The 144179-nt window shown below is 48.8% G+C and overlaps 1 long non-coding RNA gene across 1 annotated transcript; it reads left to right on the top strand.

Annotated features, from left to right (window-relative positions):
* The first annotated feature begins 33420 nt into the window (after nt 1-33420).
* LOC138526493 (uncharacterized) lies at nt 33421-125252 on the top strand. The gene is made up of 3 exons (XR_011283582.1): nt 33421-33729; nt 74581-74672; nt 124978-125252. It is a non-coding gene; the product is annotated as an uncharacterized lncRNA (long non-coding RNA).
* The last annotated feature ends 18927 nt before the right edge of the window (nt 125253-144179 follow it).

Below are 144179 nucleotides of genomic sequence, written 5' to 3'. Positions count from 1 at the left end.
ATGATACCCAGTCTGTCATCCCCTCCCTCCCAACAAAAAGTCAAACAACAATTCTCCCTTCTCCTCTCTCTCCCCACGCCCCCTACACTCACACTTCACACACTCAACTCACACCAATAATTACAAAAAACACCACTCCACAAGCCTCCACCCTACACAATAAAAACATGAACAAAACAACATAAAATAACAAGCTGAAAAAAGAACGAATACTATTCCCGAGCCCACTATTCATGAGGGGCTCCTATTTATTTCCTCTTTTCCTGCGTTACGCAATGTCTGTAACTCGGGAAGGCTCCCTGCCATTCATTATCCCTTCCTGAACTTAATATTCTCCTTAAAAATTAATAACAAAAAATAAGAGAAACCACAGCCACAGCACACCAACAATTTCACTCACTATGCATTCACGCTCTTCACACTCTCCCATGTACCTGTCCCCTACTTGTTATCACTTGCCCGCTATACTGCCATGTGCGTGTTCACCCAGCGTTCTCCGTCATGGGGTCCCCAATAACACTGGTCATGCCACGCGCCAAAGAGCAGACAGGAATTCTGCAAAGACGGCTCCTGTAAGGCCACTGGTGATTATGCGTTTTCTGGGAGTGGTCGCTGTAGGTGGGTGTGGCCTGTCTGGAGAAGCTGTCTGGACACCTCCACAGGTATGGGGGCACTGGGATCACGTCATGGTCACCAATTGAAGGCACACTCCTAAATGCTCACACGCCCCGTCCGTCTTCCATCAAGTTGGATCTGCTGGACTCATCGTCTCCAGGGAACCAAGGCAAAAAGAGCAATTATATACATTTTTAAAATAGTGCTACTCTATCATTATACAGTGAACCTGGCATGCATGTTAAAAGAACTAACACAGGGGTAGTCTCGAGATCACACTCACCCACATACACACACATTTCACTCATCCTGATCACGTCTTTTGGCTTCCAGGCCTCGATTTGAACTGTAAGTTATCCCTCCCTGTACCTTGCATTACAAATCATTCCATTGTGAGAATAAAAGGTGAAACGATCATACTATGAGATCTTTTGGGGTAGATTGGTTTATGGTCGGTTGTCTGGGGTCAACTGGGATCTTGGAATTCATGGGGGTTTTAGGATTGGGCAGTTACAGGGGCTGTAACACGTGGTTGCCTGGGTGGGGGTCGGAGGCCTGCTTTGGCCTGTGTGTGATAACACATACACCAAGGCGGCTGGTACTGCCTTGTGGCACATTCTTGGAACAACATATTGGCAACAATGTTAGAACAAAGGGGGTACCTGTGGAAGTTTGCAGCACGGCCTCTCTCATGAGCGCTTGGGCCTATTTGCGTTTCTTCTTCAGGTCTGCTGCCTGTGTCTAACGCGCTGCCATGCAGGCCCTATGCTTCCGCCATAGCTTCAAAATGGCGTCCACTTATATGTGCGGTCTAAGTCTAAACATCTAAAATATGCACAACGTTATGACTGCGCGAGCCCCTTAGTACGCACCCCTGCCACTTCACAGGTCTCCTAATGGGACTCGCCCCACCCCAAAGTGCATAGGGGGGTGGGATAGGTTCATTTACTTCCCAGCAGTCCCTAGGGATGATCAAAACAGCCTCACTCTTGGTATAAAGTGGCTTTAGTGGTCCTTCATGTTATAAACCAATAGTGACACTTAGAGAATTGTACATTACTAAGGAATGTGTTTCTCGCCTCACTCGTGGCCACACCTCTTGAAAGCCATGGCCCTCGTCCAATGCGCACCCACCAGCTACGTTGCAGGGGGTGCGTACCTTCCTCTCCTCCACGCTTAAGCACCTGTGCACATTCTGCAAGGCTGGTCACCCGAGGTCTGTGCGGGGGAATGTGCACCTTTCCTATGAGGGTACGGCTTTACTGCAGCCCCCATGCCTTCCTCTTACCCAGTGGTGCAGAAGGACGCTATTTACTGCTGGACCCGACCGGCGACACAGGGCAAGGCTTGGGGGGTACTGGCAGATTGCTCTGAACCCCTCATAAACAAACATTTGCCTTTTTCATGAATACCTTGAAAACAATCCAAGAGAGAAGCAAGCAAAGAATTAAGAGCCAATCCACAGAAGGTATTTATAATGGCAAAGCCCCATTGGAAAAGGCTCTGTGAATCGGGGCCAATAGGTGCACGCCCTTTAAACCTAAAAAGCTGCACTTAAACATTAAAAGGTGGACACCTTTTAAATCTAAAAAGCTGCACTTAAACATTAAAAGGTGCACGCCTTTTAAATCTAAAAAGCTGCACTTAAACATTAAAAGGTGCACGCCCTTTAAACCTAAAAAGCTGCACTTAAACATTAAAAGGTGCACGCCCTTTAAACCTAAAAAGCTGCACTTAAACATTAAAAGGTGCACACCTTTTAAATCTTAAAAGCTGTACTTAAACATTCGGCCACGTTTAAAGCAAATCAAAAATACAAAAACAATTGGAGAGTGAAAATGGATTTCCCGGATCAGGGGAGACATGTTGACTGGATCCAGGGAGGTCCGTCCCACTGCCCAGCAGTGCTCTTAGCTGCTGTTGGTAAATTAATGTGTGTGCCTGAGCAAGGAGGCAAGCCATGGACAGCTAGTGTTGCCCCCTCTGTATTATTCGCATTCCATCACGGATGGGGGGGAGGGGGGTCTTTCTGTGATCACTGCCCCAGCAGCCTCTCGAGCTATGGGCTGCAACTTAGGTGAATGAGGCTGGGAGGGGCGGATTCTTGGATCCCTTCATTTGTGTGTTTTGTTGGTCACACTTGTCTGAGCACCGGCTGAGCCCCCAACGCCCTTAAGATGGCCCCAAAGCCTTTAAGGTGGACAGCGCTGTGCATCTTTTTTCCTACAGTGATGAATTAATTCCATTTGAATTAATGTCCTTGTTTCGCCGCCGTCTATAATTAGCGCCGCGCACCTGAGCTCCCCCCGCGCGCGCTCTTCGCTCGCGGCGCTTTCAGCACTCAGCGCACTGAGCCCCCGGAGAGGCGCTGTACCTTAGGTGACCTACATTCCGTGACTAGTTCCGAAAGGACGGCTCTGCCCCGCCGGTGCTGCGCTCTGCTCATCCGGGGGTACCCCAGGCGTGCCAAGCGGGCCTTCTACTACCCCTTCTACCCCCTCTTCCCCCTCCAAGCCATGCTCGCCCCGCCCCGCCCCTCCTCCTCCGCACCCTGCTACTGTACCATTCTGCAAATGAAGGGAATTTATAGAACCCCCCCCCCCTTCAGCCCCTGGGTCGCGCAGGATCCGCGAGGCCGCTATTTTTAGCAGCTCTTGAAAGCGCGCCCATTCTCAGAATATATGGCAGTGTAACCCTTACAGTGCCAGCGTGTTTGCGGCACCCCCTGCTCCCACACGTTTCCAAGGTTACACTGTGATTTTCCTTTAACATGTTTGGACCCTTTCCCATGCAGTGTGAACCCAGACGGGTGTGTGTGGCACAGCAGTGCATCATGCAGGAGTGCACCCCCATCCCCCCCTCCCAATGCCTGTTTGCACTTATTAAAAAGAACACTTTTAGAGGCCAAGGAGAGGATGCCTTCCCAAAATGGCCGAGTTCTTCCTTGCTGTGTATCGCCGCCGCGTGAGCCGACACCGATGTACTATTTGGGCAGAGACTTCACAGGTGTGGTGCCCTTGTCCACAGCTGGTGCCTGGACCATGCAGACCCGTGCATTGCCTGTTTCTGCGCCCCCTGCGGCATCTGTCCACAGCTGGTGCCTGGACCATGCAGACCCGTGCATTGCCTGTTTCTGCGCCCCCTGCGGCATCTTGCAGCTGCTGGCAGCCATGCAGCTCTGCCTGCTTGCCTGAGTAAGAGGCCTTGCAATTCCAAAGCCTTTGCACGCAATTCCCCAGAAGCTGGGGTTCTCCTTCACGTTCTACCTCGGGCGTGTCGGCCAGGGAGGCGTCCCTGGGGCGCATTGCAGAAACGTTGCCCCGGTGCAAGTGGAATTCTGACCAGTGTGTCCTGGGGTGCCAAAAGGAATCTCGTGAGTAATTCTGACCCGAAAAACTCCTATGATGACCAGATCAGGGAGTAAGACTCGCAGAACATGAGGATAAAAAGAGACCCCCTGGCCTGCTTCACTGGAAGAGAAAAGCCGGAGATTTAACCCAGAAAGAGCACATTAAAACCACCATCCATTCAGGGGGGTGCAGGGATTTCCCGGAACTACCTGAAAGGAGGGAAGGAGAGACAGTGCCTAATCCTGGCCCTAAAATAAACTACCGGGAAAGTGACCCTGAGAGCTCACTGCGGTCCAAGCGAGAGGCGCCCAGATCCTATGACTCAGAGATATTCCCGATCTCATAGCGAGAGGGAGCGCCTACAGGTCAGGGAATGTTGTACACACAGCAGCTCTGAGTCAGAAAACAAATGGACTCAGATGCAGAGGAAGAAAAAGACAAGGACACAGAGCAAGGGTTTTGTGAAACACCCAATAAGACAAATCAAGGCCATAAAGGGCTTCCTGACCCCATACCACAAGAATGCCAAGGATTCGGTGTGGGAGCACCTGGAACTTTATTCGCAGATGATGGCATCATTCCCGTTCAGGAATGATGTGAATCGCGTTGCATTTGCTAAATGGACGCTCTCAACTGAGTGCTCCAGTTTCTTTGCAGGACTGCAGGACCAGTCGCTATAAATGGTCCACTTGTAAGGCAGCCATTTAAAAACATTTTCCAATACATAGAAACCCACTGGAGGCCCATAAGACAGCCTAAAGTGATCAATGTGGGGAGGCTCAGGCGCGGAGCGAGTCTGTGTAGGAATTAAAGCATGCATTTGCACAGACTTCCCAGCAGGTGAACATACCCAGAGAGAATAAAAAACACCCCAAAAGCCCCTAAGCCGTCTAACACGCCTGCTGCTGCAAAGGTGGCAGAGGTGAGAACTACCCCTCCTTTAGACCTGGAGACCGGGGGGCCTAAAAGAAACCCTCCTGCCAACTAGCAAAATGGAAGGCAGAAGGGACTCCCTCACCCCAGCCCAATCCAATGGTAGTCAAGCAACAGACCAATGATCCCTCAGACCCTGCCATCTATATAGGTCCTAGGTACAAGGGTACCAAGCCAATTCTGGGGTATGTATACACTCTCCTGGCCCAAGGGGGAGGGGGCAATCAGGTTAGTATTGCCGTAGGAAACTTCCCTCCAAACTTCCCTCAGGAGAGTAGCATCACTCCACCTCCCAATCTGAAAATTTTCCCCAGATACTCTGCTAACTAGAACTTTCAAAATAATCCTACTCTTTCTCCCTGGTTCCAGGACAATAGAACCCTGAACACAGGAGAAGCGCGATTCAGGATGGAAAAGTATGGGGTAAATATCCAATGCCCGAGCTACTCCAGGAGAAGGAACAGTTACCCTTTTTAAGGAGCAGCAGAGGTATCACGGTATTACCCAAATTGTTCGTTTACAATTGTTCGAATGAACAATTGACCGAATTTAAAAGGTCACAATTGACCTTTTCACAATTGACCGCATATATATATGGGGTTTTGGGTGGGTTTGGGTTGGGTTGGGTGAGGGGTTGCGGGGGGTATCCCCCCCGCATATATGTTACAATTGACCTTCACAATAAGGTCAATTGTCATTCGAACAGTTGTAATACGAACAATTCGTATACAACCGGGATGACATGAGACCTCCCTACAACCTCGAAAAGGTCTCATAGCTGGAGAGACAGGTCCAGCAACTGACCGACGACCTGGGTCACATGCTGAGGGCTCGGTCTAACCCTCAACCTAACCCTGCTTCCCAAAACGCCCCAACACCCAGGGCTGATGCCCAGGGGGGGAAATGACAGTAGGAAATATCTGACAAACCACAGGTTCCCGAGGAGGGGGCCCGGGTGGAGGGGAGATTCCAAGCCCTAGAGGAAACTTCCTTTCTCACCCAAACATAACCCCAAAAAACCTCTCAGCCTGAAAGTGACTTTTCTATCCCCGAAATGTTAGAACCCAAAGAGCAAACGGTAAGTAGGAGAGGCCAACGAAGAACCCACTTTGTGGAAGACCTTAAGATCATCCCCTTTGAAAGAGAAGAGTCCCTGGAGGACTCAGGTAAGCATATCTTCTCTTTCAGGAATGGGGGGGATACCTCCCAATGAAAAATGGGTCCCAAAAGACCCTAAGTGGGACAGGGTAAGTATGGAGACTGACCCAAAACAAGAAACTATTCAACCCCCAAGATGCAAGCCAGGAAAGGTAGAAATGAAGGGGTCCTTCCTCCAAACTGGTTCTGAGAACTGCCTCCACGAAAAAAAGGTGTACAGCAAAGAATTTGGTGGGGAAAGAGGATTCCCCATATCCACCCATTGGCAGTTGTAACATTTTCCTTATAGATTGTCATGTTCTGACACAGAAAATCCCCCAAGTTTAATATTAAGAAAATGACATCCGGACTGGCAAATAACACACACTTTCTCTGCAACCTGGAGGAGAAAGAAGGCAGACTTTACGCACCGGCCAAGGTGCAGGGTCAGTGTGAATTATCAGCCTTGGTGGATACTGGATCCCAAGCCACCCTCCTGTCCTTTGACCAACTAAACTTAATGGGACCTGTCTGCTAAACTGATGATCAGCTTTCTGAGAGAGTAGAATTCCATTTCAAGAATAACCAAGTCCCAGACATCACTGTCATCTCTGTTGGGGAACAAACTGCTAATGGGAACCCTTCACCATTTTTGAAAATCAACCTTCCTCCCAGTTTTAAGTGTCAATCCACACTGGAAGGGAACACCCTAAAACTTTACACCAGTCCAAAATCAGAAGAAACCTGGAGTTACGTGAAATCAGACAAGGAAGAGTCCACTCAAAGTCTGATGTACATTCAGAAAAAGGGCGAGCAGTTGTTTTTCTCCATTCAGTTAAATGAGGTGGAGGAACCAGTGCTCGCCAGAGTGTGCCTGAATAATGAAAGGAGCTTCATCAGTGAAGAGTTATTCAGGGTACTCCCAATAGATCAAACCATTCTGACATTTAAATTGATTTACAAATGGGAAGTAGGTCTGGAAACCCTAAATTCCAAACATTTCCTACCTAGCAGGCGTATGCTAAAAATGTCCATTGGTAACAAAAGCATAGAGCATAATTGTTGGGTCGTTAGAGATGTCCCCTCCGCCTTTTATCTGGGAAGTGATATTCTCAACCGATTCGTAATCAAAAAGATTATTAAGAACTTAGAATCCTGTGGGATAATTCATACAGTCCACAGTACCTTTAATAACCCGGTACTGGGATACTCAAACCAAACGGCCAATGGAGACTATGTGCAGACCTGAGGGAGTTTAACAAATGGGTCCACATGTCAAGATGGCCACTGCTCTACATCGATCAGGGGCTGGCACAGATCCAAGGGTCAAAGGTATACACCGCCATTGACCTGACCAATGGCTACTGGACAGTACCCGTGAGTAGGGAATGCCAGTTCAAGCTTGCCTTTACTTTCAGGGGGCAGCAATACATGTGGACCCAAACCCCGTTTTGGATACATAAACTCTGGCAATGAGTTCAACATCTTTCTACAAAAGGCAATGCCCGACTTGTGCAAAAAGGGAACCCTGGTCTATGTAGATTATGTTCTGATCAAGAGCTCAACTGTGGGGGAACATATAGCAGGAATCTGCGATGTTCTAACCAAGCTGCAGAAAGTGGGAGCACAACTGTCCTTTCAGAAGGCACAGTTGTGTAAGACTGGAGTGAACTTCTTAGGGCATGAGATCAACCCTGACAATCTTAATCACCAGGCGAAGAAGGTGGAAGCCTTAAGGAAATTAAAGACCCTACCACTCTGCGGGAATTAAGAAGCCTTCTCAGACTCACTAATTATAGCCGGAAGTTCATTGAAGACTACGCAGAGCTCACTCGACCCTTGGTCAATTTATAAAAAGGGCATAGTAAAGTGGGAGTGGGGTCCGTAACAATCTGAGGTAGTTAAACAACTGAAAAGAAGCCATTTTCAGGCCCCTTGTTTGGCTTACCCCATAAAAAAACATGGAATTCTTCTTGGAGACGGGGGTTCTCAGATACTTGCCTCACAGCGGTGTGGCATCAAAAGCACAACAAGGTCAACAAAGTCATCTTGTACGCAAGCAAGACTTTGTCCTCTGTGGAGGAAACATTCAATGACTGTGAGAAGGCACTACTGGCAACAGTGTGTGCATTGAAAAACTATTGCCCATTCATCCAGGGGGAGCACATCATTGTCAAGACTCACCAACCCTTGCAATATCTCCAATGTGACAGAATCTGGGCGGGAATGTCAGTAATTCCAGAATTACCTCCTGGATTCTGTCCTTGCAAGGCTTTCCTGTGGAGGTCAGATATGGCCAAAATAGAAAGAGTCCCCTAGCACAAGGGTTGGCGGACTTGCATGATTGTACTCAAGAAAACGGTCTCGAGGACGAAAGTCTAATGACCAACAACAACATGGAGGCATACTTAAATTCCCCACACAAGGTCAATGAGGAAGACGCGTGCCAGGGGATGCACACAGTTTATGTGGATGGGTTTCCCTCCCATGTTGATAACAACAGGGAAAAATAACTAGTGGCTGGTATTGGGAATGCTAATGATGCTACAGAGCCCTCTGCTGGTTACAAAATAGGACCCCAAAGTAGTTAGGTGGCAGAGTTCATGGCCGTTCATCAAGCCATCCTCACTGCAGTGCACTACCAACTCAATGAAATGGTCATAATCACAGACTCTGATTATGTCAGCAATGGGTTCATGGAGCACCTGATTGTATTGCTCTCCCCAGAGTGCACGGAAAAACGTAAATCACCAATGCAATTACAGAGCAAATACTTTGAACGCAGACAGACGCAATAACTCACAACCACACACTCTTAGAAGAAAATCAGCTCTTATACGGCTATTTATTCAAAGCTTAGAAGCAACCAATAATAACATAGAAATAACTCACAGAAGTAATGTAGACATAAGTCACAAAAGAAGCAAAGAATTCAAAAGGAAATACATCACCGTGAGGGTAACAGGATTCCTCATCTCGCCCAGAAGCAGCTGGAAGTCCCCGGGAACAGCCAGGCTGAGAGCACCACAGCTCACAGGAGTGCCGGACGTAAGCGTCCTTCTCCGGCTGAAGTCTCACCTGACCACCACCGGGTTTCCGCATATATACACACTCCACAAAGGGGAGTCAATTCTCGAACCTTCTGGAAATTACACTTGTGCAGTTGATGAGCAGCCGTCGGTTGCCAGCTGGGTCAATCGAGAGCTACCCTCAAGGAGCAGAGTGCCTCCCTTCTCTAAAAACATGCTCCACTGAGAACAGTATCAAACCATAACAACGTTAGCTTTCCCAGCAGAAATGTCCTTGACCGCATATCAGGTTTCGAAAGCATGTTTTTCTCAGAACCATGAATCTAACACTCAGCAAAATATGTGTAGCTTTTCACTGCGGCATGAAGTAAATATCCATCATGCCTCCGAGCGCTCCCAGAATGCATTGCGCACCAGCGCCATTTTAGTTCAAGCATAACACTCACTAACTGGAAGAATTGAGGCAAGCTTTGTGCCAACAATAAACTGTTGTTAAAGCATGCCACACTGATCCAGTCCGTTGATAATCTGGTGATCTCCAATGATATGACCATCTATTGGAATACGATAATAAATCATTCCAAAATAGAGGGGCCAGCTAAGACTGGAAATGGCCTGGCTGAACAGCCGGCAAAAACCAGAGCTAAGAACAGAGTCCCTGCTGGGTGAAATCAAAGTGGCCGCTGTCACCAGGCCACAAACTTGTGTGAATAGTGATCTCTCAACTGCCCAGTGGAGTAAAGATAGCCCAGATGCAGATTCGATCACTGCACAGAAAGAGGGCCTGATCATTTGAAAATACTATCAACACATTGAAGACAGAGTCAGATTGTACCGGTAACAAGGATCTCCGGGTGTTGATGAAGCTTTCCAAGATGTTCTGGATCCAAGACTGTTTGTTGGTAAGGAGAGCTCTATCTGACTGTGACCAGTGGGTGGTACCCACCTCATTCTGAAGTCTGATGTTGTACCATGGCCATGACGCGGCCACTGCCAGTCGTAGGGGGTTTCACATGACATTAGACATTTTGCGCAAGGTTGCCTACTTCTGACACATGGGCCGGGACCTTGACACTTACCTAAAGGGGTGTCTTGTGTGTGTTCAATTTCAAACCAGTTCACTCACACACAGAGCTGCCCTACAAAAAAGGGGAATGACACTGCCTTGGTCAGATTTGCAAGTCAGTTTCATCGGCCCGGTGATTCGCTCCACTAGAGGAAACAAGTACATGTTGACTGTGACATGCTTGTTCACAAAGTGGGTAGAATGTCTACCAGGGCCGAATTGTCAGGCAGAGACACCTGCTGTACTAATGATCAACCACATCTTCTCTCATTTTGGCCTCCCACAAAGGATTGAGTCGGATCGAGGAAGTCATTTTACTAGTGAAGTGAAGGCAAAGATGTTGGAGATTCTATGGGTTAAAAGAAAACTCCACGTTGTCTACCGCCTGGCCTCAAGTGGGGGGAGGGGTGGAGGGATACAACAAGACAATTTTGAGTATATTAAAGAAGTTTGTGGCAGACTCTGGACCCATTTGGGACATCCGATTACCTTGTCCTGATGGCTATTAGTTCTACACCATGTTCTGCAACAAAGACGTCTCCATTTGAGCTCATGACCGGACTGAAAATGGCGTTACCTCAGTATCTGCTCTACAGAACTCAGGAGCAGACACAGATAAATGCGTCCAGTAGTCATGACAATTATAATTATGAGTACAATGAAAATGTAAGGAAGCACCTCTAGCATGCTTTTGGTTATGCTTAGCACAATTTGGAAAAGTCGGCTGAAGGAATGAATACCCACTATTATCTAAAGACCACCATGAAAGATTATAAAGTAGGGGACAAGGTTTACCTGTACAATTTTCAAAGGAATCAGACCAAGGAGCGGAGGTTTCTCCCATCTTGGCGTGGTGCCTTTGAAATTGCAGATAAAATATCACCTGTTGCCTACAAGATCCACAACACAAAAGGAGAACAGACAGAAGAAAAATGGGTCCACATCAATCAGTTGAAAACTGTCATCCCAGGCAAGCTTTATCACTGATTGATGACCCAAATGAAAGTTGAGCAGAGGAACCACCTGAAGAATGAAAAGGAAGAATGAAAAATCGGATGGAAATTAAGATGTATATTTATATACAGGGTATAAATTACTTAGTGCTCATTGTAATAAGAAAAAGAATATGGTTTGGTGAAATGGTGAAATGGTTTTGTGAAATGGTGAAAATGTCTTGTATGCTGTTGTTTTTGCCAATTGTGTGTAAATCTTCTGGGGAAATATGTTGTGTAAAAAGCACTGAATCTCTCTTTTTTCTATTTAAATATAATTAACTTCCAGCCTGGAGGCAAGGGGCGAGTACAGGGAGGACTCCAGGGACCACAGGAAGAAGGACAACAGGGGATGAAATGCTAAACACCCAACCCAAAGACAGAAGGGGAGGCTCCCTAATGAAGGAAATTGAGCTGGACGAGCTCCAACCAAAGAAAAATATAAGAAGAAAAGAAAAAGCAGCAACTTTGGATGAAAATCCCACTCTGCCCTGCTCTTCCCCTCGAACAAATCATGGAAGAACAAGGGGGGGGGCATATGGGTGCAATTGAAGGCCCCAAACAAACATAACTCAAGGACCCACTGGGGAAATGACCTGCCAGCATTCAGAAACCTGCACGCTGAAAAGGAGCCTAAGACTATGTGGGTGTCTTTCTGCAGTGGAAATCCAGATAAAGCTAAAACAAAAATGTAATCCAAGTACAGATTGGAAAAGCACATCCCATTGCTGGCTGATAAATAAATGCAGCATTTTCAATGACACTGCCAACCATCAAGAGATGGTGAATTGTGACAATTCAGACCCACTTTTCAGCAGAAAAATGAACAGCAGATAATTAGTGTGTTTTATTAATGACTGAAAGAAATAGTCCTGTACTTTCAGCACAAAAGCAGAGTAAGCCCTGATCATTCAAACACACCATATGTCAAAGAATCAAGGCAGATGTTAGAAAATGCGATATGTGAGTTCCTTTCAGCCAAGAACAAATGCGAGTTCTCTGGGCAAAATCCACAAAGGACTCCCCCACTGAAGGTCTAGCTTGCATCCCCACTATTTACAAATGCAATAAAATGTGGCCTGCCCGGAGGGTGTCAAAAACCAAGTTTCCTAGTCCTGCTGTCACTGAGGGCAGTTCTGTGTAGGCCAAAAGTTGTAGCTGGTGCATGTCCGGGATGTATAGTGAAGATGTGAAAACAGGGTTTGAAATCAAGGCACAACTCTTTATTCAAACAACAAAGAGGCTAATACATTTCTTTTTAATTAAGTCTTATCACAAGCTGGCTAAGAGTGGCAAATGGCCTGGAGGAAGGGACGCTCATATTTGAACATATTAAGATTCCCTTTGTTTAAATGGACAACCACAATTGTTGCATTTTCGCAGAAAGCACAAGCTACACGGATTACATGTATATCTCATTTGTAAGATAGTTTCCAGGCAATTTTGTTGATATAAAATTCCTCCACCTGTGACTAAGGGAATTGTAATGACCAGCTAAAAGGGGTTCCTGGTTGCTCTGAACATATTCTGAATTTGAGAGTTGGTGAACTGGTGGATGGTAAAATGTGGAATGTGGGAAGTAAGTTGCATATGCAGAACTATTATGCTTTTTGTAAAAATGGCGGGAAATTGACAAACACCCCTGTAACATGATGCAGATCTGGCTGTTATTTAATTGAATTCACCATGATTAGATCAATCAGAAAATATATACATTATGGCGCTAATAGTAACTCACAACGTTTTTGACACATAACTACATTTCTTTTTGCCAAAAGTTGGCATGAAAACACAAGGGGATTGAAAATGGGAATTGCCATATATCTGCTGCAGACACCTAATCCAATCCTTAGAGAGAGGCTGGTCCTGGGGGTAGAGAGAAGGGACTTGAGGTAGAAAGAAGGGTAACTGTCCAATTCTGGTTGCATGAATTCTTGAAGGGGTTCACCCAGTATTGAACTCTTGATGGTGTCATCACTGGTATACAAAGTGAATGCACTATGAGGAAAGGGGCAGCTGCAAGGAAAGACCAGAGGAGATTGCTGAGCTTTGCATCTGGGTGGAGTTATCTATTGCTGGGGAGGCCTAAACAAATCTGACTGGGTCCTATGGTGAAGAGCTGGGGCCATCCTGGAGAGTGGAGTGACCAGACCCCTGCCCTATAAATGTAAGTAGAATTGTGCCATTTCAAACCAAAAGGTAGGGGAGTCTGCTTACCTTGAATCACCCCCTTTAAAGTGGGTGGAGGGACAACACTGCGTAGATCCTTAGCCTACTTAACTAAAAATATCAATTTAATTAATTCACCATTTGGCGGAATACCACAGGATGATTTTTGTTATAATTCCAAATTAACAAAGTTCATTCCCGGTGTGCTCTGAAAACTATAACCTGTAATTTCATTGGGCAATATTTCTGTTCAATTTCCACTAACATAGGTCTTTAAGTGGAGGGGAGGATGAAAATCCGAAAATCTCAAATCATCCCAATTTCTTTCTGTCCAGCTGTCCATGCCTTTAAGTGGAGGGGGGTCTGAAATCCAAAATTCTCAAATCATCCCAATTTCTACTGTCCAACTTCCCCAACACAGACCCTTCAGTGAGGGGGGGTCTGAAAATAAACTGCTAAATGACCCTGTGTTTACTTTAAACCAAAAGTGTTGGTGAAATCAAAATTGCCATATACATTTGTACCAATCGATAAACCAAACTGGTAGCCTTTTAAGTGCGCAGGAAAATCAAAATTACACAGCACTATGGATGTAAATTGCTTGTGTTCATTGACCAGTTTGTTTATTTCTTGAAGTGAAATCTGCATAAAGTAAAGTATTGTGATTTGTGTTTTTCCCAACCAACTTGCGTGATTTATTTGTGTAACAAGCACTTTAATTATGAGCTACAAAGAAGGTGGTGTGTGCCGTTTAAGTGTTATCTCTATAAAACCGCCAACCTCCCATTTGGTTTGCGTGACAACTTTTTCCAAATATACAGCACACATTACAAAGCGGATTAAAAAGCATTGGCATCTGGTGGTAGGCACTGGATGTGCAATAAGGGCACCATTATTTGCGTTGAAAAGAAGTAAGAACCTGTGAGAACGGTTGGTCAATTCAAGATTTTTACATAGGCGTTCAAACACAGTGCATAATACTTTGGTAGCGTCATAGGCAGATGGGTTGGTGCCGGTCACCATGTGGTGATTACACTGTGTGCAGAATTACAGAGAAAATCACTGTTTTTGTGCATAATTCATTCAGATGGAATTTTCATCATTTTACTAACTGCAATTCTACAAATGTAGTTTCCGTAATTAAGTGTCCGTGAACCTACTTTGCACCGGCATGAACACACGGAAGGTGGCCATAAAAATTAATGAGCATCGCTCAAAAATTTGAGCGGCTAATGTGTCAGCTCCCTTGGCCGAACACTTTTTACAAACTATTCATAGTGCAGACGATCTGAGAGTTTGTTACTGAGCATCTTAAACCCGACTGCCATAATTATACAATGGTCAACAGGCTGCTTAAATTAGAGCACTTCTGGATACTTCGCCTGCACACACATGAATTGGGCTTGAATGAGGAGCTGCAATAGCAAGTGATATTAACATGAACAGCAAACATATTACAGGTGATTGCTGAGCATGAGAGTGTCCTTTTTGATATCACTTTGCTTCGAGTATGCACTTTTTGGCAGCTGTTTCATTCTCTGCCAGTTGTAAGATGCCTTAGTTGTGCTGGGCGTCCATGGGAGTATGCCAGGCCCATTTTTGGCCAACTATTCTTATGCACTTCATTTCGTAGGGAAGTTACATCTATTAGCCCGGTGCTCACTATGAATTTGCATGCTTTCGGGCCGGAACTGTATTGTTTCGCAAAATAGTACTGGCATCAATGCTGCACCCCTCCACTAAGATGGGCGCTGAAACCAAGCGTCCCCAAAGACATTACCCTTCCCGCAATAAGAGGCAATGACGGACACACCCCAGGGGGGAATGAGACCAAGACCAAGTGCGGGTGAATGTAAAGGGTTCTTTATCTAGCCAAATAGGGCATGCAAAGGACTCTGCAAGCTCCGAGAGCGCTCTGTCTGACAATAGCAAAGACAGTCTTATTTATTACAAAACCACATCATGAGTCCTACACACTATAGGGGCATATAGTCTTGGGGATTGGGTGGCGTTGACTAACTATAGGCCCAGCAGAGATGAGCAGCTCCTGGATTGGTGGACATCAGCGTGGTGCCAACGTGGGGCGGATGGGTCAGCTGGGTTCATCAGGGTGGGGCAGCCAGGCCAGGCACGGTCAGTGTCGTTGATAGATGGCTACCCTGACATTCTGCCCTTGTGGCCACGCACGCACAACGCTCATCCGTTAGACGATTCCAGTTGTCCTGTAAATCCTACAATATGTTACTCTAAGAAATAATAGGATACCGGAGGAACAACATGCAATGTGGAGCTTTGCCAATACATCAGTGCACTGTTACTTTTGACCTGTTGACCGGATGTCATAAACCTTGGGTGTTTGGTCTGAGGGCACGAGGTGAGCTGCCCTGTTATTTTGCTCTTGTTATATGTTGTGAAGAATTACTTTATTATATGTTAGGACAGAGTTGAATATCTATTCTCAAGGCCCATTAACTTGGGGTGAGCTGGAGTACTACTAGAACAGTGAAGGTGCACCTTTGGCTCCTTGAGGCGGTGGGGTTTAGGACCAGGTTGTAAATACTTAATTTGGTCGACCATGGCGGCCTCGGATATGGGGGAGGTGAATACTTGAAGCAGGTCCAACGGAATGAGGGGAGGTGAGGCTGTGCTGCCCGTGCACCAACTAGCCCTGGTGGACCTTGGCAGGAAGAGGGGGAGATGGCCTTGTGTGTGTGAGTGATTCTCTGTGCCTGGGCTGCACACTATACAGAACGAGGAGACGGTTAATAAAGTTAGTAATATTAGAGTGATTGCACATTTCTAATGTCTATACATTCATGTACTATTCCATATATGACAATGAAAGTCTGGCAGTGTTTCATACATCACTGGACATCGGATGACTACATTTTAGCAATCACACACGGTAGCAGTTGGATAACACATGAGGTAGCATCAGGTTTGGTGGTGTACTCAGAAGCATAGAAGCAATACGTTCAGAGGTGATAGTACATTTACATTCTTGTTCATGCATTTAAATGTGTCCCACTGTACGACACACACATATTCTCTCTCGGTAATGCTTTTTCCGCCTTCCTTTGTACTTAGCAGCATTCGTTAGTTAGTACTAGGTGGGCTGTATCAAGCCCTTTCATTGAGTCTTCTAGGCACATGGTATCTTACACGGGCTGAGGTCATTCTTACTTTACCGATACTCATGAACTTTTATCCTTTCCCCAACACGGGTGTTTATAATTAACATAGCAACCCTATGAATCGTTAGGCTTTGGTGTGTGGTTGACACTTCATTTGGGGAGCATCGACAGGGGTTCATACGAGGAGGGTATTGACACCATATATTTTACATGTTAGGGATTAGATGCAGGGTCGAGGTCTGTTCTATTAGGATGGTTTTTTTATTATTTTCCAGACTTGAACCGCGAGTCAGGTCACTTCGGGGACAGTGATGTACTGCGGAAGGTAAATGATGCAGTGTTTGTTCTGATACTTGTTCGTGTCTGGTTGCTCGTGAGAACGGGCCTTCAGCGGATCTACCATGGAGTGGAGGCGCCGGGGGAGGGCATGGCTCCCTGTGCACAGTGAGTGGGGGCCAAGCTGCAGCTGTCGCAGGCAGGCTGTCTCGTTGGGGTTCAGGTCGCTATTATCTAAAACGGAGTCCTGACGCTCCCAAAATGGAGTCCATGGTCTGTTACAGTACAACTCGATTGGCCCTGTGTGTCGATCACCAGCCAACCCGTTACCTGGGCACCGGTAACAGGGGGGCCCCCTGACGAGCCACGAACCTCACGTAGGTGGGGTATGTCTGGGAGGGGGTCTCATGGACCTATCCTCCCATACAGCGCCGACAGTCACTGATTACTCTTTGGTGGGAAGGTACATGAGTACATGTGAGCGGACAGAAACCCAAGAAAACTAAGCCTGGGCTCCAGAGCAGGTTTGGGTCAGGTCAGATGCCGCTCGGAAACTAGCAATATACACATGAGTGTCTAGGAAGATGATGTATACATGGGGCGCAACGAAACCTACATTTCGGGGGGAGCTAAGTGGTGATGGGAGGGGCCACTCCAGAAAATAGGTGGGGCAAACATGGAGGCTCCGCCCCCACCGTTCTACACCCCCCATGGTCTGTGGTCTGGTGTGGGACCATCTATCAAATAGTATATTTTAAAGCGCAATATGCAGCGAGGCGATGGAAGTCTTTCTTGAAAGGAGCAGCTTTTAAGTTTTACTGCGTTTGTTCAAGTACATTTTTTTGACACACAAAGTAAAACTTTAACACTGCCAGTTTTGGGGAAAGGATTCCCTCACATCTCTGACGAACAAAATGGGAGTGCGCACATCCAGGGATGCACCTAGGCTAAAATGTAGGCGGGGACAAACCCTTCAAATGTTGGGAGAAGCGCTAACTTCAGAGACGATGCAGGAGTGGCAAACTTACTTGTGTAGGGGTATCTAACTTCATTACTCATTGTAATCAGCCTATTCTAGTGCAGCCTCAGTGTTACAATCAGTTAACTCTCTCCTTTAAGTCTGAAAACACACACTTCTTACAAATCCTGAGGGTCCTAGAATGTGTGAAATGGCAGATGGTGTGCAATAAAGGACTTAATATCCTAGCATAACAGGACATAGAAGAGTGTGGGGCAGTCCTCTGGATGGCCCAAGCAACGTCAGTGGCTGGGAGCAACAGGGGGAACATGTAATGTTGGTTTAACCACAGTTTGTCCGCTGTACTAGAATCTCTGGTGCACTGATTGGGTGGTGAGATTATGTCTACATGTCAAATCAAGTGATACGAGACTGGGGGAGGGTCGGTGCAGCAATAATGCAATTCTATGTGACAGCATTGGAGCCACAAGCAGAGGAGCAGCAGGGTACACCAGTTTGTCCCTACACTTATTAAAACTGTCCTGTTGTAAGGTTGTGATCACTTATAAGCACTCTAATTTTGGTATTTGAAGTCAGGGTGATATGACATTATTTGCTCAGGATCACACACTTACACTTAGCAGCCAAGCAGGGATTTTGCTTTCCTTGGACCAAATATTTAAGTTTTGGGTGTCAAGAACTACAATAATACTGTCCTATAGAGTTTACTTGCAAAATACATACATTGCAATCGTAAATCATCATGACAGCATGTAGAGCAGCATGACAGCATGCAGAGCAGCATGACAGCATCTATTTACCCACTTTATTTTCAGCGCTTTAAGACACACAATAAAATAGGTTGTGTCATAAATTCACTTGGGTTTGGAGATTCGTCACAAACCTCCAGTGTGTTATGTATGGTTCTAAGAACATTCAACCAAGGACATCAAAGCAAACGTTACTTTTTAGCATATCAAGCTATTAGACGTTATGGGTTTGAACACATTTTCAAAGGGTGCTTTATTGTGTTGCCTGCTTTAACTGTCACAGATTTGCAAGGTGTTTGCTGGTCTTCCTGTTGCAAATTCACCATCATGCATAAGAAAGGCTCTGCTGCAGATGACGAGTTCATTAAGGCACTGGCTGCAGAGACCGGGACACAGACTGTGTGTCTCGGGGAGGGTGTGGGGTAAGGGGGTGTCTGTGACTCTGGGTAAGGGGCAGCACTTGATCGTCTGAGCCGAGCAGATAGTAGATTTGCCCCTGAAGAAACAGAATGCACCCAGGACCATGTTCCTGATCCTTTGAACTGGTAAAGGCTCAGCACTCAGCGAACATTGGGAGGGGGAGGGGAGAGGGGTGTTGTTGACTCTACTTTTCCTGTGACGTTGTGGTCTCTGTTCTCTGACAGGGCTCCTATTGTTGGTTGTTGGCTAAGATGACATTATGACGTAGCCAGTCTGATAGCACAGCCAGTAGAGCACTTGCCTTGACAGCTGTGCAGAGCCTGCTGATGCAGGTTCGAATCCCGGCAGGGCCACCCACAGCCTTTCATTCATCTTTCCGAGGTCCATAAATGAGCAGGGGGTAGTAATAAGTAGCGCTCAGATGCCTGAGGATTCAGCGCTACATAAATGCTAAATGATTATTATACATCGGGCATGTGTCCCATGTCAATCCAAAATAATGTTAGTATTTAGCAATTTATTTTGTTTCTTTGTGTGAGCATTTTTCAATGTAAGATGCTGTGTGAACTTCCCTGACAGAACACGACTTCAGACCCTTTTGTTGTTTGGGCTGTAGGTGAGAAGGCATGATGTTCTCACTTGTGGCTTTACAGTCCTCTGTCCTGAAGAAGTCTGGCTGGGGTAGAAAGGAGGGTCCCGGAGCCGAAACTTCAGAGCCGAAACTCGAGTTCACAAGAAATGCGTTACGTTGTTGTGATTTGGCTTCTTGTTTCCAAGATATGGCCTCAGGAAAAGCAATCAAAACACAGCTGGCCCTTTGAAGCAAACAATTCAAGACACTCAGTTCTACTGCCATGGGCGTTGGGGTGAATTAATGGCCCTGTCTTGTGCCCTATTTGCTTGAACAATTTGGTTTGAGCGCCAGCGAGTGTGGTAAGTTTGTGTTTTTCCTGTGGGTTTGGAATGATTGGCCTGAGTGTGTCACCTGTTTACACGTAGGGACTAAGCACTTGCACTTGAACACTTGAAATATCATGTGACTATGTATTTTGTTATTTTCAATATTTGGAATGTGTATTATCCTTGTGTGTTTTTGTATTTAGGATTGACCTTTCCAGGCTAGATTTAAATACACTCATTATGCATTCATGAATGTTCTTTCACTTTCATCGGGTTTGCTTAAACAATCTCCTGAAATGAATTGTCTTCATGTGAAAAGAGTGGAGGCCTCCTTTTGTGTTTGTTAGATATACAGCCTTCACCTTCTGTAAAGACACTGCGACTGCAGAAGTACAAGGGGCCCCAGGCCTGCAGACACCGCGACTGCGGAAGTACAAGGGGCCCCAGGCCTGCAGACACTGCGACTGCAGAAGTACAAGGGGTCCCAGGCCTGCAGACACCGCGACTGCGGAAGTACAAGGGGCCCCAGGCCTGCAGACACCGCGACTGCGGAAGTACAAGGGGCCCCAGGCCTGCAGACACTGCGACTGCAGAAGTACAAGGGGTCCCAGGCCTGCAGACACCGCGACTGCGGAAGTACAAGGGGCCCCAGGCCTACAGACACCGCGACTGCGGAAGTACAAGGGGCCCCAGGCCTGCAGACACTGCGATACCGCTCATACAACCTAGAACCGCTGTTTGTTGTGATCGCATTACTAACTGCATGTGTGCAAGCACAGTGTGCCAGCAGCAGTGCTACTTCCTTGCTGCACTTGCGCATTCTGAATACTCACACTGCCTCTTCCTTGCTGAACTTGCACATTCTGAATACACACACTGCCTCTTCCTTGCTAAACTTGTGCATTCTGAATACTCACACTGTCTCTTCCTTGCTGCATGTGGGTGTTCTGAATACTCACACTGCCTCTTCCTTGCTGCACGTGGGCGTTCTGAATACTCACACTGCCTCTTCCTTGCTGCATGTGGGCGTTCTGAATACTCACACTGCCTCTTCCTTGCTGCACCTGCTCGTTCTGAATACTCACACTGCCTCTTCCTGGCTAGACTTGCACGTTCTGAATACTCACACTGCCTCTTCCTTGCTGCACGTGGGCATTCTGAATACTCACACTGCCTCTTCCTTGCTGCACCTGCTCGTTCGGAATACACACACTGCCTCTTCCTTGCTGCACGTGGGCATTCTGAATACTCACACTGCCTCGTCCTTGCTGCACATGGGCGTTCTGAATACTCACACTGCCTCTTCCTTGCTGCACCTGCTCGTTCTGAATACTCACACTGCCTCCTCCTTGCTACACTTGCACGTTCTGAATACTCACACTGCCTCTTCCTTGCTGCACATGGGCGTTCTGAATACTCACACTGCCTCCTCCTTGCTGCACCTGCTCGTTCTGAATACTCACACTGCCTCTTCCTTGCTGCACGTGGGTGTTCTGAATACTCACACTGCCTCTTCCTTGCTGCAGCTGCTCGTTCTGAATACTCACACTGCCTCTTCCTTGCTGCACCTGCTCGTTGTGAATACTCACACTGCCTCTTCCTTGCTGCACCTGCTCCTTCTGAATACTCACACTGCCTCTTCCTTGCTGCATGTGGGCGTTCTGAATACTCACACTGCCTCTTCCTTGCTGCACCTGCTCGTTCTGAATACTCACACTGCCTCTTCCTGGCTAGACTTGCACGTTCTGAATACTCACACTGCCTCTTCCTTGCTGCATGTGGGCATTCTGAATACTCACACTGCCTCTTCCTTGCTGCACCTGCTCGTTCTGAATACACACACTGCCTCTTCCTTGCTGCACGTGGGCGTTCTGAATACTCACACTGCCTCTTCCTTGCTGCACGTGGGCGTTCTGAATACTCACACTGCCTCGTCCTTGCTGCACATGGGCGTTCTGAATACTCACACTGCCTCTTCCTTGCTGCACCTGCTCGTTCTGAATACTCACACTGCCTCTTCCTTGCTACACTTGCACGTTCTGAATACTCACACTGCCTCTTCTTTGCTGCACATGGGCGTTCTGAATACTCACACTGCCTCTTCCTTGCTGCACCTGCTCGTTCTGAATACTCACACTGCCTCTTCCTTGCTGCACGTGGGCGTTCTGAATACTCACACTGCCTCTTCCTTGCTGCACCTGCTCCTTCTGAATACTCACACTGCCTCTTCCTTGCTGCACCTGCTCCTTCTGAATACTCACACTGCCTCTTCCTTGCTGCACCTGCTCGTTCTGAATACTCACACTGCCTCTTCCTTGCTGCACGTGGGCGTTCTGACTACTCACACTGCCTCTTCCTTGCTGCGCCTGCTCCTTCTGAATACTCACACTGCCTCTTCCTTGCTGCACCTGCTCCTTCTGAATACTCACACTGCCTCTTCCTTGCTGCACCTGCTCGTTCTGAATACTCACACTGCCTCTTCCTTGCTGCACCTGCTCCTTCTGAATACTCACACTGCCTCTTCCTTGCTGCACCTGCTCCTTCTGAATACTCACACTGCCTCTTCCTTGCTGCACCTGCTCGTTCTGAATACTCACACTGCCTCTTCCTTGCTGCACCTGCTCGTTCTGAATACTCACACTGCCTCTTCCTTGCTGCACCTGCTCGTTCTGAATACTCACACTGCCTCTTCCTTGCTGCACGTGGGCGTTCTGAATACTCACACTGCCTCTTCCTTGCTGCACCTGCTCCTTCTGAATACTCACACTGCCTCTTCCTTGCTGCACCTGCTCCTTCTGAATACTCACACTGCCTCTTCCTTGCTGCACCTGCTCCTTCTGAATACTCACACTGACTCTTCCTTGCTGCATGTGGGCGTTCTGAATACTCACACTGCCTCTTCCTTGCTGCACCTGCTCGTTCTGAATACTCACAAGGCATTGCAGGTTCGTCTGTTTTTTCCCTTCACTGTATTTGGATTTCTTTGTATTTCGTTGTGTTTCTTCCCATGTTCCTTCCCTGTTGCCCTGTGGGCGCTTTGAAACAGTATTTACTTCCTGTATAAGCTCCTAACAAGCGAACAATAAATAAATAAATACATGTATGTACAATTCTTTAGGTCATAGTGATGTGAGAGATATGGAAGGCAGAGAGCGCAGGAGCGAGGGTCAGAAGAGCAGAAAACCAGAGCCCCATGGGGCAGGGACTGACCGGGACACCTCCAGAGTTTCTCCAGAGTTCCCTGTAGGCCAGTCCAGCATTGAAGGGGTGGAGCATGGTCTGCTCTGCTTCACCTTAATATCATTGGCTGACCTCAAACAGAGGTGATAGGGCATGACGGCTTGGTAGGGGATTGGCCAGGGTTACATAGTCTGCTTCACCACAGTATCAGTGGCCGCAATTCTGGAGAGAGGGTGGGGCATGACAGACTGCTAGGGGATTGATCTAGGTTGCCATGTCTGCTTCAGCCCCAGGGACGGCGTCAGGACTTTTCAAACTTTCCAGTTGATAGGGGCCTCAATCCGCTGAGGGGCCCCCGGAAACTGCCCTCATGTTGCCACTCAGTAGTCTTATAACAGGGCAATGTATTCCTGTCTATATTACTTACATTCAGTAGCTATGGGCGCTTTGTGGCACTCGCATTACAAGCTGCGTTTGCTGAAGCCTGCATGCCGTCACTTCCCTGCATGTATACAGAATTTCCAGCACCTCGTTACTGTCGTGACCATACGAGGGAGAGCATCGACACCCTCTCCCGAACCACAGAAGCTGAATGGGGTCGATCCTCCCACCGTGGTTGGCACGAGTCCCTGGTGTTGCAGATATAGGTAACCATCCGGCAGCCAATGGGGGGGAGAGGGATTGGGGATATTGATATTTTATTTCTATCGTGCTCATACACAGGTGTTTCAGAGCGCTACAAGGCAAGGGAAGGGGAACAGGGGAGAACAAAAACACCGATCTTACTAGGCCGGTGACATTGAGAGGGTGCAAGTGCACGGGGGAGGGGGAGAAGTGCATGGAAGGGGGAACAAAATGAGAGTGCGGAGCGAGGAGGAAACACATAAATAATAATACATTAATAAATAAAAGGCCACTAACAATGGGAGTGCAGCCAGCAAGTGGCAAGTGCTGGGTTTAAGGCAGCAGGCTGGGTAGGTCTGATAAGTGCATGAAGAAAAAAAGGGGGTCTGTATGGGTACAGATACAGACCCCAGTGCAAGGGGTGGCCCGTGAGGGTGGCAAGATGAGCAGGTACCTGGGCCTGGGGGACAGAGGGTGGCCAGGTGCACGGTGCCAAGAGAGAACAGATCAGCAGGGGAGAGGGGGAGCGAAGGCAGAAGAAAAGAGGAATGTCTTGAGGTGCTTCCGGAACTGGAGATGGTTCTCCTCAAGTTTTAGAGTGGCAGGGAGGCTGTTCCAGAAGGAGGCCCCAGCCGAAGACAGAGATCTACCCCCAGTTCGTTTCTTTGTAAAACGACTGACCCTGAGGGAGTTGGAGGTAGAGGAGCAAAGAGCTTGAGAGGGGAGGTATTTGCGGAGGGATAGCTGAAGGTATGTTGGACCCAGGCCCCAGAAGGCCTTGTGGACAATGCAGAGGGTTTTGAATTTAATCTTTGCAACCACTGGGAGCCAATGGAGAGATTTCAGAGCTGGAGAGATACGATCCCAGGGCTTGAGGCCAAGGACAAGTCACCTGAGGCAGGTAAATTAAGAAATAGGCTGTTGCAATAGGCCAACCTAGAGAGAACCAGAGCTTGGGAGACAGTGAGCTTCTGGGGAATGAGAGGAAAGGAAGAATACCTCTGAGGAGGTGCAGTAGGATGTTTGACTTTTTTGATACATCAGCGATGTGGGCGCAGAAGGAGAGTGTGGAATCAAAGGTGACACCAACGTTCTTGGCCACGCAGGTGGGGCTAGGGGGAGGGCCAAGGGAGGCCGGTCAGAGAGTGAGGGGAAAGGAAGGTGATGGTGTGCCGATGAGGAGGATCTCAGTCTTGCTGGCATTCAGACACAGATCGTTGGCAGCACACCAATCTTGAATGGCAGTTAGGCAATCAGTGATGAGAGAGGTGGAGGAAGTGGCCGAGGGCAGCCTGAAAATGAGTTGAGTGTCGCCCGCCTAGCACTGGAAGTTTGAGCAGAAAATGGCAACACAGCGTGTGAAGTTGCCAGGTATTGGTGGAAAAGCCTAGACGAGAGGTTAGACCCCTGGGGAACACCACAGGTGGAGAGGAAGATAGATGATAGGAAGGACCCAAATTGGACCTGGGAGGGTCGATCATAGAGGAAAGAGGTCAGCCAGGCCAGAGCCTGATCAGTGATGCCCAGGCTATCACAGAGACAGTTGAGCAGGATGGTATGGCTGACTGTGTCGAAGGCAGAGGAGAGATAGAGAAGGATGAGGACAGAGGGAATGCTAGAGTCAAGGTTGGAAGGCAGATCTTCACGGATGTTCAAGAGAGCAGTTTCCATGCTTCTGCCAGATCTGAAGCCAGACTGATGATCATGGAGACAGCCAACAGAATCAGAATGAAGATTTAGCTGAGAGATGGCCAGCTTTTCAAGGAGTTTGCCCAAGAAGGGAGTAATGGAAATTAGGCGATAGTTGGCTGGACAAGAGGGATCAGCTGTGGGTTTCTTGAGAGGATGCACAGGGGAGTGCTTGAAAGTGCAGAGGAAGGATCCTGAGGCAAAGGAGTGGTTGCAGAAGTCGGCAAGGCCCAGAGCGAGGGTGTCGATGTGGTCCTTGATGGTTTTAGAGGAACAGGGATGAACCTGTTTTGACGAGGCTGTCACAGATTGGACTTGTCTAGCGACCTCATCAGGGGAGAAAAGAGGAAAGGAAGAGAAAGAGGGTGGGGGGATGGCTGGAGGAGGGTCAGTGAGTACAGATGGAGAGGGGAGAGGAGAGGGAGTGGAGGAGAGGGTGGACAAGATGTCCTGGGTTTTTGAGATGAAGTGTGAGGTTGCGGATAGGTAGGGGGAGTTAGGGAAACCAGAAAGAGGGTTAGGGTAGCAAGATTGGATGCGTAGAGAGGAAATTAGTAAAAAGAGCACCTTGATACCATGCAATACATACACCTTTAACCTGGCCTCCCCTGTTTGTTGCCTAACCTGTATGAAACATAAACTTGCACTAGCACCCTCCCATGAACCTTCTCTTGACATGAAAACATGTATTCCTAGATGGAGTCATGAACATGTATTCAGAGATTAACAGTCATTCACCCTTAAGCCACAGTAAACAACAACAGCTGGTCTAAACAAAAAACGTGATAAGCACATGATGGTGAGCAACATTAAATGGACAGGACATAGCAAGCGTAATGGAACATACAACTGGGGAATCTCCCCACGTGATTCACATGACTCATGGCCTGACAGGCAAAGTGTGGCATGACGGGACAAAACAAACACATAACATGTTGCAAAGAAGTCCTTCCCCTATCTTTGCCCACACAGGCTTGGTAACGTGTTTTAACCTCACACGCTCTGCGTGTTTTTCAACTACACGTTCCTTCATGCAGTCTCCATAACTGAGTTCCCAGAAATGTGCCAGTTCATATGTAGAAATTAGATTAACAGTATAAATCAACTACGTGTAGCAGTTGCCGCAAATGCACTAAACAAACGTAGAGCCAAAAGAATACATTGGTCAAAAATGCACCGCAAGCACTTAGCTGAAGTCCGGAAGCTCTGTGAGGCCGCCTGGATGCAGTAGCACCCCACAGAAGAATACCAGAGCTTCCCGGTGTCACCGCTGCATGGCCCAGATCCTCGTTCTCCCTTCTCGTGTTCGCCATGCCTAATCAGGCCCTCCACCTCGCTCCAGCGTCACGCCCGCTCATGCCGTGATTCTCAATAATCCACACCAACCACGGGCAGACGACAGCTTAAATGTACACTGCTGATTATGTGTAGCTGCTGGCTGCATGCGCATAGCCACGCGCCCCCAGGGGTCTGGGAAAAGTAGTCTGTGGCTTCCAGATGCTGCATTGCCTGGGCCTGATGGCCCTTATGTGATACCTGCAATGGTTCCATGTCATTTCATCGCAGGGTTTTTTACTGCAGATTTTTTAACAAAAAAAGTCATCTAATTTTTTTCTTTTTTCTTTTTGGGGGGTTTCCCACCCAAACCCCGAACCCCTTTAATTTTTTTATATATTCCTGAACACCCACACCCAATTTATATATTTTTCTAACCCCCCCCCCAAAGAAATGTGATGAGTTTTTTCAGCAGAAAATTTGCGGTAAAAAACCCAGCGAAAAAACATCCCGCGATGAAAGGACGTCATACCCCTGCAACATGCCCCTACCCATTTCTTGACAGTTACCTTTTAATACCGGTCCCTCTGCATCAGCCACTTGCTGACAAGAAGGATTTAAAGGTTTTAAGTGTGCATTTAGCGTTTCAGCTCCCTGGTGTAGACATGAACCATGGTCTTGAAGGCTTGTTACCTGCACTACAATGTCACTCTAGTAGCACCTAACTCCTTTGGTCCCACCAAGCAGCCTAAACATGATATTTGGAAAAACACTGGCGGCTGGTATTAATCCAAACAGCATTTGATTGCATAGAAACAATCAGAAATGGATGTTAAAAGTTGGTAAATCTCCGTTGAGTGGTGGTGCAAAAGCACTTGGTAGTAAGGAGATTCAAGGTCAAGCAGGAAAAACATGGCTGCACTTGACATTTCTGTTCTTAAGTCATTTACTTTGGGAAGAGGGAACATTTTTTGCTACAAAATTCAGATTCATGCCACTTAAATCATTACAGATTCTAACAGCACCACTGCTTTTGCGCACAACCACTATTGGCCTAATCATTTCTGAGGCATCCACAGTTTATATTATGCCTATCACAACCTTCCTCTTCCATTCAGCTACAATTTTCCCCTGAGTGAGTGGCATTGTTCTGCCTTTGGCTGCCACCGGCTGGGCATTCCTCTTCAGTCTGATCAGGTGCATGAACCACTTGAGACAACAGGTTTCTTTGCAGGAAATACAACAAAAAGAATCAAAGAGGAACCACACTACTGATATCTATAACCTTCCACAATGTATTGACCCTTGGCAAAAAAAAAGCGAAATACATCCTGCGAGTAGCTTGTATTGAACATACACGACCGCAAATCACACTCAATAGAGCTAATCTATTAAGATTATTCCAGGTATTTCCAGAACTAAACTCAATACACTCACAGGAAATCAAGACAGTGAGCTTTGAAGATGATCACTCGCTGGATAAAGTACTGATCGAATTCTAAAACCCAGATACCATGAATCGTATCTTACAGATGGCTGTCCCGTTACTTTCATTAGGGTTTGCGTGTACAGTGGATCCTAAAGACACAACAAATGTAACAGAAACGAGCCAGCATCATGCACGTTCACAGAACCAGAACAAGGATCATACCGATGCACACGACGTTACCTATCCTTTTCGTCAAGTGTATGAAGATACGATTCTAAATTCTACAAACAGTCTCGATGCTCGATTATAACCATTACCACAACCAACCACACACACATGGACGTTGTGCTCCTGGAACACAAGAGGATCGTCTCATCTCTTTGAATTATTAGATCTTGTATTAAAATCCTCCCAAATCATATGTCTCCAGGAAACCTGGCTATCCCAGACACCCGTGTGTTATGGTTATATAACCGCTCTCAACCCAGCCATAAAAGGAATAAGGGGCCGACCATCGGCAGGCCTATTAACTGTAATAAAAATATCCCCTTCGTGGAAAGTTATCGGATCTGAAAACATTAACCCATGGACTCAACTTACTATCATAATTGTTACGAAAGGTGTCGATTCAAATCCGTCAGCTCCAAATCAAATTCAAGCGTCGAGTATGATGGCAATTATTAATGCATATTGGAATCCAGTAGCAATAAATGATGCTAACTTTCTGGACGGCTCTTTCTGACAATCGACAGAACCGCTGTAAAATTCCCCAAAATCAGTTTTATCCTCTGTGGAGACCTTAATATACATCTGTATACGGCAGAAGGCGCAAGGAGACAATCACATTTACTATCAACAAGAGCTCTTCGCTGGTCAAAAGAGATTGGCATGAGGGATCTAGAACTAATAAATCAGCCCTTTGATAAACAAAACTGCCTTCTTCCAACCTGGTCATCCAGAAAGACGACTGCAATTATTGATTACATATACCTGTCTTCAGATATAAACAATAAATTATTAGGACTGCAAGTATTCCCTACCATCAAAAGCGACCACTCAATGCTCAAGATCTCAGTGGCAGGAGGAAATGTAACATATGCGGCCCCCCCACCTACCTTGCTGGAAATAACCGGAGCAACACCCAGATTAAGAATCAGCAATAACCAGTTGGCCGCCAGCCCACAGCTCTTTCAACAAACAGAGATGCCAGACGAATTTAAAATAAACTACGACTGGATCCTGATTCCGTATCAAATGAAACAGAGCACTACGGAGAAACCAGTCCACTGTCATTGTTATAATCCAGAAATAGTATCAACAAAAAAAAACCTTCAACAAAACATTCGGAAGTGATCAAAGGATCCCACCGCAGACAATCTTAAAAAGATTAAGAATGCTAAGCAAGCCTATAGAAATTGGAATAAAACGAATGCGTTAAAGTTACAACAAGACGACGCAGAAGCTATGCTAGCTACACTGCGTAACAAAAGTCTGAGATCCCTCTGGAACCTGCTAAACAGCAATGCAAGACAGCACCATCTGATGGTAGCCAACGTCACAGAAAAGAACTGGATCGCACATTTCACGAATCTTTATAAAGCTCGAACCCAAAATGAACACCTGGATAAAATATCCAGCACAAACCAATGGACCATTACCTGGGACAAAGAGCAATTTGTAGAGATGATTAACAATCTAAATGTATCCAGAGCACCTGGTCCTGATGGATTATCTAATGCCGCCTTGAAACGAGATCCAGAGACTTGGGCGAACCTTCTGGACCACATTCTAACTTTGGTCAACTCACTTAAGGTGCTACCCACCACCTGGTCTAAAGCGGTATTGATACCGATCTATAAACAGGGCAACAGAGATGATCCCGCCAACTTCAGACCCATTGCCCAGTTAGACCCTTTAGGCAAATTATTTGCAAGCTATCTCCTCAAAAAGCTCTCTGCCTGGGCTAAAGCGACCAACGGCTTCGATTGTCGACAAACAGGATTCACTCCAAAAGTGGGGACGAATGTGAACCTGTTCATTCTAAATGTTCTAAAACATGAGGCATTAACATCCAAAACCGCTTTCTACACGGCCTTCATAGATCTGCATATGGCCTTTGATGCCATAAACAGGAATATCTTGTGGAACAGGCTTGCGAGTTGGAAATGCCCTCCAGAGATATTGGAACCCATTAAGTTACTCTATTCCAATACTACAATTTCGATTAGATTAACGAAAGAAGGAACCACTACTGACTCTATAACAACTTGGCATGGTCTAAAACAGGGCTGCCCCCTGGCAGCAACGTTATATAACTTATATACAGCTGACTATTCTTCAAATATCAAATCACATCTTCTGAATCCACCGAAAATCAACTCAGTTCCGATCGCATATTTGATGTATGCTGATGACATAGTTCTCCTTGATAAGACACGCTCAGGATTACAGGAAAATCTATGTATGACAGAAACATACATGAAAGCTAACGAATTACAGATCAACACAAAAAAAACCAAAACTATGTCATTAACTACTTATCAAAATACAAAGCATCGATATAGGGCACCGAATCTCACACTGGATAACAATCTACTGGCCAGTGTAACTACCTTCAAATACCTAGGTGTTGTGCTGAACCAACATAAGGCAGAAATAACCTGGGCAACTACACTGGAGTCTAAAACTCAATTGCTAGCCCGACAAGGGGTGATGCTACACAAGCGCTTTGGCAAATTTTCGCTCAAACCAATTGTAGCCTTCTATCGCCAGAAAGTCATCCCTTTAATTATTTATGGGAGTGAAGCTATGATTACACTACCCTCATAAACTGGCAAAAGCTCGAAGCTATTTTCTGGCGTAAGATCTTGCATCTCCCCAAGAACTTTCCGATGCCCCAAATTTGCTTTGAGGCAGCATTGCAATCTCTCGCCTCACTAGTTCTCTGGAAGCAGTTAGATTTCCTGTGAAAAATCATAAATGGGGAACACATTCCAACCTTACAAATTCTACATGAAATGCCTCAGGCGTTGAATAATACAGTGTTGAAACAGTGGAAGTCACGACTTTTCTTGGCCATGGTAAAAGAAGACATTACTGTCCAAATGCTCATCAAATGGCCACAACGTGCAAAGATTAAGCTGCAACGCAATGATTGGCACAAAACAACAGAAGAGAAAACTAGGTATAACATGAACTTACTTTCTCCCTTTGACACACGAGCCCTGAATGAACTTCCACAGTATCTGGCACTCTTTGCTGATCCTACTATCCGGACAATCTTCATGAAACTTCGCTTTAACATCCTGCCGACGCGAGAAAGACTAGCCCACATCCGCAAAGTACCAAAAGATGAACAATTCTGTCGATATTGTAAGGATATAGACGCCACAGAATCCCTCAAACATTTAATCATGGTATGCCCTGCACTATCCGCCAAGAGAGCCCTCTACGGAGAAGCATTTAACATTGCCCAGCAACAAGAGGAAGAAGATAACAGATGGCTAAAGCTTCTTGGAGGCAAAAACAAAAAATGAATTTTCACAATCGTCCAATTCCTGGTTGACATTCTAGATTATAACCAAGAACGAAGCATATAGTCAGCACTGTGAAATTTATTTTTGTTTTTTTTATTTTTTCTTTTTCTAAATCTTGTAAAATAACGATAAATGAAATGTGTATGATAATTTAAATGAAAAGTTTATATATAAACTATATCATTTTAATAAAAATAAAAAAGCATCTGCACGTCATGAAACTACATCAGTGATGACCCCTCTAGATATTTTGCGGTCTTGATCAGGGGTTTTGGGATCTAACCTGATTCCTAAATTGGCATGTTCACCCCAAGATAGTAGGCTCCCGTCTGCCCTTGCTTTGTGCATAGTGTCTGAGGACTTCCATGACTCTGCCCAAGATGTCAATTAGCACATGGGCATAGGCAGTGGCTGCCATGTCCATTTCCTTGAGCATGCAGTATATGAAGGCAGACTCCCACACACGAGTACTGATGGACGCATGATCTTCCCCACTGTCCATCAACAGATCCACGTGTGTGTCACTGGTCTTTACTATGGCACGAGCCTTCGGGTGCCCCATAAACAGCGCTGACAATGTCATCTACTTGGCTTACTTCTTGCGCTTCCGCCTGAGCACCGCCCGGCGTGGTGGAAACCTCCTGCACCGGACTACTATTGTCATACTGCTGCCTGCAACATTTTGTGGGGTGCCCTTAACTTCCACACTCCCTAAATGTTATGTGTATGGCAACGCACTCTTTATCATTCATGAAAAGGTTCTCAAGACTTCCAAGCACCTTCTGGGGAAGAGGTTCCCAGAATCCTCTTGAAACCTGCGACGTTTGTCTGGATGAGATTTTCTTAGGCTGGTCCTTTCCTTCCACCCTCCACTCATCCAATCGCTGGAGCGCTCTCCATCACAGTCTGTCTCTTTCTCTCTCCACAGCACTGCTCTCATCCTGTGGTTGGCGCACTTAATGTTCTTCTTGGCAATGTCCAAATTCTCATTTAATGGCCAAAGCCAAAAGGCCATCGCCAGTCTTATGTTCATTGTTTCAAACAGTATCTGGCTACAATGGGATTTTCTTTGGCTATAAAGTGATTGTCCAGCTTCAGAAGAGTGGCTTCCAAGCCATTAAGGAGTTCTGCCTCCTGAGCAGGCGGGGCACGGAGTCTCAAGCAGCGGACTAGGAGAGCATCCTGCACGCTGCTGGACGAATGTGGCCCGCACACGCCCACCTAAGGAATCCCCCGTTTCCAGTTTGTCCACTTGATTGGGGGCTCCTGTCCATTGCACAGCAATTCGTGGAGAAATGCACTTAATTTTCAATAAATAAAGACAAGGGAAAACCAAAGAAGAGGGGCGTTTGGAGAGGCGGGGTGTGCTTTATGCAGCACAGCTGGAACTTAGGGGGGTATTTCAATAGGATGCTGGTGGTATGATATGTGACCCCCGCAGTGGCTGCAGGGGTTCTGGGGCTCCTGTGTTCACAGTGCTTCACTTGAATGCCTGCGTATTCAGGGCCCACGGCATGTGAAGCATAACATCATTGCGGTATGCGTGCAGCACACATCCACAGGGCTAGCCCGGGCACATTGTCAGACATCAGAGGTGTACTGTCAATAAACCCAATGGCTGTCATGCGCATTTGCGTAGCTCAGGACCACCTCACCACACCTTTCAGGGGCAAACCTTGATTGTGTGATATGCCACTAGGAAGATAGCCCAGTTGGTAATGGCCTGTTGCAGAGACCTTTATGTTAGCCCCCCCTCCCCGTTGCTGGAGTCTCAGGCCCACGGATTGTGAAGAAGACTTTCATTAATTAAACTCCTTCAGCCCCGCCCCATGCTGTGGGATCTTAACGGTCTGCGTGACCAGTGGCAGCCCCGTGCCCCCGCTGCCCACTGGGCTGGGCGTTGTGAGCTGATCAAGCACTTGCCACTCACTTCCTGGTACAGAAACACGGCTGGCGAAGTGAATGCACCGCTCGCGGCAACGTGGACGTGGCTGCTTGGGAACAAAGGCGCTGTCCCTGGCCGGGGCCCAGGAGGAGTTCCTTGCACTGCCTGCCATCCTGCCGATTCCTGCGTCCAAACCACAGGGAACACGCGTAATTTTAGGGGGGGTGTGGCGGTGTTTGCCCCCCCCAACTTTCATGGCACACCATGTATTTGCCTGGGGAACCTTTTCTTCAGGTGTCATGTGCCCCCCAACATTTTCAGCAAAGTCACAACACTGAATCTGCAGACCACTGTGTGTTAAGGTAAGTAAAAAAAAAGTGTTTCTATGTATGAACGCCTATTTTGAATGTGTATGCAATGTGTGTTTTTGTGTGTGCGTGCGCGGGCCCGCCGAAGAGTTTAAAGTTAGTGTGTGTGTTTGTATATGTGTGTATGTGTGAGTGTGTGTGTGAGTCTGCATGATCACGCGTTATTGTGATGTTTGCATGTGCGTGGCGGGGGAGAGGTGGGTAAGACACACCAGCATCATTGCATTCATTTACAGTGGCAATGCCGGCATATAGTGTGTAGGTAACATCAGGAGAGTGATTTATTGTGTCATACATGTGCTATACAATGGAAACGCTGGCATGTATTGTAGGCACCGTTTCAAGAAAGTGATTTAAAGTGAGAATGCTGATATATTTATGTATTCCATATTCTGTCAAAAAACTTTAGTTAAGAGAGAGTTGAGGTGGTCAGATTTAATGTGAAAAAAACACAGCAACAAAACCTTTCAAATTCAGTGAAAAAAAACTTGGTTTATAGAGAGTTGAGGCGATCAGATTTAACACAACAAAACCCTTGAAATTCAGCACTCCCATTTGAAGCAAGTTTTCCTTAACTTTGCGCTCCATATTGCGCAGCGTATTACCACAATGATGACATCACTGGTGGCAACACTAATTATCTCATACATTTACTAAAAACTGTGTTTTTTTGCTTTCTTAATAACTTTTTCATTTTTTAACGAACCGTTCTCAAAATGTCTAGACTTGGAGCGCGGGGGCGGGACACACTTGTTATTTGGGAAATATCAGCCAAATTCGTCCTGCAAGTCAAAAGTTATTAGCAATAGAGTGTTTGCACTTCCTACGACTCATAACTATAGGGCAGCAGCGATTAAGGCTCCGATTCATGCAATTATTTGCGTGTAGAACGGGGATTTGCGTGCCATTCTGCCCGCACATCCCGGTTTTACATGCAAATAATTCCATGAATCAGGGCCTAAGTCTGTCTATGAGCAGAGGCTGTTCTCCAGTCAGTCAATGTTGGGCTGTGCTTGCTGGCTGTACCCCAGCCCCCCTGGCCTTTAAGAGACAGCTTGCGTAAGAAATCTCCAGAGCTCCATGTATGCCAGCAGTCTGCTTCTGGGCAGGGACTGGTCTCCAGGTAACAGCCGAGGACATGTTTCGGAAACTGCTGCTTTATCAGGCCGTCTGCGGGCTCTGTGTGTCCCTTGCCAGTCCAAGGATGTGTGCAAACCCCTGGGCCCTGTCACCTCCTCTTCTTGATAACAACAGAGTGAGAACAGGTCTCCCTGGGGCTCCCTGACTGTGTATGTCGCCAGTCTCCATGCTGGCATCTCTGCCGGCTGGCACAGCAGTGCCACATGACGCCTCCTTTGAATGCTTGGAAACAGGAAGGGCATGTGAGGTCTGGAAAAACAGACCATGTGGCTGCAGCTCTCTCCTCTACATAGAAAGGCTCGAGGGAGTGTAGGGTGGGAGCGTGCGTGTGTGTGCACGCTCCGGTGTACGAGCGGTGGAGGGAGATACTAAGGGAGAGGTAAGTCTCCTTCAGGCAGACCCTTAGAGTCACACCGCAAGGTTCTGGCTGGGTAGAGCAGTAACTTCTTAATGGGCATGCACCAACCTGCACATTGTCTGGTAGCTTGGCCGAAGAGAAGGCTTAATTTCCATAGATTTTGGAGAATTAGCAGGTTGCAGCACTAGACAGCTCTAGAAGCATCAAATCTAACATAAATGTTACCACATCACTCCTTTTAACCCTCGCATCACTCTGACATCTCCAATGCCGTGTCCTCCAGGCTGACTTAGAATTCTCCACAGACCTTCACACCCTCAGTCTCCCAGACACCACAGTTCCTCCAGCTTCTCCGTCAATTGACTAGAATTCTTCCTGAGGAGCTACTTGCTAGGGAGCTGCTCTGCCGCGTCCAGTGGTGCCTCGCTTCAGGACATACACAGCCACCGTTTCTTCCCACACGGTCCCAATGTGCACTCCGCGTGGCAGACGGCCATATATGGCTGCTATTTTCTGAGTTACATAAAAAGGTCTGGGAGCCCCTCTACCAAGAACAACACAGACAAATAACCTGTTCTATGGGGCGGTGTCCACTCGGGAGGGTCTACAACCAGGTTTTTGCACACTGTAACTTCCACAGAGGAGAAATACCATTTGCATATCAGTCTGGTCCCACCCACTTGGGCAACCCAGCACCGAAATTCCAGGCAATTCTCCACTGCACTAGAACAGCAACCGCAGACACGTGTTTCGGCCTAGTCAAGCCTCCTCAGTGAGGTGAAGCTCAGCCTCTCTAAGGCACAGTGAGCAAGGGATCCACGTCTGGATTATCTGGGGAGTTAGGGTGGAAACCCAAAGTTCCTAAACGTACACAAAAAGGTCTGGTGGCCCCTCTACCGAGAACAACCACGGCCAAATAACGTGTTCTATGGGAAGGGGCCCACGCAGGGTTCTATCTCATATCATCGATGGTCGTTTTTTCGGCGGGTGTTTTTACGAAAACATTTTACCGAAAAAATTAAGCACCATTTTTTAAATTTCATTTTTGGGGGTTCCCCAAAGCCGTTCCTCCCCTACCTATTTTTAACTGTTCCCGACCCCCTAACCCTTATCTACCCCCCAAAAAAAATCGAGAAGTTTTTCGGCAAAGTGTAAAAACACTGGTAAGAAAAAAGGACTGTCGATGAAACAACATCCTACCCCACTTAGGAGGGACTACAACCACGTTTAGCCAACAAGTCTAACACGTGGTTGTAGACCTTCCTGGGTGGGAGAAATTCCACAGAACAGCGTATTTGACCCTTGTTCGTTCTCAGTAGAGGGGTTCCCACACGCTTGTTTCATTTTCTGAGTTACTCGGTCATCCCCCTCATTTTCTCACTCAGTGGTGGCTGCTTCTGGCATGCACAGCCCTGCTCTGGTAGCCCTCCACGTGGGTCTATGCTTGCTGCCTGTGGGGTGATACCTCATTCCTTTGGGGATCAGTCCCTTGTGAGACTCTGTGTGCGAGCCTGTCGTGAATGCCAGTGTGTGACTCCTTAAAGGTTCTGCTGGACTTTCATCCCTTCACAGGGTAGCTCTGTGGTTTTCCAGCTCTTTCCAGTATTCTGCCTTGTACTCTTGCCAAGGATCTCACCCAGAACCAGAAGGACCGACGCCTACCAATCCTGTTGTGCTTCCAGTTAGCGGTGCTGCCTGCGGGACCCCCTCCCAGGTACATGCTGAAGCACTGGGGTTTATCTGGGCTGAGAGGGAGGAGAGGTCGCTCTCGCTGTAGGACCCGTCCCTACTAGAGCTCCCTCGTCTCCAGCAGCCAACATGCTGATTCTCTGTCCATGCTCCCAAGTACCTCTCTCCCCTGCTAGCTGCCTGCCTCCTGTTGCAAGGGTGGTCCTGGCGGTGGATCTAGCCCGTGGGTGGGCTTCACCTCCGTGGTTTGCGTGGTGCTGGAGGGTCTGGATTACCTTAGCATTACAGAGTCAATCCATGAGAGTTTGCAAGACCGCACAACACACCTGGGTCGATAGACCTGAAGATCCCATTACAGCAGCTGGCCCCACAGATGGCTGAGGTCAAGGTTGACCGTACACCTATGCGGCAAGAACATGCTGTCTTTTTGACATCTGTAAGAAATGTACATGCTTGGGCATGAAACGTTCATTCAAGTCCTAGCGGTCTGTCCCCCACAATTAACGTTTACCTCCAGACCAAGACCATTCTCCGCTTCAACAGGGGACCTCCTCTTTAAAATTTCACTTCCATTGAGATCCCAGAATATTTATGGAATTTCAATCCAGTGGCCCTTTCAATTCCTAATCAAACACTCCTCCATTCCTACCAGCCATACAAAAGCATTAGTCACCATCTCGACTTTGGGCGGTGAACGGCCCGGGCGCTGGTAGTGAGCCTTGTGAGAATTTACACTGCCAGTCAGAGTAATTCCAGAGTATTCGCCAGAGCTGCGGGTCAGGTGGTATTCCAGTCGAGTATTTCCAGAGTATTCACCAAGGCCACAGGTCAGGTGGTATTCCAGTCGTGTATTTCCAGAGTATTCGACAGGGCCACAGGTCAGGTGGTATTCCAGTCGAGTATTTCCAGAGTATTCACCAGGGCCACGTGTAAGGTGGTATTCCAGTTGAGTGTTTCCAGAGTATTCGCCAGGGCTACGGATCAGGTGGTATTCCAGTCAAGTATTTCCAGAGTATTCGCCAGGGCCACAGGTCAGGTGGTATTCCAGTTGAGTGTTTCCAGAGTATTCGCCAGGGTCACGGGTTAGGTGGTATTCCAGTCGAGTGTTTCCAGAGTATTCACCAGGGCCATGGGTCAGGTGGTATTCCAGTCAAGCGTTTCCAGAGTATTCACCAGGGCCATGGGTCAGGTGGTATTCCAGTTAAGTATTTCCAGAGTATTCACAAGGGCCACAGGTCAGGTAGTATTCCAGTCGAGTATTTCCAGAGTATTTACCAGGGCCACGGGTCAGGTGTTATTCCAGTCGAGTGTTTCCAGAGTATTCACCAGGGCCACGGGTCAGGTGTTATTCCAGTCAAGTGTTTCCAGAGTATTCACCAGGGCCACGGGTCAGGTGGTATTCCAGTCGAGTATTTCCAGAGTATTCGCCAGGGACACAGGTCATGTGGTATTCCAGTTGAGTGTTTCCAGAGTATTCACCAGGGCCACAGGTCAGGTGGTATTGCAGTCAAGTGTTTCCAAAGTATTTGCCAGGGCCACAGGTCAGGTGGTATTCCAGTCGAGTATTTCCAGAGTATTCGCCAGGGCCACAGGTCAGGTGGTATTCCAGTTGAGTGTTTCCAGAGTATTCACCAGGATCACGGGTCAGGTGGTATTCCAGTCGAGTGTTTCCAGAGTATTCACCAGGGCCACGGGTCAGGTGGTTTTCCAGTCAAGTATTTCCAGAGCATTCACCAGGGCCACAGGTCAGGTGGTATTCCAGTCGAGTATTTCCAGAGTATTCGCCAGGGCCACAGGTCAGGTGGTATTCCAGTTGAGTGTTTCCAGAGTATTGACCAGGGCCACAGGTCAGGTGGTATTCCAGTTGAGTGTTTCCAGAGTATTGACCAGGGCCACGGGTCAGGTGGTATTCCAGTCGAGTATTTCCAGAGCATTCACCAGGGCCACAGGTCAGGTGGTATTCCAGTTGAGTGTTTCCAGAGTATTCTCCAGGGCCATGGGTCAGGTGGTATTCCAGTCGAGTGTCTCGAGAGTGTTCACCAGGGCCACGGGTCAGGTGGTATTCCAGTCGAGTGTTTCCAGAGTATTCAGCAGGGCCATGGGTCAGGTGGTATTCCAGTTGAGTATTTCCTGAGTATTCGCCAGGGCCACAGGTCAGGTGGTATTCCAGTCGAGTGTTTCCAGAGTATTCGCCAGGGCCACAGGTCAGGTGGTATTGCAGTTGAGTGTTTCCAAAGTATTCGCCAGGGCCACAGGTCAGGTGGTATTCCAGTCGAGTATTTCCAGAGTATTCGCCAGGGCCACAGGTCAGATGGTATTCCAGTTGAGTGTTTCCAGAGTATTCACTAGGGCCACGGGTCAGGTGGTATTCCAGTCGAGTATTTCCAGAGTATTCACCAGGGCCACAGGTCAGGTGGTATTCCAGTTGAGTGTTTCCAGAGTATTCTCCAGGGCCACAGGTCAGTTAGTATTCCAGTCTAGTATTTCCAGAGTATTTACCAGGGCCACAGGTCAGGTGTTATTCCAGTCGAGTGTTTCCAGAGTATTCACCAGGGCCACGGGTCAGGTGTTATTCCAGTCGAGTGTTTCCAGAGTATTCACCAGGGCCACGGGTCAGGTGGTATTCCAGTCGAGTATTTCCAGAGTATTCGCCAGGGACACAGGTCATGTGGTATTCCAGTTGAGTGTTTCCAGAGTATTCGCCAGGGCCACAGGTCAGGTGGTATTGCAGTCAAGTGTTTCCAAAGTATTTGCCAGGGCCACAGGTCAGGTGGTATTCCAGTCGAGTATTTCCATAGTATTCGCAAGGGCCACAGGTCAGGTGGTATTCCAGTTGAGTGTTTCCAGAGTATTCACCAGGATCACGGGTCAGGTGGTATTCCAGTCGAGTGTTTCCAGAGTATTCACCAGGGCCACGGGTCAGGTGGTTTTCCAGTCAAGTATTTTTAGAGTATTTACCAGGGCCACAGGTCAGGTGGTATTCCAGTCGAGTGTTTCCAGAGTATTCACCAGGGCCACAGGTCAGGTGGTATTCCAGTTGAGTGTTTCCAGAGTATTCTCCAGGGCCATGGGTCAGGTGGTATTCCAGTCGAGTGTCTCCAGAGTGTTCACCAGGGCCACGGGTCAGGTGGTATTCCAGTCGAGTGTTTCCAGAGTTTTCACCAGGGCCATGGGTCAGGTGGTATTCCAGTCGAGTATTTCCAGAGTATTCGCCAGGGCCACAGGTCAGGTGGTATTCAAGTCGAGTGTTTCCAGAGTATTCGCCAGGGCCACAGGTCAGGTGGTATTGCAGTTGAGTGTTTCCAAAGTATTCGCCAGGGCCACAGGTCAGGTGGTATTCCAGTCGAGTATTTCCAGAGTATTAACCAGGGCCAGGGGTCAGGTGGTATTCCAGTCGAGTATTTCCAGAGTATTCACCAGGGCCACGGGAAAGGTGGTATTCCCGTCGAGTGTTTCCATAGAATTCACCAGGACCACGGGTCAGGTGGTATTCCTGTCAAGGGGGTCCAGAGTATTCACCAGGGCCACGGGTCAGGTGGTATTCCAGTTGAGTATTTCCAGAGTATTCGCCAGGGCCACATGTCAGGTAGTATTCCAGTCGAGTATTTCCAGTGGATTCACCAGGGCCACGGGTCAGGTGTTATTCCTGTCAAGTGTTTCAGGAGTATTTGCCAGGGCCACAGGTCAGGTGGTATTCCAGTCGAGTATTTCCAGAGTATTCAACAGGGCCACAGGTCATGTGGTATTCCAGTTGAGTGTTTCCAGAGTATTCGCCAGGGCCACAGGTCAGGTGGTATTGCAGTCAAGTGTTTCCAAAGTATTTGCCAGGGCCACAGGTCAGGTGGTATTCCAGTTGAGTATTTCCAGAGTATTCACCAGGGCCACAGGTCAGGTGGTATTCCAGTTGAGTGTTTCCAGAGTATTCACCAGGATCACGGGTCAGGTGGTATTCCAGTCGAGTGTTTCCAGAGTATTCGCCAGGGCCACAGGTCAGGTGGTATTCCAGTTGAGTGTTTCCAGAGTATTCACCAGGGCCACGGGTCAGGTGGTATTCCAGTCGAGTATTTCCAGAGTATTCACCAGGGCCACAGGTCAGTTAGTATTCCAGTTGAGTGTTTCCAGAGTATTCTCCAGGGCCATGGGTCAGGTGGTATTCCAGTCGAGTGTCTCCAGAGTGTTCACCAGGGCCACGGGTCAGGTGGTATTCCAGTCGAGTGTTTCCAGAGTATTCACCAGGGCCATGGGTCAGGTGGTATTCCAGTCGAGTATTTCCAGAGTATTCGCCAGGGCCACAGGTCAGGTGGTATTCCAGTCAAGTGTTTCCAGAGTATTCGCCAGGGCCACAGGTCAGATGGTATTCCAGTCGAGTGTTTCCAGAGTATTAACCAGGGCCACGGGTCAGGTGGTATTCCAGTCGAGTATTTCCAGAGTATTCACCAGGACCATGGTTCAGGTGGTATTCCAGTCAAGTGTTTCCAGAGTATTCGCCAGGGCCACAGGTCAGATGGTATTCCAGTCGAGTGTCTCCAGAGTGTTCACCAGGGCCACGGGTCAGGTGGTATTCCAGTTGAGTATTTCCAGTGGATTCACCAGGGCCATGGGTCAGGTGTTAATCCAGTCAAGTGTTTCAGGAGTATTTGCCAGGGCCACAGGTCAGGTGGTATTCCAGTCGAGTATGTCCTGAGTATTCGCCAGGGCCACAGGTCAGGTGATATTCCAGTTGAGTGTTTCCAGATTATCCGCCAGGGCCACAGGTCAGGTGGTATTCCAGTCGAGTATTTCCAGCGTATTAGCCAGGGCCACAGGTCAGGTGGTATTCCAGTCGAGTGTTTCCCAAGTATTCACGAGGGCCACGGGTCAGGTGTTATTCCAGTCGAGTGTATCCAGAGTATTCACCAGGGCCAAAGGTCAGGTGGTATTCCAGTTAAGTATTTCCAGAGTATTCGCCAGGGCTACGGTCAGGTGGTATTCCAGTCGAGTGTTTCCAGAGTATTCGCCAGGGCCACGGGTCAGGAGTTATTCCAGTCGAGTATTTCCAGAGTATTCACCAGGGCGACAAGTCAGGTAGTATTCCAGTCGAGTATTTCCAGAGTATTCACCAGGGCCACGGGTCAGGAGTTATTCCAGTTGAGTATTTCCAGAGTATTCACCAGGGCCACGGGTCAGGAGTTATTCCAGTCGAGTGTTTCCAGAGTATTCAACAGGATCACGGGTCAGGTGTTATTCCGGTCGAGTATGTCCAGAGTATTCGCCAGGGCCACAGGTTAGATGGAATTCCAGTCGAGTATTTCCAGAGTATTCACCAGGGGCACAGGTCAGGTGGTATTCCAGTTGAGTGTTTCAAGAGTATTCGCCAGGGCCACGGGTCAGGTGGTATTCCAGTCGAGTATTTCCAGAGTATTCTCCAGGGCAACGGGTCAGGTGGTATTCCAGTCGAGTATTTCCAAAGTATTCGCCAGGGCCACGGGTCAGGTGATATTCCAGTCGATTATTTCCAGAGTATTCACCAGGGCCACGGGTCAGGTGGTATTCCAGTTGAGTATTTCCAGAGTATTCGCCAGGGCCACGGGTCAGGTGGTATTCCAGTTGAGTGTTTCCAGAGTATTCACCAGGGCGACGGGTCAGGTGGTATTCCAGTCGAGTGTTTCCAGAGTATTCGACAGGGTCACAAGTTAGAGTTGAGTGTTTCCAGAATATTCACCAGGGCCACAGGTCAGGTGGTATTCCAGTCGAGTGTATCCAGAGTATTCACCAGGGCCACGGGTCAGGTGGTATTCCAGTCGAGTGCTTCCAGAGTATTCACCAGGGACACGGGTCAGGTCGTATTCCAGTCGAGTATTTCCAGAGTATTCACCAGGGCCACAGGTCAAGTGGTATTCCAGTCAAGTGTTTCCAGAGTATTCACCAGGGCCACGGGTCTGGTGGTATTCCAGTCGAGTGTTTCCAGAGTGTTCACCAGGGCCATGGGTCAGGTGGTATTCGAGTATTTCCAGAGTATTCACCAGGGCCACAGGTCAGGTAGTATTCCAGTTGAGTATTTCCAGAGTATTCACCAGGGCCACGGGTCAGATGTTATTCCAGTCAAGTGTTTCCAGAGTATTCACCAAGGCCACGGGTCAGGTGTTATTCCAGTCGAGTGTTTCCAGAGTATTCACCAGGGCCAAGGGTCAGGTGGTATTCCAGTCGAGTATTTCCAGAGCATTCGCCAGGGGCACAGGTCAGGTAGGATTCCAGTTGAGTATTTCCAGAGTATTTACCAGGGCCACGGGTCAGGTGTTATTCCAGTCGAGTGTTTCCAGAGTATTCACCAGGGCCACGGGTCAGGTGTTATTCCAGTCGAGTGTTTCCAGAGTATTCACCAGGGCGACAAGTCAGGTAGTATTCCAGTCGGTTATTTCCAGAGTATTCCCCAGGGCCACGGGTCAGGTGTTTTTCCAGTCGAGTGTTTCCAGAGTATTCACCAGGGCCACGGGTCAGGAGTTGTTCCAGTCGAGTGTTTCCAGAGTATTCAACAGGATTACGGGTCAGGTGTTATTCCGGTCGAGTGTTTCCAGAGTATTTGCCAGGGCCACAGGTCAGGTGGTATTCCAGTGGAGTATGTCCAGAGTATTTGCCAGGGCCACAGGTTAGGTGGTATTCCAGTTGAGTATTTCCAGAGTATTCACCAGGGGCACAGGTCAGGTGGTATTCCAGTCGAGTGTTTCCAGAGTATTCACCAGGGCCACGGGTCAGGTGGTATTCCAGTCGAGTATTTCCAGAGTATTCGCCAGGGCAACAGGTCAGGTGGTATTCCAGTCGAGTATTTCCAAAGTATTCGCCAGGGCCACGGGTCAGGTGATATTACAGTCGAGTATTTCCAGAGTATTCACCAGGGACACGGGTCAGGTGGTATTCCAGTTGAGTATTTCCAAAGTATTCGCCAGGGCCACGGGTCAGGTGGTATTCCAGTTGAGTGTTTCCAGAGTATTCACCAGGGCCACGGGTCAGGTGTTATTCCAGTCGAGTGTTTCCAGAGTATTCGCCAGGGCCACAAGTCAGAGTCGAGTGTTTCCAGAATATTCATCAGGGCCAGAGGTCAGGTGGTATTCCAGTCGAGTGTTTCCCGAGTATTCACCAGGGCCACAGGTCAGGTGGTATTCCAGTCGAGTGTATCCAGAGTATTCGCCAGGGCCACGAGTCACGTGGTATTCCAGTCGAGTGCTTCCAGAGTATTCACCAGGGCCACGGGTCAGGTCGTATTCCAGTCGAGTATTTCCAGAGTATTCACCAGGGCCACAGGTCAAGTGGTATTCCAGGCAAGTGTTTCCAGAGAATTCACCAGGGCCACAGGTCTGGTGGTATTCCAGTCGAGTGTTTCCAAAGTATTCACCAGGGCCATGGGTCAGGTGGTATTCGAGTATTTCCAGAGTATTCACCAGGGCCACAGGTCAGGTAGTATTCCAGTTGAGTATTTCCAGAGTATTCACCAGGGCCACGGGTCAGGTGGTATTCCAGTCAAGTGTTTCCCGAGTATTCACCAGGGCCACAGGTCAGGTGGTATTCCAGTCGAGTGTATCCAGAGTATTCGCCAGGGCCACGGGTCAGGTGGTATTCCAGTCGAGTGCTTCCAGAGTATTCACCAGGGCCACGGGTCAGGTCGTATTCCAGTCGAGTATTTCCAGAGTATTCACCAGGGCCACAGGTCAAGTGGTATTCCAGTCAAGTGTTTCTAGAGTATTCACCAGGGCCACAGGTCTGGTGGTATTCCAGTCGAGTGTTTCCAGAGTATTCACCAGGGCCATGGGTCAGGTGGTATTCAAGTATTTCCAGAGTATTCACCAGGGCCACAGGTCAGGTAGTATTCCAGTTGAGTATTTCCAGAGTATTCACCAGGGCCACGGGTCAGGTGTTATTCCAGTCAAGTGTTTCCAGAGTATTCACCAAGGCCACGGGTCAGGTGTTATTCCAGTCAAGTGTTTCCAGAGTATTCACCAGGGCCAAGGGTCAGGTGGTATTCCAGTCGAGTATTTCCAAAGTATTCGCCAGGGGCACAGGTCAGGTAGCATTCCAGTTGAGTTTTTCCAGAGTATTCACCAGGGCAACTTGTCAGGTGGTATTCCAGTCGAGTAATTCCAGAGTATTCGCCAGGGCAACGGGTCAGGTGGTATTCCAGTCGAGTATTTCCAAAGTATTCGCCAGGGCCACGGGTCAGGTGATATTACAGTCGAGTATTTCCAGAGTACTCACCAGGGCCACGGGTCAGGTGGTATTCCAGTTGAGTATTTCCAGAGTATTCGCCAGGGCCACGGGTCAGGTGGTATTCCAGTTGAGTGTTTCCAGAGTATTCACCAGGGCCACGGGTCAGGTGTTATTCCAGTCGAGTGTTTCCAGAGTATTCGCCAGGGCCACAAGTCAGAGTCGAGTGTTTCCAGAATATTTACCAGAGCCACAGGTCAGGTGGTATTCCAGTCGAGTGTTTCCCGAGTATTCACCAGGGCCACAGGTCAGGTGGTATTCCAGTCGAGTGTATCCAGAGTATTCGCAAGGGCCACGGGTCAGGTGGTATTCCAGTCAAGTGCTTCCAGAGTATTCACCAGGGCCACGGGTCAGGTCGTATTCCAGTCGAGTATTTCCAGAGTATTCACCAGGGCCACAGGTCAAGTGGTATTCCAGTCAAGTGTTCCAGAGTATTCACCAGGGCCACAGGTCTGGTGGTATTCCAGTTGAGTGTTTCCAAAGTATTCACCAGGGCCATGGGTCAGGTGGTATTCCAGTTGAGTATTTCCAGAGTATTCACCAGGGCCACGGGTCTGGTGGTATTCCAGTCGAGTGTTTCCCGAGTATTCACCAGGGCCACAGGTGAGGTGGTATTCCAGTCGAGTGTATCCAGAGTATTCACCAGGGCCACGGGTCAGGTGGTATTCCAGTCGAGTGCTTCCAGAGTATTCACCATGGCCACGGGTCAGGTCGTATTCCAGTCGAGTATTTCCAGAGTATTCACCAGGGCCACAGGTCAAGTGGTATTCCAGTCAAGTGTTTCCAGAGTATTCACCAGGGCCACAGGTCTGGTGGTATTCCAGTCGAGTGTTTCCAGAGTATTCACCAGGGCCATGGGTCAGGTGGTATTCGAGTATTTCCAGAGTATTCACCAGGGCCACAGGTCAGGTAGTATTCCAGTTGAGTATTTCAAGAGTATTCACCAGGGCCACGGGTCAGGTGTTATTCCAGTCAAGTGTTTCCAGAGTATTCACCAAGGACACGGGTCAGGTGTTATTCCAGTCAAGTGTTTCCAGAGTATTCACCAGGGCCAAGGGTCAGGTGGTATTCCAGTCGAGTAATTCCAGAGTATTCACCAGGGCCACAGTTCGGGTGGTATTCCAGTCAAGTGTTTCCAGAGTATTCGCCAGGGCCACGTGTCAGGTGTTATTAATGTCGAGTATTTCAAGAGTATTCACCAGGGCCATGGGTCAGGTGTTATTCCAGTCAAGTGTTTCCAGAGTATTCGCCAGGGCCACAGGTCAGGTGGTATTCCAGTTGAGTATGTCCAGAGTATTCATCAGGGCCATGGGTCAGGTGGTATTCCAGTCGAGTATTTCCAGAATATTCGCCAGGATCAGGGGTTAGGTGGTATTCCAGTGGAGTGTTTCCAGAGTATTCGCCAGGGCCACAGGTCAGGTGGTATTCCAGTCAAGTATTTCCAGAGTATTCACCAGGGCCACAGGTCAGGTGGTATTCCAGTCGAGTGTTTCCCAAGTACTCACCTGGGCCACGGGTCAGGACGTATTCCAGTCGAGTGTATCCAGAGTATTCGCCAGGGCCACAGGTCAGGTGGTATTCCAGCCAAGTATTTCCAGAGTATTCGCCAGGGCCACGGGTCAGGTGGTATTCCAGTCGAGTGTTTCCAGAGTATTCACCAGGGCGACAAGTCAGGTAGTATTCCAGTCGAGTATTTCCAGAGTATTCCCCAGGGCCACGGGTCAGGTGTTATTCCAGTCAAGTGTTTCCAGTGTATTCACCAGGGCCACGGGTCAGGAGTTATTTCAGTCGAGTGTTTCCAGAGTATTCAACAGGATCACAGGTCAGGTGTTATTCCGGTCGAGTGTTTCCATAGTATTTGCCAGGGCCACAGGTCAGGTGGTATTCCAGTAGAGTATGTCCAGAGTATTCGCCAGGGCCACAGGTTAGGTGGTATTCCAGTCGAGTATGTCCAGAGTATTCACCAGGGCCACGGGTCAGGTGGTATTCCAGTCGAGTATTTCCAGAATATTCACCACGGTCAGGGGTTAGGTGGTATGCCAGTCGAGTGTTTCCAGAGTATTCGCCAGGGCCACAGGTCAGGTGGTATTCCAGTCAAGTATTTCCAGAGTATTCACCAGGGCCACAGGTCTGGTGGTATTCCCGTCGAGTGTTTCCCAAGTACTCACCTGGGCCACGGGTCAGGTGGTATTCCAGTCGAGTATATCCAGAGTATTCGCCAGGGCCACAGGTCAGGTGGTATTCCAGCCAAATATTTCCAGAGTATTCGCCAGGGCCACGGGGCAGGTGGTATTCCAGTCGAGTGTTTCCAGAGTATTCACCAGGGCCACGGGTCAGGCAGTATTCCAGTCGAGAGTTTCCAGAGTATTCACCAGGGCCACAGGTCAGGTGGTATTCCAATCGAGTGTTTCCAGAGTATTCAACAGGGCCACAGGTCAGGTGTTATTCCAGTCAAGTGTTTCCGGAGCATTTGCCAGGTCCACAGGTCAGGTGGTATTCCAGTCGAGTATGTCCAGAGTATTTGCCAGGGCCACAGGCCAGGTGGTATTCTAGTCGAGTATTTCCAGAGTATTCGCCAGGGCCACGGGTCAAGTGGCATTCCAGTCGAGTATTTCCAAAGTATTCGCCAGGGCCACAGTTCAGGTGGTATTCCAGTCGAGTGTATCCAGAGTATTAGCCAGGGCCATGGGTCAGGTGGTATTCCAGTCGAGTGTTTCCAGAGTATACACCAGGGCCACCGGTCAGGTGGTATTCCAGTCGACTTTTTCCAGAGTATTCGCCAGGGCCACAGGTCAGGTGGTATTCCAATCGAGTGTTTCCAGAGTATTCAACAGGGCCACAGGTCAGGTTCTATTCCAGTCGAGTGTTTCCAGAGTATTCACCAGGGCCACGAGTCAGGTGGTATTCCAGTCGAGTATTTCCAGAGTATTCGCCAGGGCCACGGGTCAAGTGGTATTCCAGTCAAGTGTTTCCAGAGTATTCGCCAGGGCCACAGGTCAGGTGGTATTCCAGTCAAGTGTTTCCAGAGTATTCACCATGGCCACGGGTCAGGTGGTATTCCAATCGAGTGTTTCCAGAGTATTCAACAGGGCCACAGGTCAGGTTCTATTCCAGTCGAGTGTTTCCAGAGTATTCACCAGGGCCACGAGTCAGGTGGTATTCCAGTCGAGTGTTTCCAGAGTATTCACCAGGGCCACGAGTCAGGTGGTATTCCAGTCGAGTATTTCCAGAGTATTCGCCAGGGCCACGGGTCAAGTGGTATTCCAGTCAAGTGTTTCCAGAGTATTCGCCAGGGCCACAGGTCAGGTGGTATTCCAGTCAAGTGTTTCCAGAGTATTCACCATGGCCACGGGTCAGGTGGTATTCCAATCGAGTGTTTCCAGAGTATTCAACAGGGCCACAGGTCAGGTTCTATTCCAGTCGAGTGTTTCCAGAGTATTCACCAGGGCCACGAGTCAGGTGGTATTCCAGTCGAGTGTTTCCAGAGTATTCACCAGGGCCACGGGTCAGCTGGTATTCCAGTCAAGTATTTCCAGAGTATTTACCAGGGCCATGGGTCAGGTGGTATTCCAGTCGAGTATTTCCGGAGTATTCGCCAGGGCTGCTGGTTAGGTGGTATTCCAGTCGAGTATTTCCTGAGTATTCACCAGGGTCATGGGTCAGGTGGTATTCCAGTCAAGTGTTTCCAGAGGATTCGCCTGGGCCACAGGTCAGGTAGTATTCCAGTCGAGTATTTCCAGAGTATTTACCAGGGCCATGGGTCAGGTGTTATTCCAGTCGAGTGTTTACAGAGTATTCGCCAGGGCCACTGGTCAGGTGGTATGCCAGTCGAGTACTTCCAGCATATTCACCAGGGCCACGGGTCAGGTGGTATTCCAGTCATTTGAGAGTACTTTCGGAAAGGCTTGGTACTCAGTGTCATCCCGGATAGATTGGAGCTGGTAATTCAGGAAGTTTTGCATGATATGATGTGGCATTTATAACGCTCCTGTACACAAGTGTGTGTAGGCGCGACAAGGAGAGGGAAACAAGGGAGGAAAAAACAACAACCTTGTACTAGGCCTTGTGTCATTCAGATCGCGCAAGCGCATGGAAGCAGATGGGGAGAAGTGCAACAGGGAACTGGGGGGATGGAGAAGTGCAGGTAATTAAAAGTGCAGCCAACGAGTGGCTCATAAGTGCAGAGAGAGGGGACTGTAGGCTAATAGATACAGACCACAAGTGCTGGGGGAGCCAAGAGGCACTGTGAGGTGCAGCAGGACATGCAGGAGCCTGGGCCCGAGTTCAGAGGGTGACCAGGTGACCAGTGCGCGGAGCAGTCGGGTGCATCAGCAGGGGAGAGGAAGAGAGAAAGCGAAAGCGAAAAGGAAGGCCTTGAGCTGCTTTCCAGAACCAAAGGTGGTTCTGCTCAAGTTTGAGAGAGGCAGGGAGGCTATTCCAGAGGCAGGCCCCAGCCGAAGAAAGACATCTGCCCCCAACTCTCTGCTTGTAAAAGCGACTGACCTTGAGAAATTTGAAGGTGGATGAGCGGAGTGCTTGAGAAGGGAGATATTTAGGAAGAGAGAGTTGGAGGGAGTGCCGTCTCAGGCCCTAGAAAGCCTTGTGGATAATGCAGAAGGTCTTGAACTTGATCCTTGCCGCCACTGGGAGCCAATAAAGAGATTTCAAAGCTGGAGAGATGAGGCCGAGGACAAGTGTCGCACTCCTGTTCTAGATGAGTTGTAGAGGACGGAGAGTAGAGGCAGGACGAGTTAGAAATAGGCTTTTGCAGTGGTCCAGCCTAGAGAGAACCAGAGCTCTTGAGACAGTGAGCTTCTGGGGGAAAGTTAGGAAGGGAAGAATATTTCTGAGGGGGTGAAGCTAATAGTTTGACTTCTTAGAGACGGCAGAGATGTGAGGAGAGAAGGAGAGGGTGGAGTCGAAGATGACCCCATGGTTCTTAGCCTCAGAGGTAGGAGCAGGAAGAGGGTCCAGAGTGGACAGCCAGAGAGAGAGAAGAAAGGAGGGAGCTGGTGTTCGGATGAGGAGGGTCTCCATCTTACTGGCATTAAGGCATAGATCATTGGTGGCACACTACTAATGAATTGCAGACAGACACTCTGGAATGAGAGAAGGTGTAGAGGCAGCCGAGGGGAGCCTGAAAGAGAGCTGGGTGTCATCAGCCTAACACTGAAAGTTGAAGCAGACAGCAGCGATGCATTGGGCAAGAGGTGCCAGGTATTGGTTGGACAGCCAGGGAGAAAGATTAGACCCATGGAGAACACGACAGGTAGAGAGAGAGTCAGAGAGAGAGAGAGAGAGAGAAAGAGAGAGACAGAGAAAGAAAGAGAGAGAGAGAGAGAGATGAGAGGAAGGACCCCAATAGGACCTGAGAAGGTCGGTCAGTGAGAAAGTAGGTCAACCAGGCCAGGGCCTGACCAATGATACCCAGATTATCACAGAGGTGATTGAGCAGGATGGCATGGTTGACCGTGTCAAAAGCAGAAGAAAGGTTGAGGAGAATGAGGACAGAAGGAAGGTAAGAGTCAAGATTAGAGAGCAGGTCTTAACAGGTGTTCAGGAGATCAGTTTCCGTGCTTCTGGACATCCTGAAGCCAGACTGATGGTCATGGAGACAACCAACAGATTCAGTGTGAAGGTTAAGCAGGGAGAGGGCCAGCTTTTCCAAGAGTTTGCCCACAAAAGGAGTGATAGAGATCAGGCGATAGTTAGCCAGAGAGGAAGGATCGGCAGGAGATTCTTTAGGATGGGGTGCACAAGGGAGTGCTTAATGGGGGAGGAGAAGGTTCCAGTGACAAAAGAGTGATTGCAGAAATCATCCAAGGCTCGAGAAAGGGTTCGATTTGGTCCTTGATGGTTCTGGAAGAACAGGGAAGAACCTGTTTTGATAAGACTTTCATAGATCGGACTTGTCTAGAAATGTTGTCATTGGTGAACAAGAGAAAGGAAGAGAAGGGAGGAGGAGAGGCGGCCACAAGAAGGCCAGGAGTGGAGGAGGAATAAAAGGAAGAGAGGGTGGACAGGATGTCCTGAGTTTAAGTGATGAAATGAGAAGGCATGGCCGTACAGAGGGCCTGGGATGGAACCGGAGAGGTAAAGACTGCAGCAAGATTGGCCAGCTTGTTGCAGATTTTGAAGAGTTTGGCTGAGTTGTTAGATGCCGCAGTGACAAGGGCTTCGATGTGAGCTCTCTTCTTGGCGAGGACAGAGAGTCTGTACAGCCTTTGAAGCAGGTGTCAGGCCAATTTGTCAGAGGGTATACCTGTGGTCCTCCACTTCCCCTCCGACCACCCTGCACTTGCGTTTAAGGGTGACGAGGTTGGAGTCATACCAAGAGTTGCACTTGGACTTGGCCTTCAAGCGGATCCTCATGGCAGGGGAAAGTACATCAAGAGTGTCAGAGATAGAAAGATGAAGGTTGGAAAGGGCTGTGTCAGGGTGTGAGTCAGCCAATGGTTCAGAAGGAGGAGAGAATGTAAGCCTCCACTGACACACGCTTCATGGGTCGGAGGACCAAGAAGGTAGGTGGCAGTGCTGGAGTCGGCTTGGCCTGAGGGTTAGTGAGAGATGGGAGGAAAGGAGTAAGTGATCACTCCAGGAGAGAGGAGCAGTGAGAGGATTGGAGAGTGGGAGGTCTGAGGCGATCACAATATCCAGGATCTGCCCTGCAGAGTGATTCGGGCCAGAGGGATGAATAGGGAGAGAGAGGGAGAGAGAGAGTTGCAGAGGATGCAAAAGAGTCCGCACCGTGGAAGTACTTTTGAAGTACTGTTAACTGGCGCCGGGTGCTGCTGAACACCTCTTAGAAGCTGCCAGCGTTTGTGTAAGAGCTGCGTGAGGCTCTGGCTTCTGGACCTGCCAGGAAGTCTTTATTGGTTGCATGCGTTGCCTGACCAAAGGAAAGAAAACAAAGGTGTGTTCTTGTGATGCTTCCCGCCCCCTGTTGTGGACACGCCCCCTGGCTTGCATAAAGTACGAGCATCCAGCGCACCCGCGCGCCCACCGTGGAAGTACTTTTGAAGTACTGTTAACTGGCGCCGGGTGCTGCTGAACGCCTCTTAAAAGATGCCGGCGTTTGTGTAAGAGCTGCGTGAGACTCTGACTTCTGGACCTGCCAGGAAGTCTTTATTGGTTGCACGCGTTGCCTGACCAAAGGAAAGAAAACAAAGTTGACTGTTTGTTGGCTTATCAGAACTACACCCCTAACGAGACGAGAGGCACGAAACGTGGTGCACGCAGTGATTCCTCACGTTGTGTGCGGGGACTTTGTATTTACAACTGCGTTGTATTTACGTTGTACTTACGTTGTACTTACGTTGTATTTACGTTGTACTTGTGGGAGGGGGCACAGCTCGAGGGTGTATAGCCTCATTTTTGGATAAGAAACGCCTCCTCATTCGACAGTCACGATTGTTGCAAATTTTTAACACAGTGTCCATCAACTAAAAACACTTCTCTTTCCTTCCTTCTTTGAAGGTGTGTTCTTGTGACGCTTCCCGCCCCCTGTTGTGGACACGCCCCCTGGCTTGCATAAAGTATGAGCATCCAGCGCACCCGTGCGCGCACCGTGCAAGTACTTTTGAAGTACTGTTAACTGTTTACGGTTTGCGGTGCGCGGTGCGCTGAGTGCTCAAAAGACTCTAATGCCGATTAATCGCTCAAGTCCATCTCCACAACTTAAAAATGAGGCCGCCACCCAGGGCAAATTGGAGGTTGGTAAATTTTGACCACAGGTTTGAATGGCTAATATAGTGTCCAATTAGGATTCTTTTGAGCCCTCTTTCCCACTTGCAGAGGTTTTGCATATAACACGTATTATTGTATCCTCTCTTAATATCCAATTTCATAAATTGTCGACATTGAGGCTACGCTGTAGTCCCAGTGGATGAGTGGTACGATTTCTAATGGTGGAGGAAATACTTACTGCATTATGCCAATGGCTGGTTTGACTTGTAAAATACACATCCGTCCAACATAAGAGTTTTGACAAGATCAAATGAACCTTAAGGGCATTGGATTATTTGCAGTACCGTCCTTATGGTTTACTCCTTACGCAGTGGCTGCCCCCCCTGATAAACTGTGGTCAATAACAAAAATTCTGCTAAACTGTGGTCAATAACAAAAATTCTAAAAAACAAAAAAAAATAGCCTTGCCTAATCTCTCTCCAATTGTTGAGACGGCAAATATGGACCAATATCGGGTCGCACAGAGTATTCCAGCCGTTTGGCCATCTGCAGCGGCAAATGACATAATCTGCCATGAAGTGGCATTTGCATATGCACGATCGCAAGCGGAATTGGAAACTCCAGCCATGCCTAAATTGACAAATGCTATTGGGGAGGGTGTTCCGGCTCGTCCATCCTCTTCCAGGAAGAGTTTCATGAGTATGCGAATGGACGAACCATCAATTATGGGGGGCGGATCAAATAACCTAGCGAATACTTCACCATCCGATAACTCCATCATTGCCCTGGCAGTTCTTGCGGCCCTTGAAAAACGGGTCCGCCTGTCGGATGGTCCCTCTACTCCGGTTACCCTGCCCACTTGTAAAAGAGCCGATGTTCATTTGTATCGTAAAGAAAAGGCGACCATGGATTTCTCTAATATCTGCCCCAGCTCAGTGATGTCTAGTAACCCTCCAGTCTTAACGGAAACGCCCATGGAGTTGCCTCTGATGTTTAAAACAGATTCAGCCCCATCGGCTGCTGCGGTAGCCTCTTCTCCTACCTTGAGGCCTCATATGCCTCCTTTGGGCTTTGATCTCTTGGATCCTTCAGACGACCTGCAGTCCTTAGAGGCCTGGTACCCAGTTTTAACACACATACTGAACCTACTTGATAAAGGACATGAATACACCCATTATGAGCTTAGGGATTGCAAGTCGTCACTGAGTCAAATACTATTCAAACTTCACAAATTGGAGGGCTTCATTTTTGCTGGATCCCTCCGAAAGGAGGGTTTAAATCCCAGTAATGACGCACAACCACCTGTATTAACTGACAACGTAGTAAAGGTAGAATTTGCAAACATAGCTACGCAAACTGAATTGAATGAACAAGTGGAATTGGTAGCTAACATGCCCTCTACTCGGTTGAATACCTACTCATTTGCGCAATGCTTTACCCAAACGGTTGCCGCTCCTGCGGCTCCTGCACATCACCACATTCTCACTCATGCCCAGTTATGCCACAGAGAAGATTGAACAATTACTCTTCTTTGTTCAGAACAACCCTGCTGAATGTCTAACGGGAGGGGAAGTGATGCCAGAGGAATTGGAAGTGGATGTCATTTTTCATCCGGATAGTCCATCTGCCTTGACCAACCTTTTTTTGGAGTCTGGGACCAAAGTAACGGCCCCAAATGAAAAAATCAAGGCTAAGATTGGTGACTCAGCCAGTGCTGGCCAATTCTTTACCTCTCGTAAAGAAAAGCGCCTATTTCTCAGAGCCCTAAAGAGGAAGGAAGATAGGCAGCCTCCGTTGTCTGTGGTAAAACCACCTATTTTAAAAACAAACAAAAAAAGCAAAAATGACAATAAAAAAATAAAAAATACTGGTTCTGTAGAATTTGATAGCATTGCACAGGAAGCTAAACAGTCTCCTGTAAATGATCCAGGCACTTCCACACATGTTTCCTCTAACGCACCAAAGGAAGCCTCACAGCCTCTCTTTGAAAGTACAGAGACGGGCATGCCAATTACAAGTCAGAAAGGAAGAAAAAATGTGTGTAATCATAAAGAATCAAAAGGGCCTACTCCTCATGGACCCCCTGTGCATCAGGCTAAGACATTGACTACTGCTCAAAAGCAGCTATAAGCCTTCTTTAAGCCTATTGTGAGTAAAGCAGTACAGGTAGGCAACAAACCACACCAACCTCCCTCCCTCCACGAAGAAGCAGAAACGCAAAATACACAGTTTGATGAAATAAATGGTCACTCACATTCTATCCATCCCATGGGAAGGGACATGAATCTTGAGAATCATGATCATACAAACATGCAGAATGTCTCTCAAATGGAAGGGCAATCTATAGCAAAGATGCCACCGGATGGTACGGACGCCTTTAAGTACAAAAATAAAATCATTACATCGGTATCCACTATCCTTGGCTGGGAATCTGATCCGGATATATATGGAAATAAGCGTCTGAATCGATCTGCCTTGCTGAAAATATTTAGGCAAATTCCAGCCCTTAGGACGCTCCATTCAGATGATATAGAATGGATCACCTTGCCCCAATCCCAAAATTACAGGATGGTATGCAAGGTGCAATCCACTATCATCTCCGACCTGATATAGCAACACAGGAGCAAACTCCTTACGATCGGCCTTCAACCAACACCATTTGAAATCCTTGATGAGGCTATAGTGTTCAACGAAACACCTCTGAGAGAACCCGCTCCAACCCCAAAAATTGAAATAGCCCAAAAAGATCAGGGTGGTATCAATCCGGAAGTAATTAGCCAACTGGTTGCCCTTTCAAATGCCAGCAAGGATTGGTAATGCCCATCTTCATTGGCTACCACATTAAATCCTGCAATGGACAATACTCCCACCTAACAAGTCCCACAGAATTACCATATTCTCATGGAACTCATGTGGTTTTACCAATCTCCTCTCTTTGTTTAATAGGAAACCCGATGGTATAAACTGTGACATACTGTTTTGTCAAGAAACTATGGCAATGTATAATATCACACTGCCTGGTTTTCTAGTTCTCCAAAAAGAGGCTGAGCGTGGTCCAAGTGGACGCCCGCACGGTGGAATTGCAATTTGGTATAAATACCAAATTGCATTTCTACATCCATGAAGTCTATGACTCTTCATTGTTTATAGCTGCTGTTGAATCCTTTCAATCTTCTTCAGAGGATTACATTTTATGTATATCCCTATATCACAACCCAAATAGTTCCAGAATCAACAGTGCCTTTGATCAGTTAGACACACTTTTAGACAAAGTACTCACCAAATACACTGCATGCCGGATAATTATTGGTGGAGATTTTAACGCTGAATGTTGGAAGAAACCTGATAACATTATAGCCAATGAGTCACCCCTATCCTCATATGGAAGGGGAGTAATGTGGAACCTGCATCTAGAATCCTGGGATCTAACATTTCTCCATAATCAAAATATACGGTTTGATTACACCTGGAAGAGAGGATCATTTAGATCCTGTATAGATCATTTTGCTATCTCTGCAAACCTTCTAGAATGTTGTACTCATACTCTTACAACAGATCCGGAATGCGGAGATCATGTGCTAATTTCATTAACCATTTTAATAAATGGTACTGAATTAGCCCAGGATCCGAATCAGGGATTATTGGAAGATGACAGACCACATCTCACAATAAGATGGAACAATCGCTTATGCGATAGAGTCATTGCTTACATGGATAATTGGCTTGAGGGTTCTCTGGACAGCTTTGGAAAGTTGCAATTAAATTATAAAGATCCAGCCAAGTACCTGCAGACGGTTAACGCACACACTGGCTAGGACCCAAAACAAAAACAGTCATTTGAATGCAACAAACCAACTAAATAGATGCCCAGACTTCATAGTAGCAAAACGAAAAAAAATGCAGAACTGTGCATTTAAAAATTTTCAAAAAAAAATCAACTGTACTGCAGCCGAATATGTCAAGATGAAAACATCGATTTGTTCTACATATCGGAACAAATGTAAAAATATTAAACGTTACATACATAATCTGGTTAACCAACAGATAATTAACTCACTATGTCGAAATGATCGGAGATCAACATGGGCAATTTTGAGGTCAGACGCTAGTAAACTTGATAGGAATCAGGCTTCTACGATACCTGCCGCAATATGGGAGAACTATTATGAGAAAAAATATGCAGTTGCCCCATGTTTTTCAATTATAAACGCAATTATTCCTCCGACTCCACAACTGCCAATAATCCCCTGGTCACTCCAAGATATTGAGTGTGCCATCAATGCTCTGAACTATTCAAAGGCAGCTGGCCCGGATGGGATTCCTCCCTGTGTTCTGAAGCGACAACCATCACTTTGGGCTAACATATTGAAACACCAATTTGACAAAGTGCTATCGTCCTTAGTTATTCTATCTTCATGGCTGGGTTCTATTATTGTTCCCATTCATAAAAAGGGGGAAAGGAGCAATCCCGCAAATTACAAGCCTATTGCACTGATAGATGCGTCTGCCAAAGTATTTGCCATCTAACTCTTACGGGAACTCCAATCATTTTTGAAAATCAACAACATTCTATCCCGCTTTCAGATCGGTTTCAGAGCACAGATGGGAACTTCCCTTAATGCTAATCGAAGATTCCAGATACAGGGCCAATATACATGGCTTCAGTGGACTTAACTGCGGCCTTTGATAACGTAGTACGCGGTTTGCTTTGGCAAAAAATGCAGACGATGGGCATCCCTGATCATCTTGTCTACTTAACTGCCAAATTGCATACCAACACTGTATACTTCATCAGAGTCAATATGGCTGGAGCTACTACGGTACCTATTTCGACTGCATTAGGGGTCAAACAGGGGTGCAACTTGGCTGCTACCCTGTTCAATTTATATCTCTGCAGTATTAATGAAATATGGTCGCAACAAATTAGCTATCCAGCTCGACTAGGCCAACTAAAAATCCAGTGGCTAGCATTCACGGATGACATAGGCCCTCATTACGACCCTGGCGGGAAAGCAACTGACCTGACCGCCATAGCGTAAATAGCGTTTCCGCCATGGCACGACAGAGTAAAGTGCGGCTAATTCTGACCCATCGGGCACGAGCACTACGCCTTGGCGGAAGTGCAAAGTCCGCGATGGCGGAAAAGTCCCCAAAACGCCCCTCACCGCCGTCGTACGGTGACCTAGGTGCAATTCCGCCACCGGACATAGCGGTCACCGTAAAGAGCGGCAATCGGAAAATACGGTGACCGTAAATATACGGAAACGGAAGCAAAAACATGGTCCCGGAACGGGAAACAGCACGCCGTACACCTATAAAACCAGAACATTCACACAACCATTAAAAACACTACCCTGAGAGACATCCCAACCCGTCATCCACCCTAGTGAAACCAAAACAATGGGAAAAGTAGCGAAAAAAGCGTGCGACCGCAAGCGGCATGTCCACTTCTCACGTGAGGAACTCACGGTGCTCACAGAGACCCTCCAGGAGAATGCTGCCGTCGTCTTCTCGACGCAAATGACCAGGACGGCACTTGCGAACAAGAAGGCCATATGGGCCCTGGTGGCACAGCGGGTAAGTGCGGTGGGGACCGCACCCCGCAACCCACAGCAATGCAGAAAGCGATGGGACGACTTGCGGATACGCGTACGGCGCATACTATCCGCCAACCGTAACATTGCCACAGCTACCGGGGGAGGATCGGAATCACCCATCAAGCTGACCCCCTGGGAAGAAATCTGTGCCTCCACCATTGGAATGGAGACCATAGAGGGAGTCGGAGGGATGGAGAAAGGAGTGCAGACATCCGAAGAATCAGGTAGGTGGCCCAAATAAAACTATGCTAAAACCACAATGTTCAATCATGTGAAGTACCATGTGTCCACATAGTGCAACAGAAACACATGTCCAGGAGAACGTCCACTCACATTGGCCTGATAGCGGACATTAAAAGTCAAATTAAATAAATAAATAATTAAAATTCCTAAAAACACCCTCTACACGTGCAGCAGGCACCCCCTAACTGCAGGCTGCAATACAATCCACACAAAAATGAAACCACCTCCAAGGCCCTGACCCAAATCACCCTCAGGTACCACCCCAATGCATGTGATACATTGCCATTCCAATTTCCACAGACCCATTAATAACGCTCACCCTCCTTTACTCCACCACAGGGTCCGATTCAAACGACGAGCTCCAGGACACCCCTACCAGCACACCTGCAAAGAGGGCCAAGACCAACGGCCAAAGACCCTCCACCTCAGCTGCACGCATCAAGACACGGCAGCAGCACAAATCAAGTGGCAGCACACAGGAGGGGACTTCAACAGGCACCCCAGCAGCCAGCATGGCCACAACACCACCACCACCACAGGCCCCCCCAATGGATGCCACAGAAGGCACTGCTTCTGGTGGCAGCAGCACCATAGGTGACACTGCATTAATGGCAGCATGCTCCGACACAGAAAACGGTGATGTCGATGTACGATCCATCCATGACCTGTCTCAATCCCCCTGTTTGTTTCATCCCGTACAACATGAGGATACCACGCAGGGGCACTCACAAGACGACGACTGGCCATCCCCCACAAGCCCTGTGTCAAGGCAACATGAGGTGATCAGCCCCTCTGTGACACCACCGCAAATGGCCATGGCCCAGCAGAGGCAACAGTCCCTCGACCAGGTGATCGTGCAACAGCAGCAACTGGCCACGCTCCTCAAGGACCATGCTGATGAATGTGGGGGTACCAAGGCAGCCATAGAAACATGTACAGAGACACTAAGGGCAGAAATGGAGAGAAGCACCGAGAGCCTGAGAGAACAAATGGAGAGAAGCACCGAGAGCCTGAGAGAACAAATGGAGAGAAGCACCGAGAGCCTGAGAGTACAAATGGAGAGAAGCACCGAGAGCCTGAGGGGGGAACTGCATGCGACGTCCAAAGACGTATGTGCTGAACTTGCCGCTGTGCGCCGTGTGCTCACTGAGCTCTCACAAACCCTTAGGGACATGCATGGACGTGAGCAGGCAGAGACATCATCCGTTGCAAGTTCCGTCCAGGGCAGCCCCCAACATAGATCTGGGAGGAACCTGCGCTCCACAGGCAGGGGTGCCCCTGATACCCGGAGAGGGGGCTTGCAATAGCGTGTTCGGGGGGGAGGTAGGAGGGTGGAGGGGGTGTGTTGGGCTTACTTGGGTGGCGGGTCGATGGAGTGTGTAACACAATTTCACATTTGCTATAAACATTTCACAATCATCCAATGAGATGTGTGGACATTGATCTTTGTGTACGAGGCCATCATAGGCGTACAGTTCATATTGTGCATGTTCCAGACACACACAGTGCCACAACTCCCGTGTCCATGTATCAACCACCAGGCGTGAGTGCTAGAAGCATGAATCTATGATAATCTGACGAATTTCACGGCCCTCCTGTGCCTCGCGGACTCCTTGAGGTTCTGCCACATCCCCACCCACATCATGACCATATTCTGGTGCTTGCAGTTCTGCGTCAGGGGGCATGGGCACATTTCTACGTATGCACATGTTGTGTAGCATGACACATGCCATGACCATCTTAGCAACCTTCTCATGGCGGTACAGGAGTGCCCCGCCAGACCTGCTGAGGCAGCGGAAACGACCCTTCAGTAGGCCGAATGCCTGTTCTATGACTACACGGGTACGTGAGTGGGCATGGTTGTAGTCCTCCTCATGCTGGTCCTGTGGGTTCCGGAGTGGTGTAAGGAGCCATCTCTTCAGTGGATACCCGGCATCACCTATATGTGGACAATAAAGGATGTTTGAGGAATGACATAGCTACGTAAGCACCCCCCCCCTTCCTGGCAGGTCATTGCCGCATCACATACCCCACATTATCATGCATGAAATGAGACTCACCGAGTAGCCAGGATCTGTTCCCTGCATGTCGCTCCATGTAGCGTGGTATTGTAGAGTTCCGTAAGACCATGGAATCATGGGTTGATCCAGGAAATCGGGCACAACAATGTGTAATGATCCTGTTTGAGTCACACACCATTTGTACATTAAGAGAATGATATTGTTTTCGGTTGCGGTACTGGGCCTCCATGGCATGTGGGACAACCAATTCCACATGGGTGCAGTCGATGGCACCAATGCAACCCGGTATGCCGGCAAGTGCATGGAATCCCACTTTTGTGTTCGTAATTTCCTGCTCCGAGCGTGGTAGAGAGATGTAGTCGTCTGCGTGCTTCAGGAGGGCATCGAGCACTTGCAATAGTGTCCGTGACAACAGTGGCTGTGAAATGCCATGCAACTGTCCGACTGTGTGCTGGTAGGTGCCTGTGGCCAGGAAGTGGAGTACAGACACCACCTTCAGTAAGGGTGGGATGGCGGTTGGGCTATCTATCATGCTGACAAGGTCAGCGTGTGTCATGTCCAAAATGGCGGTTATGGTGTCCCGGTCCAAACGGTAGAGGGTGTGGATCTGCTCATCAGTGAGGTTGAACGGATGTGCTCGGAGGCGTGGGATTGCGGGCTGCCTGCGTGGTGGTAGTGGCTGTGCTGGTGGGCCTTGCTGGCCCTGCCTTGCCCTCCTCCTCCTCCTGCGTCTCCTCTGTGCGGCCGGTTGTTGTAGTAGTTGGTGTTCGTCTTCTTCTTGTAGTTGGAGTACTTGCAGTGCTATCAGGTCCCCCAGGGCCAACACCGCAAGTCCGGCCGGTAGCATTTTGGAGTGGGTGTGGTTGTGGGAGGGGGTTGGGTGTGCAATTTATGTGTTTCCAAGCTGTATAGCCTCCACCTGTGGTGATTCATTCCACCTGTGCAAGCTGCAATCCCCTTTGGGCGAGCACGTCCCGCACACAACGCTGCAAATCGACGCATGGCATCTTGCTATTACAATCATGTATTTCATCCCGATGGCAGTGAGATCTTGCTTCATATGTTAAATCTGCTATGCTCCCATTGTTTCACATACTATCTTTGCAGTCGGGAACATACTTGTGAAGGGTCCGTGGAATGTAGTACTCGATTAACAGTCGACCCTCATGCAGCGCTGTACCGCGGTTCACCGACGGGCGGGGCGTCCCATTTGTGAGTGTAGCCAGTTGCCATTTTCACACACTGCCGCACTAAATGGATGGATTTGTGATTTCTAACGGTCACAGATGCCTTTTCGACGTGATGTTGCAAATGAGGAATTCGAAGGACAGCGCTTTCGGTTTCCAGCTAGCGGCGAGGAGACGCCCACAGGTCTGACTGCAGATAGAAAGTTCTATTGTTTAATGTCCTTGGGACAGGGGCCATGCCGAGAATGCAATGATTGATATGAATAGTATGGGATGCACAATAGCGTAGTGGAGGATAAGGCAGGACGTTCCCAAATACATGTTACTTCACAACACTAGAATTCCGGCCTGGAGCACAGTGGATTTTGCAGACTGCATTTAGCACAGAATCAATGGAAATTTCTAATGTTATGTAAGTAAATAATCAGGCGTTTTTATACCGGGATGAGGGAATGATGTATGGATGCATGGACAGATGATTTTATAGAGAGTCTGCCATGTACATGGCTTTTTGGAATCTATCAACTTCCTCTGCGCTATGTGATGCAGGGCTGCCATAGTGGGACCATCGTCTATCTGTCCTTGTTGAACCCTCCCTGTCTCGACGCACCTTCAAACACTTGTGTCTATGCACGTTACTAATCCCATCTAATGGATTCTGTTTTAACAGACGCATGCACACAAACACTCGTTTGTAATAGTGTTTTCACCTCGATTTATATGGTTATGATTCGCAAGTGATTATTGGGTGCGAATAATCCTTTTGAGTGGGCTAGCATGCATATGGCTGTGGATTTAGTGTGATCTTTGAAGTGAGTAATTCAAATGGAGTTCAGATGCCCATACTATTCTTTTTCGTTTCATTTGGGTGACAGGTATCTCCTCCCCTTTTGCCGCTGCCATCTGTATGCCACTCCTGCAGATGGCTTTTACTCCCGACACCTGCTGCTTCGTGTTAATCAGTGGAGCACCATTACGATCTTATGGGACGATCGCCAATGGCCCACATGCCCTTACGCAGTACTAGTGGCTAGGAGCAACATTTCGAGCTTTCAGCTGGACTAGTGGCTACCTAATGGGACGGCCCTGCGGTTCTAGGCGCTTCCATGTTGCCTTTTTGAACGTGGATGTAGCCCCTGTGTACCATGGAGGAACAGGGCGTCACACAAGAAAAAGCTGGTCATTTATTGCGGATGCAGCCCACAATTATGAGATATGATTTGGAGTTCATGACCTAATAGCTGTATGGCCCGGGTGATTTGGTTGTGCATTAAATTTTGATAATGATATTGACCTTGTAGCGTTATTCTTTGCAAGTTATGTAGCATATTCCTATTTGTGGAGCGATGTTTTGTGAGGAGATCTGCTTTGGGTTCGGCCTTCTGAGCATAGTTGCGTGGTACTGTACTGGGCGCGTTTGCCTACGAAGGCCAGTAAGGTCAGGGATAGGGGCTGCCATTATGACTGTTTTAATGATGTCATGCTCATGGGAGGGGGATTGGCTTTTGTGTAACAGATGCCGGTCAGCCAGGTGGATTGGTGGAATGATGTGATTTTCAGAATATGGCTGGTCACAGGTGCCTGTGTTTGCGTGCGTTTCTTTGAGGGAGACTGAGGTCATGTCCATTGGAATGGCTTCTGTATTCGTGCAATCTGTACCCTGCTGCTCCCATTGGCCCCTCTTGAGATGTGCCTGGCTGCTCAGTCACTCTGCCAACTTGTGTGGTACATGCTTATGCTGCTGGTTGGTTTGTTTACTGGCAGGAGTACAGGGCTGGTGCAGTCTCACTCAGGATACTGCTTTGTATGTTGCCTTGCACTGGTGTCAAGCGATGGGGGGCCTGTTTTTGTTTGTCTCAGTTTTCAGTTCATGTTGCTGTACTTGGGGCTTCACATGCCTGTGCTGCATCAGTACGGCAATGGTGCCATGGCTAATATGGATGGCCACTCACAAGGCACTTGGAGCCCCTACATTCATTTGTTCGTTGGCATGCATGGGTGACTTGTACATTTCACTGGTTGCATTGTTTGACTTCATTGCACCTACGTGGAGTTGTGCAATGTGGCCAGGGAGTGGTGTACAGGCACTCAGTAAGGCCTTTTACGGTTGGTTTGCGATGCCGTACTTCTCACCATGGCGGAATGGTACTTTCCGCCATGCTTGATGGCGTTAGGTACATGTCCGCTAGGGTCAGAATTCCCGTACCGTTGCGCCATGGTGGTAATTACGGTTTCGCAGTGCGCGCGTGCGCGTACTTGGTGCAGTTAGCGTTGGCGTTCACTACGGTGTCGCTAATGGCATCGTACTTTACGGTGACGGGTCATAATCGCAACGGGCGGTATTCGATGGCGGTATTGCATTTCCGCCATCGTTTTTCGATTTCCGCCACGGTCGTAATGAGGGCCATAGTCATCTTCGATCGAACACCTTCGGGCCTGCAAACGAAGCTTTCACTGTTCGCCGAATATTGTTTATCCCATCATCTGCAATTTAATGCAGGGAAGTCAAATATCTTTTTATTTAATAACCTAAAGAAAAAGATATGCCCTAGAAATTGGACTATTGGCTTAATTCCTATTCCACGGACGGCCACAATCCGATATTTGGGCTACTTGATATCCGACTCAACCGCATTATCAATGTGGAAAAATACCTTGAATGAATCAAAAAGCAAAAATACTAATAACACAAATGCCCATGATACTAGCTAAGTATTGTAAGTTCTCACTGTCTCCATTATTTGAATTTTACATTCTTAAAGTCAAGGCGATATTATTATACGCCCTTAACATGTGCTTGGCCAAAATAAATCTATTTTTAGACCAATTACAGGGTCGCATTTGGAAGGACGTGTTGCGTCTCGCTAACTCACTCCCAAATGCGGTCCTAAGACAGGAATTAGGATTGATATCACTGTCTGCCCGTTACAAATAGCGACATCTAACAAACTATGCAAAAATGCTTTATCCTCTCAATAATTCTTTATATAAAGATCTGGGGAGGATGATTAAAAATTGCAATCCACCTTCCATTGAACAATATCATAAGAAAATGGAAGCTCTTTTGGACGAGATGGCACTTACTTCTGCCGACTTAGAATATCGCCAAGCACACGTCAAAAATCGGCTATTCGCCATTGATTGTTCAAAACCCTAAACGCTATGGAAAAATATTAGTTATACAAAGAAGCTGGCAAATTCGCCACAGCGTGTTTTCCGCGTAAGTCTTATCTCCAGCCATTTTCTTGGCCCATAGCAAGAAGCATCTACCTAAGATTCAAATTAAACCAATTGCCAACATTACAAAGAACAAAAAATTTGATACATTCAGAGGAAACTGGGTCTGGCGACACATGCAGATTATGCAAAGTGATGGACTCACATGAAACACTTAAGCACTTGACCATTTATTGTACATATTTCGAACCACAACGTAACGAAATATTCGAAATCCAACATGTGAATGATACAGTTTAAAGCAGAGAATGGCTGTGGATGGCATGCATGTGGGGATTAACAACTAAAGCTATTCTGAGAAGTACGCGTTTTCTTACTTGAGTGAATGTTCAATTAGAAAAACTACAACTAACTCAAGTAAACAGTGTGGGTCCAAAATAAAAAAAAATAAAAAATTTCACAAATACAAATTACAAATCTTTCTGGAACTGGAAACTTGACAGTAGGTCCTTATGATTGGTGGTATAGACTCTATGTTACATTGTTTATCTAACTTTAAAGGTGGAGGTTAAGGTTGTGATGCTGGAAATACATCGGAGGGACAGGGCCTCCGTATCCTAGTCCTTTACTGCTTTTTATCGTGTGTTCTGTTGTGTTTTCCGCGCAGGAGTTCATGTGGGACTCCTGGCGGTGCAGCTCTCTCTCTTTTGGTTTGGTGAACCGACCCGTGGGATATCCTTATGGCACCCATGGGTAGGGGTACAACCCTGCACCCCTAGTGTATGTTTTTGGGGACCTGTGTGGGACCCACAGAGCAGGGTACGGGCTGAAATGACTGGTGCCCTGAGCGTCCTCCATTTTGGGATGCCCAGGCCCTGTCATTGGAATAGGTAGATTCCTGATGGAGACAAAATGGCCCCCATGGCCTCTTGCCTTCCATCACCTGTTACCTTGATCTTCCCGAAGTCCCGGGAAGCCCTGCCTCTGTCCCTTCCCCCTGACTGGCTGGTGGGTGGAAGTTCCGTAAGTGGTAGTGTGGGGAAGTGCCGACCAGACTGGCTGGAGCCTTCTCAACGACCGTATGTTGTGGGTACACCTATGGGTGGGACCTGGGTGAATGGAGTGTGTGACGAATATACATTCTATGTTGTGACTGTAAAGTATCTGGTGATTGACACAATGGTTGAGACAGCCCTGCCCGAAACCGGTATGAATGCAGCTTGGAGTGTTGAATGGTTCGCTACTTGTCCCAATACACATAACTTGTGTGAGTGTCTGGAGAGAAGTGAATTGCCTGAATACCTCCTGTGCCTGATTGGCTGCCTGCCTGCATGAATGCCCGTAGTCGTAATTGGATGCTTGAGTGTGACCCAGCAGAATGAATGGGAGATCAACAGTATATCTGGGGACCTCTCACTGCTAGGAATCGAGTTCAGAAGCTGAAGTCCACTACGACAAGTAACTGGATTAACTGAAGCTTGATCATGAAGCCCAGCTGGACGAGAAGAATTGCTGTGGCTCTCCTTCACAATCTGAAAGCTGCTGTGCTTCAAGAACTGACCCAGAGAGGACCTGGTAAAGCACCCTCTTCCCGAGCTATGAGGGACCATCGTGCACAGCTGATCTTTGCCTCCGTTCCCTGGTAAACAGACCTTCGACAGGCTGCCGACCCGATACGGGGACTGCTGTGGAACTCCAAGGAGAAGCGCCCAGCTGTTGTCTGCCACTGTCGCTGACCGCCGTCGCCGACTAGAGCCGCCGTGCTCCCGTTGCCTAAGAACTCCATTGCTCCAAGGACGCTCTCGTCTGCATCGTCGCTGCCGTATCCTGCTGGAAAAGGCCTGACTGTCGACGCACTGAGGAGCATCCACCGGTGGGTTTCCTGCCACCCAAAGACCACACAGACGCTGACGACTCGACACCCTTGCTGGGCCACAGTTCTTCAACTCTTTGCAGTCCAGAACTATCGACACCGAGGTGCCCCGCACACCTCTTCCTTGCAGGACGTTTACGCTTCCCCGTCAACGAGCACCACTAGGAACGACGCGGTCACTTCACCGTCATAGCTCGACCTGTTCTCAGTCAGACGTTCGACGACCCATGACTCCTGCCTGAAAGGGAGGACACTCAGGCAGCGTTGTCGATTTCCCCAATGAGGAACGCTACAACACCAGGTACTTTGGGGTTGCAGAACTATTGGAAAATCTAAGTGTGAACAACATATGGACTGGGCTTGTATCTTTCTTCTACAGGTTGCCCAGGTGGGGGGATCTCCACAGAGAACTGTGACTAGTGGTAGGGGCCAGTATTCTGCCAATTCTACAACCATCTTGCTTTCCTTCCTCTCTCTACTGCTGGTTTCCTCTTTATTTTGATCTGTGTGTCATTCTGACCGTATGCACTTGAATAAGATTTAATAACGTTAGTGGTACCACTTTAGAATTGTACATATTTACCATTGTTGATTTTCGGAGTACAAAGTGATTTATCGTAATCGTGTATATGACCTTGAATATTAATTATATTAAGACTGTGACTGTGTTTTAACTGATACAGTGTGTGGACATTCCTTTGTGGGTGCTCGGGGCCTACGCTGTACTTAAGAACCAGCTCGCATCACCTCCTGAGAAGCTAGGCCTTGATTGCTTGACTACGTTACCATAATAGACAATCTTGGCAGGGGTCTCTGTGCCTACCCTCTACCATATAGAGAGCGGAAGTGCAGACCCCCCCTCTGGTCTTTACAAAGGTCTCCGAGGAGGAGAAGGTGAGAGGTAGAGGCAAGGTGGGAGGAGGAGAGGGCTGCCCACTGAGAGAGGAGGAAGGCTACCTGGCCAGGCAGCCTGTAGATAGTGGTCACAGTGAGAGAAATACCAGGAGAGAGAGAGAGAGAGAGAGAGAGAGAGAGAGAGAGAGAGAGTCTGCAGACCAGGCATTGAAAGTAGTAGTAGGCCTGCGTAGGAATGATAGAAGTAGGAATCAAGGCTACACCCTCACCAGGACAGTTGGTTCTGGGCACAGAGAGGATCTTGTTGCCATCAGGAAGGAGAGTGTTAAAGCTTGTGACAGAGCTGGCCATGAACCACGACACGGTCAAACCGACAACATCCAGATTGAGTTCTTCACAGAGACGCAGATGTCAGAGGAGTGTTTGACAGCTGAGCGAGAGTTGCGAGTAGCACAGTGGAGCAGGTTGCCCCCTTGGAAGGACTTCCGGGGAGGCGTACAGGTCAGAGGTATGCCCTGCAGAAGTGTTGAAGGCACCCGAGGATGGGCAGAGGAGGAAAGAAGATAGGGCAAGTTTGCCACGGAGGAGGAGGTGGGTGCCAGAGGAGTGGCAGAGGAAGGAGGAAACAGGGTTGCGGGAGAAGCAGCAGATGCAGCCATAGAGGTGGCAGAGGATGGAGGAGGCAGAGGAGCCACAGAGGGGAAAGAAGGGACAGCAGAGAAGAAAGGAAGTTGATGAGGCATGGGAAGCGTCTATCAAAAAGGAGGAGGTTGGCATGAGGGCCTTGGACTAAGACGGTGCCGTTTAGGTAAACATTAATGATGGTCTTGGAGGAGTGGAAGGGGGCCAGGAAGGCCTTCCATCGGGTGCCACCATTAATGGGTGAAGAGAAAAAAGGAGAGAGAACAGAGACCATACAGGGGGTCCATAGGCGTGGAGAGAGAACGACAAAGAGAATGTCGGTGAGGGTCTGTGTGGAGGAAGCACTGCTGCAGGTATCAGCAAAATGGAGGCCTGCGTTGGGGACCAGGATGTCCTTTTTGAATTTATTCCTGTCAGACTTAGTGAGAAGGATAGGATAGTCGACCTAAAAGCAGTTAGAGAAGACTGGAGAGACAGAGAGCACCATAGAGGGCGCAGAGGGGGCGAGTGAGGGGGAGGGGGAGTGTAGAGTGTAGGGGAGTGGGCCAGGGAGCAGGCAGACTGGGGGAACACTAGGGCGGGCAGGACACAAAAGGAGGCGGGGCACACAGAGGACAGAACAATGACAGAAAATCAGATGCAATATATGGACAAAGTCAGTTGCCAACGGAACCGAGAAGTAAAGAATGGACACAGCAGGGATGCAGGCAGAACAATGTAAGGAAACAACCATGCAGAACAAAATCACAAAAAAGTACACAATAGGTCAGTGGAAGGGGGTTACGAAAGGGGGAAGGAGACGGCCTGCAGGGGATGCAGAGGGCATACGGCCCAGTGGAGGATACCGCCCCTAAAGTTAAGACGGAACTCACGAAGCCTAAGATGTGAGTGAGCGCACGTAATCTAGGATTGCGAGGGAACGCATGCGGCCAGAATGCAAGGAAGCGCATGCAATCCGTGTTCACGAATGCTGTGTGTAACCGGGTCATGGGGTTGATCCTGTCAAGGGGAACAGGGACACCTCTCAACCTAGTGTAGGCAGTCTACCGGGGCGTTTGCCAGAGCTGATTCTACCGCAGAGGCGAGGTGAGGGAGTTGTTAGGGACCCAGTCCCTAAAACCCCTGTTTGTTCCTCGATTGTTCATTCTGGTACAGCGGTCGATCACCCAGTGCCTTGCTCTCTCAATTATGGCTCAGGTTCTATGTTTTATTTCAGAACCATAATGGACCATAATGCCATGCTTTAGTGGCAGGGCTCATTGGACCAATGGAGAAGGCCGACAGTAGCAATGCAGATTCTGACACTGGCGCCGGTCAAAAGAGAGAAGCGTTACTAGACACGGTGCAGAGAGAGCGGAAAACTGAACACATATCCAATGGAGGAAATAACAGAGATTGTTCAAATCAGAATGCACCAAGAGAGGGCTGGGCTAGAAGGGTGCCGGGTGAGCATATGTAGCATTGCACCATAACACCCAACCCCGGGGAAAATACAGATGGAGATTGGTCCCCAGATTTACGTGGAACGCAGACCCAATGTGGGGTGTAAGGAAGAGCAGGAAGTAATAGGTATACAAGACCTGCAGGAGCAAGAGACAGAGAAGGGAGTTTGTGTGAGGTCAGGAGGTATGGTGGTGGGCCAAGAGACCAGGCAAAGGACAGAAGGAAGAGCAGGATGCTGAAGACTCTTTGAAAGAGTTGGATAAAGGTGCAGGTCAGGTATTGCATGTGAGAGAGAGTGGAGAGTGTAGCTGTGATTGTGACAGTGTATGTGAGGGTGAGGGGTAATGAAGAAGGATGCAGAGCAGTAAGGTGAGAGTGTAGTGAGCAGAATGAGGCACTGTGTGAGGGTGTAGAACGTGAAGGAGATAGTCAAGAGAAAGATTGTTATGGGGAGAGAGACTGCGAGAGAGGGAAAGAAACTGAGAGAAAGAGGGAGAGTTGAGGGTGAGAGGAAGGACTTGTAGAGGGGAAGGTTGGAGGTAGGAGGAAGTCGTTGGTGAGGGAGGGAAGTGGTAGAGATAGGAGTATGAGAAGGCTGGAGGGACATAAGAGCAAAGAGTTGTGAGAAGAGAGAGAAAGAGCGAGGAGAGGAGGAACCAGAGTGGAAAGGGAGTGAGGGAGTCAGGAGACTGCAGGGAGTATGCAGGGAGGGGAAGGGAGATGACAGTGAGAAAGAAGGAAGGTGAGATGGGATAGGTATTTGTTATGCTCACCTGGTCTCTGCGGAGGCAATGGGGCATGGTTGCAGCCCTTCCTGAACTTGAATCACCCCCTTCAGGCCTCTCCCTCAGTAGAAAAGCTGTGAGCGGTGGTACTTGGTGATACTGCTCCTGCGTGGAGATAAGAGTGTGTGTGTGCCAATCTGTGATTGCTGTACCTCTTGAACCCTTCACCCCAAAGTACGGTTTCTGTGAGCATACGCCGGCCCATAAAGCTCACCTGTGAATAATGGAAGATAAGCTCTCCGTCCTGCTACTTCTGGCAGGGGTGCGTCGAATGGGATCTAGTTCCTTCACTGATCGCTGCTAAGGATTAGTCCAGTCCAGCTGCGACTATGCTTCTCCTTATGATTGGTAAGTCTTTCTTGAGCTCTTGTGATGCTGTTCGTTCTTTTTAATGTCTTTATATGTTGCTCCTATTTATGCCCGCAATAATGTCTCTCTTCTGTTTTCTTCCCTTAGATGGAAACGCGGCCTCAATGCAGATGTGAGACGCGAGACGCGGCCGGATGGAAGATGGATGCTACCGCAATGTTCGACAGCAGGTAAGTGATGGTTTAAGGAAAAGCGCAAAGTATGGCGAAGCGCAACCTTAAACTGACTGTTTTTTCGATGTCTAACTTTTCTTCTGTTTTTCCTTACAGGTGCTGCTGTTGACGATGGAGCGTGTTGTGCTGCGGTGCCAAGATGAAGATTTTGGCGTTCCGGAAAGTGTAAAGATGAATACTTGGTTCGCCGAAGAGATGTACAGGTAAGAACAGCTTCCCCCAGTTGGTAAGTATGCTGGCAGGAAGCAGGATGTCCAGGAAGCAGGATCTTCAAAGGTAAGTCTGACCTCAGGCGACAGTGAGCGTTACGCTGCTTGCAAATGAAGAATAACGCGAAGCGTCTGTCTTGAGGATCGGGGCAGCTTATATAGCTGAGATCGTGGGGCCGTCTTACCAGCCACACCCTGCCACTCCTAGAGAGTGAGCAAGTGCGAAGGCAATCCATTAGCTGCCACACCCAAGAATACACTTGGGGCTGCTTAATGGATGGAATGTTCAAGGTTAATGCATCTGAAGTGCTATGTTCATAATAAAAGCTTTTTGGTGTTAAATGGATGTTCTTGTTTACTTTTGGTCATGGGCCTGGTGCCAAACGTGCCAGGACAGTGTCCTCCCAGGTCTCCTGTGCATGCGAACCCTGCATGCCTGTGCCCCTGACTTCATGACCATGAAAGCATTAGGAGTAGACAGGAAGTAGTGGGTAGGGAGGCAAGATCGGGGAAAGGGGAGAAGAGAGGGTGTCTTGCAGGCACCATTCAGAGCATGACTGAGACAGATCTTGTAAAATTAGTAGCACAGAACGCCATGGTTTAGGAATCCACAGAGGGAGTAAGTTAGATAGACCCTAGCCCTTAAACCCTCCCACCATAGAGAGAATAGATTAGGTAGTAGAGCTCACCAATCTCAAGGGTTCACACTTGGTGGAGGAAGCCCACGGGAGGTTGAGGGACCACTTAGAAATACCCATTAGTCAAGTCCATCTGCCGTTCAGAGAGCATCGTAGAGTCAGTTCTGAAGCACTGTTAATAAACCCCCCTGAAACATCTATCAGATTATTAAAGCCATCTGTGACATATGTCCCACTCAGTCTGTTTGCAGCACCCCTTGCCTGCCTCTCCTCCGCGCCCGTATATTTTGCCCAGCAGAACCTCTCCCCTGAAAACTTTGCAGCTTTAATGATTTACGTTTACCTTCCATGTTTTCTTTTTTCCTGCTCTTAGCAGGCAACACAATGATTTGCTACAGTCACCAGTTTTGACAGCAATTTAGTTTGCCAACTCACACAAAATAGAGTTGATTTGCTATTGTATCTTAGGTTGCAAACCTTGAACAAAAGAAACCGTTATCTCATCCTGCATAGTGTGTGTGGGTTTCAAAGGGGTTTGAAGTTGGGATTTTGGGGACCATGCTCCACTTTGTTTCTAGTGGCTTTGTCCCAGAGGCTACATCCACTCCTCCACCATTCGTGGAATACGCGGGAGGACTTGGCCTAAGCTACTGCTGCAGTAATATTTGCGGTGATGGAGCATGGAGATGTAGATGTAGGGGATTTTGCTGGAACAGGCACATGACCATTTCAGAAAAAGTCAATGATGGCTTCCACTCTTTCTTCCCCTTTTTTCTTTTGAATTAGTTGGGGATAAAGTGAGGTTATAGCTGGGTGTGAACCGGCACGAGGTGGATGATTGTTATAACTATATGAGTATAATTGGTTATTTATAATGCGCTTAATACCCAGAGGTTTCTAAGCGTGGACCCTGGGATCCAACCGTTGTTGCTCCACGTGGTCTTGCTTGCAAGACGAGCCTGTTGTCCTTAAGCTATCCTCCTGACTCTTTGATTTAAAACTGTTTACCTGTTCTTTCATTAAAGCTTCTTAATTTAGGTTCACTAAGTCATTTGGGGGCTAACCCATTCAGTGCAACACCCTGATTACTCCGGATCAATGTTACCCTTATTAGATTTGAGTACTCTTTTTGAATGGATAAATGCACTTCAATCAGAGATCCCTTCAATTGAAAGTGTTTAGACCAGGGTTGTCTAACTAGAGACAACCGGGAAACATGGTGGTATTTCAGGATACCCCTAATTAATATTCATGAGATAAATGTGCATGCAATGCTTCTAAATGTATAAAACATTTTTTCTCATGAATATTAATGAGGAATATCCGGACAACATGTCAGGATTTCAGCCCTTAAGGATTGGAGTTGGACAACCCTGGTTTAGACCCACTATTCTTTGTAAAGCAGCTCCATTTATGTAAGAACCTGCAAGTGCCATGATTATAATGTGTGTGCATAACATATGCTGACGTGCCCTTTGGTGCAATCAGCACTTATTGAAGCTGTTTGGCCCTTAGGGGAAAACTCCCCTCATTACGTGGTCCAATGAAGGAAAGATGATCAGTCATTCAAAAGGGAAACTCCACCAGATGCGGCCCGAGGTAGGAAAGGCCCTCAATCATCTTCTAGGTCACAAGGTTTCGGAACCCACTCAAATGGGAAGGTCGTGGGGCAGCTGAAGCCAGCTTAGGTCCCTTCCCAGAACTTGTCAACCACTCATAGACTCATCAATCATGTGATTGATTCTCACCGGCTCATCAATCATGCGATGTGTTTTCACCAGCTCATCAATCATGCGATGTGTTCTCACCGGCTCATCAATCATGCAATGTATTCTCACCGGCTCATCAATCATGCGATGTGTTCTCACCGGCTCATCAATCATGCGATGTGTTCTCACCGGCTCATCAATCATGCAATGTATTCTCACCGGCTCATCAATCATGCGATGTGTTCTCACCGGCTCATCAATCATGCAATGTATTCTCACCGGCTTATCAATAATGCGATGTGTTCTCACCGGCTCATCAATCATGCGATGTGTTCTCACCGGCTCATCAATCATGCAATGTATTCTCACCGGCTCATCAATCATGCGATGTGTTCTCACCGGCTCATCAATCATGCAATGTATTCTCACCGGCTTATCAATAATGCGATAGATTTTCACTGGCTCGTCAATTGTGTGATGCATTCTCACCGGCATATCAATCATGCAATGTATTCTCACTGGCTCATCAATAATGCAATGCATTCTCACCGGCTCTTCAATCATGCGATTGATTTTCACTGACTCATCAATCATGCAATGTATTCTCACCAGCTCATCAATACTGTGATGTATTCTCACCGGCTCATCAATAATGCGATTGATTCTCACCGGCTCATCAATCATGCAATGTGTTCTGACTGGCTCATCGCATTATGCTCTTCTTGGGGTATATAATTCTCATTTATCATAATTATTCGGTTTCTATGATGCCTCATGTTGTACAGATTACTGATTTATTGCACATTTCTGTTTCAGAATGGACCACTTTTTACCAGTATGAGGGACAGCAAACTCCCCCGTCCAACCTGCAACTGTTCTCTCTTGCTTAGTAATGAACGCTTTACCAGGTAAGTCCAAAACAAGATGCCAACTTACGAGCAGCGCCTCTCCAATACCCCAGTAGAGATTTCAGAAGGCCTTATCTCTCAGTTTGGTGCCTGGAGTTGGAAGATGAGTGGCCCTCAGTCCTGTCCAGGTCTCTGCTGGGTGTTGCGTTCTGAGTCATAGCACCAGTGGCATAGCGGGGGACCCCACCGCATCATGGCATGGGGGTAAGTGGGGGCCCTCAAACTTCAAAAAGAAATATATTCTTTTTGAAGTCAATCTGTCTTCATAAATACATTATTTCCGTTAAGGGAAATAATATCTTTATGAAGGCAGAGTGACTTCAAAAGGAAACTATTTCTTTTTGAAGTCTGAGGACCCACTCATCCCGCCACAGCTCATAACATGGAGGCCTTCAGCTCCTCTGCGATGAGGGCATCAAGTTTTCCTGCTTCAAGGAACAGGAGGCCTCATTCCATGGACCAATCATGTATTGGTAGCTGCCTGGGTGTGGTGTGTGAGTGTACAGTGAAAGGGTGCACATGTAAATGTATGGGTGGCTGGGTGTGCATATGTGTGAGTGCATGGTGAATGGTGTGTGAACGTGTGTGTGCTTTTGTTTAATGCCTGGATTACTTATTGATAATCTTCATTACTCCTAGCCCTACTCGTCCTCGTCCCTGTATTTGTATATGAGGTGCATTGCTTCCTACACAGGTACTGGGACGTGGAAGAGGGATGTTGAGGTAATGCCTAGTTTTGTTACCTGTAATCTTCAAAACTCCTATTGCCTCATACCTAAGTACTGGGACGAGGACGAGGCACATGGAGGTAATTCTTGGCAGAGGAGCTGATTTTGGGTGTTGGGGTAGGGGTGGTAGGGAGAGGGGATATGTGGGGGTGGAGTGCTGCGGGGGTGATTTGCTAAATCGTAAAGGTCATCCATTTGCAGGCTAAGCAGTCATGATATGTCTTGATACATGTTATTAGTGGCTAGACTGGCATTTTGGCGCAGTCAGTCTAGTGATTTCTTACTGTGGTTTGACTTTTTTTACTGGCCATCTCTGATAAAGCAGTCCTGTTAATTGTAATTACCTGTCTAGACTGGCATTTGGGTGCAGCCAGTCTAGCCATTTCTTACTGTGGCATTGTACATTTTTTTGGGCATCTGTGATAAAATAAGCATGATAACCAATCTAGGTAAGTCTTTTACCAGAACTTGCCCTCGGGCACCCTTCCCCGACTAGCCTTCTGAGTCTGGTCCACCCCCCTCCTTAGCACTAGTTGGCCCCCATCCCTGTTCCCAGAGCACTTGCCCTCCTGGGCCTCCCTCAGCACTTGCCCAGCCCAAGGCCCCCCCTGCACTTCTCCCTCTTCCCCTCTCCCTGCACTTCCTTTTACTGCACTTGCACAATCCAAATGTCACAGGGCCTAGTAGGACCATTACTGTTATTTTCTACGCCCCCCACCCCCTTGTCGCGTGGAGCCTGAAAACACGTTTTGGTGTATAGGCGCCATACACATGTTCAATAAAGAAAATAAAATAATGTGGCCTGGCATGTTTCACTAATATGTTATTACGTGTCTAGACTAGTCTACATTGTACAGCTAGTTGGACATGGTTTCACTGTGGCATGTCATTTTTAATAGCAAAGCGTTACATTAATGAAATCATTAGTGTTCTTGTGCACTGTTGGTCACTTGCACGGATTGGATTTTTGGATTGGTGTCACCCTACAAAACAATTGCAAACACTCCGCTTTTTAGCCAATTCTTCTCAGAAAGTGTGCTGTATAAAGCATTAAAACACATGTTTATATCTTTCTCCTGATGCAGCAGCATGATCCACGCGTGTATTACACAAGGGTATGAATGTAAAGACCTCTGTCGTCCACTTCCAACAAATAAAGACACCCCGCTAGGGAATAAAGCAAGGACATAGCTTTGCAAGGATAACAACGTTTTATATAATATAAATGCCAGCAAAGAACTCTGCTGCCTGAGAGCGCTCTGCCAAATATTACACGGGCAGCACACTAAAAAGGGCAAACACATCATCAGTGACGACATTACATAGGGTGTAAAATGACATTGCTGGTTGGTGGGACCTTAGAGCTCAGCCTGCTCCATAGGGGATGCAGGCGCTAATTGGCTGCTGCTTCCCAGTCGATCTTGGTTCACGTGGGTCAGATGGGTTCATCCTCACGGGGAAAGTCGAGTCACTCATAAAAACATTCTATCTAATCTAAGATAAACAACAGGAACTAATAATTCATTGGAAAGGGCAAACACCTGAACATCATATGAGAGAGAGGCCTAACAAAAAGGACATGATATATAGGCATAATGACCCTTACATTCAGGATTTCGTTAATACTGCAGTTCCCGCACCCAAGCTTTCTCCCTCGGGGGATTGATCTATCGTCTACCTTCCCTGGCGCCTCATGATACAAAAAGACGTGTGTTGCTGTTGGAGAGATATGCAGCCCTGCAGGCTTTAGATCTGCGGTGGGTAATCTGCAGTGGTCAGGATCAGAGGGCCAGAGATTTGCTAGTATGTGAAGAGGTAGGGAGTCAGGTCAAAGGAGTGTGCTGGGCTCTGACCTGGTAGGGTGGGGGTCAGTGGTACACTGGCAGTTTAGTGGAGGTGGATGGACACTGTACTGGGGCCTGGTACTGTCTCACGCTCTTCGCAGGGGGCATTCTTAGAAATGATACTAGATATTTGCGACATTGAAAGGACAGGGAAAGGATGGACTTCAGTGGGAACAAGGCTCGTGCGGAGCTGGCCTGGCGTGCTGATGACTTGGCACCTCTGTGTGAGCTGGAGATGTGAGAGCCGCAGCCGTCAGAGTGGCGGTTTTGGGACTAGTAAAATATGGCGTCTAGGTCTAATACAAAATGGAGTGTTGGAGCTGGGGTATAGCTCATGTTATTCGTCTAATTCTATGCACTATAGGGCTCTGCGGGTGGCGGATGCTCCCCTCTTAGCTTCAGATGGAGTTTATTCATTCGAGCTACGACTCTGGGGTGGAGTAGGGCCATTTCCTTCCCAACATGTGGTACTCTAGGCCGGGACAGAGTGTGGCACGCTGTCATGATCTCTGCTTCCAAAAGGTCAGGACTTGCCCGACTCCCTTGGAAGCAGATCCATAACCCAGGTTCCGAGTGCCAACCAGTCCCAATTGGGACCTTTTGGACCCAGTCCTGGCGCCAGTGGCACCAGGCTCATAAAGATGCCCAGTCCCAGCGCTGGAAGCGCCGGGCTCATAATGCTTGGGTGGACTTACCTGCAGCAGACCATGCTGCTTACTTGCCTGCCAGTTGAGCCTCTGATCCTCTTCTGTTTGGAACTACTTTTCCTGTTGGGTGGGGCAGGAGCCACTCCCTAGGTTCAGAACACTGGATCTCTTCTGGAAAGCAGGAACTCTTTTCATACCTAGGCGTGGCTATGGAAGGAGACACCTAAGCACTACAGGAGGCTATTTAAACCACACCCGATGGATGAATCTTGCTTTGCGTTATTCTGCATCCTCTGCAGCAGAACGCTCATCGTGTCTTCTGCATCTGATCCTGGGCCTAAGGAAAAAGGCTTACCATCCTGAATCCAGTCTTCAGCAACACCTATAAAGACAAGAAAGAACAGGTTAGCATTACGGTCTTCAGTGACAGCTCTTCACTTACCTGGTCCATCGGCTGTCACCAACGCCTCGCGCTGCATTCCGGCATCTGAAAGACAAAGGCTTACCTACTCTTCGTGCGCTCCGGAGGTCTTCACACTGCATTCCGGCATCTGAAAGACAAAGGCTTACCTACTCTTCGTGCGCTCCGGAGGTCTTCACACTGCATTCCGGCATCTGAAAGACAAAAGCTTACCAACTCTTCGCACGCTCCGGAGGCCTTCGGCGCTGCATCCCGCATCTGAACGACAAAACAAGGTGCGTTTAAAGACATTGGGGAACTTTAATACTCACGTGTCATTACTCCTTTCCACATCTAACCCAGTGGGTATTCCGGCACCCTGCAGCCGCTCCGAACTTGTACCTGCAAAATAAAAAGACAGTTAGAGCGCATCGTGAAGCAGGCAACAAGCGCTTACTTAAGTGCTTCCAGGTGCTTCTATTCATCACACGGGCTCCATCTTCAACTCACTTCAGCCCGTCATCCGCCATCGCCGGAACCCTGCAAAACAAGAGACATCATTACTAAAGACTTTAAAGACATTAGAATTACTCGAAACTTACCGTTCGTGCAGTAAACGACGGACAGCAGTCCTCTGAAGTCAAGAGGCCTGCTCCCCTTATCCAGTGAAGAAACTGGTTACAGCACCCTGCCCCGAGGCAGATGGAGAGCACAGCGTTCACTTACCTAAGGTGAGAGCGTTAACCTTTGGGGTTCTACAGGAGAAGAGAAAGGGAAGAAGAGAGAGACATTCAATAACCCAGTTCCTTAATCCCATATTTTCTATCTGCAGACATCTTACCCTTCGAGTCAGACATACAGTGCACAGAGGTCCAGCCCGAATAGCCAGCCGTGTGTTACACATCACCTTTGAAGATACGGTATACGCCCAGTCAAGACCGGCGCCTCTACGGGAATCAGGTGAGCGTTACAGAACGCAAAGCCCACCACAAAAACTCCCGTCCAGGCGCTATGGAAACCTCGGATACCGACCAGCTAGCCCAGTTACTTGGGGAACTAAGGGCAGAAGTGCATGCAGCCCGTCAGGAAACGAACGCTCTAAGAAGGGAACTGATTATTTCCAAGGAGCGAACAGATGATCTCGCTAGACAATTGCTACAGTCACAAGCCGGACAGACCCCGTTACCCGCATCTGGGGGAAATCTTCCTTCTACATCATCTATGAATCCAGTGCAGATCAACCTACCTGGGAATGTACCTCTGGCTCCGCCCGAACGATTTTCTGGTGACCCAAAGAGGTTTGCAGTATTTATCAATCAGTGCCGGTTGCATTTCTTATGCCGGCCAGCAGCCTTTCCAACTGATCAAGCTAAAGTAGCTTTCGTGCTTTCGTCTGAAAGGTCCTCTAACACAAAAGGAGCGGGAAAGGAGAAAACAGTTGCAATTATGCCTCTATTGCGGAAACTCAGGGCACTTTCTTCGAGACTGTCCTGTGAAACCTGCCAAGAAGGCAGTAGGAGCTGCAGTTACCAAAGTTACAAACTCTGAGCAGGGAAACGACCTCGCCCGACAAGAATAGAGGTCCTCTTGCCGAGCGTGAAAACCAGTTCCGTGACCTCGCATTTCGTGATACCTATGGTCCTCATTAGCCCTGATAATCCGGATCGATTACATGCAATTGAAGCTTACGTCGACAGCGTTGCCATCAGCAATTATGTGGATCATGAAATGGTTTTGAGGATGAATCTAACTCTTTGTCCCAAGGCTGTAAAGGACGTCATTACTACGGTGGATGGTACGGAGATAGCCTCCGGGCCAGTAACGCATACCACTCAAGAGGTGACGCTAGTAAGTCAAGATGGACACCATGAGAAGATCGTGTTCGATGTGATCAAGGCCCCTCAGTTTCAGATTATTCTAGGAATACCTTGGTTAGAGAAACACAATCCTCTGATCGATTGGCGAGCAAGAACGGTCCAGTTTCCAGAATGTGTCTCTACTTGTCACCCTCTACCTGGTGTTGCACTAGCAGCAATTTCTTCAGAGACTCCCCAGTTACCTCCCGAATACCTAGAATACCAAGATGTTTTCCGGAAGGATCAGGCTAACTCTCTACCTCCTCATAGGTCTTATGACTGCCAGATAGACCTGATACCTGGATCTACTCCTCCTTGTAGTAGAATTTATGCCCTCACCGAGCCTGAGAACCTTCACCTTCGACAATACCTGGATCAATACCTGGCAAATGGGTTTATTCGTCCTTCCAAGTCCCCTGCTTCTTCAGCTTTGTTCTTCGTTCCAAAAAAGGAAGGAGACCTTAGAACTTGTATAGATTATCGCTCCCTGAACCAGATCACCGTTAAGAATAGATATCCGTTACCTTTGATCCCTGAACTCCTGGACCAAGTCAGAAAAGCATGCATATATACAAAGCTGGATCTTAGAGGAGCTTACCACTTGGTACGAGTAAAAGAGGGCGATGAATGGAAGACGGCCTTCCGCACCAAGTATGGGCTATTTGAATATCAGGTCATGCCCTTCGGACTTTGCAATGCCCCGGCCGCCTTTCAATATTTTATGAACAATGTCCTCAGAGAGCTCATAGATGTGTGTGTTGTTGTTTACATTGACGACATCCTCGTTTATTCTTCATCGGAATCTGAACATCGGAAACACGCGAAAATGGTCCTCGAAAGATTGCGTCAACACAAACCTTTCGCTAAGTTGGAAAAATGTGTTTTCAACGTGACTGAAGTTGAATTCTTGGGATTCATATTATCACCTGGCAGAGTGCGTATGGATTCAAAGAAGGTCGATGCAGTTCTCAAATGGCCATCACCATCCTCCGTAAAAGGTGTGCAAAGCATGTTAGGCTTCGCTAACTTTTACCGCAGGTTTATCCCCGAATTCTCTCGAATAGTCCAGCCCATCACTGCCTTGTTAAAGAAAAACAAACGTTTTGAATGGTCTACCGAGGCGGAACAAGCTTTCCAGGATTTGAAGACTAAATTTATCTCTGCACCAATCTTAAAACACCCTCGCCCCGAACTCCCCTACATCGTGGAAACTGATGCTTCAAGCCTTGCCATGGGGGCAGTTCTATCACAAAAGGACCCGGTAACCAATCAGTTGCATCCCGTGGCATTTTGGTCCCGCAAATTCTTGCCTCCTGAAATCAATTACACGATTACTGACAAGGAACTTCTGGCTATCAAGTCTGCCTTTAAGGCTTGGCGGCATTATCTGCTGGGGGCCCGACACACCGTTACTGTGATTACGGATCACCGAAACCTGCAATATTTGAAAACCGCAAAAGCCCAATCCTCTAGACAACTCCGTTGGGCATTATTCTTTGCCGAGTTTGACTTCATAATTACCTATCGACCTGGTACAAAGAACGGTAAAGCTGATGCCCTTTCTCGGATGGGAGTGGAAGAACACTTGATCAACCCTAAACCTGTACCAATCATTCCCGAACAAAGAATTCTGGGTGTAATCGCCACAGAATCCATACAGGAAGTTAAGGATAAAGCCAGGCAACTTGTAACTCCAGCAGACATACAGAATTGGCATCTGCAGGGAAAGGACTTTGCAGTAAAGGACAACTTATTGTATTTCCAAGAACGATTATACCTACCCAGCACAGATTTACAGAAAAAAGTAATCTCTTGTTATCACGATTCTTTAATGGAAGGACATCCCGGTATGGCCAAGACCTCAGAAAAGATCAAGCGCTACTTCTGGTGGCCGTCTTGGAAAAAAGATATCAGAGACTTTATAATGTCCTGTGGAGTATGCGCCCAAAACAAGAGTCAAAAGGAAAGACCAGCAGGCCTCTTACGCCCTATTGACATCCCACCTCGCCCTTGGCATACGCTTTCTATGGACTTCATCACCGATCTACCTCCATGCTCCGGATACAATACGATTCTAGTAATCGTGGACTTATTCTCCAAGATGGCGCATTTCATTCCGCTCAAAGGCTTGCCAACAGCAGCAACTCTGGCCCGAGAATTTCTCGAAAACATCGTCCGACTGCACGGTTTTCCTTCGGTTCTAATTTCGGATCGAGGTAGTCAATTTATTTCTCATTTTTGGCGAAGTTGCTGTCGGTCGGCTCAAATTGATGTGAGACTATCGACCAGTCACCACCCTCAGACCGACGGACAAACCGAGAGGACCAATCAAACTCTGGAAAAGTATTTACGCTGCATGCTGCAACAAACTGAAAAAACTTGGAAAGACATCCTTTGGATAGCCGAATATGCCTACAATAACTCTGTTCATTCGGGAACTGGGAAAACCCCGTTTTTTCTTTTGTACGGCAGTCACCCTCGAACCTCGGAGTTGGATCCCCTCCAAGATCTTGAAACACCAGCAGTAGACTACCTGCATTCTACAATCACCCAAGCCTTTAAGGAAGCTGTTTCTCACCTTCAAAGGGCTAAAGAACAATACAAGAAAGGAGCAGATCAACATCGGAAGGAAGCCCCTCAATATCAAGCAGGGGATCAAGTCTGGTTATCCACCAAATATCTACCTCTAAAAGGGCCACGCACATTCAACCCAAGATACCTTGGTCCCTATTCCATCACTACCATAGTAAACCCAGTAGCGGTCAAGTTGGACTTGCCCCCGCACATGAAGATACATCCGGTCTTCCACGTCTCTCTATTAAAACCCATGCAACCTCAAACCCGACTAACTAAATCTCCAAAACCTATCCTAGTTGATGGAGAACTCGAGTTTGAAGTTAAAAGCATTCTGTACTCCAAGATCTCCAAATCTAAACTATTTCACCTAATTGACTGGAAAGGCTACGGCCCCCAAGAGAGATCCTGGGAACCTGCTGAATATATCCACGCTCCTCGCCTAATCAAAGGATTTCACCGAACATTTCCTGACAAGCCAAAACCCCCGGAGAAGCCCGGTTTGGGAGGGGCCTTGAGTGGGGGTACTGTCATGATCTCTGCTTCCAAAAGGTCAGGGTTTTCCCAACTCCCTTGGAAGCAGATCCATAACCCAGGTTCCGAGTGCCAACCAGTCCCAATTGGGACCTTTTGGACCCAGTCCTGGCGCCAGTGGCACCAGGCTCATAAATATGCCCAGTCCCAGCGCTGGAAGCGCCGGGCTCATAATGCTTGGGTGGACTTACCTGCAGCAGACCATGCTGCTTAATTGCCTGCCAGTTGAGCCTCTGATCCTCTTCTGTTTGGAACTACTTTTCCTGTTGGGTGGGGCAGGAGCCACTCCCTAGATTCAGAACACTGGAACTCTTCTGGAAAGCAGGAACTCTTTTCTTACCTAGGCGTGGCTGTGGAAGGAGACACCTAAGCACTACAGGAGGCTATTTAAACCACACCCGATGGATGAATCTTGCTTTGCGTTATTCTGCATCCTCTGCAGCAGAACGCTCATCGTGTCTTCTGCATCTGATCCTGGGCCTAAGGAAAAAGGCTTACCATCCTGAATCCAGTCTTCAGCAACACCTATAAAGACAAGAAAGAACAGGTTAGCATTACGGTCTTCAGTGACAGCTCTTCACTTACCTGGTCCATCGGCTGTCACCAACGCCTCGCGCTGCATTCCGGCATCTGAAAGACAAAGGCTTACCTACTCTTCGTGCGCTCCGGAGGTCTTCACACTGCATTCCGGCATCTGAAAGACAAAGGCTTACCTACTCTTCGTGCGCTCCAGAGGTCTTCACACTGCATTCCGGCATCAGAAAGACAAAAGCTTACCAACTCTTCGCACGCTCCGGAGGCCTTCGGCGCTGCATCCCGCATCTGAAAGACAAAACAAGGTGCGTTTAAAGACATTGGGGAACTTTAATACTCACGTGCCATTACTCCTTTCCACATCTAACCCAGTGGGTATTCCGGCACCCTGCAGCCGCTCCGAACTTGTACCTGCAAAATAAAAAGACAGTTAGAGCGCATCGTGAAGCAGGCAACAAGCGCTTACTTACGTGCTTCCAGGCGCTTCTATTCATCACACGGGCTCCATCTTCAACTCACTTCAGCCCGTCATCCGCCATCGCCGGAACCCTGCAAAACAAGAGACATCATTACTAAAGACTTTAAAGACATTAGAATTACTCGAAACTTACCGTTCGTGCAGTAAACGACGGACAGCAGTCCTCTGAAGTCAAGAGGCCTGCTCCCCTTATCCAGTGAAGAAACTGGTTACAGCACCCTGCCCCGAGGCAGATGGAGAGCACAGCGTTCACTTACCTAAGGTGAGAGCGTTAACCTTTGGGGTTCTACAGGAGAAGAGAAAGGGAAGAAGAGAGAGACATTCAATAACCCAGTTCCTTAATCCCATATTTTCTATCTGCAGACATCTTACCCTTCGAGTCAGACATACAGTGCACAGAGGTCCAGCCCAAATAGCCAGCCGTGTTTTACACATCACCTTTGAAGATACGGTATACGCCCAGTCAAGACCGGCGCCTCTACGGGAATCAGGTGAGCGTTACACACGGCCCGTGATTTGTTGCCGAGCTGTGGGGGGGGGGGTCCTCAGCATGGCTCACGGCGGCAAGGTCAAAGTTTGTGCTACGCCCATGCATAGCACCAATTTTTTAAAGCAAAAACCTTACTATGCAATTTTAGCTTGAAATAGGTACCAACAGGGATGTCATTCTGAGGTCTCCCTTGCTACCCCTAAAAAATAAAACAAAATTAAACATTTTTTTTTTAATTAAATTGAGGCTCCTGGGCTTTAGCCGGGAGCATGGCTCATTGTTTCTGGAGCGGCTTGTTTACTGATAGCTATAGCCGGTAAGATAGCTCAGTGGATTGAGTGCTTGCTGCTGCAATGTGTGTGTGTGTGATGTGCAGGTTGGACTCCCGGCAAGGTCAACTCAGCCTTTCATCCAGCTGAGGTTGATAACTGAGACCAATACAGGTCAGGTAATATTGTATGTATATTTGTCCTATATGAAGCGCTAATCGTAAGTGCTATATAATAACACTTCATTTTCGTTTGGCCTTGGACGTCTGCTTGCATTCACAGTAGTTTGGTAATATGGGCCTTTACACGCTAATATTAATGATACATAAGGTGATCCATTCTTGTATAAATGTATATCACTTTACAGTGATATCATAACCATATTTTTCGTAGTGTACTTAGAAACAATGCTATGTGATGCCACTTCCTGTTTTGTCAAGTGGTGAAAGGTTGTGTTCCATCGCTTCGCGTGATGTCACTTTGAGGTTTGGTCAATTGACATCACTTCCTGTGCTGTCATCAGAGGTCAGGAGTCATGTGATGTCACTTCCGCCACCCCTGGCATTTTGGTGAAATGACGTCCCTGGGTGCAGAGTCATTTTATTGTCATTGAAATACAAACAACCCGACAGAGCGTCGCCATTAGAACCAAAGAACCTCGACCAAGCAGTTCAGACTTCCTATTTAATCTTTCTCATAATGAACAGAGAGTAGCATGATAGTGGTTCTCATGACCCTGTACAGCGCCACAGTCTCTGGCCATTCCATGCTAGGACATCCCTGCCTAAGGTGGTCGTGTGTTTTCCTCCCTGGCTTCATTCTCTCTTTAGACAGTCTTGCTCCCTCTAATCAAGTGCCCTGAGTCCTTCCATGCTGCCATCTCTACAGCGTCTTATGGGCCCGCCACGTTCTGCTCGCCAAGCCTCTCTTTGCTGTGCCAGCCAACATGGCTGCCTTGTGAGCGCCGCATCTAATGGCAGTTCCTGGTGCCCCTTCCAACTCGCTTCATCGCAGTTCACATGCACGTTTTGCATGCACACGCCCATGCACACTGTTCTGGCAGGGAGGGAAGGCGAGTCCCTTAGAATCGGCCACCCCGTTGTCTGCGAATTAATCATGCATACACACATGGCGAGCGCTCACCCAATAACTGGAGACCGGAAATGAAAGACTCAGAGACAAGGAAGACACTACACATGTCTCAGGTTAAATGCAACGTTACTGGTTGATAAGAGGGCCAAATGATAGGGGGAAAAGCCACTTGATCAGTCACATGCTTGCACCTGACACGGTTTTATTACAGGGCACACACCAGCTAGGGAACTCCTTCCCCTACAATGGATGTGACGCACAATAAAGCGCTTTTCATCTTTAATAAACTACAGATTCTTTTGAGTAGGCCTCCAACCCATCTCGCACCCAACCTCCACAAACACCCCATGTCACAATGGACTAGGAACCCGGCCGGTGGGTCTCAATAAGATGTTTATTAATTTATTATTTAATGGAAAAGAAAAATCAAACAATTTCACAGCAGCCACCAAAATTGTGGCAACACAAATGCAATGTCCTATCTAGAGCGACCAAGTGGAAATGGGCTGCTACACTCACTTTCGTTATAATGACAAACAGGAAAATACAATCAGATTGAAAGTGATAGCGCCACGGTTTTAGCACTCCCCCTGCAACACTCACCCCCAAACATCAATTAAACTTTATTCCTTTGAATGGAAGGCAGTGGCAAGTAGTAGGAATAGATAGAGAAAATCGGATTTGGCATAAAGCCCACCCCCCCCAGATGGGAAGCCAACTAAGAAAGTGAAAACCCGTTTTTGGAGCAAAATGGCAGAATGGATTTAGATTATTACTCACAAGTGCTAGGGGACAGAATGAAAGGAAATTCGTATTGCTTATACTTTAGGAGATAGGGAAAGTGTAGAGAATACTAATCAGCCCACCAGGGCAAAATAAAATGAAACGGGAAAATCGGGTTTGGGAGAAAGCAAATGCAAAAGGGAAACTTACAATGGCAAACGGAACTTTAGTTTACTCTGGATTTACAATGACTGGCAGCTCAGGGAAAGGGTTTAACTCAGAATAGGAAAATTGGTTTTCAATGACAAGGACAGAGGTACATAACAGATCGACTTGTAGGCAAAAGGGATTTCTCTCAATGGGACTACGGTTTGGGGTATTTAATAGGACAGATGCAAATAGGAATTTGTGGGGTGATGCACACAATACACGGACAAACTCGGTTGTCAGTTACAAGGAGACTAAATCTTTTTAAAAATATGCTAAGGATTTACACAGACACTGATAAGTATACCAAAGGGAATATGCTAACGTACTCAAGCTAACAGGGAAGTAAGTGGGCACCACTGTTGAGTAATATTGTTCCATCCAAAGTCTATGTACACTTTTTACTCAAAAAGATTTCAAAAGGAGCTGGCTGCGACAAGTCTGGAGACACCCTGACTAGAAAACACAACAACAAGCAAGAGACCGAGTATAACTACTAGGTCACACAGCCGCTCACACAAAAGCCCAGAATCAGGCGTGAAGTTATATAGTTCAAGAGGTTTCGTTATATCCATAGGTATATCAGTGCTCAAAAGAATGAATGCAATAAGTCATCCGTGGGTTTTCCAAGAATTTTAGTTTATCCAAAAAATAAATGCAGCTGACACTAATACTTTCTTAGTGAGAGGAGAGTGAACCGCAACACATGTGCACAATAGACTAGGGCCAATGCATATTGGAATTTCCTTCTTCAGGGCCAGTCTGATTACAATTATACATACAATCCACACATAATGCAGCAAAAAAAATGTAATGACATCAAAAAAATATCAAATGTTTAACACATACCAGTCAGGGAAAAGTTCCATGGTGCAAGCGAAATATAGAAAAAAGAAAATAAACAGGAATAAGTGAAATGGCACTAAAAAGGTGCAAAAAAACAATGGAGATGGAATGGTTCCATGTTACCTTTATGGGGTTGCGTGAGAGAGAGAACAAACGTGTAGCTGCAAAGCTCCAGGGGACAACATTGTGGCGTGTAAAGAGACGCCTGTGGTAAAGCAGAAATAGCGTGATCTGAAAGGGAGATATGGATCACAGTGAGTGAGGCAATGAGGCTAAAGTGTGGACAGAATGGAGCTTGTAGCACTCGTTGGCTTACCTCCGTGTACACGGAGCAGGACAGTCCTTCTGCGTTAATGGAGCCCGTTCTGGAAAGCAGAACGGCGTGTATGAGCGGTCGCCTTGGCAACCGTAAATTAAAGCGATGCGTGGGTAACGCGGCGCCATTGATGGACCGAAGGACTCAAAACTATAGTCAAACCAGGGGTTAGTCTGCACTAATTGTAAAAGTATGCAATTATGAGGATTAACAACATAAAAAGGAACCTAAAAATACAATTAAGGCGAAATTGAAAAAAATCAGAAAAACGATGAAAATAAAAGAAATACTCGCGGCTAAATGGTGAGCATGAAAGATGTTAAGCAGACAGCTGGAGGGTAGAAAGAAGCATCTAATGGTGATATAAATAGAGATGAACAATGTAGATGGAACAAACTGGTAACATTGCTGGAAAATAAGTACAAAACATATGCACATGATGCAATACATGGAATGTCAAGCGAGGTAAAACTGCATATCATTAGTGATAACCTCGTTGTGGAAGGTGTCGCCCAGGGGGACCGCACCTTGGGTCCCAGACGTGGTCCGGGATATACAACAAGGTTAAAATTCAAATCGCATGGCGTCAGTACATAAGTGGACGGAGAACAACTGCATTGTGTGTGGATTGTATGTATAATTGTAATCAGACTGGCCCTGAAGCAGGAAATTCCGAAATGCATTGGCCCTAGTCTATTGTGCACATGTGTTGCGGTTCACTCTCCTCTCACTAAGAAAGTATTAGTGTCAGCTGCATTTATTTTTTGGATAAACTAAAATTCTTGGAAAACCCACGGATGATTTATTGCATTCATTCTTTTGAGCACTGATATACCTATGGATATAACGAAACCTCTTGAACTATATAACTTCACGCCCGATTCTGGGCTTTTGTGTGAGCGGCTGTGTGACCTAGTAGTTATAATCGGTCTCCTGCTTGTTGTTAACATACACAAGCTAAACACAGATTCTTCTATGGGCAGGTGACTGAATTACACTGGCAATGTGGATTTTACATTGGGGTTTTCAATAGGGAGGGTTATGGGGTGCAATACTACAAAAAGGAAGGGGTTATGGAATTTAGGGCTGGGGTATTTGCTATTTACAAAGTAAGCCTTGGTTTGGGATTCTGGAAAGCCAGCTGGATCTCAGGACACTCTGGACTGCTAGGCAAGGGGTCTGGTCACTGCACTCTCAGAAATGGTAAGGTACATCTGCCTTCTCGCTGTCCTCCTTCTCCTGTCTCCCTGGATTTTTGTGTGTGTGTCTGTGCTCTGACTTAGTACAGTCCCCCTTATATAGCATAAATGACATCACTCACTTTACAATCTAGGGGGAGTACTCTATAATTACCCCTACTGCTTTGATAGGACAGTTTACCATCCCCTCTCTTCCCCCTGGCATGATTGGTGCAAGGGAAGAGAGCACCATCTGTCTGTTTGCATTTATTACTATTATTTGTTCTCTTGGCCACTTTTTTACAAAAACAGTTATGTCTCATAACTTGACAATTCTATTAGTCCCTGCTATATGCATAAAATAAGTGGTTTTTATTGGTCATAGGGAATTAGGTAAGCCAATTGCCAATGTAGCATGGCCCGGTGGCACATTTTTGTCATTTTCACAAAATGTATAACAGTTATAAATCTGCAAATGATCAAGCATTTTCATAATGTCATTCTCCATCTTTCCACCAACTGTCATATTTGTCCCATTTTTAGATCAGACAGAAAACCGTTCAACTGGCCATTTCAGTCTCCAAAGTCCTAGAAAAATGCACTTTATCTCTTTAAATCTGCCTGGAAATTACATAAAAACATAAAATGAAATTATTTCTTATTCTAATTGCTGCAAAAAAAATTACTAAAAATGAAATCAGTCCTTTAATGTCAATTGGGAGGATCCGTCCGCCTCTGTGGGAGGGGCGCTTCATCCCCCACAGCCAGTGACCGCAGAATTTTATGACCTCCTTTGAAGTTGTCAGTATGTTCTTGGTGGTGGGTGCAGGAAAGAGCCCACAAATCCTAGTCAATCTTTAGCCACACTTGATATCTTTGAAATCCCTGAGCTCCTGCCTTCAAATCTGGCAGAGCAGGGAATTATGATGCCCTCAGAAACATCACATTTGACTGCGGGATGGTTCACTGGTAGTTGTGACTTCCAGTGGAAGCAAGGGCTTTTAATTGTGAAGATTCCTGCCTTAGCCCAAACTGTTTTTTCCGGAATTCTAGGCATCTTCAAAGGTGACTGAAGTCTTCTGGGTGGAAACATAATGTACATTGCTTTAGTCAACCACCTCACAGCATATTTACCTGACATTTCTGTGCGAGCAGTGCTATCTTTTCACTGTAGCCTTTTAAAGTAATGTTTCCTTTTTACACGTGTGCAAGCCGTTTTTTAGTCTAATGTTTGAAATCCTGTCTTGTATGTCACAGGATTCTTTAATTTCTCCTTTTTGAGCAAGTTTGCATTTGCTGTTGGTCCATTGACAATGAGGGGTACGCCCCCTTCCACACGGTTCTCTGATTTGACATGAACAAAAGAAAAAGCCAAGCCGTTTTTTCGTTTGCAGTGTTTCAAGGGCTGCTGTTCAGATGAAATGAAAAGCAAAAATTGTGCTTGGTTGTGGTTTGGAAATTCTTGCCCCTCATGTGAATTGAAAGTAAAACAAGGCTGGTTTTTTTTGGATGCACTGCATAACTTCTTGTCATTTAGGTGAAATAAAAGCAATGCAGGGATGTTTTTCGATGCAGTGCATAACTTCTTGTCATTTAGGTGAAATAAAAGCAATGCAGGGCCGTTTTTGGATGCAGCACATCACTTCTTGTCATTTAGGTGAAATAAAAGCAACGCAGCACCGTTTTGAGTTACAGTGTTCAACTGCTTGCCACTTTTCTGACATGGAAAGCAAAGCACAGCCGTTTTTGGTGGCAGTGTTGAAATGCTGTTTTTCTGGTGAAAGGGATTTCTGTTTGGGGCCTTTAAATGCACCCCACACACCCATCACCAAGTTGGTGACTGAAGGCTGGGTCCTGGCTCCTGGGGAGTGTGTTTCCTCACCCTTCGGCCTGGCCGACCAAGCCCTAAACCCTGCTGGCTGCCAGGCTCAGAAATGCGAGCTGGAAAGAGCTACATGCATGCCAGCCCCTGCACATTAAAGCCCATTCCAGACTATCATGCTTGGGTGCTCTATACTCCGCACTGGGGTGGACATGTTGGTATAGCCAGGTAACCCACCGGTATTGCCACATCAATCACCGTAGACTGTTGCCCCACCACCTCCAATTCCTAGCACCACAGGAGAAATGCCCCTCTATGCTATCCTACCACACACCCTTATTAGCACTCACTACGTTATGTCCCCAATACGAGTTGGGCATGCTGATAGCATCATTTCTTGCTCTCTTTGTGCAAACAAATCTACGTGGTGGGTAAAATCAGCTGGGAGTTGTGTTTTTTTATGCCCTGGCATCCCATAGTTTAATTCATTTCATTTCCAGCTGGGCAAAGGCTCCAAAGTCTTGCCAAGGGTGAAATCCCCCACCCAAGAAAACAAGCATTGACAATGCCAACAGTTTAGGTTTTTGTGTAGGTATGGTAAAGGCACTTGGCAGTGTGGTATTAACTGGCCATTGATGGTAGCAAGTGCAAAATGGTTTGAGTGCCCTGGCATCTAATAGCAGTGTCTGGCAAAAGCTTAACACTTATGCACAAGCCACAAATGTTGCCTTTGCAAATGATTGTTTTAAACAGGACTTCGGTGGCTTTGCCAATGCTTGTTTTTAACAGGACTTTGGTGACACACAGAGTGCTTATAAATCGAGTGGGTGATGGCAGGCCTGGTAAGACATTTTATTACTTTCATAACACCAATAGCTGGTGTACAGCTGCAATTAAGTCATTAGCTCTCAGAAGACTCTCAAAAGACTTCTTTGAACAAACACCGGCAGGCACTTTGAATGCAAAGCCTGATGGTAAGGCTTGATTAAAGAGAGCTCTAAAGAGTTCCCGTGAGGAGGTGTTTTGGGCAGGCAGAGGCAGGAATGGGTGGGAATGGCCACAGGGATTAGCATGGCCACGGGCAGTCAATGGGTGGACAAATAGGTTCCATGTAATTTCATTGCGGGATGTTTTTTCGCTGGGTTTTTTTGTGCGAATTTTTTTATCGAGGGGGTCCCCCCTAACCCCCATTCCCTTTCAGTTTTTATCTATTACAAAAACCCACATCCCACATATATATATTTTGTAACCACCCCAAAAAAAATTTGATGGGTTTTTTCAATAAAAAAATGGTGGTAAAAATCCCTGAGAATAAACGTGCTGCGATGAAAGGAGGTTGTACCGGCAAATAACCAAACAAACAACACGTACAGACTGTGTGTCCCTCCTCATATGGCATCCCTGTCTATCTGTACTCTAATGCAATAGTTTTGGCTTATAGGTGTCATAAGCAACACCTGATGGCCCAAACAAAAATGCCTCCCCTCAGTGCAGAAAAAAAATATTGGGAGGAAAAATTCCCTGGGGTGCCATGGAGACCAGAAATGAAAGCTGCGTCCTTAGACAGTGTCTGGATGAGGGCTTTGGTGTTCATAGCACTAGGGCACACGTAGCAGAGGTAGCGGCCTGATTTCCATCACCCTAGCTTCACGATCACCTGTTAGGGAGATTGCTCAAAAATTCGCTAATTCCCTTCACCTTAGAGACCCCCAGCTACTTTGCTGGATTTTGAGGACTTGACATTTTTACCTGGAAAGAGTGTGAGCCTTTTTCCCCACTGTTTCATGTATTTCAATGTGTGTTTTACTCTTGTGTTCTTTGATTATGGAGTTTTAAGATAACTCTATAGGCATCTTTTCATGTGTGTTACACAGCACCTTCAGCACAATGACACAGGGATGTCTTTTAGACTTCCCAAAGGTGTAAATACCTTCTCTGGGATAAACTACTGTTTCCGAGAGAATGTGAGGTTAAATTGACTTTACTAGTCTTTTTAAATTCCTAGACCGAGCACACACTATCTTCCTATAGCGTGTTGGAGGGGTTACCTAGTATCCCCTGTGTCTAGAAACTCATGTAGCAGTCAAATGCTACTCTTTTCTATCGAAATGTGTGGTGGCAATGGTTTTACAACGAACTTCCATGATTCTTCCCGACAGCGAACACCGGTAGCTAAAAATCACGGGAGCCATGTTTTTCAAGATGGTGCCTTAAGCCCCTTTGTTTAAACGGGTCCCGGTCTTCTTTTTTCGCCATTTCTTTTTGGAAAGGTCCTTCTAGTGTTTGTCTGTACACGCCAAACCAGGTTTGGTCCCTTTGTTTCCATGCCTTTGGCAGGCTTCAGGACTGAAGACCGCCTCTGGCGTCTGAGTGTCTGGGGTGGGCACAAAGTGAAGGAGGTGCCCGAAACTCCCTTTGCTTAGTCTCCTAGGAGACCCAAATGCACTCTGGTGTGATTGGCTTGCTGACTGTCCAGCAAGGACAGCCACCCTGCTGCGTGAGTGGCAGCTAGGCTGGAATGAATGGGAGAAAACTATTTAAAAGGCGAGTCTCTTAGACTGGAAAGCAGAGTCGGCCACTGGAACGAAAGAACCAAAGACGAGCTGGAAGAGGACAGCTTCTGCAACTCCTGGACCGTTGGTTTGCCCGGTGAAGCCTTGCTGCAGGTCCGAATCGTCAAAGCTCTTTTCTTCAGAGAAGCCCCTTCAAGGACGACTTCTTCCTTTGAGTTGGTGGTACCAATCAACTCGTAAGTCACCTGGATACCATTCTCGGAGCTGGTTAGGATTAACCAGGGGGAAGGACACCAGCTTGTGTGCTTGATGAGCAGCTACTCGAACTGAAGTGACTCCATTTTGCAGCGTTTTCCAATGGACCCGTGCAGTGCAGGTGTCCCCTGACGTCCTCCCTCTTGTCCCCACGACTGAGGCTCAGGAACAGAGAGATCTGCAGGAACTGCCAGGAACCAACGTCCTCAGCTGCATCTTTTGCTTCATACTAAGGTACTCTGCCAACCCGATTGAGAGAACGCTTCTCTTGCGGTGAAAGTTTGTGGTACTTTCCCAACTTGCAGGCCTAATCATCTTGTGACCCATCCTATGATTCTTTTTCATACAAACTACTTCTGAGAACTTTTGCCAAGACTTAACCGTTTACTTCAATAACTGTTCTTTCCTATACAGGACACTAGTCCATTGACTTTGGCCTAGGCCTATTGAACTGAATCGAGTCCTCTAGTGAACTATAACTATTTGCACTGCCTAAGAAAGTATTTGTGATCTATTCTGCTAACTTGTGCCTTGTTACTCCCATTGAAAGTAACTGAAATGCCATTTTGCTCCTATATCAGGGGAGCCTAATTTGTTCAGAAACGTTTTGATTTGCTATTGAAGTGTACTTGTGTATATTATTAAATTGCCTCCTTCTAGTGAATGTTTTCTAAATGATGTGTAATAAATTAATATGTGTTTTAACAAGAAACCTTGAGTATAAGTGTCTATTTGAACCACTGTGATTGTAAGACTGCTGTGTAATTATTTGTACTGCTCAAATTCCCTGTTGAGATAAGCCTGGCTGCTCTGCTCTGCTACCACAAAACTGTGTAGTACAGACGTATACCAAAGGTTGGTTTTGCTTACACATGCAGTCCTAATTGTATGTGGTGGCCCCAGAGGGTACTGCATGCAATTCTGCCTAACATCACCTTCTTAGGAAGACATGGTGCTGCCACCACTTTTGATGATGTGCTAACCCTAAAAGAAAGCATGGCATATTTCCCACAAGCCCAACTTTCGTTAAACAAGCCAACATGACGATGCTGAGCTGGTATTCTGTTGGACGTGCCCCGTCCATGTCAATTATTGCTATTGGCAAGCAGACCTAGATATTGACTATCAGAACAATTAATTGACTAAGATTTTTTTTTTTTATAAATCATGTCTGCTTCCAAGGACCCTGCCTTGTGTGTTCAAAGGTTTTATCTGATTCTTGTTGATTCCCTCGTCAAGTCAAAACCGGATTACTTCAATGCACTCACTATATGTTGTACTTCGAGCACCACATTTCACGCCTTCAGAAATTCCGAAATGCAGCAGTCCACCTGATCTCTAATCTGGTTAAGTTCGATTTAGTAAAGTGACTTTGGGAGAAAAGCAGATTTACTTTCAAGGCGTTGTGTCTGGTTCTCAAGGGCCTGAGTGCTCCAGAACCTCGATATCTGCAGAATGAAGCAAGTCTCGGTAGATCCTGCTGCTCCTTGTGATCAGTGAGTCAATATTTGTTAGTGATCCCAAAATCTATCTTTAAATCCAGGGGCGATAGTGTAACCTGCATAGCTGTTCCTTGTCTATGCAAAGGGCTTCCTTTGGCTCTTTGTAAAGCGGATAACTATCTTGCCATCCATAAGCCTAATTACCCCCTGGGGACGTTGAGCCCAGTATAAGTGTGTGCTAAGTTCGTGATGGGGCTGTGCTAAGTGTGCTCTTTGGTGCAGCTAAGTCTGCCTGGTGGCGCGCGTTGCACATGCACTCAGAAATTAAAATGACAGTCTCCCAGTTGCCCCTCCTGTTGCCTGATAGTGGTTCGCACTGGACCCCATGCCTTCACATCTGCCATTTCAAGAGCCAGATGTGAAGCCTGATTGGTCTGTCTTGGATCTTGGAAATTTGAAACCCATTCGGTCCTGCTCCACTCAACAGTCTTTCCACTACCCCACCTTACTGGGGCCCACTGTCCTCCCTTTCACTGCCAGTCCATTGACTCTGGTGGCACCACAGGAAGCCAGTAAAATGCACCCCAGAAGAAGAGGTGTTCAAAGCAGTCCGAACATACCTCAGGCATCCCAAAATGTCGGTAATGCCTCTCATGAAATGCCTTTCCTTTCATCCTTCCCTTTCTTGGCTGATCTACTCCACCATGTGAAGATTCTCCTAACTAATAAGAAGGAAGGCAGCACTCTCCGACAACACGTCCTCAGTATCCTCGGCACCAGCACTCCACTGTCTGCACGCTGCCTGCTCTCTTGATCCAACGTCAATCCACCTGATCTCTCCTGAACACAATTCAATCTCCTTTAAGCTTGCTGGGCTTTTATAGTCAGGCTTCCCTTTTCTAATGCTCCTCCCATCCCCCACTGCATCCCCTGGTCACATGCTTCCCTTAGCCAATCTCTGGCTACCCCTGGAAGACTTTAAGAAGGCTTTTTACACTGCCCCCATTTGAATCTCTGTTTGCAGGTTAGCATCCATCTGCTCAGGCTGCATGTTTCCCTTGTATCTTTCCCCAATACGCTGGTAGGTTTCCATTCAATTGGGATTGGGGTGAATCATTATGTCTTCCCTGCTCTCCAGCAGTACCTTCTCATTCCAAGATTGCTTTCTCTTGCCCAACCATTCCCTTGGTTCTGTCCCGGATTCGTAGGTCGGGTGTTGGGCATCTCATCTCTGTCTAGCGCGAAGAAACCCAGTCCCTTCCATTGCTGTTCTCGGTTATGTTTCTCTTGTTCCAGTCCGAATTTCCTTAGTTGAGCTTAGGTGCATTTAAAGAGTGGCGGTTCTGAAACAGGCAAAAGAGAACCCTGGCCTGAAGCCAGGCCTTGTGAAAGGGACAGTGGTACAATATATAATACATAGTATAATGGTATGTATAATACATATACAGTGCACAAAAGTGACTAGAGACTGGATCTCCCCTGAACTCCACCTGGGGAAGGACCGGCTCCGCTATAGCCCCTGATATAGAGGGAGCCTGCTCATCCTGACAGAGCCATGACCCTGAGCCATGATCATAGATAGGCTGGTAGAACATCATCCTGTCACTGTGTTCACAGAACCAAGTCTCGGGCACACGGATATACTTCCCTATAGTTCCCTATGTGTCAGGATAGTGGGAAAAGTCAATAGGCAGTGTCCGAATAATCATTTCTTAAGATGCTAGGGTGTTATGTGAGGCCAGTCTCACTTGCTCTGAAGGGGGGCCGTCAAAAGAATGGTCAGTCTCACCAGGTTCCAGAAACAAACCAAACAATGCAGGTCAAGTGATAGGTGCAAAACAAAGTGTTCCCAAAGTAAATCCACGTCCCAGCAAATGGGCAAATCAAATACTTCCTTCCTCAATGAGGATGTTGCAGCTACTCGCAATGTCAGACCAGTGGGTGTTGTCCAGTCCTGTGACCCTTGGCTTTGGCCATAGACTTTCCATCACCCTGGGTGTATGGCTCTCGAGCAGCTGGAAGATCCTGCTTGCCATCACATTGGACATTTCTCTGGGGAACGCCCCATGTGAGTCAGCCATGTATTTTTGTCAGACTGGCCTCAACGTTGACACTTCCGGGATGTAGATGGTCAGCCTTGCTGGAGTTTGGCAGAGAAGCATAGCCCTGCTCTCACTTTCTGACCTCTTCCTACTCTCCGGTTTCCCCTGTGCCCTTTTCCCATATGGAGTACTTCTAGGCACACGTAGTTGAGCCATAGTGTTTCTCCACCTGCCTCTGTTCTCTCCCCTGGATCAACATAGTCCTAAACAGCTCCCTATCCTCACTACATAAGGCACTGGTGTATCTGTCTCGTTCCCACATACAGTGGTCTGCCTCTATCCCCTCCATCACTCTCCAGCACTTTCTTGCCTCTAATGGTAGCCATTTTCTTCCATGTGCCAATAGAACTTCATCCACTGAGGCTATTTCTGCCTCACCGTGTAATCCTCTTGTCCATCCCTGTCTTCTGACTTCTCTTCTCCACACAAAACCTCTGTTTCAAGAGCATGATTCTACTCCTGATCAATATTTCTCATCCCCTCATTCAATGTGGTGCTCCTCACTTTCCCTTTTAAGGTAGTTTCCCTTTGTCTCTGTGCCAAGCCAGTATCTCCCTTCTACTCCACACAACCCACACTCGCCTCTTCTAACACCACACGCTCCTTTTCTAAGTCAATCTCTCTCCCTTTTCACACCTTGCTTCTGTCTCTTTCCCACAACGTACCAGTCTCTCCCCTTTCCTGCCCTCTACTGTCTCAATCTGCTGGCACGGGTTTTCCATGGCAGGTGATCTTCCAGGGTCTGGTGCTCTCCTTCTCCAGCTCTCCCAAGACGTGACAATGAAATACTGGCATGGGACTGGGAAAGACTGGGCTTGCTGATCTCTCCTTGTGGTAGGTACTTAGGAACCTGACCTGCACCTTTGTTGTGTGGGCTGAGCTCTTTGGGCCATGTGGTCATGGTCATGTAGTCTTTGAGGGTTTTGGCCAAAGGTTATTTTAAGACCACTGTAAATATGCAAGTCCAATGTCCTACACGTGTGCACAAGTACGAGTAAAGTAAACTTTACTATGGTGGTGACGCAACGGTCACATGCTTTTGATGGTGTGACACTGCATTTAGGGTAAACATAGTTTTGCCACACTTCAGGGAGTTTTTATATTGTTTACTGCATAGGAAAACACACATATAGCAAAGGATTGTTTCCATTATTTTCCATTCCTTTCATCACACCTATATTTTTAGATTAGGTTTTTGTTGATTATGTAGACTGAGCTTCCTTAAGTATAGTTGTTAGTTGTTGTAAAGAGAAGGAAGATCTGCCATGTTAGAATAGAGCATTGTTAAAGGCTGTAGATTTGCTATTTTAGTATGCTAGGCTGCATTTCTGAGCTATGATCCTTTAATTATATTTTATTTCTGCTGTTGGGCAGAAAGCGCCATGTAGCCAAGGTCAGGATGGTGTAAAGGCTCACTCCCCGTCTTACCAATGCAGAATAATGAAATGCAACACACCCCAGTGGGGAATCAGACTAGGAGAACAGGTTGCGGGATTTAGTACGTTTTTTATATACAGTTGGCATCCAGAGAACTCTGCTGCCTCGAGAGCGCTCTGGCAAACAATACAATTACAAAGAATTATAAAGGAAAACAGCGTCATAAGTGACGCAACTAACATAGGGTACTACAACAGTGCAGGATTGGCTGGAGGGTGGAGGCACATATATCGTTGTAGGTGCTGCTACTCATGGATAGGCTGCCCATTTGGCAGGAGGGTGAGCGTCACGAGGTCCAGCTGCATGTGTCCAGGAGGGGTGAGGGTTAGGTCACAGTGAGATAGAGTTGACACTAACTAAGCTGGCATGAGAAACCACCTTTCGATATATATTAGTATACCTTTGAATAAATCTAAAAATCCTATAAATTACATTCATGCGATTACGCCAACTTTCATTGGGACTTTTATGGGGTACAAGGCGTGGAGGGCTTGTCCTCTGTGATAACCTGGGCGACTGGGTGGTTCTTAGTACATCAATGCAAGTGGGGAGTTGTAATGACATATGTTAGTTTTAGAGCACTATATACTGAGACAGAGGTCTGGGTTTATTGGGGCACTGTGGGGTGGCTTGCACAGCAGGGTCACACTTCTGGTACATCAAGAGAATACCTTAGGAAGGCACAGGGTTACATTGACAGTAATTTTCCAACAACGGGGGAAAGGGAGCAGGGGCAGGATTGTGAAGATGGATGAGCTACAAGGCATGGTTTGCGCCAGTTCACACGCAGAACAGTGATCACAGAGGAAGGGTGATATGATACATTCTGTTATTTGTTTCAATTATCCCTGGCACATCCGTGAGAAAGGGATTTGTGAAGCTTTCAGACAGAGGATAAAGGGTGGGGGTTGTGAGCGTGCTGTGCGCGGCGCTGCAAAGGGGAGAGAAGCCTTTTCGTACTATCGAAGTGAGGCCTAGTCCAAAGATGGAGTCGAGGGCACACAAAATGGAAGACAAGTGTATCCCACAATAGCCCCAGTTATGCTAATGTTAGCATAAGGGCAATGGGGGCGTCCCCCGCTATTGCACGAGCAAGTGGTCCATAATGTGCAGAATGTGCGAGGGGGGCCCAAACGACCCCTCGCTCCCACACATTCCCCCCTTTTGTTACTTCTTAAGTAACAAACTAATCCTTATGGTTATTTTAATTCCAATAGTACTCTGCTTCTTGCACTGCTTCATCCCCTGCTGATGTCCCTTTAATTGGCATCCAGGCCCTACACACACTTCGTAAACTCTGGCCTCTTCTAGCATATTCATCAGGTGTGCAGGTCATATATATCCCCCCATCCCCATCCAGATCTACCCAGCTCTCTCTATACCATTGTAGTTCCTGTGGTTCCTTAATTGTGGTCTGATATAAGTTATCCACCCTGTCCCCACGCTAATGATATAGGGCTGTTAGGCGATAATTAGGCGGATTTGACTCTCCGGTTTGTATTTGAACATCTTTTACATTTGCTACCATTGTCAGTTTGCCCATTGTTACCTTTGTCACTGCAGAACTAGGCATTGATTTTGCGCAACATCGAATGCCGACCTGGCACACACAGAAAAATAGTAGCATAAAAACGATGAGTGGGACAAAAATGTTCATCATCACACTGAGCCAAGACGGTAGCCAATTGAAGATGTCGTCAAACCAGTTGCTTAGCTCTATTCCTCCTTCCTTCCGCATTCTTTCCCCGGACTGTGCACGTCCGAGATGACGTGGGAGAGGGTCAATGGCATTTGTGTGCAGATCTACGAGAGTTAAACAAGAGAGGGCCTGTTTCAAGGTGGCCACTCCCATCTATTGATAAGGGTCTCACACAGGTCCACGTGTCAAAGGTGTTTACCACATTAGATCTTACTGCTGGATGTGTACCACTGGCTGAAGATATCCAAAACTTGTTCGCATTTTCTTTTGACAAGTCCCAATATGCATGGTCCAGGACACCTTTTGGATATGTTAATAGTGGGAGTGAATTTGGAATATTTTTGAGTAAGGCACTCCCAGATGCAGAGGAAAGGGGGACAATAGATTACGTAGATGATGTGCTAATTAAAAATGAGAATCAGAAAAATAATTTCAATGAGATTAGACATGTGCTTGGCCAGTTACAGAAGGCGGGAGCTAAGGTATCTTTACAGAAAGCACAATGATGTAAAAAGAAAGTGAACTTCTTGGGCCATAAGGTGACTGAAAATGGGATGAATACACAAAAGAATAAGGTGGAGACAATACAGAAATTGAAAGACCGTACTCATTTGAAGGAATTGAAGAGTTTATTAGAGATGACAGGTTATAACAGGAAATGTATTGAAAATTATGCAACCTTTAACCAGATTATTAAAGCAGGGGTTACCCTGGAAGTGGGAAAAGGAGCAGTGTGAAGCAGTGGCCAGGCTAAAAGAATGTCTCATGAAGGTGCCATGTCTGGCATATCCCATAAAGAACCAGGATTTCTTTGTAGAGATAGCTTTCACTGATCAGTGTAGGTCAGCCATACTATATCAAAAGCGTGATGTGAATAACAAAATTACTGCCTATACTAGCAAGGCCTTATCTTAGGTTGAAACTAAATTCAGTGAATGTGAAAAGGCACTCCTAACCACTGTTTGGGCATTGCAACACTTCCTTCCCATCATTCAAGCGGAATGAGTGTTTATTGAAACCAATCACCAACCTTTACAATGTTTGCAAAGCAAGATAATTTGGTCAGCGAATTTGGCGCAGTCCAAAATTACTTCTTGGACGTTGGCACTTCAGGGGTTTCTTGTGGAAGTAAAATATGGACAAAATAAAAAGAGTTCAGTTGCCCAAGGGCTAGTGGCTTTGCATGATTGTGCAGCTGAAATAGAAATTGAATCCGATTTAAAGGAATTTGATCAATCCCCACACAAAGCTTTCAATGAGGATGTATGTAGGGATTTACCAACTGTGTATGTAGATGGTTGTGCATATCATGTGGAGAATAACACAGAAAAATAGCTTGTAGCAGGAATAGGAAATATCTGGTTTAGATGTGACAATATTCCAAGAGTAAGCCGGAGGATTGGGCCTTGAAGGAGTCAGATTGCAGAATTGGCCACTATTTATAAAGCTGTGGCTAGCGCAGTTAAAAACAAACTCAAAGAGATAGTTCTAGTGACTGACTCTGATTATGCTTTGTAGAATATTTACCTGGCTGGAAGGTAAAAGGTATTCTCACTTATAACAAAAAACATCCCGACCATGGCAAGATGATTCAAGCCACAGACAAACCTGTGTCAGAAAATGATTTGGTAATATATTTGAGAAAATCTGTGGCCATTTAAGGAAGCCAGGTGAGGACACGGAGGGGAATGACAAGGCGCATCAATTACCCAAGATTGGAAATGTAATGGGAGAGTTGTTTCCTATTGACATCTACCTTGAAATGCCGGTCCGATAGCACACAGAGTACAGCGCTCGCTTTGACATCTGTGCAGAGACTGCTGGCACAGGTACGAATCGCGGCAGGGCCAAACTCAGCCTTTCATCCTCCCGAGATTGATAAATGAGCACCACACAACATGGGTAATAATAATCAGGGCTCAGATGCCTGAGGGTTCATATCACTATATAAATAATAAATTATTATTGAAACCTACTTGGTGAAATACAGGTAGATGTGATAACACGCACCAAATCTCCAAATGTAGTGGAATAGCCTGTGGTGCAATGGAGTTTTGGTACCCCATATCAAGACCTGATCAAAGTGCAAAAGGAGAATCCAATTTTAAGCATATTGTATAATCACTTGTTAGATGCAGAACAAAACCATCTGACTGAAACAGATTGCAAAGGGAAAGAAGAATTCAGGGTACTGTTAAAAAACAGAAAGAGAATTAGGTTAGAAGATGGATTGATGATTAGAGAATCTGACAGGTCAAATCCAATGGGTGGTGCCCTTGTCATTTCGGGGATTGATGTTACATCATGCACATGATGCGATAACTGCAGGACACAGGGGTTCACAAAAAACGTTGGACGTTCTAAAAGATTACGCCTATTGGCCACATATGTCTCAAGATGTTGAACTATACAGCAGAGAGTGTCTAGTATGTATACAATTTTAACCTGCTTCACCTACGCCTAGAGCACCATTAATGAAAAGAGGTTTGACCCTTCCATGGTCTGACTTGCAAATCGACTATGTCGGGCCCGTAAAAAGATCAGCCAGAGGAAACAAATATTTTTTAGCGGTGGATTGTTTAATGTCCAAATGGGTGGAATACATTCCAGCTCCAGATTGCAGTGCACAAACAGCAGCCATGTTACCAGGGAAGTCATTTCACTAGTGCATTAATGACAAAAGCGTGGCAGATATTGGGTGTGAAAAGGAAATTACACATTTCATACCGGCCTTCTTCTTCAGGTGAAGCGGAAAGGAATAACAGATCAGTTTATGATATATTTAAAAAATGTGTGGCTGAAGGAGGGACCTTCGGCTGCCGTTAATATTGATGGCCATTAGATCGACTCCCGCAAAATATAACAAATCTCAGCCCTGATGAAATATTAACAGGAAGAAAAATGGTGTTGCCACAGCATCTACTATAAAAGACCCATGGGCAGGCACTTGTAAATGCCTCCACAATTCACGAATATGTGGAAGAGTTGAGGAAGCACTTAAAACATACATTTGCATTTGTGCAGCTGAATCTGGAAAAGGCTGCTGATAGTGCAAAAACATATTATGATAGGAAGACATCTGTAAAGGAATACGAGGTAGGAGATCAGGTCTACAAGATTAGTTTTAGGAAGAGTAGACATAAAGAGTCTAACAGGGTAATTCATAGAATTTCGCACAAAAGTGGCGCACGCGGCTGGCGCACAGTGTCCCCGTGCGATACACTGTGCCAGCCGCGTGCGATAAAATCTATTTCATCGCACAACGTATTCATGGATTTTAGCCTCCAAAACCAGCCGTGGCGCAGCGACCCAGCAGCAGCACCAGTTACGCCCCCAAGAACGCCCTCGCGCAAGGAAAATCCATCAAAATCCCCAATTCATTGCAAATGTCTGCGCTAACCCTGGACCAGTTCACAGAGCTGCCAAACAGCAAACGCCAAGCGGGGAACGTGTATTTCAGGGGTGCGCGTGAAGTTTCACACGCGATTCCATCAGGGCACGTGTATTTCAGGGGTGCGCGGGAAGTTCCACATGCGATTGTCCGGGGTATGTGTATTTCGGGGTGCGTGTGAAGTTTCACACGCGAATCCTGCAGGGTACGTGTATTTCGGGGTGCGCGGGAAGTTTCACATGCAAATTCAGCAGGGTACGTGTATTTCAGGGGTGCACGTGAAGTTTCGCACGCGATTCCATCAGGGCACGTGTATTTCCGTGGTGCGCGGGAAGTTCCACACGTGATTGTCCTGGGTACGTGTATTTCTGGGTGTGCGTGAAGTTTCACATGCGAATCCTGCAGGGTGCGTGTATTTCGGGGTGCGCGGGAAGTTTCACACGAGAATTCAGCAGGGTACGTGTAATTCAGGGGTGCGCGGGAAGTTCCACACGCGATTGTCCTGGGTACGTGTATTCCAGGGGTGCGCGTGAAGTTTCACACGCGATTCCATCAGGGCACCTATATTTCAGGGGTGCGTGGGAAGTTCCACACGCGATTGTCCTGGGTACGTGTATTTCAGGGTACACGTGAAGTTTCACACGCAAATCCTGCAGGTTACGTGTATTTCGGGGTGCGCGGGAAGTTTCACACGCAAATTCAGCAGGGTACGTGTATTTCAGGGGTGCGCGGGAAGTTCCACACGCGAATGTCCTGGGTACGTGTATTTTGGGGTGTGCGGGAAGTCTCACACGTGATTTCAGCAGAGTACGTGTATTTCAGGGGTTCCGGGGAGTACTACACGTGAATTGGCCGTGTGGGTCCTCCCAGGTGTTCCCTCTCCCTCTGCTGTTGGTACTCTTGTTCAGAGGAGAATTGCCTAGCATTTTGGTGCTGGACTGCCCCAGGGCAGGACAAAGACTGATATGTTTGGGATATTTCTTCTCTGTGAAAGATAGTGAGCTAAAGACTCTGGGTAAGTCTCTCGTAACCAGGACTAATGTCTGGCAGAGAGACTCCCAGGACCCCCCTTGTCAATTTGCATATTCAAGTAGCTTTGAGTCTCACCCTAAGTTACTAGGGGAATCCAGACGTGGACCCCTTGCTCACTATTCTTAGAGAGGCACAGCTCCTCCCTACGGATGAGGTCCAACCAGACCGAAACACGTGTCTGGGGATGCTGTTGGTACTCTTGTTCAGAGGAGAATTGCCTAGCATTTCGGTGCTGGACTGCCCCAGGGCAGGACAAAGACTGATATGTTTGGGATACTTCTTCTCTGTGAAAGATAGTGAGCTAAAGACTTTGGGTAAGTCTCTCGTAACCAGGACTAATGTCTGGCAGAGAGACTCCCAGGACCCCCCTTGTCAATTTGCAAGTTCCCTCCATGGCCCCTGCAGCAGCCCACACCACAGGGGACTACCCTGCACCCCTGCTCATGTCCTGCAGGCAGCCCATCCACCTTGGGCATGCCCCCCAGCCAAGCCACATGTCACCTTGCACTACTGATCAACAACGCATGTCTCCCAGCACCCCCACCCCTCAGCACTGTGGGGCACCTGCCAGCAGGCCCCCATTCATGTCCAACTCATGTCCACCTGCACCCCCACCCCCCAGCAGTCAGGGGCACCCTCAACCAGGCCCCCACGCATGTCTCCCTGCACCCCCACCCCCCAGCAGTGCAGGGCACCCTCCACCAGGCCCCGACTCATGTCTCCCAGCACCCCCACCCCCCAGCACTGTGGGGCACCTGCCAGCAGGCCCCCACTCATATCTCCCAGCACCCCCACACCCCGGCATCCAGGTGCACCCTCCACCAGGCCCCCACACATGTCTCCCAGCACCCCCACCCCCAGCATTCAGGGGCACCCTCCACCAGGCCCCCGCACATGTCTCCCAGCACCCCCACCCCCCAGCATCCAGGGGCACCCTCCACCAGGCCCCCACTCATGTCTCCCAGCACCCCCATCCCCCAGCATCCAGGGGCACCCTCCACCAGACCCCCACTCATGTCCAACTCATGTTCCCCTGCACCCCCACCCCCCAGCAGTGCAGGGCAACCTCCACCAGGCCCCCACTCATGTCTCCCAGCACCCCCACCCCCCAGCAGTGCAGGGCACCCTCCACCAGGCCCCCACACATGTCTCCCAGCACCCCCACCCCCCAGCATCCAGGGGCACCCTCCACCAGGCCCCCCACACGTCTCCCAGCACCCCCACCCCCCAGCATCCAGGGGCACCCTCCATCAGGCCCCCACTCATGTCTCCCAACACCCCCACCCCCAGCAGTGCAGGGCACCCTCCACCAGGCCCCCACACATGTCTCCCAGCACCCCCACCCCCCAGCATCCAGGGGCACCCTCCACCAGGCCCCCACACATGTCTCCCAGCACTCCCACTCCCCAGCATCCAGGGGCACCCTCCACCAGGCCCCCACTCATGTCTCCCAGCACCCCCACCCCCAAGCAGTGCAGGGCACCCTCCACCAGGCCCCCACACATGTCTCCCAGCACCCCCACCCCCCAGCATCCAGGGGCACCCTCCACCAGGCCCCCACTCATGTCCAACTCATGTCCCCCTGCACCCCCACCCCCCAGCAGTGCAGGGCACCCTCCACCAGGCCCCCACTCATGTCTCCCTGCACCCCCACCCCCCAGCAGTGCAGGGCACCCTCCACCAGGCCCCCACACATGTCTCCCAGCACCCCCAACCCCCAGCATCCAGGGCCACCCTCCACCAGGCCCCCACACGTCTCCCAGCACCCCCACCTCCCAGCATCCAGGGGCACCCTCCACCAGGCCCCCACTCATGTCTCCCAGCACCCCACCCCCTGCAGTGCAGGTCACCCTCCACCAGGCCCCCACACATGTCTCCCAGCACCCCCACCCCCCAGCATCCAGGGGCACCCTCCACCAGGCCCCCACACATGTCTCCCTGCACTCCCACCCCCCAGCATCCGGGGCACCCTCCACCAGGCCCCCACACATGTCTCCCAGCACCCCCACCCCAGAGCATCCAGGGGCACCCTCCACCAGGCCCCCACACATGTCTCCCAGCACCCCCACCCCCCAGCATCCAGGGGCACCCTCCACCAGGCCCCCACACATGTCTCCCTGCACTCCCACCCCCCAGCATCCGGGGCACCCTCCACCAGGCCCCCACACATGTCTCCCAGCACCCCCACCCCAGAGCATCCAGGGGCACCCTCCACCAGGCCCCCACTCATGTCTCCCAGCACCCCCATCCCCCAGCATCCAGGGGCACCCTCCACCAGGCCCCCGCTCATGTCCAACGCATGTCCCCCTGCACCCCCACCCCCCCAGCAGTCAGCGGCACCCTCCACCAGGCCCCCACTCATGTCTCCCAGCACCCCCACCCCCAGCAGTGCAGGGCACCCTCCACCAGGCCCCACACATGTCTCCCAACACCCCCAGCATCCAGGGGCACTCTCCACCAGGCCCCCACACATGTCTCCCAGCACCCCCACCCCCCAGCATCCAGGGGCACCCTCCACCAGGCCCCCACTCATGTCTCCCAGCACCCCCACCCCCCAGCATCCAGGGGCACCCTCCACCAGGCCCCCACTCATGTCCAACTCATGTCCCCCTGCACCCCCACCCCCGAGCAGTCAGGGGCACCCTCCACCAGGCCCCCACTCATGTTCCCCTGCACCTCCACCCCCCAGCAGTGCAGGGCACCTGCCAGCAGGCCCCCACTCATGTCTCCCAGCACCCCCACCCCCCAGCAGTGCAGGGCACCCTCCACCAGGCCCCCACTCATGTCTCCCAGCACCCCCACCCCCCAGCATCTAGGGGCACCCTCCACCAGGCCCCCACACATGTCTCCCAGCACCCCCACCCCCCAGCATCCAGGGGCACCCTCCACCAGGCCCCCACTCATGTCTCCCAGCACCCCCACCCCCCAGCATCCAGGGGCACCCTCCACCAGGCCCCCACTCATGTCCAACTCATGTCCCCCTGCACCCCCACCCCCGAGCAGTCAGGGGCACCCTCCACCAGGCCCCCACTCATGTTCCCCTGCACCTCCACCCCCCAGCAGTGCAGGGCACCTGCCAGCAGGCCCCCACTCATGTCTCCCAGCACCCCCACCCCCCAGCAGTGCAGGGCACCCTCCACCAGGCCCCCACTCATGTCTCCCAGCACCCCCACCCCCCAGCATCTAGGGGCACCCTCCACCAGGCCCCCACACATGTCTCCCAGCACCCCCACCACCCAGCATCCAGGGACACCCTCCACCAGGCCCCCACTCATGTCCAACTCATGTCCCCCTGCACCCCCACCCCCAGCATTGCGGGCCACCTGCCAGCAGGCCCCCACTCATGTCCCACTCATGTCCCACTCATGTCCCCCTGCACCCCCACCCCCCAGCATTGCAGGGTACCTGCCAGCAGGCCCCCACTCATGTCCCACTCATGTCCCCCTGCACCCCCACCCCCCAGCATTGCGGGGCACCTGCCAGCAGGCCCCCATCCTTGTCCCCCAGCCAACACGTCATCACAATCTAGATCCATGGCCCTTATGGGCAGCCTCCACATGCCAAACACCCACCCAAGTATTGCATCCACCCACTTAGAAATGCCCATTACATGATACAACCCCAATGGCAAGTATGTAAATGAACACATGTCCCTCACATACACCCAATGGGTGTCAGTGAATGTCAAAACCCATATCATGATATGCATGAAACCAATGAGATGATACTACACATTGAAGTTTGATGAAAAAAATGTATTAAAAGCAACATAAATGGAATCAAAAATAAACAAACGACAATGGGAATTAAAAACCAAAAGCAGCATGTCCGTAAAATAATGAAAAACCACAAATCATAATCCAAAGGAAAGGTGTCCAAAGTCACAGTTCAAAAAAGTAAATCCAAGGGAAAAACAAAACCGAAAACCATTGCTCCATGGGTAAATTCCAAATAAAAAATAAAATCCAACAGTCAACTATATACAGATAAACAATCCAGGGTCCATGATCCCAACGGAAGAAATGAAACCTATCTAATAATACTACCTAATAAAAAAACTATATACAAAAATGTGGTCCATTGTCCAAAAGGTCCAAAAAATATAATAAAAAAGCAAAGGAAACCTAACACTAACTACATAACTATTTACATGGGCAGCGGGCTAGTCCAACGGCTCACTGGATGTTGTCATGGGCCAGGGGATCATCAAACTCCTGTTCAATGGCTTGGAGGCGGGCATGTTCCCTGGCCCCGAGGTCTCGCAGGGATAATGCACTGTCCAGCTCCAACTCCCTGCGAATACCCTCGAGTCACTCAGCCCTCCTCAGCGCCCTCCGCATGGAGTTCTCCGCTGTTGACCATTGTGAGCCGTTCCTCCTCTGCCCGCTACCGCTCCGCACCTATCTGCTGGCCCAACCGCTCCCACACAGAAGACACTCCCATTCCAGGGTTCTCCTGCCCTCCGGCCGATGCCTGCCCCCCTGATGTTGGTGGCACGAGCCATGATGCCTCCCACGTCGAGCCTGCCGCTGCCTCCGACGCAACTGCCTGTGCCAGCACAACGGCATCCAGGCTGATGGAATCCACCGACGCCGTTGTGCACGTGCCCTGCCCGATGATGCCATCACATCCTCCATCTGCTGGGGTCAAGTTGCTGGTGTGTCCACCCCTGCTGGACCTCCGACACCCGACTGTGGCAGGGATGGGATCCCCACTGAGTTGGCTGCGCTGGTCGGGGCAGGTCCACAGGGAGCCCTGGTGGCATCTGGGCCAGAAGACGGCATGGAGAACGACTGGCGCATAGCCTCCACAGAGGAGGAGAGGGTCGCCAGAGTGCCTGACACATGTACGAAATCCCCGACCACGGCCGCTCCCAACTGGGCCACGTTGGCACAGTGCTCTTCGTGATGACGTGCATGCTCCCCCCGGGAAGCACACACCTCATCACGAATGACACCCGTGCGCAACGCGACACCAATCAGTGGATGCAAGGATAACTAGGCTGCATCAGTGATTCTGAACATTGTCACAGACATGTGTCATGCATCCATGGCATTCACAAGTCACAGACACGCAGGTCAGACACACAGACATGGACACCATACATGTACATGGCATCAGCACCCATCCCATCCCTCACCCCCACCCATGTCCAGGAACAGAGACTGGCATGCTCTCATGTGTCCATTCCGCATAGGGCTCCCCATGTTGCAATTAAACACATACACCAACCGTGTGCTTCACACATTACTGGTCTCACATGCATGACCATGATGTCCCGTGTGCATGGCCTATGTCACACATACAGGCATCAGACAACCAGAACACTGCAACATGCCCTGTCTCACACAGCAATGCTTGGCCACTTACCGCTCGACTCCAGACGGGTCTGCCTCTCAAGGATCTGGGCATGGAGCGCTGGGCATACGCATTCCAGGACCCTCAGCTGGATGGTACTCATGCTGCCCCGGCCCCCCTCCATGAGGCGCCGGGCCTTCATGAGGGCCCTGGACCTCAAGTCCTCCCAGCGCTTCTTGACTTGCTTAATGTTGCGGGTTGCCACCCTCTCCGCGTTGATGGCAACCACAAAGTCGTCCCAGATCCTGTCCCGTCCTTCCTTGTCGGCACGTGATGATCCGAAGAGGGCATCATAATGCCCCAGGACAAGCTCCACCAGGACACCAACTTCCTTCTGACTGAAGCTGGTGGCCCTCTGCCCCTCTGGCTGGGGGTCGCCAGTGGTCTCGGATGGTGTTTGCCCTGATATGGCGACCCCCGAGGCAGGCGTGGGTGGGCAACTGGGTCCTGGGGCTGGGCTGTGGAGCGATGGTATCCCAGTCGGGAGTCTTCTCTTCCAGCAGGGGTGGACACAGCAACTGGACCCCTGCAGATGGCTGATGTGCAGGCACCAAATGGCAGGGCACGGTGGCAGAGGCAGGCAGACAGGCAGGCAGCAGCAGATGGCTAGTGGGAGGCTGCTCGGGGCTCTGGGGGGCAGTAATTCGGCCTTTTGGGCAGGAGCGTGGTCTTCCGTGTGCTTACGCGTGGCCAGCTTGATACGGAGTGATTTGGCACGTGAAAATTCTGCACGTCAGCGTGTAATTCGAGGAAAGGCCCTTACGCGATTCCATTGGACCAAAGGCTCTTAGCGTGTAAGCGCATCTGTGACGTATCGCGCACGGGCGTTGCCCTGGCAGGGCTTGAAGATCCCACGTGGATTTCCAATGCTCTGTACGTGCTTTTCGCGGGGTGCGGTGCGTGTGTTCTGCAGGCATTGGGGTTCACACGCTATTACTTCACAGCGGGTGGGTGTTGGCTACACGTTCTTCTACACGCAAGGCAGACGGTGAGTGGTACCCTGCTCCCCCAGGCCCGATCGCATGTTAAACTACCCGCGAGCCCCTGAAATACACGCACCCCGCTCCCCCAGGCCCGATCACGTGTTAAACTTCCCGCGAGCCCCTGAAATACACGTACCCCGCTCCCCCAGGCCCGATTGCGTGTTAAACTTCCCGCGCACCCACGAAATACACGCACGCGCTATTTTTCACACAGCGGGTGTCTGTGTTTGTCGCGTACCCCTTTGCACGTCATTTAGGGGTGCGTGGGAAGTTTCACACGCAAATTCAGCAGGGTACGTGTATTTCAGGGGTACCGGGGAGTACTGCACGTGAATTGGCCATGTGGGTCCTCCCAGGTGTTCCCTCTACACCCTCCACGACCCCTGCAGGCAGCCCACACCACAGGGGACTACCCTGCAACCCTGCTCATATCCCGCAGACAGCCCATCCACCATGGGCATGCCCCCCAGCCAAGCCAGATGTCACCTTGCACTAATGATCAACAACACATGTCTCCCAGGACCCCCACCCCCCAGCACTGTGGGGCACCTGCCAGCAGGCCCCCACTCATGTCCCCCTGCACCACCCCCCCCAGCATCCAGGGGCACCCTCCACCAGGCCCCCACTCTTGTCGAACTCATGTCCCCCTGCACCCACACCCCCCAGCATTGCGGGGTACCCTCCACCAGGCCCCCACTCATGTCCTCCTGCACCCCCACCCCCCAGCAGTGCAGGGCACCCTCCACCAGGCCCCCACTCATGTCCCCCTGCACCCCCACCCCCCAGCAGTGCAGGGCACCCTCCACCAGGCCCCCACACATGTCCCCCTGAACCACCACCCCCAGCAGTGCAGCGCACCTGCTAGCAGGCCCCCATACATGTCCCCCCAACACCTCATGACGATCCATAATCATGGTCCCCATGCCCCCTCAATACACCCCCCACGCCACCCCAGTCCGAACACACCACCAGGTATGACATCCACCCCACAAAGAAATCACCAGCACATGATGCATCCCAAATGGCTAGTCTGCACATCAACACATATCCATCAAACCCACACAATGACAGCATGTGAATGATAGAACACACATTGTGACATGCATGAAACCAAAGAGAGAATACCACACATTGAAGTACCAAATGATAATGTATTAAACAGGAAAGCAAGGCAATGAAATGGAACAGAAGAAAGTGGAAATAATAAATGAAATCCAGCATGTCCAATAAATGAAAAAGATGCATGAAATCCAAATGTAAAGCAAGCCAAAAGCAAGTCTCCAAAGTGTCAGTCTGAGAAAATAAATCCAAGGTGCAAAAATAATTAAAAACCATTGATCCATGGCAAAACAAAATCAACAATCCAAATCCATTGTCAAACTATGTACAAAGTGAACATCCAGGGTCCATGTGCCCAATCCTTTAAATGAAACGTATAAAATAAAATCCTACCTAATGAAGAACTATATACAAGAAGTTGGGGCATCGTCCAAGTGCCCCAAAACAAAACAAAACCGAAAGGAAACTTAACACTAAATAACTATTTGCAAGAGCAGCAGGCTAGTCCGACGGCTCACTTCTGGATGTTCCGGGCCAGGGCATCATCGAACTCCTGCTCAATGTCCCGGAGGCGGTCCTCTTCCATGGCCCGAGGGTCCGTAGGGATGACGACATGTTCTCCTCCAACTCCCTGCGGATTGCCTCGAGGCACTCAGCCCGCCTCAGGGCCCTCCACATGGAGTTCTCCGCCCTGACCATCATGAGCCGTGCCTCTTCCGGCCGCTGCCGCTCCGCATCTATGGCATGGCCCAACCGCTGCCACACGGAAGACACTTCCCGTCCTGGGTCCTCCTGCCCTCCGGCCGATGCCTGCCCCTCCGATGTCGAAGGCCCCGAGCCATCATGGCTTCCACCTCATTGCTGCTGCTACTATGCCTGTGCCCGTGCCCTGGCTCTTGCTGCCTGCACATCCTCCACCGGCCGGGGTGCAGTCGTTGATGTGGCCACCCCTGCTGGATGTGCGACTCCCGACTGTGGCAGGGATGTGTCCTCCACCAGCCTGGCCGCACCGTCAGAGGCAGCTCCACAGGGCAACCAGGTGACAAATGGGTGGAAAGATGGCACGGAGGACGACTGGCGCATAGGGTGTTCAGTTGAGGAGGGGGGTCGGAACAAGCTCCAGCAAACGGAGGAATCCAGCCTGGATGACCTGTCCCAGTAGGCCGACGCGGCCAACGAGCCATTCGAGATGACGTGCCGTCTCCTCATGAAAAGACTGCAGGTCACCTCACATGGCCCGTTGACGCAACGCCACACCAGTCAGGACAGGCTCAACCCGTACCTGGATAGCCACGTCGGCAGGCAGAGGAAGGCCAGTTGTTGTAAGCTCATCCCTTGCCTGAAAACGGGTCTGGACATAGGCATCCCTGCTGGTGCAAGATGATGCAGTGACAGGATCAGGGACAGGATTGCACACAGGCACCTCCGCGGCGGCCTGTGCTGCCTCCTGTCCCTGGTCCTGCACTGCACCACTAGCACCAGTGGAATCCCCACCTCCACACCCCGTCTCTGTCGCTTGCACGGCCTCCTCCTCCACCAAACCCCCCACCAACCTGGATGACTCCGTGCCATCTTCCCCCGTTGGGCCCTGTGGGGTCCCAGCTGCCTCTTCTGCTGCCGGACGCTGCACCGGACTCCTCACTCCCCGACGAGATGACAACCTGGGAGGGGAGCCGGGCCTTGCGTCTCCGGCTGGGGGTGCAATCCCTGCCGCTGTGCTCCACAGCACCGTCTCCACCCTCTTCATCAGTTGACGCTGCAGACAGGGAGAAATAAAACACAGGCATCAGGGCACTGTACAATGGACACATACACACATGACAGTTGTACATGAGTGGCATTGGCAAACCTCAGACATGGCATCACAATCGCCAACACACATGTCATTTCAACTCGCACACATGAGCCATACCACAGCCATATCGCAACCGCCAGCACCATCCATACACATACAACAGCATGAGCAGGCAAAGGTGAGCCAGACATCACATGCAACACAGGGAGTGCACTACACATGCACACACACCACCACACTTGCATGCATGTGTACACCTCTGCCAACTGTTGCAGTGTTGAGATCGGCATCCATGTCACATCTGCCAATCAGCCTTCCACATCCCGGTGTCACATGCATCAATGTTGCATCACTGTTGCCCCCTTGTCAAATACACACACATGCACATGTACACAGTGCAGATACATGTAGCTGAAACCAACCTCCATGTGTGCCATCACGAACATGCCTACTTACATACACATTCATTCAACAAACATGTGTGCCCACACATCTCCATTTGGCATGCAAGCCTACACACACAAGCACCATCCATGTCTCACACATGAGAGCCCTTGCATGTGTTAGCCTCACGGCCCTGTACACCCCCCCCCCACTTGGCCCATTAAAACACATGTGCAACCTGCACACTACTGGCACACCACCACACGCACAGCTTACAATCAGGATGCATGTACACTTACCGCTCCACTCCAGACGGGTCTGCCTCTCAAGGATCTAGACGTGGAGCACTGGGGATATGCGTTCCAGCACCCTCATCTGATCTTCCGACAAGTGGCCCCGGTGCCCCTTAGCATCCGCTGCCTTCAAGAGGCGCCAGGCCTTGTTGAGGGTCCTGGACCTGACGTCCTCCCAGCGCTTCTTGACATGATGGAATAGTCGGACTGCCACCCCCTCCGCGTTGATGGCAGTCACGATGTCCGTCCAGATCCGAGTCCGTCCTTCCTTGTCGGCGCGCAAACTTCCAAAGAGGGCATCATACTGCCCCAGGACTTGCTCCACCAGGACACCAACCTCTCTGGCCGGGGGTTGCCAGTGGTGCCAGATGTTGCAGTGCCCGACATGACAACCCCAGAGGCAGGAGTGGGTGGGCAACTGGGTCCTGGGGCTGGTCTGTGGAGCGATGGAATCCCAGTGGGAGTCTTCGGTTCCAGCAGGGGTGGTCACAGCAACAGCACCCCTGGCTGATGTGCAGGCAGCAAATGGCAGGGCACGTGGGCAGTAGGCAATCAGGCAGCAGCAGATGGCAGGTGGGAGCGTGCTCGGGGCTCAGGGGGGCAGTAATTCAGTCTTCTGGGCAGGAGCGGGGTCTTCCGTGTGCTTACGCGTGGCCAGCTTGATATGGAGTGATTTGGCACATGAAAATCCAGCACGTCTGTGTGTAATTCGAGGAAAGGGCCTTAGCGCGTAAGCGCGTCAGTACACGTACGCAAATTCATTGGCCCAAAGGCCCCCAGCATGTAGGCACGTCTATGATGTTACGCGCACGTGCGTTTTCCATGGCGCGTAGAAAAAATAAGCACGTCAGAGTGTCATAGCGTGTAATTGGTGGAAAGTGCCTCAGCGCGTATGCGCATCTGTGATGTGCGTGCGCGGGCGTTTCCCTGTACACGGGTGCATGTTACACGTCCAATGACTGCACGTCAGAGTGTCAGCTCATGTAATTGGAGGATAGGGCCTTAGCGCCTACACGCGGAAGTGACGCTGGACATGTGGGCATGTTTAAAATGTACGTGTTGAACGCCATTTCCTTGTACGTGCTTTTCGTGGAGAGCGACTGGGTGAAATCTGTACTTCTTGTCGGTTCACATGCGATTTACTTCACAGCATTCTAAGTTCGTACTCCCTGTTACCTCTGACAGCTTTTTTTCTTTTTGTCTTTTTCCTGGGCCTGTTTCCTCAAACAGCGTTCACTTCTTCTGTTGTCCTGTCTCCTCAGACAGCGTACAATTCTTCTTTTGGCGGGGGTGTTGCCAACGCACACACGCGCGTCTTTTTCACACTATTTTTCCAGGCAGACGGTGAGTCGCGCACATATTTAACATCTGTGCTTGCGCCGTGTGTCGCGTACCCCTTCAGAGGTCATTCTAGGCTGCGTGTGACACACATACGTTCATTTTTGTGTTTCTGGGTGCCGCAGCGTAGTGCAGGTTTATTTTTCCACGCACGTGGTCTAGGAGGGGTTGCATGCACATTATCTCCCTTTTTTGGGTTGCCTGTGCATTGGTGTGACCCGTCATCTTCCCCCAGGGGTCACATACAACCTTGCTAGAGCACTAGGGTACGAATTCCATCTAGTACCCTACCCCTTTGACCCCCAATTGCCCAGGACAATAGTTTACTGCAACTCCGATACGCACAACAACATCAGTGCCATGGTTGGGAGGCAAGCACGTGGTAAGGGTGACAAAGGTGGCCGAGCCTCAAGAGGTGGGTGTAGTGGATACGGTAGGGGACGTGGCCGGGACTTGCAGGGTGCCCCCAGCCCCCCATGTGTGGGTGACCAGTCAGGGACACCCATGCCCCCCCCCGGTTGAGGGTAACGTGGCTGACACCATCCCTGCTCAGCCCTTGTTGGACCAGCCCATTGTGGCACCAGACCTGGCACAGGGTGACTCCATGGCTGACTTCCAGGTCAGCAGGTCTAGGCCACGTGTGGCAGTGCACGTTGGTGTCACCAGTCCACGTGGATCAGGGGCAGCTATGTCATCTGCTGCCCCGAGTAGGCAGGGTGTGGAGGCTGCAGGGGCAGCTGCGGCTCCATCCACCCCAGCTCTGAGTCTCCCAGCCAGGACAGTGTCGGTCCCAGTCCATCCTGCTGACGTTCCCCCTGACTACATCACACTTCAGCTAATGCCTGCACCAAGTCCAATGGTGAGTGTTCATTCCCACACTCCTAGTCCACAGTCCACCGGGGCTCCTGCCCCTGGTGTCCAGAGCGGTGTAGGACACTCAGGATCCCCACCACCTTCCAAGCGGAAGAGGAAGAGTGCTCGTCCAGTACAGGCTGATGTCCCAGACACGGCTACACAGTCCGGCCCGCCAAGGAAGCTCAGCTTCAATCAGGCTGAACTTGATGCACTTATGGAGTATGTTACCGCACATGACAGCGAAATGGTGATTACTGCACGATGCAAGACCACACCTGCACAACGTCTGGCACACTGGCAGACCATCGCAGACATCAAAAGTGCTCTTGGATTCATGAGGCGCACAGCTAATGATTGCTACAAGTGCTGGAATTACCTGAAGCGCGGGGCAAAGAAAAAGCTGGCCTCAAGTCATGCCGCTACTCTAATGACTGGAGGTGGGTCTCCAGCAGAGGACATTGAACTCACTCCACATGAGTATGTTGCTGGGACCTACGTCACGGAGGGACAGATCCAAGGTGTGGGAGACCTGCCAGATTACGAGGCATTGTCCGGTGAGTGCACATGCATGTGTGTGTCATCCATGTGCATGGTGTGTGTGTGAGGGCTTCTGATTGAGTGCCACGTGAGGGTGTGTGTGCCTGAGTGGTTTGGGTCACCCATGTGTTTCATCCAATACATTCTGCGCACCAGGATTTGGGTATTGCAGTATCCCTTCTGGCAACAGTAGACATTTAGCCCAACCTCACCCAGTTGCCCTTGAAGTGTCATCTTGCCACAACATTGGTGCGTATTATTCTGTGTTCATTCAGGCTGATTGTTTGCATTCCACCACTTTCACTAGGCATTTCTCAGTCGTATTGTCACATGTGTGACATGGCTATGGTACATGCCATCTGTGTGATGGCATGTGTCATGTATGTGTATTGGACATGCCAACCACAGACCAATGTGTGATGGCACTGCTAGCCAGCATGCAGCAAATGTGTTGGTCTTCCATCTTGGTGTCATCAATGTGTGCCATTTGCCTCCCCTTCATACGCAGTGACGGTACATGCATGGGAGGGTTATAGTCATGTGGGACATGTGTCAATGAAGTACTGGTTCTGTTGCTTCTCAGCCCTAATTGTGTGCCATGGTGCTAATGCCTGTTCCCATTTCTTTTCTTTCATGTCTTTGCAGGGGATGACGCACTTGATACTGCTGGGGTTGTGGAGATGGTGCAGACCCAGGAGGGGTCTCAGGCCCGACCGGGCACCAGTGAGGGACGTGGTGTGGTGGTGGGTGAGAACCCACACTTGCTGCAGACCATTATCTCAAGGGTTGTCTCTGGGTGCACCTCCCCCGAGCTCTATTCAGGTGTCGATTCGGATGATGAGACCTATGTACGGTCGCAGGTAAGTGTTTCTGGGAGGGATTCTGTACTGTCCAACCCACCTGCACCAGGGGTAGAACCCTCAATGGGGATGTCAGTGTTGGTAGGTCCGCCTTTGGTGGTTACGGATGCAGGGTCACACTCCGCAACATCTGATCCTGTTCCTGGGCCAGCAGATCAGAGGGGGAATGCAGTCCTGCAGCCTCAGGCAGTGCCGGCACAGCAAGGCGCAGTTCGCCTGTCATGATGCCTACGTCTAAGGAGCCAGGCCGGGCCCAGCAACCCCAGAGGCAGACATCATTTTCCCCAGGGAAGTCTCAGCGGGCCCAAGTCGGGGCCCTTTGGACTCAGTCCTGGCGCCTTAGGCGCCAGGCTCATAGCGGACCCCAGTCCTGGCGCCTTAGGCGCCAGGCTCATAGAAGAGGATATGTGTTTAAGTGCTTGGGTGCACACTTACCTGATGCAGACCTTGCTGCTTCATCCAGGCCCTCTTGAGGCCTGAATGGGACTACTTAACCTGTAGGACTACTTCACCAACCGGGTGTGGTCAGGGAAGGATACATACCTGATTGGTGGAAGGATACATACCAGGAACTTCTTCCAAGGCTATTTAAAGCCCACCCAAACAGCCACACATGCTTCGCGTTGTTCTGCACGTAGCAGCTGGATGCTCACCGTGTCAGCTCCTGCATCCTGACTTCAGCCACGCCTGCCAGCACCCTGGAACACCTGCAAGGGGAGAAAGGAAGAGAATAGGAGAAGAAAAGCCCTTACCTGCTAAATCTGCATCCCGGAGTCATTTCTCCAACGGCCCTGAAAAGGAAGACATCATTTTAAAGGCATTTTGTTTCGATCGCTGCAGCGCTGCATTTTACTCACCTTTGCAAGGCGCTTCCATCTTCAGCAGCGATCTTCCGGATTCAGCTACGCCCCGGCGCCTAGAGGAAAAAAGACAAGAACAAAGGTGAGAGGGAGAAAAGGAATAAGGAAAGCTCAGTTTCCTTTTATGTCTTACCTGTTGGATTATTCCCACTGCATTTCGGTCCTGCCGCTTCCTGGCATCTCCGGACCCCGGCCCCTATGGGGAAAAAAGACAAAGACATTGAATGAGCGAATGCAAAGACATTACCTGAGCGCTCATCCAGAACTGTTTCACTTCGGGTCGGCGCCATATCTCCGGCACTCCGAACCCCGGCCCCTAAGGAGAAAAAGACATAAGCATTAGCGCTTGCTGCAGTTAGACAGCGAACATTATGATCCTGCACACTACTGGGGGAGCGTATAACAGCTGCCCGCCAGAACGGTCAAGGGAGCGAAAGCGTGACTTGAGCACTCCGAATGTGCGCTCCACTATGCCCCGGGTTGCAATATGGGCTGTGTTGTATCTTACCTCGTGAGGCGTGATGGGGTTCCGAATTGGCGTCATCATGTGGGTGCTCAGAGGGTAGGCACTGTCCCCTGGGGAGGTGGTGATGGGGATCATTAGTGGGGTAGTGACATTACTCTGTATCTTTCATGCATGCGTGTGCTGTGGCATTTATACTCACCAAGCAGCCATGCATCGCCATGCCGCCCAGCTTCCATGTCCCGGTTTAGGGTTGACGTCCTGTAAATGAAGCTGTCGTGGGTGGACCCTGGATAGTTGGCATATACTGAGGTGATGATTCCCTTGGCATCACATACTACCTGGACGTTGATGGAATGCCAGTGCTTGCGGTTTCTATAGATGTGCTCAGATGCCCTGGGGGGACGTAGAGCCACATGGGTGCAATCAATGGCACCTAGCACTTTGGGGAATTGTGCCACCCCGTAGAAATCCTGGCTGACAGCCTGCCTTTCTGCAGGCGTTCTGGGCAGGTGTATGTGCCTGCGGACTGATGGGCGTGCAGTGATGATGGCCAACACCTGGTGTAGGCACCGTGACTGCGTGGCCTGTGACACCCCCCCCCACTATGGCACTTTTCCGCTGAAATGATCCGGTAGCCAAGAAGTGCAGTACATTGAGGATCTTCTCCAGGGGGCTGAGTGCTTGGGAGCACAGGGTGGGTGATGTGAGGTCATCCTCCCACTCACTGACCAGGTCGAGTATTATGTGAGGTGGAAACCTGTACCTCCCATACACCTGGTCATCAGGCATACCAAAAAGGCCGGTTCTGGGTGTGAAGATTCTGGCCCTGACTATCCTCCTCCTCCTCCTGCGGTATCCCACGGCCACTGCTGCTAGGAACGGTATATTCATCCTGGCGTCTGAGCTTGTTTGTTGTTTGCGCACACTTTTATGCTGCGCGGGACGTGCGCCTGCTTCATGCTGGCGTACGTGTTTCCGGATTGGACCTTTTTTTTTGGCACATTGTAGGCGACCGTGTAAATCTTCTCGCCCACCCCAGGAATACATGTAACACGTTCTCCCAGGACCAGTCGCATGTAAATATTCCCGCCCACCCGAGGAATACACGTACCCCACTCTCCCAGGCCCAGTCGCGTGTGGAAGTTCATGCGAACCCCGTAATACACGTACCCTGCTGATATCGCGTGTGGAAGTTCACGCAGACCCGTAATACACATACCCTGCTGAAATCGCGTGTAAGACTACCCGCGCCCCCCTGAAATACACGTACCCAGGCCAATCGCACTGCTGGGGGGTGGGGGTGCTGGGAGACATGAGTAGGGGCCTGGTGGAGGGTGCCCCTGACTGCTGGGGGGTGGGGGTGCAGGGAGACATGAGTTGGACATGAGTGGGGGCCTGGTGGAGGGTGCCCCACAGTGCTGGGGGGTGGGGGTGCAGGGAGACATGAGTTGGACATGAGTGGGGGCCTGGTGGAGGGTGCCCCACAGTGCTGGGGGGTGGGGGTGCAGGGGGACATGAGTTGGACATGAGTGGGGGCCTTGTGGAGGGTGCCCCTGGATGCTGGGGGGTGGGGGTGCTGGGAGACATGAGTGGGGGCCTGGTAGAGGGTGCCCCTGACTGCTGGGGGGTGGGGGTGCAGGGAGACATGGGTTGGACATGAGTGGGGGCCTGGTGGAGGGTGCCACACAGTGCTGGGGGTGGGGGTGCAGGGGGACATGAGTTGGACATGAGTGGGGGTCTGGTGGAGGGTGCCCCTGGATGCTGGGGGGTGGGGGTGCTGGGAGACATGAGTGGGGGCCTGGTGGAGGGTGCCCCTGACTGCTGGGGGGTGGGGGTGCAGGGAGACATGAGTTGGACATGAGTGGGGGCCTGGTGGAGGGTGCCCCTGGATGCTGGGGGTGCTGGGAGACATGAGTGGGGGCCTGGTGGAGGGTGCCCCTGACTGCTGGGGGGTGGGGGTGCAGGGAGACATGAGTTGGACATGAGTGGGGGCCTGGTGGAGGGCGCCCCTGGATGCTGGGGGGTGGGGTGCTGGGAGACATGAGAGGGGGCCTGGTGGAGGGTGCCCCTGACTGCTGGGGGGTGGGGGTGCAGGGAGACATGAGTGGGGGCCTGGTGGAGGGTGCCCCACAGTGCTGGGGGGTGGGGGTGCAGGGAGACATGAGTTGGACATGAGTGGGGGCCTGGTGGAGGGTGCCCCTGGATGCTGGGGGGTGGGGGTGCTGGTAGACATGAGTGGGGGCCTGGTGGAGGGTGCCCCTGGATGCTGTGGGGGTGCAGGGAGACATGAGTGGGGGGCTGGTGGAGGGTGCCCCTGACTGCTGGGGGGTGGGGGTGCTGGGAGACATGAGTGGGGGCCTAGTGGAGGGTGCCCCACAGTGCTGGGGGGGTGGGGGTGCAGGGGGACATGAGTTGGACATGAGTGGGGGCCTGGTGGAGGGTGCCCCTGGATGCTGGGGGGTGGGGGTGCTGGGAGACATGAGTGGGGGCCTGGTGGAGGGTGCCCCTGACTGCTGGGGGTGGGGGTGCAGAGAGACATGAGTTGGACATGAGTGGGGGCCTGGTGGAGGGTGCCCGTGGATGCTGGGGGGTGGGGGTGCAGGGGGACATGAGTTGGACATGAGTTGGACATGAGTGGGGGCCTGGTGGAGGGTGCCCCTGGATGCTGGGGGGTGGGGGTGCAGGGAGACATGAGTGGGGGCCTGGTGGAGGGTGCCCCTGACTGCTGGGGGGTGGGGGTGCAGGGAGACATGAGTTGGACATGAGTGGGGTCCTGGTGGAGGGTGCCCCTGGATGCTGGGGGGTGGGGGTGCTGGGAGACATGAGTGGGGGCCTGGTGGAGGGTGCCCCTGACTGCTGAGGGGTGGGGGTGCAGGGAGACATGAGTTGGTCATGAGTGGGGGCCTGGTGGAGGGCGCCCCACAGTGCTGGGGGTTTGGGGTGCAGGGAGACATGAGTTGGACATGAGTGGGGGCCTGATGGAGGGTGTCCCTGGATGCTGGGGGGTGGGGGTGCTGGGAGACATGAGTGGGGGCCTGGTGGAGGGTACCCCTGGATGCTGGGGAGTGGGGGTGCTGGGAGACATGTGTGGGGGCCTGGTGGAGGGTGCCCCTGGATGCTGTGGGGTGGGGGAGCAGGGAGACATGAGTGGGGGCCTGGTGGAGGGTTCCCCTGACTGCTGGGGGGTGGGGGGGTGGGAGACATGAGTGGGGGCCTGGTGGAGGGTGCCCCACAGTGCTTGGGGGTGGGGGTGCAGGGGGACATGAGTTGGACATGAGTGGAGGCCGGGTGGAGAGTGCCCCTGGATGCTGGGGGGTGGGGGTGCTGGGAGACATGAGTGGGGGCCTGGTGGAGGGTGCCCCTGACTGCTGGGGGGTGGGGGTGCAGGGAGACATGAGTTGGACATGAGTGGGGGCCTGGTGGAGGGTGCCCCTGGATGCTGGGGTGGGGGTGCTGGGAGACATGAGTGGGGGCCTGGTGGAGGGTGCCCCTGACTGCTGGGGGTGGGGGTGCAGGGAGACATGAGTTGGACATGAGTGGGGGCCTGGTGGAGGGTGCCCCTGGATGCTGGGGGGTGGCGGTGCTGGGAGACATGAGTGGGGGCCTGGTGGAGGGTTCCCCTGGATGCTGGAGGGTGCTGGGAGATATGCGTTGGTGGGCAGTAGTGCAAGGTGACATGTGGGTTGGCTGGGGGGCATGGCCATGGTGGATGGGCTGCCTGCGGGACATGTGCAGGGGTGCAGGGTAGTCCCCTGTGGTGTGGGCCATCTGCAGGGGCCGTGGAGGGTGTAGAGGGAACACCTGTGAGGACCCACACGGCCAATTCACGTGTAGTACTCCCCGGCACCCACGAAATACACTTAGGCTGCTGGATTCGCGTGTGGAACTTCACGCGCACCCCGAAATGCACGTACCAAGGACAATCACGTGTGGAACTTCCCGCGCACCCCGAAATACACGTACCCAGGCCAATCGTGTGTGGAACTTTCCGCACACCCCGAAATACACGCACACGCTATTTTTCACACAGCGGGTGTCCATGTTTGTCGGTACCCCTTTGCACCTCATTTGTCCTAGAGGGCCACAGTATGGATCATTCATCATAGCTGTATATAGGTGCTTTTTGTTAGCGCACATTTTGGCGCACATTTCTTTCAGGCGCAGGGACGCTACCGCCTGCTTTCTTGTGGCGGACTTGTTTGGCCCTGTGCGCGTCTTTGCTCATGCGCTGGTTTGCCCTATTCGATTCCATGAATACGAGTTGTAGGCGAGCGTGTGGGCGTTCCGCGCACTTGCCTCCTGTACTTCCCCCGTGACGCCCATATTTTCACGCGCTGTTCCCCATTCCGAGTGTTACGCCCCGTGTTCCACCTACTTTTGTTATGTGCGCCGCGCTATGTGCGATTTCGCTGTGGCCGCGGCGCACGCTGTTGGATGACCTGTGCGCCGGCGTGCGCCGCACACTTTTTCAGCGCACATCCAATATTTTTCTCGCGCACGGACTTTCATGAATCGATGTGCGCTGGTTTCCCTCCGATTTTTGCACTTTCACTGCGATAAGCACGTTTTGGCACCTCTGCGCTGGAATTTTCGGCGCACATTAATTCCATGAATCGGCCTGTACATTTCTTGCAGCATAATCATTAGAATAATAGACAAGGTCTCCCCTGTGGTGTACAGGATAGCTAAAAAGGAGGGTGAAGTGACAGTGGAACAGTTTGTCCGTGTAAATCAAATAAAGCCTTTCCACCCAAAACATGAGGTAAAAAGGCTGGAGCAAGCTGGAGCTAGTTAAAAAGAAAACAATGAGTGCAGGGTGAAAGGTCTCTCTAACCAGGGAATGAAGGTAAAACTTAATGATTCCTGGAAAATGCTAAGAGGTTCTGATATGAAGAGACATAATATGTTTTTGAAAATATTTTGGTTGCACAACATGATATTTATGTTTTGATATGTATAATGATAAACTTGTTTTCAAGTGTTCCAGCATGGCGGACGTGTATATCTGAATAATAATAATCCAATTTTATTTTTAGGTGTTCCAGTGAAAGAGGGATGAAAAATGTATTGTGCTGGGTACTTAATTTGGCTGTTTCTTTTTACTCTAGATAACTAACTGATTGCCCTGGCAGTGCTGGATCCTTGGAGCGCTGGACCCCTGGAGGATGCCACTGGATCGGAGGCCCTGGGAAAGCCCCGTACCGAAAAAAGTGGCAAAGATAAGCAGCCCGAGATGCCGTAAGGATGATGCATTTGGAGAAGGTCCCATGGAGTACCGGACTGGGGAGTTCTGCCAATGACAGGGTTATGTGCATTTGTGGTGCAAAAGTTGATGGACAGGACATTCCGGAAGCGTGTCCCATTACATTCGGGCTACCAGGAACTATCTTTCCAAAAATTACACACAGTCATTATTTTCATTTTCATTTTTCTTTTATTTGTTTTGCATTTACTTGTATGTTGTCTGGAAATGGTCATGAGAATTTCTTTTAACCACTATTATTTCTATTATTGGGAACGTTGATTGTTGCATGAAGTTGGGGGATATACATAATTTATGACGCCTGGATTTCAATGTATATAGTATTTTTTTCAATTCTGGAAATTTCAATTGGGGGACATGGTTGAGAGAGAGGTTTGGTGATCTTGGCAGTTCCAATTATTCTGATTGTGGGATGGCTGATTGTTCTCACCATTAAGATGAGGCTGTTGATTCTGATTTGGATGATAATGGGGAAGGCAAGATTTCCTGCGGCGCACACAACCTGAAGAGTTTATTTTGCTTTCTACTGCTGTGCTGACACAGGAGGTCACAACAGTAGAAAAAAGGAAGGAAGATGTAGGAAAACTGAGATAGTGGTAGGGGGTTTATGTAGAAAATGCAAACATCATGAATGGCTGGTGCTCATTACAAATTGAAAGGCACACATTCTGGGCAATGGCATTATTTTAAAATGGACTAGTTAAGGGCCACAGATCATTTGTCCGGTTTGCACTGTGTACATACTAACCTGAACTAATAAATGAATAACCCTTCCCAATAATTGGTAACTTGTCATTAATAAATCAGTGCAATAATAGGATCAGATGAGATGTCAAAAGCGAAGTGATTTTCTACAAAGAAGATAAAACGTGCAAAAACTGCAAGGTTGAAATATGCAGTGATTCAAAAACACCATTGTATTACAGAAAGCAATTGTTGCAAATAAGTTGGCAAAACTTGTGTTGAAAGGAAAAATACTGAGGCCAGCTTGGGTGATGAGTGCACATCAAGAGAGGAGGCAGGTCCTGTTGATTGATAGGGATAGCACTTAAATTCAAGAGAGAGGGGGGGTGTTGTCAGCGGAACAACAGACAAGCAGGAGACTGGCAAGAGACGTGCAGAGCAGAGCAGCAAAAACATCCTGGGAGATAGCAGGAGATTGCAGGAGACTGGGGAAGCAGCTATCCTGGCTTAGAAATCGTGTCCTTCCTGTGGGCTGCTGAAGAGCATGGAGATTGCGATACTGCATTTGCTTCCAAACTGACACAGAGGGGTGTTCCAGAGATATCAGAGCGAGAATCTTCTGTGTGATATGCCAGTAATAATTGAGGGCATGATAGAATGGATGGGGTTTTCGTTTTAGTTAGTCAGAAGTTTTTTTATGTTTAATTGTTCAATGTTACACGCAATTGCCTTTCTAGAAGTTTCAAGAGTTTGTTATTAAGCGGGGGTTTTGCCAAGTCCCATGACCCAAGGTCGTGGTGACCTGACTGCAGTTCATTCTAGTATCGAGTGGTGTTTATTTTTTAAACTGTTTTTTTCTCTTCTCTTCTTTCTGTCTTACTGCTGGCTCCACATTCATGTAATGATTGCTGTGTAGAAGTGGTAAACTATCTGCTAAGATAATTACACATTATTAAAATCATTTTGTGTCTAAAACATTTTTAAGGCATTTGGGTCATTGTATTTAACCTGCTTACCAAGGCAAGAGGGAAATGGTAAAGGCTGTGATGAAAATGATATATTGTGGGCTCTGTAGTTACACAGAGTGTGAGTGTGCGGGATTTTGGCTGTGCATGTTTACAGCTGAACAGATCTGCCATCAAGGCAGTAGCCCAGCCTCGTAGATAAGTTGCTGGGAACAACAAGTGACACTGTTAAAATCAATCCAAGTGTTATAAGTGTGGTAACTTTCCTTTAGAGTTGACCCGGGATGAAATGCAGGTTTTAGAGTATTCTGAGGGGGACATTACCACCATAACACTATATTACTTTACCACTATAAGAGAATACCACGAGAAAAAGTATAGCTCCCCAGACAAAATCTCTAACATCACACAACCACCTTGCACAGGTCTTAGGTGCCTGCTCAGCAACGGTTCACCCGTTGCATGAATCGTCGTCTCTCCGGTGTCTCATTCTCGTGTTTCCAAGACTCCGCAACTTCGTTCTGTGCTGTGCTCTCCAAGGCATAATCACATAAGGGGGCTTCCCCTGCGTGCCTTATTCTCTCCCCTCACAAGAGCTACTCGTCCCAGTTATATACATGTCGTCTTTTAAAGACATCGCCTTTTCCTTGGCATGGCTGTTTAGAACTACAAGGATGACAGCTTGATCTTCATCGCAGGCAGTCCCATATATGTAGATAGGGTATTGGGTATATGGAATTCCTTATCAGAATGGGAGTCCTTGTCCCTTAAAGGGTAGTCACTCCAATTGATGTCCCACTTGCCCATACCCCTAAGGAGGGATTTGCGGAGCGAACCCAACTCCCTAGCTGCAAAAGGGGGAGACTCTCCTTTGGGTAGAAGAGCCGAATACCCCTGATTTGGCACAGGGTAAATCAAGCAAGGCTGCTCCTTCCCCTTGCTCTACCCACATTAGGCCTGTGGTTTAATCCTCCTTTTCACTTGCATGCTCTGCAGCCATTTCTTCATTTTCCCCTTCTCTCTTAATTCCCCAATAGCGTTATTTGTAGTACCCTAAAGTATAACACCACTGTTTCCTAGTCTTTCCAAATTCTATATCTTCTTTGGAACTCCTTACCTATATCACAGCGTCTTGTTCCTGACTTTCTCTATTTCAGGAAAACTTAAAACAGGCTTTTCTCCCAACACTGATTCCTTTCTTCCCCTAGCTGCCCTTTTTTCCACCTACCTTGCCTGTGTTTTATTTTCAAATCATGCTTACATGGAGTGCCATAATGCCAGCAAAGGGGATCGCTGCACTTTATAAATAGAATAAAGTCAATCCTTGGATGGCTTCAGTCCAAGGCCAACAACTGGTCGTAACACACGTTTACTGTCTGGATAGATCAGTGCCACTAGACCTTTGAGACTTACATCAACGTGTAGGATGTATGGCATTTGAGGGTCTGCATAGGCAAGAACCAGCGCTTTGGTGAGTGTCTTGATGAGTGTTAAAAGCTTCAGCACAGACCAGTATTCTCTGATCTCTGAATCAATACAGTTCATTGCCAGGGATTCAGGCTATTTTACGAGCCTGTACAGCTAGCTTTTTTTGCGGTTAGGCAGTGGTCTAATGAGGTTGGCAAGCCAGGCACAAAACTATGGTAGTAATTGAAAAACAGTAGGAAACTCTGTCTCCCTCAAGTTCTGTGGAGGGGCCAGCTTCAGACCACTTCCACTTTTACTGGGTCAACTATTACCTTCAGCTGAGACTATGTGAGCAATTTAATTCAGGCAGGGGCGGCAGAATTGGCAAATCCTTGACTGAGTGGTACATGACTTTCAGGAGCCTCTGCTTGTGTTACTCCAGCATCTTCCCAAAGACGAGGAGGTCACGTGGGTAAACAAACACCCCCAACAGAATAATGTTCACATCTGTATGCTCCACCAGCCTTTGGAATGTGGCCATGGCACCAGAGATGCCTGGCAGCATGCAGGTGAAGGCATAAAATCCAAGAGGGTAGATAAACATGGTCTTTCTTCTCTCTATCTTCAAGGTGTTTGGTAGCAGCCACTGCATGGGTCCAGCAGAGAGGATGACTGGCTCCCGCTCATGCAGTTCAGGGCTTCATTAAACCAAGGTGGTATGGACTGGTCTGGAACAGTTCAATTTAAAAGTCTCTCCACATTCGGACATACACGATCCATGATGGGCAAGGCATAAGGGCGGCCAGACTAGTGAATTATGCCAGCCTGAAGCAGCTCTTCAGAGCAGCGTCAGACAGCTTTTACATCAGCAGGAGCTAGGCACAGAGAACTGTGTTCTACTCTATGCACTTCTCCAGTTTCCAAGTAACAGGTTGAGACCACGTCAGCTCTCATTGATGATCATACATTCGGAAGAACCTTCTACGTGTTAGTGGGCTACTGAAATTCAGCTGATGTGGATCAAAGCCAGTGACTGGGCTCTGGCCGATCGATGCTTGTGCCACTGAGTCAGTGAGGTGCCATTGTGCCAGTCTGATTGCTCATACCGTCCATATGGGAGGGACAGTGTGTCTCATGTATGCAGGCCATTTGAAATGTCAGAGTCCCACAGCAAATTGGTTTGTCTCCCTTTCAGGTCAGCTGGGACTATGATAGACTCAATGGGCCTCATTACGACCCTTGCGGAAATGGAAAAATGATGGCGGAAATGCAATACCGCCATCGAACACCGCTCGTTGCGATCATGACCCGTCACCGTAAAGTACGATGCCATTAGCGACACCGCAGTGAACGGCAACGCTAACTGCACCAAGTACGCGCACGCGCGCCTTGCAAAACCGGAATCACCGCCATGGCGCAACGGTACGCGAATTCTGACCCTAGCGGACATGTACTGAACGCCATCAAGCACGTCGTAAAGTACCATTCCGCCATGGCGAGAAATACGGCAACGCGAACCAACCGTAAATGGCCCACTGAGTGCCTGTACTCCACTCCCTGGCCTCATTGCACAACTCCTGGCAGGCGCAATGTACTCACACTATGCAACCAGTGAAATCCACAATTCACCCATGCATGCCAACGTAGAAAAGCATGCAGGGGCTCAAAGCGCCCCGTGAGTGGGCATCCATGTACGGCATGTCACCATAGCCGTACTGACGCAGCACAGGCATGTGAAGGTACAATACATCAAAATGAAAATCAAGAACACATGACACAAAACAACAGTAGTCCCCCATCGCTTGCCACCAGCGCAAGGCAACATCCAAAACAGCATCCTGAGGGGGATTGCACCAGCCCTGTACTCATGCCAGTAAACAAACCAACCATCAGCAGAAGCATGTACCACACAAGTCGGCAGAGTGACTGAGCAGCCAGGCTCATCCCAAGAGGGGCCGATGGGAGCTGCAGGGCACAGATGGCATCAATACAGAAGCTATTCCAATGGACATGACCCCAGTCCCCCTCCAACAAACGCACGCAAACACAGTCACCTGTGACCAGCCACATTCTGAACAACCCATCATTCCACCAATCGACCTGGCTGACAGGCACCAGTCGGCCAAAAGCCAATCCCCCGCCCCTGAACAGCACATCATGTAAACAGTCACAATGGCAGCCCCTATCCGTGACCATACTGTGCTACGTAGGCAAACGCGGCCAGTACTGTACCACACAACTCAACTCAGAAGGCGGAACACAATGCAGATCATCACGCAATACATACCGCCACAAAGCGAAAATCGCCACATCACCTGCAAAGAACAACGCAACACGACAAATATCGGAATACAATTTAAATGCACATCCAAATGACAAAGGCCCCACAGCAATTTGCAAAATACCACCAAAACAACCATCATCACCGAGGGCTGCATCTGCAATAATTGACCGGCTTCCACTTGTGTGACGCCCTGTACCATCATGGCACACAGGGCCTACATCAACGTTCCAATAGGCAACATGGAAGCGGCAAGAACCGCAGGTCCGTCCCATGAGGCAGGCACTAGTCGAGCTGAAAGGCCGAAATGTTGCACCTAGCCACCAGTACAGCGTAAGGGCATGTGGCCCATTGGCGATCGTCCCATATGATCGAAATGGTGCTCCACTGATTCACCCGAAGCTGCAGGAGTCGAGAGTAAAAACCATCTGGAGGAGTGGCGTAGAGATGGCATCTGCAATAGGGCAGGAGATACCTGTCACCCAAAAGAAACACAAATCAACCGATTGCATTACGGGACTCATGATGCATTACAATCTTCATTCAACACACCAAATCCACACCCATATGCATGCTAGCCCACTCCAAAGGAATATACACACCCCTAAATCAGTATCGAATCATAACGAAACCAATCGAGCTAAATACACCATTGTCAACGTCGGTTACTGTGCATGCGTCCGTCAAGATAGAACCCATGACATGGGATTAGTAACGTGCCTAGACACAAGTGTATGAAGGCGCGTCGAGACAGGGAGGATCCGACAAGGGCAGATAGACGTATGTCCCACTATGGCAGCCTTGCATCACATAACGCAGGGGAAGGGGAGTGAATCAAAAAACCCATGTACATGGCAGACCCTAAACGGAATCATCAGTCCATGCATCCACACATCATTCCCTCATCCCGCAATGAAAACGCATGAATATTCACTCACATAATATGTGAAACTTCCATCGCGTCTGTGCGTAATGCAGTCCGCAAAAACCACTGTGCCCCTGGCCGGATCTGTAGTGTTGTGAAGCAAGATGGATTTGGGAACGTCCTGCCTTATCGTCCACTACGCTGTTGCGCATCCCATTCAATTCATATCATTCATTGCCTGCTCGTTATGGGCCATGTCCCAAGGACATTCTACAATAGAACGTTACATTTCCAGCCAGACCTGTGGGCGTATCCTCGCCGCTACTTCAAAACCCAAAATGCTGGCCTTCGAATTCCTCACTTGCAACATTACGTCGAAAAGGCTTCTGTGAACGCTTGCATTCACAATTACATCAATGTAGTGCGGCTGTGTGTCATGATGCTAACTGGCTGCAATCACAAATGGCACGCCACGCCCGTCGGTGAAGTACGTTACTGTGCTGCATGAGGGTCGGCCATCGATCGAGCCCTACATACCACTGACTCTTCACAGGTATGTAAGCGGCTGCAATCATAGCATGTGTAACAATGGGAGCATAGCATGAAGATCAGTCAAAGTACATCACACTGCCATCGGGATTTGATACATGATTCAAATCCCAAGATGCCATGCGGCCAAATGCAGCCTTACGTGCGGGACGTGCTCGGCCAGAAGGGATTGCATCTGCCACAGATTCATTCAATCAGCACAGGTGGAGGCCATACAGGCCGACAGCACATATATTGCAGACCCAAACCCCTCCCACAACCACTCCCACTCCAAAATGCTACCGGCAGGACTAGCGATGTTGGGCCTGGGGTACCAGATAGCACTGCAAGTGCTACAACTACAAGAAGACGACGAACAACAACAGGTACAACAACCGGGCGCACAGGGGAGACGGAGGAGAAGGAGGAGGAGGAGGGCAAGGCAGGGTCAGCAAGGCCCACAAGCACTGCCACTACCACCACGCAGGCGGCCCGCAATCCCACGCCTCCGAGCCGATCCGTTCAACCTCACTGCTGAGCAGATCCACACCCTCTACCGTTTGGACCGGGACACCATAATCGCCATTGTGGACATGACACATGCTGACCTCGTGAGCATGATAGATAGCCCAACCGCCATCCCACCCCTACTGAAGGTGGTGTCTGCACTCCACTTCCTGGCCACAGGCACCTACCAGCACACAGTGGGACAGTTGCATGGCATTTCACAGCCACTGTTCTCACGGACACTCTTCCAAGTGCACGATGCCCTCCTGAAGCACGCCGACGACCACATCACACTACCACGCACGTACCAGGAGATTACCAACGCTAAAGTGGGATTCCATGCACTTGGCGGCATCCCGGGTTGCATTGGTGCCATCGACTGCACCCATGTTGAATTGGTTGTCCCACATGCCATGGAGGTCCAGTACCGCAACCGGAAACAATTTCATTCAATCAATGTGCAAATGGTGTGTGACTCCAACAAGATATTTACGCATTGTTGTGCCAGATTTCCAGGATCTACCCATGATTCTATGGTCCTGAGGAACACAAGAATACCACGCTACATGGAGCGACACGCAGGGCACAGATCCTGGCTACTCGGTGAGTCTCATTCCATGCATGACATCGTGGCCCATTTGATGCGTCAATGACCTTGCAGGGGGGGGGGGGCTACTTAGCACTATCATTCCACTGACACCCTTTATTCGTCTCATACAGGTGATGCCGGGTATCCACTGAAGAGATGGCTCCTTACACCAATCCGGAACCCACAGAACGAGCATGAGGAGGACTACAACCATGCCCACTCACGTACCCGTGTGGTCATTGAACAGGCATTCGGCCTACTGAAGGCTCGTTTCCGCAGCCTCAGCAGGTCTGGCGGGGCACTCATGTACAGCCATGAGAAGGTTTCTAAGATGGTCATGGCATGTGTCATGCTGCACAACATGTGCATACGTAGGAATGTGCCCATGCCCCCTGACGCTGTACTGCATGCACCTGAAGATGATGATGATGATGAGGGTGGGGATGTGGAGGCACCTCAAGGAGTCCATGAGGCACAGGATGTACGTGCAATCCGACAGAGCATCATAGATGCATGCTTCTAGCAACCACGCATGGTGCCTATTACACGGAAAGGGGACCTGTGGCACTGTGTGTGTGTAGTACAGGCACATTGTGGACTGTACGCCTATGAAGGCCTCGTACGCAAATATCAATGTCCACACATGTCATTGGATGATAATGAGGTGCTGTATTGTTAATGTGATTTGATTTATACACCCTATGGACCCGCCACCCAGTGAAGCCCAACACACCCCCTCCACCCTACTACCTCCCCCCCCAACACCAGTGTCCAAATATGCATGCTGTCCGTGGGTAGACGCTATTGCAAGCCCCCTCTACGGGTATCAGGGGCACCCCTGCCCGTGGAGCGCAGGTTCCTGCCAGATCTGCGTTGGGGGCTGCCCTGGACGGAACTTGCCACGGATGATGTCTCTGCCTGCTCGCGTCCATGCATGTCTCTGAGGGTTTGTGAGAGCTCCGAGAGCACACGGCGCACAGCAGCAAGTTCAGCACAAACGTCTTTGGACGTCGCATGCAGTTCCCCCCTCAGGCTCTCGGTGCTTTTCTCCATTTGTGCTCTCAGGCTCTCGGTGCTTCTCTCCATTTCTCCCCTGAGGCTCTCACTACTTTTCTCTATTTGTGCCCTGAGTGTCTCGGTGGATGTTTCCATGGCTGCCCTGGAACCCCCGCATTCATTTGCATGGTCCTTGAGTAGCGTGGAGGCTTCCTGCTGTTGCTCGATCAGCAGGTCGAGGGACTGTTGCCTCTGCTGGGCCATGGACATTTGCGGTGGTGTGACAGGGGGGCTGCTCAACACATGTTGCCTTGGCACAGGACTTGTGGGGGTTGGCCAGTCGTCGTCTTCAGGGTGCCCCTGCGTGGTTTCGTCATGGTGTAGGGGATGGAACATGCAGGGGGATTGGGAAAGGTCATGGATGGTACCTACGTCGCCAGCACTGTTTTCCGTGTCGGAGCATGCTGGCATGACAGCTGTGTCACCTATGGTGCTGCTACCACCAGAGGCAGTGCCATCAGATACGTTCTTTGGGGGGACCTGTGGTGCTGGGGTTGTGGACTTGCTGGCTGCTGGGGTGCCTGTTGCAGTCCCCTCCAGTGTGCTGCCACTTGATTCCTGCTGCTGCCGTGTCTTGATCCTTGCACCTGAGGTGGAGGCTCTTGGGACGTTGGTCCTGGCCCTCTTTGCAGGCGTGCTGGTAGGGGTGTCCTGCAGGTCGTCGTTGGTATCGGACCCTGTGGTGGAGTAAAGAGGGGCGAGCGTTAGTTATGGGTCTGTCGGATTTGGAATGGCAACGTATCAAATGCATTGGGGTGGTACATGAGGCTGATTTGGGACTGGGCCTTGGAGGTGGTCTCATTTTCGTGTGGATTGAGGATGCATTCATTTGGCTGCCTGCAGTTAGGGGGTGCATGCTGCACATGTAGGGGTTGTTTATGGCTTCTTGATTGATTTGTTTGTTCATTCTGACTTTTAGAGGGCGCTGTCAGGGCAAAGTATGTATTGCACTATGGGGTCACATGGTACTGCACATGTTCGTGGTTTGTGGATTTCGCATTGTTTCTCTTGGCCAACCTACCTGATTCTCCGGATGTCGGCACTCCTTTCTCCATCCCTCCGACTCCCTCTATGCTCTCCATTCCTATGGTGGAGGCGCAGATTTCCTCCCAGGGGGTCAACTTGATGGGCGACTCTGAACCCCCCCCGGTAGCTGTGGCGATGTTCCTGTTCGCAGAAAGTATGCTGCGTACGCGGATCCGCAGGTCGTCCCACCGCTTGCGACATTGCTGTGGCGTGCGGGGTGTTGTCCCCACCGCACTTACACGCTGTGCCACCAGGGCCCATATGGCCTTCTTGTTGGCAAGGGCCGTCCTGGTCATTTGACTGGAGAAGACGACGGCGGAATTTTCCTGGAGGGTCTCGGTGAGCACGGTCAGTTCCTCTCGGGAGAAGTGTACCTGCCGCTTGCGGTCACACGCTTTCTTGGCTACCTTTCCCATATTTATTTTTTTAACTGGGGTTGCTAACGGGTTGGGATGTGTGTCAGGGTCGGATTTTTTATGGTTGTGTTGGGATTCGGATTTTATAGTTGTGCGGCGTGCTGTTTCCCGTTCCGGCCACATGCTTTTACTTCCGTTTCCGTATATTTACGGTGGCCGTAATTTGCGGTGCACGCTCGTTACGGTGACCGCTCATTACGGTGACCGCTAAGATGGGTGGCGGTATTGCACCTGGTGCAGCGTACGGCGGCGGTAAGGGCCGTTTTGGGGTCATTTCCGCCATCGCAGCCTTTCGGATTCCGCCATGGCGTAATGCTCGTGCCCGATGGGTCGTGATTGGCCGCACTTTGCTCCTTCGTGCAATGGCGGAAACGCTATTTACGCTGTTGCGGTCCGGTCAGTCACTTTCCGCCAGGGTCGTAATGAGGCCCAATATGCCTTACAAGCATGGCAACAGATCTATGTGCAATGTTAAACCTGTCTCAGACCACCATTTCCTTGAGATGTTGTAGTTGGGGGGAGGGGTGTAGACCTCATGTGTTCTTTACAATGATAGCAGATGTCTTGGGTGGAGTAGGATCAGTCAATGCATAGCTCACATGCTCGGGGCTTCCACATGCTCCATCTCAAGGACCTCGATAGCATTTCCCAACAGAGCAAACTCTGCAGTCTTAAGTGCAGAAAATCGGTCAGCCATCTTGTCATAATCAGCCTCTCAGTAATCCATTCTGGTTGAGTGCCCTACCTGTCACCAAATGGAGAAGAAAAAGTGAAACAGAAGACAAAAAGCCAAATAGCCCTCTAACTGGTATTTGCCAAAAATGAGACAACACAAAGTGGATTGTGGTGTGCACAAATGAAAGGTTACCCAGCTTTATTGCAATATAAACTGGGGGAAAAACAAGAGTAACAGCCAAGCTCTCACTCAAGATTTCTCCACATCTTAACAGGAAACAGCAGTTTTTATAGACAAAGTAATGAAAACATATTGCTCCTGGTCATTAGCTCCCTCTACTAAGTTACACATATAATTCTATAAGTCCAAAAATATATTGGATAATTCTTATCTAAGATCCCACGCATAAACCATCCCATAAAAATGTGCAACCTCATCATGCTTGAATATTATTGGTAGGCTCTAAATCACTTCTGTGGTGAAAAAAGACACATGCTTATCGGTTAACATGCGGACACACTCTCCATGAACTGGCTGTGTGATGAAATATTTTATGTAGCTGGCAGGAGAAGGCAAGCGTATTGCCTTTGTTCTTAATTAAATTAAACAGCCCATATTATCCCCGCCATGATGTCTCGAGTCTCTAGGACCACTTCTTACAACAGTAATCGCGCCATCCGGTTCTTGACACATTTATGAATAACTATTATTATGAATCATTCTGCTTTCACCACATGCGCTGTAGTTATTTGTCTTTTTAGTCACACTGCGTTCTCTGCCACGCCTAGCCCATCGCTGAGACATTAATCTGCCAACTACTTATGAACTTCCTGGGATGTTCAGTTTGTCCCATAGACTTCAAATGGTCTGTCGTGTTATCGTAACTTAATTTACCTTGACAGCTGGATGCACACAATGGTATCGTGTTCCTCCATGTAACCCTTCCCTACAGAGTCTTTTGACTTTGCATTCCTTTGAGGCAACTACCATCTAGCTGGCCACAGCATTTTCCTGGATTAAATGTATTTGTTCACATAGCGTGCTTAACTGGGTACTCTTTTAAAGCTGCAGTGTTTAATTCTCTGCTGTGTTTGGTGTAGTTTTAAGATGGCAGCTGCTTGTCACATTATTTTCCTCTGCCGGACACATTTGTTTTCTATCTACCGAGTTCCTGATGCATGCCTGTCACATTATATTTCTCCCTACAACCTTGTCTGCCTTGCAATTTCCTTCCCTACTTGTGTAGTGAGCCCCTATCTTGGGTACACACCTTTCTGTCACCTAATCAATTCTATTTTAAAAGACACTAATTGTGCAAGCTAATGCCTTATCTGTCCCCTACTTGTGTAGAGAAACTGACTAGTCTTTGTGCCAGCTGCATTTCCAGGAGAATTTAAAGAGCAGTTTCAAATGTGTAATTCTGATGTTATAATTGTGTTTCTTCTGAGGGAGGCAGAGGGGCAGAGCTTGCTCTCTAGTCAATAATTGCCCCACTACATTCCCCCATCTGGTCGAGTCACAGATCACCCCTTCATTTTGTTTCATCATATTACAGCCATCCTTGGGCAGCCACACTCTAGTGACCCCCATCAAGTTACCTCATTGTGCTGCATATTCTGTTGGACTGCATGTCATAAGCCAGCACTCGCCATTGTTGTCACATTTCATCCAGTGCTCATTGTAGTTATGGGTATCTTTTGGTCATGTAAACAATGCCCCAGGTTGTCTAGCTGGCTGACCTAATGGGTACATGGGACAGTAAACTTCATCATCAGTTTGAGTGCACTGATGTATGGTGTCAGCCACATTAACCATTACTGTCATTTGGAGTGCCTTCTTGCCAGACTTTTACATTGGCTTATTGCTATTCTCAAGATGCAAAAAGCCATTAGACAGTACCAAAATTGGCAACATAAATGTCAATGCATCTGTCAGCTATCGTCCTCAATGTCATTCAATTCCTCCACCATTTTATCATGTGTTTCTTTCAGGGAGTATATGGCCTCTGTTAAGGTCCCATTCTCCTCATCATGTGTGGGTTCATATGTACAGCAACTTGGCCCTATCTTTGCGCACACTCCTCCCTCCATGGGTGTGAGGAGGTCCAGAACATACATGTTCTGTAGAGTCATCAATCGGACCACTCTTAACTCCTCCTGGATTACATTTAAGCCTTTTATTGTGGCATTAAGAGTTTGTAACAGTTGCCACCTAGTTATCTGGATCCAGTCTCAGGAGGATAGCTTAGGGGCAATGCGCTCACCTTGGAAGCAAGAGGGCGCACAGCAACGCAAGTTCGATACCTGAGTCCGCACTTGGAAATCTCTGGGTACTAAGTGCGTTATAAATAACCAATCATAATCAGTGTGCATTTGCAGCTGCTTTTAGGCCAGGCATTAGAAAGGATGTGAAGAATGTCATTGTTTCACCAAATAACTTATGACTCTCTAGTATTTCATCGAAGGCATCATTGGCTTCTTTGGAAAAATAGTTGGTTTCTTTTGTGCTTTTTAGGTCTAGGTAGCTTTTCTTCCTTTTGTGTGCTATTGAAGGAAACGTCCCAATGATAACCTCACTTTGTGGTATTACTAACGCTGGTGCATTTAGTAGCACTATTGTACATATGCCACCCCAGTTGCATGGAAGCTGCATATAAACTTGTGTACCGCAGGCCCAGTAATGGTCCATTAGTACAGCTGTGCCAACTTTCTTACCCGCTAAATTTATAATGCGTTTGCACCTTCATAGTCACCAAGCTTTACTGAACCATTATTTCTAAAGCATAATGTCGGTGCTTGTAGTTTGGTTATGGTAGTGGTCTTGCTTCATCTTCCACCCATGTTAAACATTTAGCAGTTTCTTTCCATTCCTCACGGCACACTCTGTCTGTGTTTATTATCACTTCTATTTGCGCGGTCGATACTGCTTCTGCTTTGCATCCCATTATTCCATCAACCCATCCTCCTGAGGAATATACTTTCCCTTTAAATTGCAATTGTGGGCTGTCGGCACAATGAGGTATCAAATTAAACTGGGCATCTCCACACCTTAATATGTGGTGATCCACTACTTCAACATTTCCTCTTTTGGACCTGATGGTACGTACTTGAGCGCCTTACTTTTCATTCTTATACTCTCCATCATGTGTGCCTCTTTTAGAAAGTTGTCTACGTATGGGAATTCTGATCCAGTGAGATACTTCAGCATGGCCGATTGTCCCTGACATTGTCCTCTTGTCTAGCATACCTCACTGTCTCCACAACTGGGCAGAACACCATTTCCCGCTCTAACTGGAAATCTACTTGTTTCCGAACTTCTTCACTAACATTATGCCACAGGGCCACATTTATCTTATCATAATCAATTAAATGTTGTGTCAGATAAAATAAGAAATAAAAACAACAAAGAGAAAAGAAAACAGAAGGGCCGCAATAGCCATAATATCTGTTCCGTGTAGATGTGTCCTGCAGCGTATTGATCGGGGTATTATGAAGATATCCGGAACGTAAGGATATGAAAACATACGTTCGTACAGTTACAGTTTTCAATGGTGAGTGACAAGCTGTATATACTTTTTCAGAACATTTTACAACCACATATAATGACAATAAAAGATTTGATTGATGATTTTCAAACCAATTCCACTATTGTGTTGTTCATTGAAAAATATAAAAATATAAAAATAGTGCTGATAAAAACATAAAAAAATAAAAATGTGGAAGATAGAACTAGTCCCAATAGTGCTGATAAAAACATAAAAATATAAAATGTGGAAGATAGAAAAGTAGAAAAATGTGTCTGTTATAGATGCATGTTCTCGTGAAAAATAGTCCTGAATATTGTGCTGGTCATATATTGAAAAAGCCGTCAGCATCAACTCCTTTCTTACTGTCCCAGTGATAGTTCAGCATCAGTGTTCCTCAAGTGGTGCAACGTGATTTATATCTCCTTTGCTCGCAAGTTCCTTATTCCTTTTATCTTCTTTCTCAGCACGCACTTGAGCTCTTGTCCTGGTAGTTAGGCAGGGTGCCGGCACTCTTGAATCGTCTTATGTTGGCTATGTTGACCCACAGAAAAGAGTTGACAACTGCAGTATTATTCAATTCTATTTTGTCTTTTTCTGTGCCTTTAGCGATACCTCTCTGCCTTTCCTTTCCTGTCAAGAAATGAAAGAGAGAGGTATTTAGTCATGGACATCAAATAGTCATGTAACTCATTTACAAACACAGTCGCAGTGATTTGGGCATCTGGCTACGCGCGCATGGGTGAGGTAATGGGCACATGCATACTGCAACCTGTCACCAAATCATAAGGAGTTAGGTGATCATCTGAGCCTTCCTGAATGCGCAGGGCAAAAGGAGTCAGCGGAAGGCAATACATCCAGTCCTTATGCAGTCTGTCACGCAATCTTGCTAACCCGTGATGCCCAGTGTTTTGTGCGCTTTATAAATGTAAAATAAATAAATCTCTATGACCATCCCTGAGATTTCTTCACTATGTATGCAGCAGTGTTGCACAGAGATTCTGATGGCACTATTATTCGCTGCTTAATGAGCAAATGTATGTTTCATAAATACCCTTATCTGCTTGTTGATACATTGGGGACTGTATTACTCAAGGTAAAACTGCCCCTTTCTTTTATTTTTACAGCTCCATCCAATCCCTTTGAACAACCCCACATCATATGACCCCGTTCATGGTGTGCCAGATCCACTTGCCAAATCTTCTTCCATAAATGATGGTACTTTTTTAGCTAGTATTATTTGTTGTGGCACCTCAGTATATTCTATTCTCAATTGACATGGTATATTTATCTCAAACAATACCTCGTAATCAGAGTCAGGGAAACAACTCAACATCTGTCAGCTGGGTCAGTCTGTGTGATGCGTCAAGTGCTATTACTGTGCGCCAACTCACCCCTTCCTCATCAGTGCTGTGTAAAATCACTCTAGCCTCCTTCACGACAGCCATCTCTAGCTCGATTGCAATCAGTTCCCCTTCAGTTACATCTGTAGCTATCTGTGTGCTGAATAAAAAGTCTGTGGGTAGTCTCAATAATTGTCCCTCAATGCGGGGAAGCCATGCTAACATCACTTGTACATCATAGAAACATACTTCAGGATCCACTGGTACTCCCCTCTGAACTTTCTGCCCATGAAAGGCTTGTATGTATTCTTTTGCTGTCTGGAAATATATGCCTGGTGTGGAGCATATTATGCCGTCCTCTGTGAATGATATTTACATATTGAGTTTGGCCATAAAATCTCTTCTGAATATGTAACAGGTGTATTCCTGAAATACAGGAATAGTATAGCTACCGTCTGATCTCCTACTGTCACAGGATGTTGCTGTCCCAGTGTCAACTAAGAAAGAAAGAGTCTGGTCGCCTGTAGATACCTCCACCCTCTGTTCCTGTTCAGGATCTGTGGTTACTGATAGGAAAGGGCACATCAAGCTATTCTGTGGGCTATCCTATTGGGGATACATGTTCAGTCCTGTCCCTGTAAAAGAGTTCCCCCCAACCGCTGTCAGTCCTATCTGGGGTGTCTGTGGCAAAATGTTTGTATCCCACTGTGTCATAGCTTGTTGTGATTGCGCTGCATTCTGTGGTTGTTGTGTCAATGTCTGCTGCGGTTGTTGTGGCGCTGTCTGTGGCCCTTGTGGTTGCTGCACCTGCAGTGCTTGTGCCTGATCTGGTGAATATTGTGTGTAGTCATAATAACCATAGTCTTGCTGTGGTGCACCATATGGTGTTGGATATGCCATCCCCCCTCTTGGCTCATACTGCATTGCACCTCTACTTGATATGATATGATATGATATGATATGATTGTTTATTTATATAGCGCCTATATACAATGTGTTTCAAAGCGCTTCAAGGCAAGGGAGGGAACAAGGGAAAATACAACCACATTCTTACAGGCCATGAACAGTAAGGATGTGAAATTAACTATCATACTTGGCCTGACGACATTTCAGATAGTGCAAGAGCTAAGACATAGATAAGGAAGGGAGCGGGAGAGTGGGAAGGAAATGGAAACAGACAGGCGACTACCGTACTAGGCCTGACAACATTTCTGGTAGAGCCGGAGAAAAACAAAAGGTGAGGGAGAGGGGTGCAGAAAGGGAGGGGAGGAACAAAACAAGCGACTATCATACTAGGCCTGACGACATTTCAGATAGTTCTGGAGGGGTTGGGGGAGGAAAAAAACAGTAATGGGAGGGTGGAGGAAACAGACAAGGTTGTTATCATATTAGGTCCAGGGATAATTCTGATAGAGTAAGTGCATAGAAGAAAGTAAGGGGAGAAGATAGGAAAAGGGAGAAGGGAAATGAGGAGAGAACAGAGAGTAAGCAGTCAAAAAGAGTGGAGAAGCAAGAGTGGAGAGCGAATACAATTGCAGAAGTCAGTAGTAACACATAATGTTGCAAGCCAGGATACAAGATGAAGATGGGAATAGAATGATTCAGGGCCACAATGAGTACAAGATGCAAAGGAAGTCCAGCATGAGAGTTGAGAAAAAGTGACGCACCGTGAATAAATGAAGTCCATAAAAGTCAACTCCAGCATTGGCCACAAGACCGTGATGGTGAAGGGAGGCACCAGGTGGGCGGGGCTTGCTAAGTGGTGAAAAAGAGCACCAGGCAGGAAGGTACCAGGTGGGCGGTGCTTGCTAAGTGGTGAAAAAGAGCGGCAGGCAGGAAGGCACCAGGTGGGGGGGGCTTAGGCCAGGTGACCTAGATCCACTTGCACCTGCTCCCCATCTGCAAAGGAAAAGAGGCTGGAGGGCTCCTTAAGTAGGGAAACAGAGCGGCAAGCAGGAAGGCACCAGGTGGGCGTGGCTTGCTAAGTGGTGAAAAAGCGGGAAGCACTCATGAAATGTGTCCAGTGCCCCCAGAACCTCCGAAGCGAGACTGTGCCCAATGAAACCCAAATCCTCTCACTCTGTGAACAAATCCTCTTCCTCCATTATTCTTGTCTCCTGTATTTATCAATACCACTCCTTCTACCGCCATTTTGGATAATTTCTTCTGCTTAAATTTTGCATCTTCTTTTTGCCTTTCCTCTATTTTCTTTTGATCCTTCTCCTGATTTAACCTACAGTGATGTACGATAATTTAATTGTATCGCTGGCCATGGTCTCATTTCAATCCTCACAATCGTTTTTTGACTGTCTCTGTACTTCTTCAGGTAGACATGTTTTTTAGTTTCCAAACGCCAATGTCCTTTACTGTCTTGAATATAGGCAGCGGGGTCCTCAGTAGGCCCCATCTTCCTAGTCATTATTGGACTCATGTCAGATCGATCTTTAAATATCACCCTCAGTGCCTTCCATACATTAACTCTACAATTATTAAATGGTTACCCGTCATATTTGGTGCTGTTATGTTCTGTCACTGCAAAATAGCCTGCTCGCTTCCACACATCCTCTAAATGGCCACCCAATATGCATGCCAATAGGCTTTTCATGTCACCCATAGCTAATGCTATCCCAGCTGTCTCTCTCTAGCTTGTAGATCCACTGGCCCGCCCATGCTGTCAGTGATGGCAGCTTATCGATCAAGTTATTTGTATCTGTCTGATTCCATGGATTATAGTGGGGTTGCCCTAATACCTTGTGAAGCAGTGGGAATTATGTTACCCCTTTCTTGCGCAAAGGTGATGCTGCGCGATTTCTACTTTTCAATGTCTCAGCTGGCATTCTGGCAAGTTTCTTAAGAAATTTGGTGATTTAAGGTCTTCATTTATGGGCAGTACTGATGTGAGGGGTGGATACAGGCTTACGTCTGTCCCCAGTAAATCTGCTATCTCTCCTATGCCTGGTCCTGTGGTATCCATTTGTGGGGCTTGCACTGCCTCTTCCCCCCATCTTCCCCACCAATGTTTAACCAATCTGTCTCTCTGTCACGTTCTCCACTGTTGTAATCCTCAAGTATGAGATCAAAACTCACTCCCTTAACAGGCTCACTTACATATGTTCCACTCATCTCTGGCAACACATCTCTGCCCCTGGTCCTTGCGTTATTGTCCTGGCATCATATTTCT

The sequence above is a fragment of the Ambystoma mexicanum genome, chromosome 7p, assembly GCF_040938575.1.
Source record: "Ambystoma mexicanum isolate Mex_15411 chromosome 7p, UKY_AmexF1_1, whole genome shotgun sequence".
Classification (NCBI taxonomy): domain Eukaryota; kingdom Metazoa; phylum Chordata; class Amphibia; order Caudata; family Ambystomatidae; genus Ambystoma; species Ambystoma mexicanum.
This window is presented reverse-complemented; position numbering and strand designations above follow the sequence as displayed.